Source organism: Vicia villosa, linkage group LG5 (assembly GCF_029867415.1).
Source record: "Vicia villosa cultivar HV-30 ecotype Madison, WI linkage group LG5, Vvil1.0, whole genome shotgun sequence".
NCBI lineage: Eukaryota > Viridiplantae > Streptophyta > Magnoliopsida > Fabales > Fabaceae > Vicia > Vicia villosa.
Window position 1 is genome coordinate 142,926,494 of NC_081184.1, and position 144,179 is coordinate 143,070,672.

Sequence of the window (144,179 nt, forward strand, 5' to 3'; positions counted from 1 at the left end):
TTACTAGAGGCAAGTAATTCAGTGATTGCCTACGTGGCATCACCCACTTACCATACTAATCACGCAGGTGAGTTACCAAGTGGGAAACGCCGTTAAAGACCCTCACTTGCTTCCACCGCAATAGTAGCTCAGGTAACGCAAAATATACGGATATAGACACGTATATACAACAGGCATAAAGCCAAATCATCCATGGTATATATTACATAACACAAACGCCACACGGGCTACCAATGGGCATCCACATAGTGGGTAAATAGGATTTACTATCCTAGTAGTACGGTTATACTCCGATTCACGCATATTCAACTAAGGCAAGTTCACAAAAATCAAGCATCCGAACGTCCAACCGGAACGACGGGAAAACAATTCACATTGTATTATATGCACATAATATTAGACAAAATCCATCGTATAAATATCATGTCATTTGTACATACTCGTCACATGTGAGTTAAATATGTTTCGATCATGGAATATATTAAATATAATCAAACCATATAATTATTTAGAACGTACATGGACACACATTAGTCTCATAACAAAGAGGCTTCCGGTTCCCGACATGGAACGGAACTGCACTCTGGGGAATTAAACATACTATTCTTGATTCTATAAATGTTAATCCGACATCATGTAACTAAACATCCATTTGCCATAAATTTTAAATCAATTAAAAGCTTTATATCTAAGCATATTCATAAAGATCATTAAAAGACCTTTCCAACGCTTCCGACCGGGCTTCATTTCGAGTTACGAAACTCAAGTTATGATCAAAACAATAAAAGCTATTTTCCTGTCAGTAAGCAATCGATTTGCATCTTACTGCAATCGATTTACACCTGTAGCAGAGCCCAAAAATGACATTTTCAGGAAGGAAAATCGATTTACAACCCATGCAAATCGATTTGCTACTGAAGCAGAGCCAAAAAAACGTATTTTCCTGCATAAAACCAGTTCCAAAACATCCTAAAACATTCCTAAGGTTCCCTAATGATCCAAATTCGAACTCCATCATGTATCATCATTCTACAACATATAATCACATCAAAGAACACATACTTTATCCATTAAACAAACATGCAATGATTTTTATCACACAAATCCCCAATTTTCCCCAAATTCCAATTTCCCCACAAAACCCCAAGTCTCTAACTAGAGACTCACCTTGCATCAATGGAGCTTTGGATGATGAACATGCTGCAATTGAGCTCCTAACTTGACCAAAACTTCAACTCCAAATTCATCAAACCCGTATTCCACTTTACACCTATTTTCAGCATCCATTGATCAACTTCAAATGCGCTTATCTCCATCAATAAACAAGCTATGAGTGCGAATTAGTATACCAAATCGAAGACAATTTCGTTAGCTTTCCAAAACTTCAATAATTACCTCAATCGGAGCTGTGAGCAGAGAGTTATGATCAGTTTAGTGAGGGCTGCCATAAGGTTGCGAAAATGAAGGTGATGAGGAAGAACATAAGCTTCTCTTGCTCCACTTCAACCATAAAAATCTGATGTGTAAGCCAGACAACACTTAAGCTCATGCACTTAAATTCCAATGTCCATTATGTCCACATGCAAGCAATACATAAGTCCATTAAGCCCTCCAATTGAGTGGAAATTACCACCTTGCCACTTGGTTCAATTCCAATAATCTATCTTATTCTAACCACTCCACTAACTCTTACTAATAATCCTTCTTAGATTAATATAATCCAATCAATATGCCTTATAATCATCACTTAACCAATTAAATGATAATTAACTTGTGTCGGAGAATCGGGGTATTACATTCTCCCCCCCTTAAATTGAATTCGTCCTCGAATTCTTTCTGGTCACCACGGAAACAACGTGTCCAAATCTATACCAACTAGGGGATGAAATGTTCCTTACATTTCTCTTCAGATAATCTCACTACTCTGTGTGAGGGTCATTCCATACGAAGAAACATAATCTGCCAAAACACCTGCGTCCCACTATGCATGGTTAGAACCTTGACTCTCAAGTAACACGTCTATCCAGATACTTCGTCTTGACATATCTGGGGAAAGATCCTTCCAGGGTCCTTGACCTTCACTGCTCTACACTGAATCCCCAGAACTTCAGAAACTTTAATAATCCACTCATGTTGGATATCCTTCATTTCATTCTCTAATATGCTCATCCTCATTCGACAAACATTACTGATCCACTCAGCTCCTTGAATTACTTTCGTTTGAGAATTACTGCCACAACGTCACTTCTGCGATAACACTTCAAATTATTCTCCACTCGAGTCCATACAATGTCATTAGGCGTTAGCCAAATGTCTTGGTCTCAACTTCCGGTTCCCAAAGTCTTAGGACGGTTGTCCCAAGTTTACCTCTACTTATACAACTGATCCTCCTTACTCGATTCTCACCTCAATCCTAGATGTATCAATCATTATCGCAATCCACGATGTTGTAGCATTCCACAACTTCACCCAAGGTTCCACCGATGAACGGTGAATTCCAAACGCTACCCGACGACCATTGTCCAACTCTTCACGCACGCTCACAGTGCACAAGACATAACAACGAAAAACTTGCGCCAATTGAGAATCCTCACTGGTCTTCAGCATTTCAGCGGTCTGATACTCAGTCCAACCCTTGTGACTTACAAGCCAAACCGATAACCTACGAACATCGGACCGCATGCCATCCACAAAATGTTTTCCCAAGCTGGCCCATTGACAACACCTCTCGAGTTATGGTGATCCTTGAGAGACTAGAACGAACGAAATGCTGCTTTGACAATTTCCTTTAGGAAGATACTTTCATCCCAACATAAATCCTACAAATAGTCCGTTCATTCCTACCTCAGACTTATCTGATTCTTCCTTGATCCGTTGCGCTACTCTGATTCCAACAAGTCACACACCTTGAAATCCCCTGAGTCACGTTATATCCATAATTCACTTAGTTTCCATTAATACACAATAATCCCTATTCCACAGTTGTCCAATTACAAAACGTGCCAGAACTCCATATAAATCCATCATCGACTACTACTCTTTGAAGTTGCATACTCTCCAGAATCAAGCTTCTACTTACTCTGCCATTCCATATAGTTCATCTACCACAACTTAGGTACACGTTTCGATCTAAGGATATTGAAACCTAAAAATTCACTGACTTAGAGGTTCGTCCTTGTCACTGATTTCCACAACGTATAACTGCTATGTTTTTTTTTCCTTACAACAAGTCTTATTACTCAACCGTTATAATGATTCTTTCACTAACGCTTCGCAACTTACGATAACTATGTCGGTTTAGCATCGCTTCTTCCCAACCAAACGGCTTCATTCTCTTAGCGCAGAGTCACCTCTGATAACTCGTGTGACTTACTGATATAACAATCCCCTCATAGCCACACTCCATCCACACATTCATCTAATGTCTGCTCTACCTCTGAATCTGGCATTAAACTGACTTCCCCGGCGGCTGCATCCTTCATTGCAGTGCTTCCAACGGTCGGAGTGTAGCCACAATGCGAGAAATTGTACTTTGAATTTCGAACATCTCTCTTATAAACTCCTCAGAAGTTCTCAAACCAAAAATGGCTATGCTTTACCAAGATTGACATTTCTTCACTCAAAGTATCTACAGACACTCTACCAGATACGTCACACATCAAATTATTCCAAGATACAATTTGCATATTCCATCACTGGTTGCCAATGATACATGATAGCCACTCACTATGCTGACCAGGGTATCATGACCGCACATGAGTCCCACTCTAGACACTCATGCAAAATTGCCAACTTAACACTTCCTGAAACGAGAACGTCTGCAAGGTACAATCTGACTCTAACTTGCGCGAGCACGATCATTCAGAGTCTCTATAAGCATGGTATCGGATCTTGATCCATCTCACCATCGCCTGTCTAGTTATTCCTCTACTATCGAGCGCGACGTATGAATCCTTATCCTACATACCTTATGAGAGTCTGGATCTGTGTCTCACGAGTGCTAAATCAGAATTCTACCTTGAGCTTCAGATCACCTTTGTCCCACACATGTCGGAAAAGGATGACTCACGCATCTTGTGCATGATAGCGATACTGTGGCATCATACTCGTCTGGTAGTACCAACATGGTGGACCAAATCTGAGGCCATGTATCCCGGTAACCTACCTCAGGCGTATAATGATCCCCACGCGTATCCTATAGTTGCAACCGACAAGTGTCTGAACAGGCCTCCAATAGGTTCATCGTTCCTCAAGTCCTTCGAATCACACTCCTCAGGATGCTAAAACCTGAGGGTGCTACACATCAAGGTTTACTTACTCGGAAAGCCAAAACGCCAAGCATGAAGACTTGAAGTTCAACTTCAAATTACCATGTCGTGCGCGTACCCACTCGTCCCACGCATGCATGAGATTCCAAGGATAATTCAGTCCAGATAGGAATACTATGGTTCCTAACAACCAACGCAACTGCGATCATCCTATTGACGTTCTAGATAGATCTTAGTTCTTACTCGCCTGAACGCCCAATGCCAAGCGTAGTTCTATGGCTTCACTCGGGGTCAGACGAACAACAACTAACAAGAACTTAGGTTACTGCATTTCACGCTTCTACATCATTTCATATTCCATCTAGCGTAGTTCTAGAACTTAAATATAAAATGATAAGAATAGAAATACACATCCTCTTCCATCGACCGAGTATTTAAGTCTCACCCAATCGTAAGCTACCACACTCGTACATTCCACCAACCCTTACTAGGAAACTACTCTCGCTTAGGTACACCCAGCTGATTTAGAATCTAATACTTCACCCATCCAATTACTGTCCGTACCAGCGTAATCAGAAAGGTCTAACTCTTCTATCCGCATTTCTTGGGGTCATTCTTTCCTATCAGCTCACCCGTCACACTTAACACCGGCAGCATCATCAGTACTGAATCCTACTAATTCCTGGATCAACACCTTCGAAGAATCTCACTTACAAGGCTCCTACTCAATCTTGTTTGGATTTCACTGGCTATTACCAAGACTTAGAGAAAGTTTCACTTCGTCCAGTCAAAATCCTGGGGGTTCTAGTTGTCTCGATCCACATCTTGACAGTTTGGGTATCACTACTTCGCGTCAAACGCTCTCCTTAAGCTTGACGACTCCAATATCCCTTCTACTTACGTCGTCCAATAAATCCAGCTTCCATATAAAATTCACCACCCAACCGATCCTTTCTACTTGGGTTCACGACACTTACAAGTTTACGAGTCCTCGTGGCGGCTCTGCCGTAATTCTACTGTCTCACACCCAGTCGATGAGTTGATCAAGTTCAACAACTGAATGAGATTTCAGTAAAATCAGGCTAGCAACGCACACACGTGAGGAGGAAAGGGATTGCTAGTGATGTCTCATGGCTCGGCCGAGAATCGACCTGCTCTGATACCAACTGTAACACCCCATACATAACTGACTAGTATATTATGCATGAAATGTTAAAATTGATATTGAGTACATACACAAGTCAAGGTACAATATTTGATCCATATAAAATACAACATGAAATTCTACTAAGTAGCACAATACATGAGTCTTCAATGGATCTTGCACAGCGGAATGTCAAAATCAACGAGGTCTTCGAGCTGACACCACTTCAAGCCATCAATCCGAACCGGGTATCTATCAAAAGCTACTAAACTGCACCTGAAAAAAATATAAGTTGATTGGGGTGAGATTACTAAATCTCAGTGAGCCTCCCTATCTTAAGGTTTTGCTCGGTTCTACAAGGTACATGCATCATAAAAAGATTCACCTAGAATCCGGGGTTATGCCTCACATTTAGGTGCAAATACAAACAAGGGTATCACCACAATTGGAAGTCCCTTAACTATCCAATGAGGCGTTCAATAAAACAACAATTCACAATATGCAAACTCACATCCTTATGTGAGGAATCAAGGAGTTATACCCATCTAACTAGGCTACCTCTGCCACGTACCCTCAATGAGTATCCAAGTACATATATGTCGAAAGACTTGCACAAGCACACCGCACGATAAATTCGGGTCATTCCTATATGGAATTTCACCCGAGATAAGTTAAGTTGTACCATTGCCTACGTGGCATTTACAACCTCATCACCAAGCACGCCAGTGAGTTACCAAGTGGGAAACGCCATTAAAGACCCCGGTCTTGCTTCCACTGCAATGGTATTCATCCTTTATACGCAGGTGAGTAAACAGGTGCAATACATTCTCTTCGACGTACAAGCCCACCGGGAGAAAGCCTAGTAACACTGTCTAATTGACGTTACTAGAGGCAAGTAATTCAGTGATTGCCTACGTGGCATCACCCACTTACCATACTAATCACGCAGGTGAGTTACCAAGTGGGAAACGCCGTTAAAGACCCTCACTTGCTTCCACCGCAATAGTAGCTCAGGTAACGCAAAATATACGGATATATACACGTATATACAACAGGCATAAAGCCAAATCATCCATGGTATATAATACATAACACAAACGCCACACGGGCTACCAATGGGCATCCACATAGTGGGTAAATAGGATTTACTATCCTAGTAGTACGGTTATACTCCGATTCACGCATATTCAACTAAGGCAAGTTCACAAAAATCAAGCATCCGAACGTCCAACCGGAACGACGGGAAAACAATTCACATTGTATTATATGCACATAATATTAGACAAAATCCATCGTATAAATATCATGTCATTTGTACATACTCGTCACATGTGAGTTAAATATGTTTCGATCATGGAATATATTAAATATAATCAAACCATATAATTATTTAGAACGTACATGGACACACATTAGTCTCATAACAAAGAGGCTTCCGGTTCCCGACATGGAACGGAACTGCACTCTGGGGAATTAAACATACTATTCTTGATTCTATAAATGTTAATCCGACATCATGTAACTAAACATCCATTTGCCATAAATTTTAAATCAATTAAAAGCTTTATATCTAAGCATATTCATGAAGATCATTAAAAGACCTTTCCAACGCTTCCGACCGGGCTTCATTTCGAGTTACGAAACTCAAGTTATGATCAAAACAATAAAAGCTATTTTCCTGTCAGTAAGCAATCGATTTGCATCTTACTGCAATCGATTTACACCTGTAGCAGAGCCCAAAAATGACATTTTCAGGAAGGAAAATCGATTTACAACCCATGCAAATCGATTTGCTACTGAAGCAGAGCCAAAAAAACGTATTTTCCTGCATAAAACCAGTTCCAAAACATCCTAAAACATTCCTAAGGTTCCCTAATGATCCAAATTCGAACTCCATCATGTATCATCATTCTACAACATATAATCACATCAAAGAACACATACTTTATCCATTAAACAAACATGCAATGATTTTTATCACACAAATCCCCAATTTTCCCCAAATTCCAATTTCCCCACAAAACCCCAAGTCTCTAACTAGAGACTCACCTTGCATCAATGGAGCTTTGGATGATGAACATGCTGCAATTGAGCTCCTAACTTGACCAAAACTTCAACTCCAAATTCATCAAACCCGTATTCCACTTTACACCTATTTTCAGCATCCATTGATCAACTTCAAATGCGCTTATCTCCATCAATAAACAAGCTATGAGTGCGAATTAGTATACCAAATCGAAGACAATTTCGTTAGCTTTCCAAAACTTCAATAATTACCTCAATCGGAGCTGTGAGCAGAGAGTTATGATCAGTTTAGTGAGGGCTGCCATAAGGTTGCGAAAATGAAGGTGATGAGGAAGAACATAAGCTTCTCTTGCTCCACTTCAACCATAAAAATCTGATGTGTAAGCCAAACAACACTTAAGCTCATGCACTTAAATTCCAATGTCCATTATGTCCACATGCAAGCAATACATAAGTCCATTAAGCCCTCCAATTGAGTGGAAATTACCACCTTGCCACTTGGTTCAATTCCAATAATCTATCTTATTCTAACCACTCCACTAACTCTTACTAATAATCCTTCTTAGATTAATATAATCCAATCAATATGTCTTATAATCATCACTTAACCAAATAAATGATAATTAACTTGTGTCGGAGAATCGGGGTATTACATTATTAATATTATTAACATTATTTTACGTAAATATTAATATTATTAATATTATTAACATTATATTACGTAAATAATATTATTAACATTATATTAATAAATAAATAAATAAAGTATATTAATATACATATATAAACATATATTAATAAATAAATAAAGTAATATATAAATAGTAATAATAAAATAATAAACGTATATATTAACGTATATTAATAATAAAGTATATTAATAATAAATAAAGCAATATATAAATATTAATAAATATTAATAATAAATAAATAAATAAAGTAATATATTAATATTAATAAATATTAATAAACAAATAATTAATAATATTATTTATACTCTATACCATTAGTTAATTAATTGAAAACTGAACATCAAAATATATACATTACCTTGGCCTTATTAACCATATAACTTGATGGCTTGGTGGTAGGGTATGAATCCATTCACCCTTATGACAAGTGTTCGAGATCTGGTTTTGCAAGTTAAGAAAATTGCTGTTTTTCCAAGCTTTCCAAGTCAGCAAGCGCCACGTAAGAAGATTCAGTGCCAACTAGAAAGATTCTACTTTTTAATAATAATTATTTTCTCCTTTCCTATTTTAAAATTAATAATAATTTAAATTTTAAAAACAAATAAACAATTATAATTTAATAAAAAAATATAAGAGTTATTATCATTTTTACACCCTATCATACAATATGTCACTTTTGGTTTACTTTCCTATATTTTTATTTTTTTTTAAAATAATATTATTATTAAAAGATTATGTCATTTTAGACCTTGACAGAAAATGACACACCAGTTGCTTATGTATCGTTCTATTTGATTTTTTTATTTTTTTATTTCTAAAATGTTTATTTGGTTTTTTTGTTTTCTTTTTTTTTTTTTTAAATTCTGGCGTGACTTTTTTATTTTTTTAAATTTATATTATTTTTAAAATGCTAATGTGTCTTTATTATTTTTATTTGAATTTTTTTACTACGTCATTCATTAAAGAAGGGTCTTTAGCACTTTTTTTATATCCTAAATTATTTATGATTTCTTGAATTGATATAACAAAAATCTCAATTAGAGGTGATAAAATGGGCTGCTCGATTTTAAATGGACAGTTTCTAACAATTATCAGGTTTTATAGAACCGAGTTTAAAAAATTATGTTGTAATATGAGTTCCAAATTTACTATACAAGTCTTACCTATAGGGACGGTAGACCACCGACCCAAAATGAGTTTCAACTCTCCATTTGTAACCAAACTATTTGTTTATATATAAAAATTAAAGGCTTAAATGCATTTTTGGTCCTTATAAGTTAGCGAGTTTTTTATTTTCGTCCTTGTAAGTTTTTTTTTGTTTGAGTACCTATATCTTATTTCTTGCTTGAGGTTTAGTCCCTAAATCCAAAATCCGCAGGAAAATCTGCAGGTTTCCTGCGGATTTTGATTTTAGGGACTAAAACGAATGCGAAAGTGAAATGTAGGAACTCATACAAAAAAAATTACAAGGACGAAAATCAAAAACTCGCTAACTTACAGGGACCAAAAGTGCATTTAAGTCAAAATTAAAATAGAATTCTTTATAATATTTATCATAAATATGGTAAAAAAATATATTATTTAAGTGTAATACATTTTTAAAAGGTATGTAGGCACTGAGGAGGTATGTAGGCACGAGATGTTTATGTCTTGCCGAGCAAACTTTTGTAAATAACCATTTCTTTTCTCTTTTATTTCTTTTTAGCAAACAAAGATGGTTTTAAACATAACACAGATTTTCAAAAGGTTTCTGTGGAGTACCACAGATGTGAGGGGTGCTAACACCTTCCTCTTGCATAACCAACCCTCGTATCCAGATTTCTCTTTGTGGATTTTTTTCGAGTTTTTTTCCTTTCCTCCTTTGGAATCAATAAAGTTCGATGGCAACTCTTACTTTTTAACGAGTTAAGTTAACCAATGGCTTAAACTCAAATTTTCTGCCGCTACATACGCACGCATCGATTTACCTCTGCTCCTCTTTGCGCTAGTAATACAATGTCGCGGTTAAGGATTCACATCTCCTCGGTGTAATGCTTGGTTGAATCTAGTGATACACTCCTCTTGGCTATGGCGGAACCACTTTTCTACTACAAGACTTGCGCCTGTAGGTGTGTGTGCACGAGCCGAGCTTGTTTGCTTGTTACTTTGTTTGCTTTTGTTTATTCCCTGTAGGTTACTAGTTTAGTATAGACTTTCACCCTTTGCATGACAACATAGGTAGCAAGCTTTCCCCCTTTAGCTTAAGTTTTCCTCATGCATTCATTAAAACACAAACCAAACTCTTTGATTTTCTTTTCTTAATAGTTTGTTATTTCCGCTTTATTCTCAAGCGTAAGACTCCAAAGGTCGAGCAGCGAGTGCGAATGTAACTCGTTCTCCTAAAAAAACACAAAACAAACAGAAATTAGTTAGCCGAGTTACGGTACCTCTGATTCCTCCAAAAGGATACGCAGGTAGCATGGTAGGGACCGTGCGAGTACAACACTTTCTTTTCCCTTTACTTTGCATACTAGTTCAGTTTCAGGCATAGACTTTAACACACTCATAGATTAGAGAACAAGCATGGATCCCGTCGAGTACGACGTACATGAGGGATGCTAGAACCTTCCCCTCGCGTAACAGACTCTCGTACCCTCTTCTCTGGTCGTGAGACTATTGCAACTTATTTTGTGGTTTGCTGGCATTCCTTTCCTTTTAGGATCAATATGTTAGTGGCGAATATGTTGATTTTCGCGGTAGCAACAACATAAACTACCCTTAACCACCCAAGGCCCCAATATACCCACACACTCCAAAGAAAATGCTTAACTACCCCTCATATCACTCGAAAATAAGAGTATGAGAGAAAATATAAAAATTTAAATACAAGCTTAGAGTGTTTTTTATTATTATATTTTGTAACGAAGAACTTAAATCTTATATATAGCCTCGAACTCTCTTTCCTTCACAAAACTAAGTGATGTGAGACTCTAAAGAAATTGAATCCTATATATAGCATTGGAGTCCCTCTTCCTTCACAAAACTAAGCAATATGAAACTTTTTCAACATGTATATTTTCATCCAGCCCCAACAGTATCATCAAGTGAGAATGTGAAAGATCAGTCAAACTCGGTAAAAATGTGAAGCTCAAGGTACTGGTAAGAGAAGATCGCAAAGGGTTAAGAAAGGTATGCAACGTATAACTCTTGACTTTATTTGAGTTGGTATGGTGAAATATTTTCTTTTAGAAGTTGCTTGAGGACAAGCAACAAGTTAAGTTTGGGATTGAGATTAGTCACCATTTTACTATGTTTTATCTTTATGTTTACATTAAATTCGTTAACCTTTTATTGTTTTTGAATAATAAATTTACTAATCTTGTAAGTTTATCAACAAATGAGATTTACAAGGATTCAAGTTTATTTTCTTAATAATATGATGTTTTGGGAAAGGTTTAACGTGCTTTTCAAGCATGGAAAGTAAAATAAATGACAAAAAAGGGAACGCGACAACTTTTTAGAAGAATTTATAAATTCTAGTTTTCAGCACATCTTACATCATGATATATGTACGGTATTTTGATAATATATAATTAACGTGCGATCAGAGGCAAATGAAAGCTGACATCAAGAGGTAAAAGTCATATGAATAAATCAAAGGTTAAATATCCTTTTTTTCTCCCCTGTCCAGACGCGTTTCCAAACACGTACACTAGAGTCAAACACCCCCCAAACGCATTTAAGACTTACCAGAGCCATTTTCCTCTGTTCAAACGTGTTTCCAAACACCTAAATTCGTATTTAAGTGCCAAAAACTTTATTTTCTTTATTATTTTTGGTTGTGGACGACAGAAAAAGTATCTTAGAGCAGAGCAAACACATAAGGAGTGGCATAGAGCATATTTCAATAGATTTCGGTGTTGAAGATTCTTTATCATAAATTTATGTGTAACATTTATAGTTCTTTTAATGTATTTTGTTAAGATCATAACTAGCTAAACTCCTTAAAGTTAGGGATGAGTAATTACCTATGATGAATTTCGTAATTATGAATTGATCTTTGTAGTGACTAAATATTTTGTAAACACAAGCTTCTCAATCAAATGGTTTTGATGAAGACAACATGGATATCTAACTATCAAGAAAGGATGAGAAAAAGATTCAAAGAGCATTCTATCCAAGTCTTAATGTAGCATCAAGTTTCTTAAAACAACTTTTGAAAGACTTTTGGAGTTAAGGTATAAACATGTTATTATCTTGATAAAATAGTGCTCAAAATACATACAATATTGCATAAAGTCATTAAGTCCTCTCCCTAGAAAATCTTGACACTTTAGAAGTCTTAAGAAACATTTCTTTTGTATCTTCTTTCAGTGTAACCGGTTACGATTATTGACGTAACCGGTTACGGTCACGCAGCCAGACTTCCTTTTGCTACTGGTTTTCTTTTTCTTTCCAGCGTAACCGGTTACGGTTCTTGGTGTAACCGGTTACGAAAACGCATTTTCAAAATTTCCTTTTATAACGGTACAACGTAACCGGTTACGGCCATTCTCGTAACCCGTTACGGCTGAAACAGTAGCATTTCTTCATTCTTTTTCAGTGCATACGAGTCAGATTGTTTTTCATTCAAACATTGCATCTTTTCACATAATCTTATCCTTTCCTAAGGGTGTTAAGGCATTATATATACACTCACTTTCAGATATCATATTCACCTCTTTCACTTTGCAATTATACACATTTATTCTCTCAAATTTCACACCAAGTGCTCTTTAATATTCAAACTTTCACATTGATATTTTCTCTGCATTAGTGTTCCATACATGTCCAGAAAAATTTATATCATTGATCATAAACATTGAGCACTATACTATCATTGATAATTGCTTGAAAGGGAAGATCAATCAAGTGATTGATACATTGTTCTACTATTCAAAATCTTATACAAAATCAAATACTTGTTGTATTCTTGTTATCCAGGATTGTTGGAAACAAGTTAGACACTTTGAGAGGATTGTTCTCATAAGTGGTCTTAGTGAAAAATCCAAGAGGATTGTTCTTGGTCCAAGAGGATTGTTCTTGGTGTTTGGTTAGGCTTGTACAAGATACCAACTATATTGAAATCTCTTACTGCGTAAGGGGACTGGAGTACTCTCGGTTTGTGAGGGGAACCAGGATATATCCTTGTGTCATTTATTTTTCTGCACTTTACATTTTTAGTAACATCACCATAAACCAGAAAAATAATCACTTTACACCATAAAACCGAAAAAGTTATAAAGTACCTAATTCACCCCCCCCCCCCTCCCTCTTAGGCATATCTGATACTTACATATTTTATTCTATTAATATAATTTATTTTTATTCATTCTTAATGCTTTTCACTATCTGACCAATTATGAATTGTCCTACGGTTACTTGTTAGACAGGAATTTTAAAAAGTAACATTTGATAAAATTATTCTTGATTAGTTATCACCTAGGCCTAGGAATATCAACTAGAAATTGGATATTTTTTTATAACTACACTAGTAGAATACCCGTGCGTCCGCACGGGTAAAAGCATTTATATTTTAAATTATCTATTTGAAATAAATTAAAAGTTAATGAAAATTTTAAGCATAGAAAGATCGGATTATAGTATGGACAAATTATACTCCAAAAGAGAAGAAAATGGTAGTGCAATATACCTACATTTGCAATTAGAAGTATGAGTTAAATTTTCAATAAGTGAGAGGAATAAAATAGGATAAAACATGAAATGGTATAAAATACGTAGACAACATTGATGAAAACTTCCTTGAAGACTATTAGTTGTTTGATAGAAAACTTCCTTGAAGACTATTAGTTGTTTGAGATAATGACAACTTTGTAGAAAACTTCTTTCAAGACTATTAGTTGTTTGAGATAACTAGTAACAAACCCGTGCGTTCGCACGGGTTCTGATATGGGACGCGCATTTATTTCAGAAGTATATTTTTAATAATTTAATGTATAATTAATAAAAAAACATTGATCATTAAACTTCATTTTCCCTTTAATAATCAATATTTTGATCAATAATTTCATGTTTCTGTGTATATCTATTATTTTTGTTTAAGTATTTTTATAAAAAACATCTGGATCAATAGTCAATTTTTGTAGAGCTTAAAGGTAGTGCACTGTCAGTGTAAAGTTCTTTACACAGTCAGTGCATCACAACCCTTGAAAATAAATACTTTAAATATTATTTTAAAAAAAGTCAAACATTTATAAAAGTTAACGGTTTGGATTTCACTGACAGTGTAAAACTACTTTACACTGGCAGTGTATTTCCATTAAATCCATTTTTGTATATAAAAATATTTAGATTAATAATAGATTTTTTGTCATATACTATTTTTCAATAAAAAATATTTAGATCATAAATACCATTTTTTATATAAAAAAATTTAGATCAATAATAAATTTTTTTACGTATACAAATATTATTTTTGTTTAGGCATCGTTTACAAAAATATATGGGTCAATAGTAAATTTCTGTATATAAAAATATTTAGATCATTAATAGATTTTTTCCCGTATACCATTTTTTATCAAAAATATTTAGATTATAAATACCATTTTTTGTATATAAAATTATTTAGATCAATAATAAATTTCTTTCCGTATACAAAATTTATTTTTGTTTAAGTATCGTATCAGCACCTGTGTGTTCACACGCGTGCTGGCGTGGTACGTACTCTTTTGCTTTCAAAATGTAATCAAAATGAAATTAAGAATAATAAAGTTGTTTTATCAAAATAATATGTTATTTGTAAAAGAAAGACATATTTTTAAAATAAAAACAAAATTATTTTTATCAAAATTGTTTTACATCAATAAAATATATTTCAATGTTTCATATATTATCTTAAAAAGTTTTGTATCTTAAATTAAAAATATTTTTAAAAAATATAAATACATAAATAATTTAAAGACAACATATTTTTCTCGTATTTAATTTAATATATTATATTTTATTTTATTTTCTTAATTATACAAAAAATAATAATAACCCGTGCATTTGTATCAATTTTAATATGATTATCTGTGCATTCACATAGTACTGGTGTGGTACTCGTGCGTTCGCACTGATACTGTTATGATATAATATTGTTATCAGAAATATTTAATATTAATTAAATTTTAATAAAAAATCTAAAGAAAGAAATAAAATATAAGAGAAATTCAAACTGCTATACAAGATGACATGACTGATTCAACAAAAGCAATGCAGCATTATACATAATGAGATGAGATTATAGGAATAATATTACTACATGCAATCAAGCAAAAGATCCATATAGTGGCAGCTCCAAACAAAAGAACAAAATAATTACAAGGTTCGGTATACAGTATGCGACAGTATTTCTTAGGTGAATTTGGAGTCAGTTTGAATAAACTTCTACACCTACATTTATTTATCAGAAGAAAAAAATTATAATTGTAATTTATAACTGAGCTTTTAACTACTCCATCTCATTTTTTTTTTCAAGAAGCTCTCTCATTCAACTTATCTATACACACTTATAGATATAATGTTATAAAAAAATCCATTAATTGAATAACAATTAACCATAAACTTATTTTAATAAACTAGAGATAGAATAAAATGTATATGTTTATTTTAACCATAAACTTATTTTAATAACAATTTTAACCATAAACTTATTTTAATAGACTCTATAAACACTTGAGACATGGACATGGTACACTAAAAAGTAGAAAGTACATATCATAACCTTTCGCAACAAAATCAAAGAGATAGACTCTCACGTATAGCTAGGTTTGTTTTAACGCGTCATAATGCATTTAACAAAGTTCTAAGCCTTTATTTTCCATATCAACCATTATGTACTATGTGTTTTATACTTTCTAACTTTCACCATTACTTCACACTATCCAAAAACTATTCCCATTAATAACAATTTATTAAATCCTAGACAACCAACCACTATCTAACGGAAGAAAAAAAACACAGGCGACGATGCTTTCAATGGTAGATCACAGAAAAAATGCAGTTTGCCTTCAAAACATTATTTCTAAGCACACATCTAAATCCTTCTTCGGGAGCTGTAATTGCTGAAAAATATTGAAATCAAAGACAATGGAATTTAGCTAGTTGATTAAAAGGAAGCGATAGTCAATTAAAAAAATATATAATAAAAAGAAACCTGACTCTAGTACCTTAGACTGCTCTTCAATATTGTCTTTTTCATCGAGAGATTGTGATTGATCTTGTTTCACTATAATAGTAAACATTGACTATGCTACAATTGTTTAACTTAAAAGTATGTGCAATTGATACTCACATGCACCATTTTATAAAATTCCATATGCTAAGTAAATTATAATGAATAGGAAGAAACATACCTTGCTCTTAAGAAGTACATAAGAACATAACCAATAGACTCTAAGTGAGTATTGCAACTTGCATATCGTGCAGTCCATGTTAAATTTTTCTTCTCTCTGTATAAGTTTATCAAAGGTGAAGCCATTAGGCCATAATAACATTGCTAGTTAAGCTGGCAAAGCAAAAGTAACAATGAGAATGAAACAATTAAAAAAGTTTGGAAAGAAATTATATGAGATGACACAGATTACAAGTTGGAAGATTTTCCATTGATAAACTACAATGTACATTTAATTTACTAAAATGAAAAGATAGATAAACCATTTAACAAAATACACATAAAGGATGGCATAGGAAAATAGGCAATGGATATCCCAGTTACATAAGTGTTTGATAATTATGAGACATGAAATTATCAATATAACTTAGCCATCAAAGAGGTTCGTGAATGCAAAAAATAAAAATTCCAGAATCACAGATGCAAAGCATTTTAGTCATGTTAGTGAAAGTTGATATGCAGTTAGGGTAATAAACAGAAACTATTAAACCTCCCTCCCAAGAAAACTGATATTGATTTGATCCTGAAAATCTATTGGTCCAAATTTACATGTACATGCATGTGATTGGGATAGAGGGTGTGATTTTAATTTTCAAGACTAATGTGATGGTTGTATTAGCTTCTTACAGGCATGAGCATAACAACAATCTAGTAGGCTCTAAAGAATTATATCCCAAAAGAAAAATATTGGTAACAATGTTACCCAAGTTAAAGGAGTCCAACCATGAAAAAAGCCATGACGTCTCATAGTTTCCCCATCCGGAGATTTCAAGGTACTGGTAAGCAAGCATATACTTCCAACAATAGACATTTCTACAGTCATTAGGTATGATGAGTGTTTCTTAACCTGTGATAGAAGAAATCAATTGGATAAATAAAAATATTAATCAATTCAGAAAACTTAGGTTTGAACAGAAAATTGAAAGTTCTGGTAACCTTAGAAGCCCATTGGCACAGGGAATAAGCTAGTCGTCTAACAATATCGGCCCATATTTGCCAATTTACTTACAAAAGAAAAGATCTTGAAAAGCATGATAAGCAACTGATCTAACCATATTCCTGCAGCTTTAAATTTATAACTCCAACGGGTGTCATAATCATTTTTCTAAATATCCTTGAATGTTACAGCTACACAAAAAATGACATGCTGTAAAACGTGGTTATGCAACCAAAGTAAATTGAGCAAACCATAGTCATTCTAAAGTTTCCTGCCCATTCTTCTAATTAAATATTATAAGCTTTGGGGTGTTCAATTTAAAAATCATCAAATGTCATAATATATTTCAGGAAACTTTAAGTTTCATTATATGATCAAGACATATAAATTTTCAGTACACAGGAAGGAACATACCTAGAAACTGGTTTGCTTCATCAAATTGGAAACCTTTATCATCCGGGAGGCAGTGATATGTAAATGAGTTCTTGTAAAAGTTTTGACAAGAAGGGACGGTCTGCACAAAGAGAATAGTGGTTAATACGAATTCAGCTACGCTGCATTGCTATAACACCATTATAGCCACTCTATGTAACGACTCCTAAATATAACGGATAAAAGGATAGCCGCTATAGCAAAGACTAAAAACCAGTGTACAAAATAAACATAAATACTCAAAAATAGACTGATACACAAAATTAAAGCGAACATCATACTTAATAGTTAAAGAAGCTAAAGTATAGAGTAATCAAGCTTCAGCAGGGAAGAAAATTAAAACAGAACTGAACTAAAAAGTAGAAAGAAGAGCAAAGTGTTTATTTGTGAGCAAGAACATAACGTTACTCTTCGAAGGGTTTGGATTGAAATTTATACTCTTAAAAAAAGAGATCAGTTAAAAAAAACTGAAGAATTTTTCACCATAATTCAATTAGTGGATGCAATAGCAGCTGCGATAGCATATGGGGCCGCAATTAGCAGCCGTTACAACCGCTATTGTTGACAGCAATGCTGCAACATGGCAAAATTTGAATACCACCCAAATCTAAACAATGTTGCAGCTATCGTGAGTCGTGATGTTGCAATGCTGTAACGTGGCGAAATTTGAATACCACCTAAACCTAAACAATATTGCAGGTATCATGATGTTGCAATGCTGCAATGTGTCAAAATTTGAATACCACCCAAATCTAAACAATATTGTGGCTATTTCGACGTTGCAATGCACAGCTGCAACGTGCACCTAAACCTAATACACAAACCCAGTCTCACCACCACATTAAAACAATCAACACAACAACCCTAATGCACAAACCCAGTCTCACCACCACATTAAAACAATCAACACACTCATGATTTCAATACAAAAACATCAACAAAAAGAATCATCATCATCAAGAAAAGCCAATCATTGAATAAACAGAATCAGAATCATCAATCCAATCATTGAAAGAAACATCAAAACAAAAAGAATAAAACTGATTCTTACATTGAGAATCTGTGAAATCCCCTGAGTTTTAAGAAGCTCAGAGCGCGAAGCATTATCATGGCTCCCCAAGTAAAGAAACTCTGGCAAGATCACAGAAGGAAAAACACTAACTTGAATCGAACTTTTCTCCGATCCAACAGGAACCCTATGCCCACAAATCGAACACACTCCACCTTCTTCATATTTGTGATAGTGTCCACATACCCCACAAGGGTTTTCCCTCTCTCTCTTCCTCATTATCAACACAATTAAGCAATTTCCCTCACACCGAAATCGAAAAACACAGCCTTTCACACAAAACCTAAAAATAAGATCTTTATCCAATTTAACAAAAACCCAGATGAAAAAATCACGATTGAACTCTTGTTGAATTTCCACTGAATCTAACCGTGCAACCCAACTTGACGACCTACAATAACACGTTGAATAAAAAAGCCTTTTAAATCGGCACAGTTTGTAGGCGATGTTCCATCTCTCTTGAACACAACTTTCCCATTATCAACAACAAAAACTGAATAATCCTTAGATAAATGAGCAGTCTTACCCGGAAGCACCTTGCTGCACGTGACATCCCCACAAAGCCAGACCAAAACCCTCTACACCAAACAGAAGCAACACATCAGATGGTTCTATATATTTTTAACAGCGGGAAGAAGACGAATACTACCTCCGGTCCCATTTATAAGAAAAGATTCCTTTTTATATACATTGAATAAATAATGTATCTGAACAATATGTTATCTAGATACATTATTTATTCAATGTATCTAAAAAAGGAATCTTTTCTTATAAATGGGACCAGAGGGAGTATTATCTTATAGATTAGTGCTCGTATGCAAGTGCAAAGGAGGATCATAAAATCAGGAAAACAATTATGATTTGCGAAATCTTCAAACTGAAAAACAAAAGAATCATAGAATCAGGAAAACAATTGATTCAAGCAAAACAACAAAGCCACACATGATGCTGAATCAGATATATAACCTGCACAATAATTTTCTCTCCATTGTTCTGCTTAACTGCATGCATAAAGTTGTCAAGAAGCTCCGCATATTCCTAAACCACGATGAACAAACACAATGTTAGCAATATAGAAATTTCACACCCAATGTACAAAATCCAGTGAGTGTTAGGGATGATCAAACCTTCCCAGTTGCTCGGTTATGTCTAAGGCCAATGTAAAACTCATCATTCAGCAACTTCTCATTGTTTGTGCCAATTTCGATCGTTATCACATGAAAAGAGAAAGTGAAGTAATGTTAGAACAAACATGAATATGAATAAGAAGTCTCAAGAAGATTCATAATTCATCATTAGGGTTTATGTGAAGGAATCAGAATTTTTAAGGGGAATGACTCAAATCATGTTTAAAGGCCTCATACAGTTTCACAGAACAATCATCGGCCTAATCTTTACTACAAATCACAAATAAACTTTGGTTCACAGTAAAGAGAAACAGAATAAGTTAACATCTGAGTTAAATATTTTCACTGCAGAAAATCAACAATAACATCACAGTTACGGTTCAGTACCAATGGATTACGATTCAAAACCCTAAAATTTCATCTTCTTCATCATCCTCATCTATACAAAATTTCCAAAAACAATGAGAAGAAAAAAAAAGAACGCAGTTCATATTCAGTAAACCTGATACAACACTAACACTCATGAAACCCTATTTCATCATCATCTTCCTCATTTTTATACAAACCCTTCAGAAATTATTGAAAGAAGAAGAGAGATTATATAACTCAAAATACCAAAAAACAAAGAAAGATCTCACCGATTTACTGTGACTTTCAGCGTCACCAACACATCATTAATTTTCACGATCGTAACCCTTAGCAACAACCATTAACGGTTCAGAATCAACATCACGATATAATCAGCAAACGTGTTCAGCGTCACCATCAACATCATATTCATCATCGTGAACTCAGAAACAAACCCTCAACGAACAACAAACCCATCAACCAACAACCGAATTCAATAACAAAACTGCATGCACATAAATCAGAAGAACAACAATATCAGAGAAAGAGTTAGGAAATTGGTTTATTTTTCGGAAGGAAAATGAAGAGAGATAGGGTTTGTATTGATTGGAGCAAAACCATAGTTGCAAGCAATCTGAAAAGTTGAGCCTGCAAATTTGATAGGGAAAGGTTTTCATTGAGTGAAAAGGTGAATAGGGTTTTGCGAAAAAAGAGAAGGAGAAAGATGGGGAAAATAGAAAAGAGAAGTGAAATTGGAAAGAGAAAGCAACCTGATGCAAAGAGAGTGTACACGTGTATAGTCTAAATGAAGAGAAATTGAGAAAAGGACATTTTTGGTATTTCCAGAACAATTAACTTTCTTATATGATAGATGAGTTCTTGTTGATTAGTTATGGTTGTGCCGTTCCGCGCCGATATCAGTTTAATAACAAAGGTGCATATCAATAATCTCCTTAAAATTTCACTTTTGTTGCCACTGGTCTATCTTCACATACAATCACTCTTCCTTCCATTCCATTTTGATTTTGACTTTAAAAAATTTGCATCAAAGGCCTCTGTTTGTTAACCCCTAACTCTTGTAGACTGCACTCCCACCCATCATCTGCTTTCTAACCATTAATTTATTAGCATATTAATTTATTATTTTATATCATTTAAATTTTAAAATTTATGTAATTATTCATTAAGTTTAGTTTTAAACACTTAGACTTATATTGATAATATTTTGTGATTTGTTTAAAAACCTCGAGGCTTAGTAAGTTTAAAATTTGTAAATGTGATGTATATCAAATATAAATTCGACTTCAACCACAAACTCAAGTAATCCCAACCAAGTCAATCAAACTAAGTTTTATAATATTGAAACATCTATTGGTTAAACTTTCACCGTAAGCACGAGACATTCATTCATTACTTTAAATATTTGTTAGAATAGTCATTATATATAAACGAAATTTTTAGAATATTTAATAAATTAATTTTCAAAAAAGACAATTATTTAAATACATAGAAGATAAATGCAAATGTGGTATTTGATGGTACAATGGAGTAGGAACCTAATGATAACAAAACTTTGATTGCATGGTGGAGAAAACAAATTCTGTTATTAGCGTGAAATCAAGAGCGGGGCCTCCTTATTTGCATTTCAATTATCTTTAAAGGATGCAATGCATCATGTGCATTTTGCCATTACCTCTCCCTAAATTGATATTCAGCTTGCATTGCCTCATTCTTACCCCTAAACAATATTCACATGCGGTAGATGCATGTATGATGCACTTGTATATCAATTTGATTTTAATAACATGGGGATTGAGAAGGAGACGAAACATCTTGAATTATAAATGGTCTTTCCAATGTTTTTACATTATGGTCTTTGCTTTAATAATATGATTGCCAAGCCTAGCATTCTATATTTTATGTCTGAGTGCTAGTGTAGTTACTTTATGGTATCTTGCTTCTTCCCTTTGGTAGAATGAAAACTTATATTGAATTTATTGGATGTTGATTATTGATTTATACAACTAATATGCATGCCACATTGAAAACTGTTGTGAATTCAATGCCAAGAACAAAGTATAAAACAAGGAAGAATAAAGGACAAGGAAGAAGAGGAACACAATAATTGGTTATAACTGCTATTCTTTCACTTTCTCTTAAAACAAGATTACAAGTTTACAAGAATAACAAATAACCTCTCTCACCCTAAATTAGGATTTGCAGCTTAGCAATGATGAGAGACTAGTATGCTATTTATAATAAAACCTAACATACTAACTAATGGGCTTTTTCAGCAAGGCCCATTACACAAGCCAACTTAATAAACAAGCTAACTTAACAAATTAGGGTTTAAACACTAAAACCTAATTTAACATGCTAACAACCCTAGCATCTTCGACATCTGCATGCTAGACCCATCTTCGACTACAGCATGCACACTTCGACACCAGCATGTGAACAATCCTTCGACTTCATGCTTAACTCTGTCGAACTGTCGAACCAAGAAGCTACCCTTCGACAATACTAGAGTTCGATCCAATATCTCACAAATCTCCACCTTGGACCTAACTCTACAACGTCAAGGAACAAACTAGCTTTCTTCATGCAGCTTTATCAACTGCATACAGTGGAAAAACTTGCAACTCGGCAATGTCTTGGTGATCATATCAGCAGCATTGTCTTCAGTCGAAACCATCAGCACTTGGACTTCTCCACGCTCGATTACTCCTCTGACGAAATGCAGCCTCACATCAATGTGCTTAGTTCGCTCATGATAGGCTGAATTCTTCGACAGGTCTATTGCACTTTGACTATCAAATTTAACAGTGATACCTCGACCTTGAAGTTTCAGCTCCTTCGCAAAACCTTCAAGCCACAATGCTTCTTTCACAGCTTCAGTTAGGGCAATATACTCCGCTTCAGTGGTTGATAGAGCAACAACCTTCTGAAGTGTTGCTTTCCAACTAATTGCAGTGCCAAACATAGTGAAAACATATCCAGAAATAGATTTTCTGGAATCCATACAACCTGCATAATCAGAGTCGACATATCCTTCTATTACTGCTTTACTATTTTCACCCAAGGCTCCACCATAAATTAGGACTCTATTCAGAGACCCATTTATGTACCTTAAAATCCACTTCAATGCTTGCCAGTGAGCCTTTCCAGGATTCGCCATGTACCTGCTTACAAGACTGACTGCGTAAGCTATGTCGGGTCTAGTACAAACCATAGCATACATCAAAGAACCAACTATATTAGCATACGAAATGCTATTCATATAGGCTCTTTCGACATCAGTACTGGGACACTGATCAATACTCAGCTTGAATTGAGGGTTTGTTGGAGTCACAACTGGCTTTGAATTCGACATACCAAACTTTTCAAGAATCTTCCGTAGATATGCCTCTTGAGATAGGCATAACTTCGACTTCTTTCTATCTCTTCGAATGTCAATTCCAAGAATCCTGGAAGCAGCTCCCAGATCCTTCATATCGAACTCCTTATTGAGTTCAGCCTTCACCCTCGTCACATCTTCAACATTGTTGCTTGCTATGAGAATATCATCCACATAAAGCAACAAAATAACAAATGAATTACCAGGTCGAAATCTGAAGTAAACGCAGTGGTCGAACTGACTTCTAATGAAACTTATGCGTGCCATGAAATTGTCGAATCTCCTATTCCACTGTCGAGGAGATTGTTTCAGCCCATACAAAGATCTCTTTAACTTGCACACATAATCTTCCTTCCCCTTTTCGACATACCCTTCAGGTTGCCTCATCAGGATCGTTTCATCTAGATCACCATACAAGAACGCAGTCTTCACATCCATCTGTTCCAGTTCAAGATCGAACTGTGCCACCATGGCAAGCAACATTCGAATGGACCTATGCTTCACAACAGGAGAAAACACATCATTGAAGTCGACACCTTCTTTCTGAGTGAAACCCCTTGCAACTAACCTTGCCTTGTATCTTTTCGACGTCACTCCTTCAATTCCTTCCTTAACTTTGAAAATCCATTTACAGCTGACTAACCTTGCCCCAACAGGTTTCTTGATCAGTTCCCAAGTATGATTATCATGAAGAGATTTCATCTCATCATCCATGGCCTTCAGCCATTCAGTCTTATTTCGACTCCTCATAACTTCCTTATAGTCTCTAGGTTCTTCGTCTAGAACCTCACTTGCAGAGATTAAGGCATAAGCTATAAGATCTGCATATCCAAGTCTCTGAGGTGGCTTGATGACTCTTCTCGACCTATCTCTCGACAATAGGTAGTCATCGTCAGTTTCCTCAACTTCAGCATCTTCTGCTTCTTCTTCGACTTCATCTGGGATATGCAATTCAGCATCAACATGCTCCACCTCAACAGGAATCTCTACCTGTTCCAGCTCTTCGTCAGATGTTTCTGTACTTCGACCAACATCATCAGTTTTCTTAAAAGCCATTTCAACTTCATTGAAAACTACATCTCGACTGGTGATACACCTCCTGTGACCTGGCTCTAGGCACCATAGCCTATAAGCTTTGACTCCATCAGGGTATCCCATGAACATGCATTTCAGAGCTCTAGGTTCGACCTTGTCTTGCCTAATGTGAGCATAGGCTACGCAGCCAAATACTCTCAGTTTGTCGAGATCTGGTGGATGTCCCGACCAAACTTCTTCAGGTGTCTTCATATCTAACGCTGTCGAAGGACATCTGTTTATCAGATATGTTGCTGTCGAAACAGCCTCAGCCCAGAACACCTTCTTTAACCCCGCACTAGTCAACATGCATCTGACTCTCTCCAAAATAGTTCGATTAAATCTTTCAGCCAAACCATTTTGCTGTGGAGTACCTGCAGTAGTTTTGTGCCTTGCAATACCAAAGGCAGCACAAAAACTGTCGAATGCCTCATTGCAAAATTCAAGGCCATTGTCGGTTCTCAACCTCTTGACCTTCCTGCCAGTCTGATTTTCAACCAGAGTCTTCCAACTTTTGAAATTCTCAAAAGTTTCATCCTTAGTCTTCTGGATGAATACCCATAATTTTCTGGAATAATCATCTACTATGGATAGAAAATACCTTGCTCCTGAATGTGATGCACACCTTGCAGGCCCCCAAAGATCAGCATGGATGTAATCAAGGGATCCATGTGTTCTTTGTTTGCCTTTGTTGAACTTCACTCTGCAAGATTTTCCAAGTACACAGGGTTCACAAAACTTCAGCTTTTCGACTTTGTCTCCACCAAGCAGATTTTGTTTCCCTAATTCGACCAGACCCCTTTCACTGACATGGCCCAATCTCATGTGCCAGATTTCTGTTTTCGACAAAGGTTTCGTGGATGCAACATTTGTCGAACCACTTACAACTTCAGCCTCAAGAGTATACAAGCCTTGTTTCTTCACGCCTCTCAAGACTTCCTTCGAACCCTTCATGACTCTTAGGATACTTTTCTCTCCTTGGAAAACATATCCTTTCTTGTCGAATTCACCAAGAGAAAGCAGATTTCTCTTCAAATCAGGAACATACCTAACTTCAGTCAACAACCTTATTGACTCATCATGGAGCTTGAATCTTACAGATCCAACACCTGCAATCTTGCAAGCCTTGTTGTTTCCCAGCAATACTGATCCACCATCTTGATCACATAATTCCTCGAACAAGTCTTTGTTTGGAGTCATGTGCCAAGTGCAACCTGAATCCATAATCCACTCCTTCTTAGAGTCACTGCTTGAAACCACAAGAACATCAGATGATTCGAAATCATCTTGAACAATGGCAGCGTTGCCATTATCCTTACCTCCATGATATTTCAAGCGTTCAGGGCACACCTTTCTTGTGTGACCCTCCTTCTTACAATGGTAGCACCGAATGCCAGATGCTTCGCCACTGTAAGTCTTCGACTGGCTTTTGCCTTTCTTCTTGTCGAACTTACCATCCTTTCGTAAGAGTTTTCCTTTAACGGCCAAACCTTCGCCAACAGTCGAAGGTTTATGCTCCTTTCGTTCATTCAAGTCCTTAGAGTACAAGGCTGATTGAACTTCTTCAAACGTCAGGGACTCCCTTCCATACAAGAGAGTTTCTTTGAAGTGAGCATGTGATCGAGGCAAAGAACACAATAGTAACAGCGCTTGATCTTCATCATCGATCTTCACATCAATATTTTCAAGATCAAGAATCAGCTTGTTGAACATATCCAACTGCTCAGCCAATACTTTGTCTTCAATCATCTTGAATGAATACAAAGCTTGCTTCAGGTAGAGTCGATTTACCAGCGATTTGGTCATATACAAACTTTCAAGTTTCACCCATAACCCTGATGCCGTCGTCTCCTTTGATACCTGCCGGAGAACCTTATCACCAAGGCTCAACAAAATTGTGCTGTGTGCTTTCTCGATCATATTCGTCTTCTCCGCTGCCGTCAATTCTGCATTCATGGCTGCCTCTCCCTTCAACGCTTCCAAACAACCCTGCTGAACCAGTAGGGCTTTCATCTTCAAGCGCCACAGACCGAAATCATTCACTCCGGTGAACTTTTCAATCTCATACTTTGTTGAAGGCATCTTCTCCACGCTCACCGCACCAATTTGTTGTGAATTCAATGCCAAGAACAAAGTATAAAACAAGGAAGAATAAAGGACAAGGAAGAAGAGGAACACAATAATTGGTTATAACTGCTATTCTTTCACTTTCTCTTAAAACAAGATTACAAGTTTACAAGAATAACAAATAACCTCTCTCACCCTAAATTAAGATTTGCAGCTTAGCAATGATGAGAGACTAGTATGCTATTTATAATAAAACCTAACATACTAACTAATGGGCTTTTTCAGCAAGGCCCATTACACAAGCCAACTTAATAAACAAGCTAACTTAACAAATTAGGGTTTAAACACTAAAACCTAATTTAACATGCTAACAACCCTAGCATCTTCGACATCTGCATGCTAGACCCATCTTCGACTACAGCATGCACACTTCGACACCAGCATGTGAACAATCCTTCGACTTCATGCTTAACTCTGTCGAACTGTCTGTCATACCCCAAAATTTGCCCACAATATTCAAATATTCAAATTATTTTAAAATTGGATTTTTTTTATAAAATTTTGAGGTCATTCACATTGACGTCTTGAATTTTATAAATATTCAATTTAAAGTCTATTTTAAAATATAATAATTTACTCTTAAATTATTTATATTTTAATAAATAGCAAAATGCTTTCTCATGCTTCATACACTTCCAATTGACTTTTATTTCAAACAAATAATATAACATAGTTGGTAAGGAGGTAAGGCTTGCAAGTACAAAGTCTCGGGTTCAAATCCCACTTCTAACACTTTTTTTTTTCTTTTTTTTCTAACTATAGTTTTAATTTTATTTTTATTAAAAAAAATCACAAAAAATCATTTTTTTTTATAATTTTATTTTTAATTTTCGCACTATTTAAATATGCATTTTTTAAAATAGTCAAATTTTCACTTTTATGTATTTTCTAGTCAAAAATCATCAAAAATCATAAAATATTCAAAAAAATCCAAAAAAAAAGTTTTTAATCTTATTTGTCCTATTTTTAGCACTTTTTATAACTTAGAGAACAAGTCAATCTTATTAAATTAGTTTGATTTAATTTTTTATTAAAATTAAAACAAATTGATTTTTGGGCTTTGATTTGGTCCATAGTTTTACTATAATTATTTTTTCTAACCTAATTCATGATATATAAATAAAACTAACAATTACAAATTTCTCAATTTACTCTCTCACAACTAAACCCTTATTTTTTTTAACACCTTCAACCTTATTCTTCATTCCTAATTCCTACCTACAAAACAATTCACCAAGTTTCTTCAATATCTTTTGTTCTTCTTTTGCTTAGTTCTTGGCCAATGATTTCGTATGAGGCCTCATCTTCTTCTTTTTTAAAGAAAAAATCTTTTTCTAAATCTTTTTATCAAAACTAAAAATAAACCTTTTGTTTTCAAAACCTTTTGGCCAATGATTATCATATGAGGCCCTTGATGTATGTTTTTATACTAACTTTAGTTTTTGGCTAATGATGATACTTGAGGCCACCTTTTATCAAAATTCTTATGTTTTTGACATCCTCTTTATGTTTCGAAACATTTTCTTTCAACTCTCTTTTTTTAAAAAAACCTTTTTCAAATACTTTATCTAGAATTACAATTTTTTTTGGCCAATGATGATACATGAGGCTTGTTTTTTTTAATCATTGTTTTGGTCATTGTTGCTACATTTTAGTTTAAATTTATGTTTTTACAATCATAATTATTTTTTTTTTTACTTTTGAGAATTTTTGCCCTTTTAGCCATAATCTAACTTTCTGAACCTTTCTTTATTTTTTGGGAAAATTTAGATTATATGAGGTCAAACCTATTTTATAATATTTTTTATTTTATTATTGTAACTATTATCATTACTAACCCTTATTATTATTATTATTATTATTATTATTATTATTATTATTATTATTATTATTATTATTATTATTATTATTATTATCATTATTATTAACATTATTACTATCCTTGTTTGCAGGTACTTCCTTTGGCCATTAACCTTGTTTTGGCCAAACAATTTTGCTGGCCACTTTCTCACCATGTACTCTCAAGAGCGCACAACACCCAATCTGAGCTAAGTTTCTTTTTTTGTTTTTATTTTAATTGCATGAAATTTTTTATATATATTCCTTTCTTTTTTTATTATTAGTATAATTTTTTTCTTTTATTTATTTTTATTTATTTAACCAAATTAGTTTTTATATATAATAATTTCATAGTTATTTATTTTAATCGAAAACTCGTTTTTTAATTTTATCAATAATTATTTTTAAAACAATAAAAAATTTTATTTTTGTATATATTTTTAATTAATTAATTAATTGAAAATTAATAATTAAAGTTTTTGTTAACCTTGATTCATTTATAAACCTTAAAATCTTCAGGCAGGTGTTCTCCACTAACGCATTGTTAGGCCTTATAAACCTTTTGGGTCACAATAAGTTTTCTTAAATAACCCTTTAGGGTTCGTAAACTTTTTAGGGTTTATAATCAATTAACGTTTAAATCAGTTAATGCACTAACATTTCTCTTCTTCATGTCAATTCTTTTCAGGGTTACCATCAGGGTTCGTCCGCCTACGCGCCACGCCAGATCAAAAGCTAAGTCCCTAATTTGATTATTATTTTAAATATTATTTTTGTCCTATAAAATAAATTATGATTTACTTTTAAATATCAATGAGTCAGCCATACACTCACTGCATCCTTTTTCTTTATGCCCATCTTTTAGGATTCATCACAATCTGGTCAGTGTCAATGCTTCATGCCTCAAGGCTAGCCTCTGCCCATCAACCTTCATCCATCAAAGATAAAAGTTTGTCAGACTGCCAAAGCTACGTTGGTAACCCTAAACTCTGTCTTTATTATTACTTATGTCAAACCCTATTAAGGGATCCGCTGGTTTCATTGTTCCCTTCCCCGTATTATTATGTAACTGTTCCCTGGTTGTATTGTTTGGCCTTGAAGGCACTTAAAACTGTTATATTATATTTACTGCGTGGTTAGTAATTTAGGGAGTGCAAACCATGAACTGAACATAGATCACCTAATTACAAGATAAATGTAATCGAAGTTAACCACGTGATTGCTGCACACACTCACCTTTAGGGTAACCTCTTCTGTTGCCTGTTGCCTTGCTGCCTCTAAGTGTACTAAATAGTCAAGTCCCTCGATTCCGAGGATACCTAAAGCAAAACAAATGTTGCCCTAAGTTCATTATCATCATCAAGTTTGTCCCTCGATGTTGCCTTATATGATGATTGTCCCAATTGCTAAGGTATCCTCGCATGATGCCTAAAAAGATTAATGACTATTATATCCTTCCCTTAGACTACCTGCCCTCTTTATGGCATGGGACAGTCTTATGGCGAACGATTACTCGATGACCCTTAAACATCCAATTGAAAGGCTTCCTGCCCTCTTATGGCATGGATAGATCCTTTCGCCTCGAAAAGCTAAAAGAACAAATTTTTAAACTTAGGGTAAGTTGCTAGTAATTGCTTGCTCCATTCAAATTCAAAATTCAAAATCAAACTATTTTCCCATTAATTTTCAAATACTTTTCAAAAAGACTACGCTTATTTACAAGCTAAAGTTCTTCTTCAAAGTTTACTTTTCACACCTCCTATTTCAAAATAATTTCAAACAAGGCTACGCTTATTTATAAGCTAAAGTCCTTAACGAAACCTTTTACTATTCGCACACCGCTTTTCAAACAAATCAAACAAACAAAGTGAGCTAAGCAATTAAGAGCCCATGGATAACCATGGATGCAAAGGGTGCCTTACACCTTCCCTTTGTATAACTTACCCCCCGAACTCAAAATCTTTCAAAAGGTCTTTCCTGTTCTTTTAGCCTTTCTTTAAATTGGATAAAATAAAAGTCGGTGGCGACTCTTGCTTACCGCGACATTATTAAAAAGTCAGTTCACCGTATTACTGAACTGGCGACTCTGTTGGGGATGCTTTCGAATAAAAGAGGGGTTACCTTAGAGTTTAGGATCACTTTATTGTTTGTTTGTTTGCTTTATTTTCCAAGATTGTTTTGGGTATTGAATGGAAGATAAATCCTATACCCGGATTCGAGTGCACCTTAAGATAGGAGCGGCATAGTCATGGAGACCTCCCTTGTGCATGCTTGGGATTGGTCAAAATGAAGTTCGCGCTTGAGTTAGGCCTCCATTGGTTATTGTGTACCTCTTTTGCATGAGAGAGGTTTACGCATGTATCTTTGGGTGCGTCGGAGCTCAGGGACCTTTAGTCACCTTCAACCCATCTTGGCCTTTAGGAACGTAGCGGGAGGACTACTCTTGATGCATGTTAAGGGCATAGTCGCTACCCGATACTACAACTCAGATAGGTTCTTTCTCAAAGTATCATTGCGTGGTATGCATGTACCATGTTCGAGGGTGCTTTAGAAGGGCTGACAATTCTGGGTCACCTGGTAGAACCCGTTGCTGATATCATCCTTATCCCTAGAAGTACCTTTGGGGGAAGGGTAGTCACCTGGTCATACTTCATGCAAGCCTTTAAACTTAAGGACTCTTGTGTGACTTGCTTGTTATCTAACCTTTTGGTTTCCTTGCAGGATTTGCTTGTAGGACATTTCGTCCTTATTACCATATGCTCTACCTTTCTATTTCCTTGCAAGATTTGCTTGTAGGACATCTCGTCCTCGTTACCTTATGCTCTAACCTTTTATTTCCTCGCAGGGTTTTCCTGTAGGACGTCTCGTCCTTATGACCTTATGCCTTACTTAATGCATTGCATCTGCATGACATCATAACATCATAACATCACCTGTAAACTAACCCTTTCAAGGATCTTAGGGATTCAAAATGCACAATCTCTTATCAAGGACGGAATTCCTAACTAGGGGCAAGAAGATTTACTTTCCTTTGGCCACGTACCTTCCAATTCAAAGACACCGTACCCATCAAAGGGGCAAGAGGATTTATTTTCCTCTAGCCATGTATCCTGAATCAGAGGCGATGACCCACTCGATATGGTGAGCTTGATTCTCAAAGAAGGATGTTCAAAGACAAAAGTCGTAATTCTTCAAACAAATATGCGACCGAATCACTCTCCAATGCTGCTAACTAAATTCCTTAAAGATCCTTGAAAACATTTCATTTGCATTCATGACATTGCATATTTCTAACTTTGTTTTCAGGTTCCGCCTCGACAATCATTCGTCTCAAATATAATCGAGCTGGAGATTCATTCTGACAAACCCTTTTACATTCCAAAACTTCGTCGAATAACTCATCGACTCTAACAAGCAAGCATTCTCTATCAGATATGGTCTAATGTACGACTCGTTCCGGTATTCTCTATCAGATATGGTCTAATGTACGATTCGTTCTGACACCCTCCATCAGATATGGTCTAGTGTATGGCTCGTTCTGATGTTCTCTTCAGATATGGTTTAATGAATAACTCGTTCTGATTTCCTACTTCTAGATATGGTCTAATGTACGACCCGTTCTGGCATTCCTCTTCAGATATGGTTTCATGAATAACTCGTTCTGATGTCCTACACCAGTTCCACAACAACAACGCAAGCCAGATGCACCTAAGCGTCAATTCACCAAGATCAATATATCGTTGACTCAAGCATTACAACATCTGTTGAAAATCAGATTGATTATTCTGAGGGATGCTCCTAAGAATTCTAACACCTACTATAAACCAATTGCGAGGTGCGCGTGCCATTCCAACAGTCTTGGACATTACATAAACGATTGCTGGACATTAAAGAATAAGATACAAGATCTGATCAATGACGGAGAAATCAAATCCAACCCTCTTGAAACCCCTGTGGTGATCACCGCTCCTATGCCTAGTCATGACAAGATTGATTGACATCTCGACGGACGAACTTTTGGATCATTAGCTCTACTTTCATTTGCATGTTTCTTTTCTGTTTGTTTAAACATTCGACTTATGATAGACATTATCTGTCTTAATAATCATCATCAGTGCATTGCATATGTTTGTCTTGAATAAATTATTTCGCTATCACTCATCTAAAACTGCATCTTTACTTTGCATATGTTTTATGATACTCAACTCCTGCTGAAGTTGTATACCTTTTGAGGGAGGATGACGAAAACGATACCGCAACCTCATATAGTATGCTTTTGAACAGACTATGCTGATGATGTACAGGCATTGTTTCAACTCTTAAACAGTGGAGATATAAGGATGTTAATCCCTCGTCAACCCCTTTGAGCCTAAGAAGTAGAAGTTTCTTTCTTGTACTAATTCAAAACCCTCGATCGTAACCTGGGGCAGGGTAGTTCTCAGTTAATTTGGCTGTGCATTCTATTTTAAGAGAATCACTCAATACACCTTTCAACAAAGATTTTAATCACAAGCGTTCATCCGCACACATCAAAGAAGTGTTGGAGATGTTAATCAAAACCAATAATGGTTCATCAAACATTAAGCAAGGCAGTCAATATCTTTCACAAAAAAAAAAAAAAATGATGGAAAAAACATATACAAAGAAAAGCCTGCTAAGTCAAAAATCAAAAAGGTGACTTAGGCAAAAATCAAGGCATCCCGCTGACTGTAAGCTCAAAAAAGACAGTTCAGGCAAAAATTAGGGATATCAAAAAGATGAAAAAAGAAGTCAACAAATTCCTGAACAACACAATGTTGTGACTACCAAAAGGAAGAAGCGACTGTCATCTCAAAAGTTCTCTTTGCTTGTGAACCATCATCATTATTAAAGGTGCAAATCCAAAAGTCTCTTGGAACCCGAATGCATAAGTTGAATTAACTGAGCTTAGGACTGAAGATCATCACGAAGAGGGGTGGGTACAATCAAATTTTGAGCCTTTATCTTTTGTTTCTTAAACCGTGAACCAAGCCACGTTACAACCCTTGAAAGTCCTAATTGAAGCATGGTTAGTTCGAAAGCATATTGTCACCAAAAAGGTATCCCGACTCCTTAAGGTTTACTAAAATGCTGAGTCGATATTTCGCTTCTACAAAATAGCATGTTTTTTACAAATATCACGCTTTTACATCTCTTTTTTTTAATGCTTTTTCAAAAACTCAAGACAGACGTATGCATTGCATCTCATGAATTCATTATTAAACATATTCTGCTACATAATTTCAAATGTTAGCAACAGAAAGAATTTGCACAGGGTACAACTAATGACTGAAAGTCATCCCGACAGACAATATTACTCCAAGAAGCCATGTCTCCTACGTATACAAAGGGCATGGCACGCTTCGTCCAATCAATCTGGGGCAATCAAGTCAAGATTCTGAGAATCTCTTAAGGATGCCAAAACAATCAGGGGCATGCATCCAAGTAGATTTGAAGCTACTTCTCAACCAACATAGGACATTGTCTGGGGCCTACGATTACTAGGGGCATGTCGCCCATAGTTCACATCTCATAAAGTCCTCGCGAGGCGAATCTTTCCAAAGTTCCTACTAACTGGGGCAAATCTATGCAAGTCCAGTTTGACATCTTGATCAACATTCAGTGGCGTGTCCTAATTAAATCCAGGAATGGTAGGTACTATAATACCGGGGGCAACTTTCAAGACACCCACATCTCCCCACAGAGCCACGGTCATAAGATCATTTCCCCACAGAGTAATCATTAAGAAGATATCTTCAAACATATTCGTCCCGACAAAGACATGACTCCCCAACAGAGTTTACATCTTCAACACTGCTGGTTCTCCAACACTCTGCTCTCTTCCAAATACTTTTTACTGGTCATCCCCAAGCAGAAATTATAAATTCCCAGCTGAGCATCTCCAAAGCAAGATTAGACATCAAAATCACAAGGACATAAAGATCTACTTTCTTAATCAAAGACAACATAAATCATATTCACATATCATATGTCATAAACATATTCATACACTGCATACATTACCTCATACATAACATGCAAAAGCTCTCATTTATTTTGAGGGATTCATTACATAACTCATGCATCATGACATTGCATAAAGATTAACCTTACCTTTTTCAGAATACAGGTACCGACAAATGAACGAAATCTCCAACTTTCCAAGATCTAATTCAGCTACTACGAATGGTACTGACACGATCAACGCTCGAAGATCTAATTCATTTACCACGAACGGTAATGACACGATCACTTTCAAAGTCTAATTCAGCTACTACGAACAGTACTGACACGACAAAAGATCTAATTCGGTTACTACGAACGGTACTGACACGGTCAACGCTCAGAGATCTAATTCTATCATCACGAACGGTGTAGACACGATCAATGACCAACTAAGTCTAATTCAGTTACTACGAACGGTGCTGACACGACAAGAGAATCTAATTCTACCATCACGAACGATGTAGACGCGATTATCTCCTCAAGATCTAATTCCATCATCACAAACGGTGTGGACACGATCAACTGCTTCTAAGATCTAATTCGGTTACTACGAACAGTACTGACACGATCAACTCTCAGAGATCTAATTCTATCATCACGAACGGTGTAGACACGATCACTGACTTTCCCAGTCTAATTCAGTTACTACGAACGGTACTGACACGACAAAATATCTAATTCGGTTACTACGAACAGTACCGACACGATCAACCTTTAAAGAGATCTAATTCCATCATCACGAACGATGTGGACACGATCAAATATTTCCTAAGTCTAATTCAGTTACTACGAACGGTGCTGACACGATCAAACTCTCAAAGATCTAATTCATCTACTACGAACGGTAATGACACGATCAAAACACAAACAACACTTCTCAAACACTTCAAACACCTGGATGGCATCTTCAAGCCCATCTCCGACAAAAGTCCCTACTTCAGCTAGGGCAAATTTCTTGGTATTCTAGTGTTCAATCATCTTCCACCTTCAGATACCGACTGGCACACAAACCACTCTATATCTTCAGGTTTAAGAAGATTGAACAGGGGCAGCTGTCATACCCCAAAATTTGCCCACAATATTCAAATATTCAAATTATTTTAAAATTGGATTTTTTTTATAAAATTTTGAGGTCATTCACATTGACGTCTTGAATTTTATAAATATTCAATTTAAAGTCTATTTTAAAATATAATAATTTACTCTTAAATTATTTATATTTTAATAAATAGCAAAATGCTTTCTCATGCTTCATACACTTCCAATTGACTTTTATTTCAAACAAATAATATAACATAGTTGGTAAGGAGGTAAGGCTTGCAAGTACAAAGTCTCGGGTTCAAATCCCACTTCTAACACTTTTTTTTTCTTTTTTTTCTAACTATAGTTTTAATTTTATTTTTATTAAAAAAAATCACAAAAAATCATTTTTTTTTATAATTTTATTTTTAATTTTCGCACTATTTAAATATGCATTTTTTAAAATAGTCAAATTTTCACTTTTATGTATTTTCTAGTCAAAAATCATCAAAAATCATAAAATATTCAAAAAAATCCAAAAAAAAAGTTTTTAATCTTATTTGTCCTATTTTTAGCACTTTTTATAACTTAGAGAACAAGTCAATCTTATTAAATTAGTTTGATTTAATTTTTTATTAAAATTAAAACAAATTGATTTTTGGGCTTTGATTTGGTCCATAGTTTTACTATAATTATTTTTTCTAACCTAATTCATGATATATAAATAAAACTAACAATTACAAATTTCTCAATTTACTCTCTCACAACTAAACCCTTATTTTTTTTAACACCTTCAACCTTATTCTTCATTCCTAATTCCTACCTACAAAACAATTCACCAAGTTTCTTCAATATCTTTTGTTCTTCTTTTGCTTAGTTCTTGGCCAATGATTTCGTATGAGGCCTCATCTTCTTCTTTTTTAAAGAAAAAATCTTTTTCTAAATCTTTTTATCAAAACTAAAAATAAACCTTTTGTTTTCAAAACCTTTTGGCCAATGATTATCATATGAGGCCCTTGATGTATGTTTTTATACTAACTTTAGTTTTTGGCTAATGATGATACTTGAGGCCACCTTTTATCAAAATTCTTATGTTTTTGACATCCTCTTTATGTTTCGAAACATTTTCTTTCAACTCTCTTTTTTTAAAAAAACCTTTTTCAAATACTTTATCTAGAATTACAATTTTTTTTGGCCAATGATGATACATGAGGCTTGTTTTTTTTAATCATTGTTTTGGTCATTGTTGCTACATTTTAGTTTAAATTTATGTTTTTACAATCATAATTATTTTTTTTTTTACTTTTGAGAATTTTTGCCCTTTTAGCCATAATCTAACTTTCTGAACCTTTCTTTATTTTTTGGGAAAATTTAGATTATATGAGGTCAAACCTATTTTATAATATTTTTTATTTTATTATTGTAACTATTATCATTACTAACCCTTATTATTATTATTATTATTATTATTATTATTATTATTATTATTATTATTATTATTATTATTATTATCATTATTATTAACATTATTACTATCCTTGTTTGCAGGTACTTCCTTTGGCCATTAACCTTGTTTTGGCCAAACAATTTTGCTGGCCACTTTCTCACCATGTACTCTCAAGAGCGCACAACACCCAATCTGAGCTAAGTTTCTTTTTTTGTTTTTATTTTAATTGCATGAAATTTTTTATATATATTCCTTTCTTTTTTTATTATTAGTATAATTTTTTTCTTTTATTTATTTTTATTTATTTAACCAAATTAGTTTTTATATATAATAATTTCATAGTTATTTATTTTAATCGAAAACTCGTTTTTTAATTTTATCAATAATTATTTTTAAAACAATAACAAATTTTATTTTTGTATATATTTTTAATTAATTAATTAATTGAAAATTAATAATTAAAGTTTTTGTTAACCTTGATTCATTTATAAACCTTAAAATCTTCAGGCAGGTGTTCTCCACTAACGCATTGTTAGGCCTTATAAACCTTTTGGGTCACAATAAGTTTTCTTAAATAACCCTTTAGGGTTCGTAAACTTTTTAGGGTTTATAATCAATTAACGTTTAAATCAGTTAATGCACTAACATTTCTCTTCTTCATGTCAATTCTTTTCAGGGTTACCATCAGGGTTCGTCCGCCTACGCGCCACGCCAGATCAAAAGCTAAGTCCCTAATTTGATTATTATTTTAAATATTATTTTTGTCCTATAAAATAAATTATGATTTACTTTTAAATATCAATGAGTCAGCCATACACTCACTGCATCCTTTTTCTTTATGCCCATCTTTTAGGATTCATCACAATCTGGTCAGTGTCAATGCTTCATGCCTCAAGGCTAGCCTCTGCCCATCAACCTTCATCCATCAAAGATAAAAGTTTGTCAGACTGCCAAAGCTACGTTGGTAACCCTAAACTCTGTCTTTATTATTACTTATGTCAAACCCTATTAAGGGATCCGCTGGTTTCATTGTTCCCTTCCCCGTATTATTATGTAACTGTTCCCTGGTTGTATTGTTTGGCCTTGAAGGCACTTAAAACTGTTATATTATATTTACTACGTGGTTAGTAATTTAGGGAGTGCAAACCATGAACTGAACATAGATCACCTAATTACAAGATAAATGTAATCGAAGTTAACCACGTGATTGCTGCACACACTCACCTTTAGGGTAACCTCTTCTGTTGCCTGTTGCCTTGCTGCCTCTAAGTGTACTAAATAGTCAAGTCCCTCGATTCCGAGGATACCTAAAGCAAAACAAATGTTGCCCTAAGTTCATTATCATCATCAAGTTTGTCCCTCGATGTTGCCTTATATGATGATTGTCCCAATTGCTAAGGTATCCTCGCATGATGCCTAAAAAGATTAATGACTATTATATCCTTCCCTTAGACTACCTGCCCTCTTTATGGCATGGGACAGTCTTATGGCGAACGATTACTCGATGACCCTTAAACATCCAATTGAAAGGCTTCCTGCCCTCTTATGGCATGGATAGATCCTTTCGCCTCGAAAAGCTAAAAGAACAAATTTTTAAACTTAGGGTAAGTTGCTAGTAATTGCTTGCTCCATTCAAATTCAAAATTCAAAATCAAACTATTTTCCCATTAATTTTCAAATACTTTTCAAAAAGACTACGCTTATTTACAAGCTAAAGTTCTTCTTCAAAGTTTACTTTTCACACCTCCTATTTCAAAATAATTTCAAACAAGGCTACGCTTATTTATAAGCTAAAGTCCTTAACGAAACCTTTTACTATTCGCACACCGCTTTTCAAACAAATCAAACAAACAAAGTGAGCTAAGCAATTAAGAGCCCATGGATAACCATGGATGCAAAGGGTGCCTTACACCTTCCCTTTGTATAACTTACCCCCCGAACTCAAAATCTTTCAAAAGGTCTTTCCTGTTCTTTTAGCCTTTCTTTAAATTGGATAAAATAAAAGTCGGTGGCGACTCTTGCTTACCGCGACATTATTAAAAAGTCAGTTCACCGTATTACACTGTCGAACCAAGAAGCTACCCTTCGACAATACTAGAGTTCGATCCAATATCTCACAAAAACTTTATAGCTTGATTTGGATATACTTCTAGAAAATAACAATGAATTATAACGTGTCAGTTAGCATTCAAAATAACAAACCATATTTTAAATCAATCATAGCTGCTAGTTCTTAATTGGAATAGTGGAAGAAACTTGTTGCTCATGAAATTGAAATTGAACTAAGTCTTTGATATTCATTTAATGTTGATTGACAGCATCCGGCTAGCTACACAAGCATTGCTCTTTAGTCTTTACAGTGATGTAGGGTTGTACTATCCAAAAGCATGGGTATGTAAAGCATGTAATAGATAGGATTAAAAATTGGAAAAGTTGGGGAATTTTATCCAAGAAATAGATAGGAGCTTACACGGCAATCGAGGTTACAGGTTGGTGATGGAGACCTGCTGAACCTCAACTCGTACGGATCTAAGTTGTGCAACTGTATATGTGGAAGCAATCTACTTTTTGTGTTGTAAATTAGAACTTGCACATGTTGCTTTATGAATCAGTCACTTCCAAATGCATATAAGAGATTGGAGGCATTGCTTTATTAGTGCTACAGATAGGTGTGGCTCAGCAGTCAGTGTTGAAGCAAGCAATTTTTAGAAGTTTAACTTAGAACCTGCACACAAAGCTTTTTTGAAGCAGTGATATCCAAATGAATATAAGATATTTTATACTTATAAGCTAGTAATAGGATAATAATGATGAAAAAGACTTGGCCCTAAGCAATGAAATCAAAGTACATGACAATTGTTTCAAATTATATTGAATATTGATGCAAATGACTTGTATATATTTTATTAAGTTGTTATAGAACAGGTATAATGACAAACATGGATATAGTATGTTCTTGATAAATGGAAGTAACCTTTATAAAAGGTGTCAATTAACATACCGCGAACTCGTCAATATGTTAATTTTGTTATTTATTAGAAGTCAGGGCTCTAGTTCTTGGCAGTAGAAGCAGTGTTCTGAAATTGGAAATGCACATGGTATGAAATACATAGTTGTCTAGAGATTGTTTTGCCAATAAATTGAAAGTTCATGCAAAAGTTACAAGTAGTGCAGCAAATATATAGTAAGAACATGTCATATGGTTTGATAGCAAGAACAAATGCATAATGGAATTCAGTTATGAGACAACAATTGAAATTTCATTTGGTTTCTGATATACTCAAGCCAAAGAATGTTGAAAGCAAGTTGAAATATAATATTGCCAATGGTTCATAAATCAGTTTTATGTTTGAAGACTGTGATTAAATATTGACGCATTTGCATTCAAAGGGAAAGCAGTGATTTGTTAGTCTTGTTACAAGTTGGACAAACTTCATAGTACCAGCCGAGTTTATTTACCTTGAACCTCTTAGTCATTCTAATTGTATTGCAGAAAGTTTCCTATTAAATCAACACAGATTTATCATCAAAAAGTTGGACTCATTCATGCTGACTCTCTAAAATAGAATTTTTTAACAACATCAAACACTCAAAATAAATAACTTTCACTTTCATGATGTCTTTCTAAAACAAAAGTTGTTAACAACATAAAACCCTCAACAAATGCAAACATTAGAACATTCAAACCATGGGGAGGTCAACAACATAAACACTCAACATAAACCATTTTCACTTTCATGCTGACTCTCTAAAACGGAAGTTGTTAACAACATAAAACACTCAGAAAATGCAAACAGTAGTACATTCAAGAAATGGAGTTGTCAACAACATAAATCACTTAACATTAACCATGTTCACTTTCATGTTGACTCTCTAAAACTGAAACTGTTAAAGTAACGATTTGGACGAGTAATAAAGTACAAAATAATAACAGTAACAATTTGGACGATTAAAAAATAGCACAGGAAAAACCAAAACATAAATCGATTTGGATGAAAACCAGAAACGAAATCCAGGAGAAGAGTAAAGAAGAACACAAAATAAAACAATGAAGAACGGAGGATGTTGTTCTGCACACTTGGTCTGAACATTAAGATTTAAGAGATGAATTTACTTGAGATGAAATCGGAAGATCTTCGAGCTGGATGAAGTGAAGGCGGAAATCAACAATATGTTGGAGCTACAAGAAACTGATGAGAGCGAACGAAGGATGTTGTTCTCCACACTTGGTCTGAACAAAGGATGTTGAAAACTGATGAGAGAGAACCAAGGATGTTGAAGGCAATGTGGTATTTGAGAAAAAAGTTTTTTAACAAAAAATTTGAAATGAGTGAAGGAATGGTTACCCAGGTAAAAGGATGATCTACAATACCTTTATTAATCAATAGAATGTATATACCCTTTGAAGTTTCTCAAGAACAGGAACTGCTTCACTTTGAAGCTTCTTGCCAATAAAAACTTCCACACGAGACTTGGTAGATGATAATTTTTCCTGCAAATGCCATTCAAAGACAGTTAATTAAGGTTTTAAATTTAGGTAAATCAAGGAAGACAAAAGACAAAAAGATTTTCGTTACAGCTACTTCTGAAAATCTTCAAGATTGGAGGCAAGTGTTTCCCATTGAAAGTTGGGAAGTGATAAACAGCCTTTGACCTTACGGTTTGGAGTTGAGACTGATGTGATTGTTTCCCTGTAAAATCTGTGACTCTGTGCTTTGGTGTTGGCATCATACCTACAATAAACAATTAAACATAGTCATGTTGCTGAACATAAATACCAATAGGTTGTGCCAGTTCCAACTTTTCCAAAGGCATTTTTAGGAAAAGAAGAAATTGCAGTTCCTTCTTTTAGAGAATCATTGATATATGATACCACATCATGTTGCTGAACATTAAAAAACAAACCATAAAAATAATCAGTATAGTGAAAAATTGAAAAATCAAAATTTAAAAGGGGTTAGAGAGAGATTGGGAACATCTAGTCAGAGAACAGTGAGTATACAAATACTATTGTATTAATTAAAGAAACAAAAAAATTGAATAGACTTACCAGGAGGTCACTATACATCAGCTCTAACTTCACAAATGGCTTTTAGCAGTAGTAAATGATCCAATGGATAAAGCTCCTTGTACTTCAATATCTACTCTCTGCATAAGCAATAATGACATGAGTTCCTTGAATGTCATAACAATTGTTATTGGTAAAACATAACGGTTTCATCTCCATACCCTTTAGATGGTACAAGTGGATTCTTGCCCTCAGCAACCTAAAGCAAAGAGCCAACCAACAGAATAAAGCAATAAATTCTATCAGCAATGGGAAGGAGAAAATTTTTTAAAAGAACATAAACAATCAATTGTAACCCACCCATGGCCACCACATAGCCAGGTTTGAAACATAAAAAAGTCTGAAAACCTATAAATCATGTTGGTATAATAAAATATCAAACGAAAAACAAAATCCCCAGAAAGATGTAAACCCTACCAAAAAAATAGAAAGTTTAATGAAAACAACAACACAGTGAAATAACAAAAGTACAAGGTTTAAAACCTAAAAGTTTGAAAACCTAACAAACAAAAATATGCTTTTTATGGTATCATAATATATAACACGAAAAAAATTGAAACTTGAATATGTTGTAGTTAAAAATCGATCGAATACTATTAGAAAATGGTGAAGAATCTCTGAACATAGGGAATAGGAGTCTTACCCAGGTAAAAGGAGTATGAAACGCGGACGAGAAAGCTAGGGTGGAGAAGGAACGGCGGAAGATGGGGTGGAGAAGGAACGGCGGAAGATGGGGTGGAGAAATGAAAGTGAGAGAGAGAGATATGACTGCCGAGGAAAAAGCAAAAGGGAATGGGTTATCAAAGGTGGAGGGAAAAACCAAAGGATATTAGTAAACACCCAATAGAAAAATTGGAATGGTAGTGCCATTTGGAGAAATGGAGACACTTGATTGGTTGGATTTAATTTTTATTTAGCAAATTACTAAAAAGGGCTTTTTTAAGGGTAATTAAATTTTTCATAAAGGGTAATTAAGGGTGTTTGGTGGTATGTTTAAATATTAGTTAGGTAGTTGATGTTTGATTTTTTTCTATAGTTTACTAATAGCCATAGGAATTAGTTTTAAAACAACGTTTCTCACAAAGTGACCTCTTTTCTCTCCTATAATGCTTAACCTTCTTGGGGGAGTTTCATCATTATATATCATTAAATGCATCACATGGCTCGAAGGAATCAATTGTCACTCTCCCTTCAGGCCTTATTCAAGGGACTTGCTCATCTAGATCTTGTCTAAAGGACTCGCCCCTTAAGTTTAGCCTGAGGGACTCTCTCATGTGGGCCTCGTTGGTAAGAGACTATAACTACTTCGCTTAAACCACATCACCCTTCCAAATCGCGTGCTTAAGTGACAGGGAACCAGTATGTCTTATATTAATCATATCGACAATCCATGCCTCATACTTGAAATATTGTGAATTGGGATAACTTGTTTGTGCCTCAAAAAGGCTGACCCATAACATGCTAAACCCAAGAGCAATATAAGAGAAAATTGAATGCGAAAGGGTTTCATCACGCGGTGAGCACATGAACTCATCTGATCCGGGCCAATGCCCCTTGGGCATGGATCACTCACTTCAGCTTGAGGGCATTAGATGCATCAACACACATGTTTGAGAAGTAATTATAACACATGTCCAATAATGCAACTGCGGGCGACAAATTCTTTCTATGCTCCGAATCTAACTCAACACATAACTATTGAAATCTTTCCTTAAGGCTTTGTTTGGATTGATGGAATCGGATGGAGCGGAGTGGAATGGAATGGAATAAAATGGTATTCCGTTGTTTGGATAATTTAAAAACGGATGGAGCGGAGCGGAAAGGAGTGGTATGGATTCCATTCCATTCCATCACTTACCACCATATTCCTTCCCCTCCGATTTGGGCGGAATGAACAATTTGTCTTATTCCGTCCTAAAATTTCCAAACAATGGAATGGTACATTCGTTCCGCTCTGTTCCATTCCGCTCCATCCCACTCCGCTCCACTCCATTCCGCTCCGTTCATTTTGTGATATCCAAACATAGCCTTAGTAAACTACTTGACCAAAGGGCGAAACCTATACATATCCTAACTACTTGGTTGAGAAAGAGAAATCACTTTTTTACACAATTAGAATCCAAAAAGCCTCGTTATACTCCATAACACAAACATTATACTATTGTACTTGCTACAAATACAAAACTAAACTTAAATTTTGTGAAGTGTCACTCAGGTTAACTTTTGAGAACTTCCATTCATCGATATTCATATTTTATTTATTTAAAACATTGTTGAGCTAGCATAGACATCACATGTACTACTAGTATACTATTAACATTTTGAAGCTTCACGATTAAAATGGATGACGACATTTTAAAACGGGTAGCATGTGATTATTTTAATCTTGGAATACGCCATTAATAAATCACATCAAGCCCTATCACGTAAAACATGTGCTTAAATTAAAAGGAGAGAAAACAAAAACAGCACCCGCCAATGTTTTCATTTTTGTTGTGCTTTATTATTACAACTGCTCTTATAGATACATACCATTACAGTGTTACCACCAAACACTTTCTTTCTCACATTCTCTCTGTCCACAACACTTCACTTCTTATTGTCTCTCAGAAACTCCAAGATCATGAAGAAGAATTTGAACCTGGAACTTCGCCTCGTCCCACCTTCCATTAGTTCCGATTTTCCTACCTCGTAACCATCTTTTCAAATTTTTTTTTCTAGTTTCAGTTTATGAATTAATCCTGATTTAAATAATACTTAGTACCTACGGTTTTAATTTGTTTTGTATTTTGTTGTTGAAGAATGGAAGGTGAAGCACAAGAGCAGCAGCAGCAGCACAGGCCTTTGACCATTGTCTACGATGGCAAGATTTTCGTTCGTGATGCAACAGAGATTCAGGTGTTTTTGCTAGTACTCTCTTTTTATTCTTCAGAAAAAATAAACAAGTTACACCTAAATCGATGTCCTTTTTCACTTCTTTGTATTAATACAACATGAAAAAGAACATACTTGTATTAACTAACAATAATAAATCTTAAACCAACAACTCATCGATTTTGTTTAAATTTGACCATTAATCTTTATTTTTGTTTGAATTTAAAACTATCAATATAAATTTTATTTTATCCATAAATCTAATCAAATCTCAATATTAAATAATTGGTTTAATCGCAATTTTGTCCCCTATTATCAATTTTTTTTGTATTTTGGTTCCTCTATTTTAAAATCTGGAATTGTAGTCTCTATATTTTAGTTTTTTGAGGATTTTGGTCCCCCTGCAAATTTGAAAGCAATTTTAAATGAAATAACGCTCACATTGATGATGTATTAGTGTCAGTTCAACAATGAACTGTTCAAAAAAACTAATTTTATTTAAGATTTATGTTGAATATGTCATCAATTTGAGTTTCATTTTATTAAAAATTGCCTTGGATTTGTAAGGGGACCAAAATCTTCAAAAAAAAACTAAAATAAAGGGACTAAAATTTCAGATTAAATAATAGGGAGACCAAAATTGCAATTAAGCCTAAATAATTAATTCATCATATTATTTGTTCCATCATTTCCTTTTTACTTGTCTTCTTTTTTAAAGAAATTAGTTGATATTTATTAATTTTTTTTTATAAGAAAAACCTTATATCATAGGAGAATAGTACTCAATCCATATTACAAAAAGGAGATACAATAGGGAAAAAAAGGCCACTAACAAACTAAATAAGAGTAAAAATTAAGCGAAAGACATTAGACGGATCTTAACGATTGTCTTACTTAGGTAGGGAGAAAAAATGAAACTTGAATTATACCATTTTCACGGACTAAAACCTTGAAGATCATAAGTGAGTGTGTTCTCTCACTTATATATTGTCTCAAGTCACCTTATTCATATTCAATGTGGGACTATTTCACCACTTATTCACACTTGTATTATTCTAACCGTTTTAAAGTTTAATATTGTTATTATTTGACCAATAATAATATTAACTATTTAAACTAAAAAGAAAAATAAATGAGAGTTAATAATATTGTAAAGTAAAGAATGTAACTCTATATAAACTATTTTCATGTTATATTTTTAATCAATGAGAAGCTTGAAATTTTCCTAATATTATTCAAACCTAAAAATGTATAGCTCATCTATCTTTTGCCCACAAGTAAAATTATTTCTTTTATTATTTTTTAAAAACCATAAACTTAGTACTAATAAATGACAAAAACTTTAATGCTATCCAAGACTAACGAAAGATATAAAAGTTTTTTTTTTTTTCAATAAGGGGTGGTCCTTCTCTGAGCATTCCATACACATTTGTTGACCTCAAAAATTGGACACAGCTCACACACTTGCATACTTTTATTATTTTGTACATGTTTTTTTCACTAGCTTTCTTTTTCTATCTTTCTTTTCCATAGTCACCATAATAAATAATAGCATCATCATCGTTTGGACACATAGCTAGACCAGTTATATTATTATAGCCATGGAATTATTCACGTGTTGTATTACAAGACTTATATACAATTATTATTTGAATTAAAATAGGAATTAAGTAGGGTAATATGAATTGGATGCAGGCCAGGTCTATTTTAATGCTTGCAAAAAAAGAAATGGAGGATAAAGTGAGGACACCAACTGAATCATCATCAGAGCCATCTTCACCAGCAGTATTTACCAGTAACTTGTATAGCCCTGGAACTTCACTTTCCATGAAAAAAACACTTCAAAGGTTTCTCCAGAAGAGGAAGAATCGGATCCAAGAAGCATCACCTTACCATTTTAATCAGCAGAAATAATTATTTGAGATCAAGTATAAATTGAAATTTTTGTTTAATTTGGTGTCTTAGAATACTATATGTATGTTTTTCAACAAAGGGTACCCCTTTCAAATTATCAACTGCTTGTAAATTATGTAGAATTGTAATCTTTGTGCACTACTGTGAAAGTTGCATTGTTTTTCTTTTTTTGTTGATGTTTGGCATTTGTGCATTTCTCTTCCCAATTGTTTAATATTTGATATTTAGCACTTAACTTCTAAAAAATAAAATTTGTTTATTTTTATATCTAAAGTAAAAACAAATGGATATTTGGAAGATGGAAGAGGATTCTTGTCCTGAGTCGAGCATGTCATCATCTTGATGGTCTGGTCCGTGTTACTTATAGAATATGGGAGATCGGAAGTCACATTGTAGATATTATAAAACCACTTACAACATACTCCAATAACCTCAACGCAAATAAGGGGCTTATTTTGGAAGCAGAGTTGTTAGAGAGAGTACTCATAACTCATATCTTCATCGTGAAGAGTATATTTCTTAGATGTTGTTTGACTTTCTCAGATATTGAAAGAAACTCTTTTTAAGGTGGTTTCTGAGTCGAAATATGTAGGTGTTTAAGTTTGGTTGTTACCTCTTCCACGTTGCACTTTACAGACGGTCAAGCCTCTAAATATGCGAGATCGTAGGTATGGAAATCGAAAGTCCTTGCTACAACATCACATTTTGGAGTGCTTAGCTACTTGGAGAGACACATATTGTCTTGCCAAGTTAGTTGATAGTATATTGGGTAGCTCTGAATAAAGATAATTTGGGTCATGAGTTCATATTAAGGAGAAAGATAAAAAGATGAACTCTAACGTCAAAATTTGCCTTTGCAAGGTTGTAGATGGTATCAATTTCAGTCACGGGAAGAGTTTCAGAATACAAAATGGTTGGCATGAGGGATGTGGTATCTACGTGTATTTAGCCTCCAAAACTTTTATTCTATGTCCATTATAGGGAGAACTCGGGATGACAACCCAAGATTTTATACAAGTTTATCTTGAACTAATGAGAGCTTTTAAATTGGGCTGAACTCACGAACCAAACTGGGGTTTTGACAAGCTAACCACGAACCTATGAGATTTTTACTGTGCTTATCTCCCACCTTAGCAAGTTTTTAAACCGGGCCGAAGTTACGAACCGAACCGTGGTTTTACACAGGATAAACATAAACCAACTTGAGATTTTAGTACTGCGCTGATCTCAAACCTATGAAAACTTTTAAACGGGCTGAATCTTCGAACCTAACTGGCGACTTAGTAACTAAATCCCCGAACCAAAGCTTTAAAGGGTTTAGCTTCGAACCCAAGTAAACAATCCATAATTGGTTTGATTCGATTTTCGCCCAAACTAAAAAATATCCGACCTAAACACGATAATTTAGTTTGAATTCCAATTTTATTCATTTATACAATTTTGGATTACATATGTTTTTAGTCCCTATTAAAAAAAAAGTCATGTTTTGTTCCCCATAAAATTATTATGCACTTAATTTTAGTCCCTACTATTAAACCGACGTATATTTTTGAATGATTATTTTACAGATATGTTTAGAACGTTATAAAAAGTTCTTAAAAAAAAACTCAAAATCTGATTTCGAAGTCGAGATTTATATTACTTTTATCATTATCTTTTGAAATTAAAAAAATTATATTTAATTCTTTTCATCTTAAAAAATTCTATAATTTAATAAAGAAATACAATATCTTATAGTATTGTAAACACGTATACGTATGAAAAAAATTATTCAAAAATTTAAAATTTTAAAGGTAATTAAATAGTTTTTCAAAATTTTAAAAAATAGTCGAGATTAAAACTACATACATAAAAAAAATTTAAAAATTAAAATATTTTATTTTTTTATAAAAATTAAAAATAAAATTTAAGATATTTATAGAGAGAAAAACATATTTAACCTTGCAATTTTTATAAATTTTATTGTAAACAATATTTGTGTAACTAATCTACTATCTATTCATTAATAATAGATTGATCAAATTGCCTAAATTACCCTTTCACCAAAATTTATTTGCACTAATAAAAGGTCATTTTTGTAACTAACAAATTAAGTATTTACTCTTTCAACTTTATTGAATGGATGCACCAAGTGTTAGCTTTTCATTGGTCCGAATTAAATAACATTTTCCCTACAACTTTATTGCATGAATGATGACATCACATGTAAGCCATGGATGATGGAAGTCATATTTAAATTTCTTTTACATTTCATTTTCCCACACTTTCTTACTTTCATTTTAACTTTTCTTAATTTATTTATTATCACAAAAAATATTAATAATCTATTTTTAAATTTTAATCTTACTAAAAATTTCAAATTTCTTTCGCATTTCATTTTACCATATTTTAATTTTTCAACATTTATCTATTATCGCAAAAAATATTAATAATCGATTATTTATTATTCCCAAAAATATTTAATTATTTCACGGGCCACTATCAACTCAATATTTAATTTTTTTAATCGATCATTACACATTTTCTCTATCTTAATTAAAATTTCAAATTTCTCTCACATTTTTTCACACTTTCTTACTTTCATTTTAATTTTTTTCTCTAATTATTTATTTATTTATTATCTCACGGGTCACTATCAACATAATGTCTATTTTATTTTAATCAATCATTGTCTTTATTTGAGAGATAATATCTTTATTTTTATTTTTTTCTCCATTTCACGATTTTTTATCATTATTTAATACAATTAAATTTCCATGATTATTGTTTATTTTACATTTGTTTATAAATATATTTTATATCGCATCAAATTATTTTTTTATTTCAGTGGTCATTATCAACATAGTAGCTATTTTATTTTAATCAACAATTACTATTAATTGAGAGATAATTTTTATTTTTAAATGTTAAAATTTCATTTTATTATCTCCATCTTATTGTATTTTTTATATGATTATTTAATATAATTGAATTTATATGATCATTTTTCATTTATAATTAAACCATAGTGATCTATATCATTTTTTTTTAATTGTTGTTGGACCGTCAATTATTAAATTACCTGACCCAATTTTTCTATTGTGTTCTTAACCTATCTTAAACATTTTTTTGTGGATCATTGTTTTCTATATAATTATTGTTAAATTTACAATTAAGTAAATTATTTCATATTTTTCATTTATATTTAAAATTTTACATTTGCATTTGTTAAAATTTTATTTTTTTCTTCAACTCACATGTCCTTTTTTATATGGTTCTTTATTACACACAAAATTAGCACATGAATACGATAATAATGTTTAATCTTAAGGGCCACTTTCAATACAATGCCTATTTTATTTTAAACAATAATGACTTTTATTTGAAAACTAAAGTATTTATTTTCAAATTTCAAAACGATTCCTATATGGATATTCGGTTTTCAAAGAATTGGGAGTATAACAGAGCAATCAATAAAACTCTAACTCTATTCAAGTAAAACAATTCCTTTTAATTATGCATATTGCTTATAATTCCTTTTATTTATATTATTCATATCATTACAAAAATACTACACCAGAAAAAAAATCACCCGTGCGGAAGCACGGGTCTCTGACTAGTTTTCCATATAATAAATATATTTTGAAACGGATGGAGCAACAATGAATGACGTCGAACACTGCCGGATGAGGCAACATTGGATGGCTAATAAACGGCACTGAACCCCTTCGCTGTTCTGCCACTGCACACTGCGACACACCAGAAATTCGCGTTTTCACTTCTTCTCCAGAACCAAATGCAAGCATGGCAACGGTGTCGTTTACTCTCAATCTCTGTCGTTTTGGCCGAAATTTATGCAACACACTCTATCCTACTTCCTCTCTCACTCTCTTAAACCCTCGCATCGTCAAATTCCGACGCAAAACTCGCCGGAGAATCTCCTTCTCCGTTTCCACTTTCTCCCGTCGATTTTCCACCGTCGCAGCCAGTTCCTCCTCCCGCGGTATCAGAATTTCGTTTCTCAAGCTTTTTCGGCGTCAAATCAATCCTTTTTCAGAACTGAAATTGTTTACTTATTTGTGTTTTTTATGTGCAGATTATGAATTTGGAACAGCAGACGAAAAATATGATGTGATTGTAGTTGGAGGAGGACACGCTGGGTGCGAAGCTGCTCTTGCTTCTGCACGTTTGGGCGCAAGAACTCTTCTGCTTACTCTCAATATTGACCGGATTGCGTGGCAGGTTTGACCTAACTTCTACTTGTTACCAAACATATGCATCATGGAGTGTTTGTAATTTGAAATAGTGTGTTGTTGCACAATTGAATAGATACAAGTTGAATGTGTTTTTCTTTTCATTTTTATTAAATTTTTGGATTCTTGAAAGAAAATTATCTGTATTTTGTAATTGGTTATACACATGATGCGTGATGTGTGGTTTTATCCTAAAACATGAACAGTTTGTTAATGAGACTGAGTTTTGGTGCAGCCCTGCAATCCAGCAGTTGGTGCGCCTGCAAAGTCCCAGCTCGTTCATGAAGTGGACGCACTTGGTGGTGAAATCGGGAAAATTGCTGATAGGTATCGTGGAACACTGGTGCTTATATATTTTTTCTTTCTCTAGCATCTTGATTCCCTGAGATTGTCTAGATACAGTTTTTATATGCCGGTTGTTTACTTTTTTTTTTTCTGTTAGACGTCTCCTTTGAAGTATCATAATTTATATGTTTTTGACAAATATTAATTTTGCGGAAAACAAAAAAGTTTTACAACAGTATTACTATAATATTATGTATAAATCTGAGACACGAGCCCAGTTTCCCAATAGCTCAAAATTCTGCTTTCAAGTAAATTATTGGTAAATAATCTATCCTCATTCACTGTAGGCTGTGGTAAAATTAAAAAAAAAAGATTTGAAGGTAAGGGGAAAGTGGCATAATGAGTTTCCTTTTATAATTGAAGATGAAAAAATATGCAAAATATCTCGGTATATTCTCGTCTAAGCCAAACTAACCAAATTGTCCTTAATTCGAGTGAGAATACTACTTTTGCATTTAATATAATAGCTACTTTCCATTCTGTCCGACCTTGATTCATGTTTTTAAGCGACAATTGTGATATAATATAGTTTAAAGTGTGGCTTTTGGGGTTTCTGTTGCTCATGTATTTGTTTATGTTTGTGTTCAGATGTTACTTACAAAAGCGTGTACTCAATTCCTCAAAAGGTCCTGCAGTTCGTGCTTTACGTGCCCAGACTGATAAAAGGGAATATGCCATGCTAATGAAAAATGTAGTAGAAAGGCAAGTTCATGTTCATAATTTCCCCTCTTCGCTTTACTTGTAGACTCTGGTATCTATTTTCTAATGTGCTCAGCTTTTGCATGTGATCTATAATAGTCATTTAGTGGTGAAAGTTGAACCAAAATTTTGACCGGGATAAACTAATGGCAGTTAAAAAAACATGATTAATAGATTTTGATGTGTTACAATACCCTAGCCTAACACTCATATTATATGAATACTACTAATAATTAGGCCAGCTGCTAATACTGAAGTACTACAAGTCCAAGCCCACCAATTATAAGATTAGTTTTATTATTGGTTTAATATCTTTGACTTTAACATACATGATAAGAGATATTGCCTCATAACTTGAAAGTTGGTAAGAAGCATCAAGCCGAATGGTGAGAGTAGCAGTTTGAACTATAAGTCCCTGACTTCTTTAGGTTTTCATTGGCTGTGTGCAGTCTTCTATCACATGATTTATGCATCTTCTCTTGTACATTACTACTCATCTTTTTTTAACTATGTTTTCTGCAGTACTCCAAACCTTTCTATTCGAGAGGCTATGGTCACTGATATCTTACTGGGAAAGAATGACAATGTGGAAGGTGTTAGTACATTTTTTGGAATGAACTTCTATGCTCCATCTGTCATTCTCACTACAGGAACTTTTATGAGTGGTAAAATATGGGTTGGTAGAACTTCTATGCCCGCAGGAAGAGCTGGCGAATCCGCTTCTCATGGATTAACTGAGAACTTACAGCAACTTGGTTTTGAAACTGATCGGCTGAAAACCGGAACTCCAGCCCGAGTGGATATTCGCACTGTAGATTTCTCTGGATTAGAACCTCAACATGGAGATGAAGAGGTTCTTCCATTTAATTTTATATGTAGGTTCATTAGATTTAATTCTATTCAAATCAAGTTTATGATTTTTGGTTTTAAATAGTTTTGTTTGCACTCATTGTATGTGCCATGCCATTGTCAGTTTTCTATTTATGCCGGTCTCTCAGTAACTTTGCTACAACTAAAATGCCTTAGTAATTACTCCTGGACTGGAGAATTATGTCCACCATCTATCAATTGTGCAAGTTCCAAGATGTTTCTTAAGCAATCAATTGTACAAGCCAATTTTCTCATTGCCTTGTATGATTTTTCTATGCAATCATTTTGGTTACCGCAGTCCCAACGAATTATGATGTGATAAATAGAATATATTTTTGCTTTTGCTCCAGTCCGAGAATGATTATGTTTTTCTGCATTTAGTCTGTTAGTAAAAGCTTTTACCCTGTAACTCAGAGATAGTGTTTCCTCAGTATATCTTCATAATTGGCAGGTCAACTGGTTTAGTTTCGATCCTGATGTTCATATTGAAAGAGAACAGATGTCCTGCTACCTAACTCGTACTACTAGTACTACTCACCAGATGATTAGAGATAATTTGCATGAAACACCCACATATGGAGGATGGGTTGAAGCCAAAGGACCTAGATACTGCCCTTCCATAGAAGATAAGGTGTGTTTCAACAATATTTACACATCAGATTTTGAAAAGTTAACTTGGTTTAATTTAGGAAGCATTTGGAAGAGTTTATTTGGGATCATCTCATGACATAAACACGTGTTTAAGTATTCAGAAGAGTTTAATTGCTTATGATATGTTCATAAGTGTTTTTTAGCTTGTTTCAATAAGTTCTTCAAGATAGCTTGTTGACAACTTATGTGTATACCCCCTCTTCAATTTCATGACATAAACACGTGTGTAAGTATTCATAAGAGCTTAATTGCTTATGATATATGTTCGTAAGTGTTTTTTAGCTTGTTTCAATAAGTTCTTCAAGATAGCTTGTTGACAACTTATGTGTATACCCCCTCTTTAACTTTCACACATCCCAAATTCTATCCTTACAGTAAAAACAAAAGTTCAAAAGCTATTGTATGATAAACTCTTAGTTAAGCAATTTACTCAAAAATCCCCTTATAGAATTAGGAATACTCAGTCCAAGCCTGAACCTTTTAGAGAAGGTGTGATCTGAAGCATGTGATTGATTATTGAAAGTGTGCATTATTATATATTGTTCACGTTTTTTCTTTTGTGATAATATTGTTCACGTTTTAGATTGTAAGATTCAAAGATAAAGAATCTCATCAAGTATTTCTTGAACCAGAGGGTCGAGACGTGCCTGAGCTCTATGTGCAAGTAAGTTGTATATATATTTTTTCTTTCTTGCCTGAAATCCAAATGAAAATTGTTAATAATTTTTCATTTTTTCCCCTTGGGGTATAATGTTATGGTGAGAAAAATTGCGATCAGTCACAAAAGTGGTTATAATTGCAACAAGTTTATGTACCTGTTTTAAGACAAAATGATGCATGAAGCTTAGACTGTAGAAGCATCTTGCTTATGAAGTATGAGCAAGATCCTGATTATGTAATATCCTTGTTTAACATTGATAAACTGTTAGATATTTTAAGTATTACCAACTTTATGAGACACCAAAGAAAGAGGTGAAAAATAGAGTTTTATTATATAGCCTGATGGAAAAAGGATGTCATTTGGTTGAATTGAAGCAAGTTGATGGAAGAAAGACATTTTAATAAGCTAAGTCAAAAAATATATATTTGAAGCTCAATGAAAGGTCAATTTAGGGTCACAGTTTATAAAATGGTCAAAGTTCATAAAATAACTATGCCTCTCTCTGCCATGTAATTTGGGTGGTGGGAGGGGGATTCATGGCTTATAAATTCACCTCCTTTTTATCTTGATAAGGAGAGAATGTCCTATCTTCTAGTTCTAACTTCTTACTCTTCTATCGTACAGGGGTTCTCTACTGGTTTGCCTGAGAGACTACAGTTACCTTTGCTGAGAACTTTACCTGGACTTGAGAACTGTTCAATGTTGAGGCCTGCATATGCTGTGGAGTATGATTATTTACCTGCTCATCAATGTTCTAGGTCTCTTATGACTAAGAAAATACAAGGATTGTTCTTCTCTGGTCAGATAAATGGAACTACAGGCTACGAAGAAGCCGCAGCGCAGGTAATTTGTCAACTTTCATTTGTGCCTATATAAGTTAAAAATCTGATTTTTTTTTCCCCTTTTGGTGTGTTGCATAACGGGGAAATAATTAAGCTCTTATTATTTATGTTTTCTTCCTGCTAATCTAGTAAGCCTTTTCATTACAATCTACTGGTTTTCATCCTCTAGGGCATTATCTCGGGTATCAATGCTGCTAGACACGCAGATGGTAAATCACTCATTGTTCTTGAGAGGGAGAGCAGTTACATAGGAACATTAATTGATGATCTAGTCACCAAGGACCTGCGAGAGCCTTACCGGATGTTAACAAGGTACACTAACTTCAATTGCAACATTTCTTCTTATAGATGCATATATGCTTTTTCATTCCATTTCTCATTTCTTGACAATAACAACTCAAAAAACATGTTCTTGATATTTAGCCGCTCAGAGCATCGGTTACTCTTGAGATCTGATAATGCTGATAGCCGTCTCACTCCTTTGGGTCGAGAAATTGGGTTGATAGATGATAGGCGTTGGAAACTGTACCAGGAGAAGCAAGTTCGAATTTCTGAGGAAAAGAAGCGATTGAAAAGTATCAAGATTTCAGGTTTGTTTGTTTACCAAGCTTGTGTGGCAACAAATTTTGAGAGCTGTTTCTTTAAAAGGCAATAAAAGGAGTTTATCCTTTGGGGAAAATTAGCCGTTGCCTCTTTGCCCTCTTTTAGTCAAATATGATTGTTGGCCTTTCTTTTGTTAAATCCTGTTGTTTTAAAAAATTACTTTCGCTGATACATCTAAACAAAAAATAACTCTTTTTAATTACAATATTTTATAATAATTTTAAATAACTGACACAAGAGTCCCCTCCCACCCTCCCGTGGGTCCTCTGTTTTCCTTGTAGTCTGTAGCTAACAGATGGTAGTACCGGTAATAGAATAATGTGGTAAATAGTAGATTGTTGAAATGTTGTAATGCGGTGAGCCTGAGAGCCAGTGATTAAAAGCTGAGAAATTGTAAATATTTCTCTGTATTCAATGAAGAAAAGGAGTACAAGTATATATACTCCTAGACTAGAATCAGTTGTAATTGTAACAAAAAAGTTGAGACTGTCAGTAACAGAATCTAACTAACCGACAAGCTACTTGAAGCTTTCTAGATTATCTACAATTGGCTTGGCTTATGTCACACGAACTCAATTCAATACAAAAGTTAAGCTAGGCTACTGAATTGTTAATACAAAGGAACATGGAATAAGAAAACTTGCTGCAGAATAGAGAATCATTACAGAAATACAACCTTAAGGCATTAGCTACAAGTTGCCAATACGGATTACTTTTATATAACATGGAAATGTGGTATTTAAATATTACAGTGGAAACTACTGGTATATTTAGTCTGGCGGATCACCTCTACTAGTGTGAAGTAGAAATCTAATTTATATGTGATTACTGTTATCTGGTCTCTTGGCAACATATGTCTTTTTATCTAGTAGGACCAAAAGAAATTTTATTTTATTTTGTATCATTTATTGCTACTCACCTAAATTATCTCATCAGGAGGAGATTTGGCTGCTGAAGTTACCCATATGTCTGATCAGCCTGTGAAACACTCTTCAACATTGGAAAGTCTTCTTAAGAAACCACACATTCATTATGGACTTTTTGATAAGCATGGTTTTGGTGACAATAATTTGTCAAGAATCGAAAAGGAATGTGTTGAAATTGATATCAAGTATGAAGGTTTCATCTTGCGTCAGCAAAGCCAACTTCAACAGGTATGTCTGTTATACATGTCAACGGGAGTAAATGCTCATTACTCTGTCCATATTATTATCCTATATCGTTAAGTTGTTTGCACATTGTAGAATTTCAAAGGTGTATTTAATGTCAAATCGCGTTGTTGTGTTGGATTTACCTATAGATGGTTACTCAACAACATAAGCCACTTCCGGAAGACTTGGATTACTATGCAATGATAAATTTGTCTCTGGAAGCTCGTGAAAAACTTTCCAAGGTATGTAGCATATTTATCAAAATAAACATTTTGATCATTACAAGTAGGGATGGTAAAAACCGAAATGCAACCTTTGGATCCACAAGTTCACTGTACAAATTTAGTAATGACCAAAAAAGGGTGATAATATATCATGAAAATAAATTATGTTAATTAAACCTTCAATATCTAGTTAATATTGAATTCCTCAAAAGAAGTGTTAAAAGTGTTGATTGTTTCCGCATCTATTGAATACACACATTCTACAATGTAAGCCTAATCTATATTATGAAATTGTTATTAAGAACATCTACCCAACTAACTAAACCATTCAATCTCTTCAATGTGTACAACAAATAGCCTTATTTAAACAACTCTTTTCAAAGACTTGACAAAAAATTTCAATGATTTTAGGTTAGGCCTCAAACCATTGGTCAGGCAAGCAGAGTAGGTGGAGTGAGCCCTGCCGATATCACTGCTCTACTCATTGAACTCGAGGCCAAGAGGAGGAAAGCTCAAGGACAGAGGATGTACAAAATGATGAATGCAATTCAACCTAATACCCAAGATGAGGAGCCTAAAATTTCTTTGACTGAAACAACTAGATCTGGATAAATTTTTGTGACCATTCAATTGATTTTGATATTTATCTGTGCCTATGAATCTCAGTGATATAAAAGCTACGAAATCAAGATGAATAGATTGACAGTGAGAATGGAGAAGAAAAGGAACTGTTTGTAGTGATTTGTTTACTTCATTTGCCATTTTGTTTAACTGATTAAAATTAAAGAAATGTGAAATTTGAGTAATATAATTATTTAAAAACATTAATATTTTATTAAAGTTAAAAGAAAGAATTACTCAATATTCTATTAATTGATGGTATGTAAGTTTTAAAGATACGAGCTTATATTTTTTTATTTATTCTTCTTTTTTTTTTTTTGTTGTAATATTTAGATTTTAGCCATTGTCATTTGTCATTAGGTATGGACCTCATAGAAATTTCCACTCTCTTGGATTTAAATTTTGATAATTTATGCCTAATATTTATTAGGGTTTTGGTCTTTGTAGTTTTTTATTAGTAAATTTTGGTCAATGAAAAAATCAAAGTGTAGTTTTTTTTTCAAATTCATTATTGGCTAAAAGTGTATGATTTTGTCCTAAGATTAGCCCTTTCTGGTGTGAATTTATATCTTTTGATTTGATAAAATCATTCATTAGTAGAACATTTATTAACAGATCAATCAACTCAAACCCCAACTTGATAGCCATAAATGGAAAACTCTTCCCTTTCTTTTTCTTTATAGGCGTATATTTGTCCTAAGATTAGCCCTTTTCAAATTAACAAGCATTTGAAAAAAAAATCCCATTTTCAGGCTTCATTATTGCAACAACATCAGAAAAAAAATCAAAGAAAACAAAACAAAAATTCACCTCAATTTGGAACCTTGTTCACCATATGCCAAACCAATATCATTAACCCCTCAAATTCATAAAATGGATGATGACAAAGATAAATTAATCTTGTTCTAAGTTTCATATATGTAATCATTATTCTAAGTATCTAGAAAACTTATGTTGTGTGACACAAACAAATGCCTGTTCCTGATCCAAGTTCTGGTCGCAAATTCATATGGCTTATAGCATGTTTTTTGTTCATTTCTTTAATAGCAGGAGGTGTATGCCTTGTTGCATACATGTACCTTCCTGAATCTGAAACTTCGTCATGGGTACCTGTTGTCGGTGTCGGATTGGTTTGTTTACCATGGGCTTTTTGGTTTTTCACATGTTTATATAGAATTTTCTCAAGGTGTTTAGGATGTAGAGTTGGGATGATGGGCGGCGGTGGAGGAGGAGGAAGCTGGGGTGGTTCAAATCAACCTAGGAATGCAGATGTTGAGGTTGCAGCGCAATCAACAAAAGGTGGTAGTGGTGGTGGTGAGTTGAATAGGGCTTCTTCTATTGCATCAAATGAAAGTGAAATGGCATTGGCAAAATCTATGAGCTCGTGACATGACATGATTTGTATGGAATTTTGCTTGTTCTTGTTCTTGTTGTTCGCATCTTTTGTGGTGTCCTGTCTGATACATATTGTTCATCTTAATTTGGTGAAGGGTCTGCCTCAAAATGCTTGAACTATTCACAAATTCTCACCATGCATTTGCACCTCAAGAATGTATAGGCCTTATTGAAGGATACATGCAACTCAATGACATAATAGACCTTGTTGTTCTATGAAACAAACTCCTCTTCTTTATCAACTTTAGAAGACATTTCATATGGGATTGTATAAATGATTCAACTCTCATTGGCTTCTAATTTTTTAATTATTTTTTTTCATTTTAATATGTAATTATTTGTTTATATTTACACCCTTTAGTACATATTTATTTATATTTTCATCTTTCTCATGTTGTATTTCTTATATTGTTTTTCACTCGATGGCATTTAATGATTTTAATGAGATATTAGAAATATTTGTGCAATAAAGACTTTCATTCACATATGTCCTAGTTTGTAGAGTAATTGTTTTTTAAGATGTTAAACAAGTTCAGAGATATCATATTTATATGATTTTTCTAACAAATTAGCATTTGAAATAGGTAAGATATTTTTCATCAAATGTATGTAATTAAATATTGTATGATAAAGTTACTCTTTTCAATGCATCTCTAACATTGAGTATTTGTTTCTCACAAAGCATGCCATAATGCTTGCAAATATCTCCCAAATGGATACATATTAAATTAAAAAGAAGAGACAATTTAAATGTGATTTTTGTACACTAGCTACTGTTAAATTATAATTGATGAGTAATTAAAGACGATTAGATATTTGTTAAGATTAAACTTTTGACAAAAAATCACCTCCAATATAATTCTTTATCAATACATCCTAGGCTTGTATTGAGTTTGTTCCATCAACAATTTTGTCAAATTTAGCATCATCCACGTATTATTATTGAGAATTTCTTCACCCACCTCCTAACCTTCTTGCCCACCCCTGGTGAATTTACCACAATACCCCTTGTTTCGGAAGTTCATTTCCGAAACGGTACTTTTTTTTGGAAAAAAGGTGTTTTCGGAAATGAACTTCCGAAAACGTGTTTTTTTTAATATAAAATATTGATTTCGGAGATGCATCTCCGAAATAAAGTCACTTTTCAGAAAATGTGGTGTTTCGGAAGTTCATCTCCGAGCGCACCCCCTTGGAGGAATTCGGAAATGCACTTCCGAAAATAGATCTGGACAGAAGAAAATGAACAATTCGCTTTATTTAATCGGGTGAAAATTACAACGATAATATTACATAAAAGTAAAGTTACATATTGTTAAACACGGGTAGGTGGGGATGAGAGAGTGGTGGGGAGAAAAAAAGGCTTCCAAATTTCAAAAGGTTTATTTATTATTTTAATAAAAATACGTACAACTGAAAGTAACAAATGACGGAGGAGGTGTAACCGGAGCCGAAACATATGACGGAGGAGGTGGATGTCCGGAGGAAGAAGACCCAGAGGTACGTCCACCGCGAGACAAAGGAGCCAATCAATGTAAGCTATAATTTATCATTATCATCAGGGGACGTCATTACAAAAAATTGGAAAAAAAAATCTTATTATTTTTAATCTTGATTTTTTAGAAATGACCTCCCCAGATGATAATCATAAACTATAGCTTATGATTATAGTTTCGGAAGTGAACTTCCGAAATAATTGTTTCGGAAATGAACTTCCGAAGTAAGTCAATTTTTTTAAAAAAACACGCTTTCGGAAATGAACCTCCGAAGCAGGGGTAGTTTTGGTTTTTCGCAGGAGGTGACCACCCATAGGGAGGTGGGTAAAGAAAATTTCTTATTATTTTCCTCTTATTCTCTTTGAATGCATTCTATTCAACATCATTTGTACCCTTAACCAATGTCGGATCACGAAAACTCGGCCCATCTATTCTTTCTCTGCCCATTTTCTAAAGCTGTCTGGGATAATATTTTGCTGTGGCTGGACATCAAGATGGTGGGGGGGCTGGCTGGTGCAGAACACCTATCTCAATACATTCAGGGGCTTCATGGAAGGATAAAAGATAAGAAATTATGTCTTATTTGGTTAGCAACGGTGTGGTCACTGTGGAATTCAAGAAACAACCTCATCTTCGACAACATTGGTATTGTTTTAGATGATGTTATTGTGTCGATTAAAATGGTTTCTTGGATTTGGCTTATGATTGGGTCGACTAGACAACATTTTATTTCTTTCTACTCTTGGCTACAAGCACCTTTGGATGTGCTTCATTCTGTGTAATTGATTCTGTACTTCTTATAACTCTTGTGCTGTAAGTACCTCTAGTACTCACAACATTTAATTAATATAATTAACTTTGCCTATAAAAAAAAAAAAATGTTGGATAGTCATTGTTGATGGGATCCAACACATCTTGAAAGCCAAACAATGGTCCTATCTCCACATGCCTCTTCTAATCTTTGCCATCAAAATTTGAAAATTGGGTGGGAATTTTTTTACAAGGATCTACTGCATTCACTTATTATTTTCACTCTCATAAGATCAAAAACAAAGATCTACTCATACCAACTTGTTGGAACACACATTTCTATTGGATTTGCACAACACGTTAATGAATATAGAGAAAGTAGAGTAATTGAGTGATGCAAAATGTGATGATCTTATTCATATTGTGTTGATATATTTGTATAAACAACTACTAAATAACAAGATGTTGATTAGTTACAAAAACACTAACTAACTTCAACAAGTTACACCTAACAACGTTGCAATTGGATTATCATATATATACTACTAACATACCATTATATCTTCCACAGTTTTGTAAATATTAAGCTTGGAAAAAAGTTATCAATTGATATCTTAAAAAAAAAAAAAAAAAAGAGGTATCTATATAAACAAAAATAATCTAGGCTGGAGGTCATAGAGTATGTGTCCTTTGACCCCATCTTTGTTATCTAGATAAAAGAATTTGCGAGACTTAGCATCTAGTTTGAATATGTTGTGTGTTAGATCCATGATTTTAAGATTGAAAGAATTTTGCTAAAACATGGTATTTGAAAGATGTTAACTAAGATGTCATAACATCATAATCTTCTAATACAATTGAGTATGAGTTTACATTAAAAATCAGATGTCGTGACATTCTGTACCAGAACACTAGTACATGCTGGTTTAAATCTTGACATTGTGATATCTCTTTTGGATGTATCTAAATGATTTACGAATGTCAAGAAGATTTAATCTAGAACAAGTGAATTAAATCTCCAATAGAATTAAAGTTTTTAAAATTGAATGATTGGAACAATTTAGGAAACTTGAAGATTTGTTCCAAGATTAAAAAAGATTTATATGCAGATTTGTTGCAGCTATTAACTTGTGGATAAAGTAAAGATTTCGAAGTCCATGGACTACTGAAGACTATTTAAAGAGAACCCTAAACCTAATGTAACGAAGTCTTTCACAATTGTAAAAATTAGGGGAAGAATTAGAAGTCTTAGGTTTTGAGAGTCTCTTGTGTTTTAAGTCACCCATGTATCTTTTGATACTGTGTGGTAGACTGTAACGCCCCAGACTGCTTTCAGGATGATCGACTGACCCCACAAACCAACACGGGTCTTTTCAGCATGCTTTGACCTCACTCGCACGCTTTCCAGGAAACTTCCCAGAAGGTCACCCATCCCAATACTACTCCAAGTCAAGCACGCTTAACTGTGGAGTTCTTACGGAACGGGCTCCCGAAAAGAAGATGCATCTTGTTAGTATAGGTAGTACCCATCAATCCTTATAAGCTTTCCTTCAACCATGCAGTCACATACCTGCACAGCCTCAGAATCCCTCTCATTCCGATGTGTCGACCACCATTGCCCACTTTGGCCTCAGGTGTTCCATGCGGTGCAACCACCCCTCGACTTCTTCGGTCTCGGGTGTTACATGCCCACCAGCTTCCGCATGGTTCGTCCTCGAACCACATCGTACTGGGAGAGGTCTGGCTCTGATACCATTTGTAACGCCCCAGATTGCTTTCGGGATGATCGACTGACCCCACAAACCAACACGGGTCTTTTCAGCATGCTTTGACCTCACTTGCACGCTTTCCGGGAAACTTCCCAGAAGGTCACCCATCCCAATACTACTCCAAGTCAAGCACGCTTAACTGTGGAGTTCTTACGGAACGGGCTCCCGAAAAGAAGATGCATCTTGTTGGTATAGGTAGTACCCATCAATCCTTATAAGCTTTCCTTCAACCATGCAGTCACATACCTGCACAGCCTCAGAATCCCTCTCATTCCGATGTGTCGACCACCATTGCCCACTTTGGCCTCAGGTGTTCCATGCGGTGCAACCACCCCTCGACTTCTTCGGTCTCGGGTGTTACATAGACTGTTTGTCAAGTTATTGTTCTCACTCTTAAAGCTTTTAAGTACTGAGTTGAGTATTGTTCTTGGTTGAAGCTTTTACGTAAAACTAAGTATTTTGTATTTTGAAGTGTAACCTTCTAAATTGGGTTGTTCTTGATACAATCACTGAGATTGAGATTGTTATATATCACTGAGGTGATTAAGAAATTGAGATGGTGATTTCTCATATCTAGATGTTGATTTCTAAGTAGAAGTTGCACTGGATAGTGATTAAGTAAGAAGTTGTTGTGAGCATGGTTGTCAAACTCGCGGGTAGACTCGTAAACTCGTACGAGTTTACGAGTCTAGGAAGCAAAAATGAGTAGACTCACGCATAGAATCATTTTTTGATATACTCGAGTAGACTCGGGTAAACTCGCACAAACTCGTATAGACTCGCGAGTTTATTGTGAGTTTACGAGTCTATCAATTTTATAGAATTTTGTTTTTTTAACCCAAAAAAGGCCCAAATTCCCCAAAATATATTAATTTATTAAAAAAAAACTCTTTTTTCCTTGTATGAGAATTAGAAAGTCTCTCTCCTAGTCTCTTGTTTCAGCAACGTTTCTTCCTCCCTTCATTGACGGCGTGGTCACATTTGTTCTTTCTCTTGATTTGTTCTCGTTCGTTATTGTAAATCAATCCTTTATTGTATAAGTAATTTCTTGTATGTTTCACGCAAATGCTTTCTTGTATGTTCTCTTGTGTAAAGTGATACATCATTGTTCAATGAGGTCCACGGATCTGCATCCCCATGTATCAATTTGCAGGTAACAAAATGGTTTAGATGATTTATGATAGAAAACGTTTTAGTCTGTTTTGAAAAAATGCATTGCTCACATGAAAACTTGTAACAATTTTTACTAATTAATTAATTATTAATGATAATTATAAGGAACCTGTGTATAAGTGTTATAAGGAAAGCTATGGTGAATGGACAACCTTGATGATAGAGACATCAAACCCCTCAATTCATAATCTATTTGACATAAGACTAGAACAGTTTGAGCAGAGCTATAGTTTTAAATTATGGTCGAGGGGTGGTTGCGGTTACAGATATTATGATTCCACTAGAGTTTTAAAGCACCACAAAATAACAATGAAGGTGATGGTGATGATATTGGTTGTGATGATTTCGCCAAAGCTTTGATGTTTGAAGTCATTAACATGTCTGTTTTATGATTTCTTTTTTGCTTTATGTAGTAGCCACCGACCAATTAAGAAGTAATTAGTATTTTAAGTCTTCAACTACATACTTTTCTATTTTATTTGTTTTATTATCGAGTTTTTGTTAAGAAATTTATTATGTAGTATGAGATTTAAATTTGATATTAATTGGTGTTCTAATATATATATATATATATATATATATATATATATATATATATATTTGTGTCATATACGAGGCATTTAGAAGTTTAAAAATATATGTATGTCATATATGTGTCACATACAGATTTTTGAGAGCCATTTTTAATTTTCCATAAACTCGTACGAGTTTATGAGTCGAGTCTACAGACCCTTTGTGAGTCTGAGTAGACTCGCGAGTTTGACAACCTTGGCTGTGAGTGGATATCTCAATAAGTAGATTTTGAGTGATGTCAAAACTAGGTATTTAGAAGTAGAATGTATTGGACGATATCCTCTTAGCCTAAGGTGCATTATTGCATGAAAATGTTTTCGTAATCATTCTAAACTTGTTCATATGCATGTGGATCAATTTCACAAGTCAAAAACACGGTTTTGGGTGAGTATGCATACCATATGTTGATGCATAGCTTTTGGAGGTCGACCTCCATTGAGTGGAAAAATATCTGAAACATTCTGCCACACATGCATCGATCCAGAGGTCGACACATAGGAGCCACATGTTGACGCATGCAATGTAGAGGTTGAAACATGATGTGTTAAACTAACACCAAACCTCACTACCTTGTGTAGGTCGATGCATATAAGTCCAGAGGTTGACGCACATGAGTTATAGTTCGACGCATGCAATGTAGAGGTCGACACATGCTATGTTAAACCAACACCAGACCTCACTGTGTTGCATAGGTCGACGCATACAGTCTTGGAGGTCGGCGCGTCGCTCAATTCTGAGCATTTTTGTGCACGAATTTTCCAATTTAAGCCCTAATTCACACACACATATAAATACATTCATGCATCTATTTCCACATAACTTTGAAACCTGAAAGAGACAAAATTGCTTCTTGTAACACCCGATGCCGAAGAAGGCGAGGGCTGGTTGCACCGCATGTAACACTCGAGGTCGAATACAACAATGAGTGGTCGCCACATCAGAATGAGAGAGAACCTGAGGTCGTCCAGGTATGGGACTACATGGTTGAAGGAAAGCTTATAAGGATTGATGGGTACTATCTATGACAACAAGATGCATCTTCTTTTCGGTAGTCCATTTCATAAGAACTCCATAGTTAAGCGTGCTTGACTTGGAGCAATTCTGGGATGGGTGATCTTCTAGGAAGTTTCCCGGAAAGCGTGTGAATGAGGACAAATCATGCTGAAAAGACCCGTGTTGGTTGTGGGATCAGTCGATCATCCCGAAAGCAGTATGGGGCGTTACACTTCTCATCTTCATTCTTTCTCTTGTTCATTCATCAAATACACATAATCATTTTTTCTTGAGTGACCATAGATTGAGAGTGATAACGTCCAAGGTTAGGGATTTGTTCATTCCGATTGGGTGAAGAGTTTTAGGGTTTCATTGAATAAAACCATTCGGGGTTTTGTCCTCCAAGATCAGATTGATTTAGGGGTGTTTGACAACAAGCTTTGGATTCGATTTAGGCGAGTGAAAGCCTTGAAGAATAGTGGTTTCGGTCAAGGGAGTAACAATAGTCAAAATTCTTGGGTGACAACAATTTGCGATTGCAATTCAGCCGAGTGAAAGTCTTGAAGAACGTGGGTTCGGTTAATGGAGTAAGGGTAACAGGAGGATTGATTCGAGATTGTTGGGCGACTTGATCTTTCTTAATATCAAGTGGTGAGAAGATAAAGAATCGACATCAAAATTGAGTTTGTGTGTTTATTTCTTTAACTTCTCTTGTAATAACAATTTGCAAAGCAATAAAAACTATCTCAATTCTCGTTTGGAATTGGGGGCAGACATAGTCGTAGCGAGGACGAACGGAGAACTGCCTAAACAAATTTTGGTGTTCCTCTCTCCTTATTTCTCTATTACTTGCTATTGATATTGGTATACAATTGTTAACTCGATAATAATTCTAAGTGTTAAACTGTGATATAAACTCTTTTTGTATAGAGAATTGCAATTGTTAATTGCAATTGGATTTCACAATCAACCACACTTAGATCACATCAACTTGCTAACAAATTGCACGCCAACTGTTTATGAAATTTTTTGTGCATAACAACATTTGCACAACAAGTTTTCGATAAATTGACCAAGTCAATTTATCAAATATATTTCATTGGAAGTAGGTTCTTCAATGTTTAATTGTTCAAACGAACATATTTTAAAACCAATTGATTCAAGCTACTCCTCATCTTTAGTAATTCTCACATTTATTAAAGGTTTAGCAGCATATCCGATTCTACCAATAGCGGTTCAGAACAAATGCAAGTCGATCTCGGAGCGCTTCCGCAAGCCATCTTTGAAAACAATTTTTTAAAAGCGAATAATTTTTTAGAGGGATCTATTCACCCCCTCTAGCGTCTAACTGTTGTAAATTGGGATTGTTTAGCTTTGAATTGATACTATTAATCGTGTATTTCCTTCCTGGCTTGGTAGTCCCCATCAGGGCCGGCCCGATACATATTGAGGCCTAAGGCGAATTTTAAATAAAATTTAATATTTAATGTTAAATTTTAAAAAAATTTGACTTAAAATTATTTATTAAATTTTTATTTGATTTTATTTAATATGTTTTTCGATCGAAAATAAAAGCATTTTATTCAATATTTATTTATACAATGTTGATCATAATTATTATTTATTAATTTTAATATTAACCATTATTATTATTATTATTATTATGGCATAAAATGATCAAGTAAAAATAATTAAACATTTTTACAACCAAAAATACGTTTATCTTATATAAAAAGAGGAGTATATGTCAAATTTTGTGGTGCTTCCTGGTCCATATTGTTGTTATTATTAATAATAATTTATGTCAATAATAATAGTAGCGTAACACTGAATCTCTCCAATTATTTTTATTTGTAGTACTTTTTTGATTCTCTCTTCATATTAAATCCAAATAATCAAGCAATGAATGTTTTCTCTTATAGTTATGGCTAATGAAAAAGTGAACGGTAATAATTAAATTATCAAATTTCAACAATTATTTTTCCTCTTTCTTGTATTAGTTACTTGTATTAGTACTAATGTAATAAAAAAAATGGAGGCCCAAGGCAGTAGCCTAGTTCGCCTACCCCTTGGGCCGGGTCTGGTCCCCATATTAGATATTGTTACACCGAACTGGGTCAACAATTCTCTGTGTTGTTTATCATTATGCAATTTTATTTCAATATCAATTTCAGTATGATGTGATTGGTCTATCTCCAGATGTCGTAACATATGTCTTGACATCATATGTTGTTAAGACATTAATGTTAGCATGTGTTGCTTGTACCATAAATTTTAATTGGCATCAGAGCAGACACCCTGTTTGTTTATTGGGTGAGCTTCAGAGATATATTTTTCTGGTACTATTTATCTTTTAAAGTGATAGCATTAAAAGAATCCTAGAGTGATAGCATTCTGGAAATCAATGGCCACTATAATTTTGAAGTTTGTTAGGTTGGAAGAATCCTGGTGTTAAGAAGACAGAAGAGAAGAGTTTGAAGTGGGTCTCTATAACCTTAAAGTTGTGGATACCATAATCAATGGAATTGATAAGTTTTGTTCTAGACTCCACAATCACTTGTATTTGTGAATACAAGATTACACTCAAAGATGTTTTTGATTTATGGCAAACTCAAATGAGCATCCAAACAAAGCACAGGATGATCTACTATGCATATAGGTCGACTCAACACAAGCTGAACAAGGAAAATGCAGAAAATCAGCAGTTAGGTCGACCTACTGTCAACCCAGGTCGACCTAAAATGAAGAAAAATACATATACTGCTGCTAGGTCGACCTACATAACAACTAGGTCGACCTAATCTAAGAAAATGTTCCCAGAACGCATCAGAAGAGGATTCTGGTCGACCTACTCCTTCAACAGGTCGACCTAACTGGGAGCAAACTTCAGCAAGCACTGCTAGGTCGACCTAACCTCTACAAGAGGTCGACCTAACTGATCAAGAAAGTCCAAAATTCAGTTATTCTTGGTTCCAACTGTTATGCAATCATATATATTATCAAAGGTTCATTATTCATAGCAACACCAACGACTGAAAGATACACAAACGCTTCTCATCTTCGTTCTTCATCGTCTCCAACACAATTACACATAATCATTCTTGCGTTGCGGGTTAGTGATGAGTTCGATAACGTCCATGGAACGGAATTGAAGATTCCTAGTGGTTGAAGGTTTGTGGGGTTTGTTGGTGAATAAAATCTGCGGGTTTTGTCCTCCACGACGGGTGGTTCTTGGGGGTTTTTATCAAGAGGCGTTCATTGAGGATTCGGCTGAGTGTAACGATTGAGGAACGGGGAGTTCAAGGAATCAAGACACTGCAGAAGGGAATCAAAGTGAAGCTCTTGGATAACCTTGATTTTGCTCAAGATTAAGGGGGAAGAAGATTCAAAGGATCGACATAATTGGTTTATCGTTTATCGCTTTGTTATCTTCTTTGTATATACTACTTTCAACATTAATGAAAGATTACCCAATTTCAATTTGGAATTGGGGGCAGACGTAGTCGTAGCGAGGACGATCGACGAATTGCCTAAACAAATATCGTGTTCTTGTCGCTTTTACTTTTTCATTTACATTCTGTTCATATTTGGTTATAATAGCAAATTGATCAACGATTCGAGTGTTAAGATTGTGAATTAAGAACTTACATAAACATCACAATCCACCACACATTGAATTACCTTCAATTTGATCATTATCACCAAGTGTTTGTATATTTGTTTCTATCACTCTTACTGCATTGCAAACATTGTCCATCATACAAAAAGTTAATCTGATTTTCAATAAGAGAAACGCTGTGATTCTGCAACATATACTCTTATCATTTACCTCAAGTCCTTGACTGGTTTTTAAACACATATATAATCGTTTCGATAGTGGTTCCGAATAGACGCGAGTCGATTCAGAATCACTTCCGCTGAAAAGTCATTTAACTCCGCGAAACTGTGAACGATCTATTCACCCCCCCTCTAGATCCTAAGGCCAGCGTCTAACAAGTGGTATCAGAGCCTGGTTTATTCCGTGCTACGTGAAACACTTATTGGAAAGATGGCTTCCGGACCTAAAGGGGCTCATAATAGAGCTCCAGTTTTCAACGGTGAAAACTATGGCTATTGGAAGGATTGTATGTGTGTCCACATCAATGCAATTGATAGGAACATCTGGACAGCTATTGTCAATGGTCCCTTTCAGATCACCATGACAAATGCAGCTGGTGCAGTTGTTCCAAAACCAGAAAATACTTGGGATGCTGAAGATGAAAAGAGATATGCATACGATTGGAAAGCGAGAAACATTCTAATCTCAGCTCTAGGAGTTGATGAATACTATCGCGTTTCCCATTGTAGATCAGCTAAAGCTATGTGGGACACATTGCAAGTTGCCCACGAGGGAACGGATGATGTCAAACTAGCTAGGATCAATACGTTAACTCAAGAGTTCGAACTCTTCCACATGGAAGATGGTGAATCCATCGAAAACATGCAGAAGAGATTCGTTCATCTGAAAAATCGGTTAAATTCACTTGATAGACCTGTTTCCAATGCAGTTGCTACTAACAAAATCTTAAGATGCTTGAACATGGAATGGCAACCCAAAGTTACAGCAATAAAGGAAGCAAATGATCTAAACACTTTAGACATCACAACTCTATTTGGTAAACTAGAGGAACATGAACAACACCTTAAATGCCTTGACATGCATGAGAAAAGGACAAAGAAAGAAAAGAACATGGAGAAAGAGGTAGAGAAGAAGTCAATAGCTCTAAAAGCTTCGAGCTCCAAGACCTCAAAACGAGAGCCAAAGGATAGTGACACAAGTGATGACGAAGACTCCGATGATGAGGAAATGGGACTGTTTGTGCGAAGATACAACAAATATCTAAAGAAAAATGGAGCAAAACATTCCGACAAAGGCTTGATCAACTATAGGAAGCAATCAAACATGTTCAAACAAGATGACGACAACAAAGGAAAAATCAAAGGTCTTTGCTTCAATTGTGGGAAAGCCGGTCACTACAAACCGGATTGTCCATACCTTAAGAAAGAAAAGGAGAAGAACCAAAGCAAAGGTCATAACAAATCTAAAAGAGCTTACATAGCATGGGAAAGTGATTCATCTAGTGAAAGCTCATCAAGCGATGAAGAAGAATCAGCAAACCTATGTTTCATGGCTCATCAACACAAGAAAAAGAAAGCTGTAAGTCATCTTAAACCTGAACTCGTAGATAAAGTATCTCATTCTCAACTAAAACTTGCTTTTGAAGAATTACATAGAGATGCAATTAAAGCTTTCAAACTTTTGGCCTCAAGTAAGAAAATATTTTCATATCTTGAATCAAAAGTTGAGAAAACCGAAAAGGATATGGAAGCTTTAAAACAATCTATGCTAGACATTCAAAAGGACAAAGTTGAAATAGATCCTACATCATGGTTTGGTTGTGAGACATGTCACATTTGGCAAAAAGAAGTAAGAGATCTAAAAGCCAAGTTAGACAAGGCTCTACAACCAAAAGTGACTTTTGCGGTTGATCCAAACAAGTTCAAAAGATCGTATACTCCTTTATATAGCAAATACACTTTTGTACCAAAAGTATCAACTAGCAAAACTCCATATTCTCATCATATTACCTGTCATTATTGTTGCAAAAAGGGACATACCATTGAAAAATGGAAATTTAGGAGAATTTTAGTTCCTAAAGGAGTATTTCAATGGTTGCCTAAGTGCAACAATTTGTGTACTCACTGTCCAGGACCCAATGAAGATTGGGGACCTTCCACTCTAATTTAATTTTGCAGGAAAAGTGTCTTGACATCGCCGAAAGGTGGTGGTTCCTTGACAGCTGGTGCTCAAGACACATAAAGAAAGACATACCTCTCTTGGTGTGTCATCTATAAAGACAGATTGAAGAACCATACTTGGCAGAGGAATGTAGGTGACCTGGCCATCACAAATGTATAAGATTCATCACAAATACAGTTAACCCGAAAAACACATAGGACGCATTACTTGATGTGCAAATTGGCAAGTTGCATTGCAGAGAGATTTTAAACCTATTCTTAGCAGAATATTGTTTGGGACTATGTCCCGCATCCGGGAGAACATCAAGTAATCGATACTAGATGAGTTTTTCGCAAAAATCAAGTTGTGAAACATTCCATCAAAACAATTCATCATCAAATCTAGGGGTATGTCACACTAACAAGAAGACACCACACAATGATGACAAAACACCTACATATTGAGAAAGCGGTAACATGCACATTGTTCACTTCCAAAAATTTCATTGATTCTATAATATGCTATCAATTAACATGCTTATAGTGACTTCATGTATGTTTATTCATATATCTCGATTTAATATATGTATTCATCATTCTCATTCATAACATATCATAATTTGGGCATACAAGCAAAGAACAAAGCAAAAATACATCATATAGAAACATTTCTAAGGCATTTTTCATCATCTAAGGGAACTTAGGTCGACCTACTCTGTTCTTGAGTCGACCTACAGAAGAATCTTCTTTTCAGAAACTAAAAAGGCCCAGTTACGTCGACCTACTCATAATTTAGGTCGACCTAAATTGGTCGGTTTTCATGTTACTTCTGTTGGGTCGACCCAGCCACACTTTAGGTCGACCTACTGCGTTAAGTTTTCCAAATTTGGGTCTGTTAGGTCGACCCGACCCACTCCCATTCATTCAAAACATTCCATCTTTTCATCCCCTCTCATTCTCATCACATTTGGTACGGCTAACCCTAACTCCTCAAACTCAAAACTGTTCAAAATCATCCTTCTCACACAAAATCATCAACAACTATGCCTCCAAAATCAAGAAAGGGAAAGGAAGTTGCATCTGGATCATCCTCACAACCGGTAAGTGCTGTAGCCCTTGTTCACCCTGATTGTAGAGATAATTTTGAAAAATGGAAAATGAAAAGGAAGGTAGTGAAGCAGTATATTTTCAATCAACATGTTGCTAAAAATATGCATATTCCTGAAGTTGTGAGTCTTATTGAGCATCAAAATGTTCATCCCCTTTTGGAATGTGCCACACCATACTGTGAAAACACTGTTAGAGCATTCTATGCAGGGTTCACAAGAGAGGCAGGCTGTAATTTTAGGTTTAAGATGGGGTCAAGATCTCATATCGTTGACAAACGTGCTTGGATTAGTATCTTTGGTCTCAACATTGTAGGCGATGAATTACGTATAGAAGACGGGGACGTACCGGGAATCTATGATCATGTGGCCTACATGAAGTCTATCCTCAAAGATCCTTCCGTCTTTGACAAACCAAATGAAACAATAACAGCCGGTCACCTGAAGAGAGATCCTAGGCTTCTAAATTGGGTCATCTCAAGAGTCATTCGACCACGAGCAGGCGGATTTTCCAGAATTGAAAGGAATGAGATTGTCTTGATGTACTTGATCCAAAACAGAACACGTGTGCACTGGCCACACTTTCTAACTGCCAAGTTTGAGGAAGTAAAGCAGAAGACTACTGCTCTTTGCTATGGCTCGATCATACAAACTATTGTGAACCATTTCGGCATGAAGCTCGATGGATTATCATACATCACAATGAAACAGAACCAGGACTTTTCCCAAACAACCTTAACCCTCATGGGATATCATTGGGATCCAAATAGGAGAACCTATTATCTCATTCAAAAGGGGACCGGAAAAATCATCTACAACTATGATGATCCTACAGAATTTGGTCACACTGCAGAAAATGAAGAAGAAGGAAATGATCAAGAAATAGCAAATGATGAGGATCATACCATGGAAGATGCAGCTCATGACACGGATGCAAATTGGAGATATGTTCCGCCACAACAAGAGGATATCCCTTGGGGATACACAGCTCCACCTCCTCCTGATCAATCCAACATAATATCTATGCTTGAGGCTATGCAACTTCAACAACAGCAGAACTTTGAAACTCAACAGCTTCAATTTCAAACAATGCAACAGCTCCAACAAGATCGCTATGACGAACAACAACAACAATATCAATCGTTGTACAACTTAGTTCAAGATCACAAAAACGATTTTGAGACGTTTGCCTCCAACTCCACTCTAAGACAAAATTAGTTTGAGGAAACGGCATTGCATCGCCATGCTAATATAAGCCAAAGCTTCAACACTCTCAACATGTCTGTGCTAGATCTGTTGGAACAGGTTGAAGAAGATCGACCTCATACATTTCAAAGAGGAAGAGGAAGAAGGGGAAGGCGTTAGGACGCATTGTTTATCATATCATCATTTCATTGCATTTCATATCATTAAGCCTTTTGTTAAAAACGTTATATGATGTAGTACTCTTTGTTTTCTTTTATTAATCTCTTGGACTACTATGATGTTGTTGGTTTTCTTTAAAACATGTTTAGTTCTTATGATTTCACCATTTACATGTTATCTATCTCTATGACTACCGGTATTCTTTATTTCTCTTGTTACTCTCCTACTCTGTTTCCTTGTTTCTCTTTTTGATGTTGTCAAAGGGGGAGATAGATGCAATAGATGCTGAGTGTACGGGGGAGCTTTGTGAAGAGATTGCTTGGTTGAGAGATAGATGCTGGATGTACGGGGGAGCCTTGTTGAGTCTTCATCACTTACTACCAAAGCTTTTGACTATTGGTTTGCCATCATCAAAAAGGGGGAGTATGTGAATACAAGATTACACTCAAAGATGTTTTTGATTTATGGCAAACTCAAATGAGCATCCAAACAAAGCACAGGATGATCTACTATGCATATAGGTCGACTCAACACAAGCTGAACAAGGAAAATGCAGAAAATCAGCAGTTAGGTCGACCTACTGTCAACCCAGGTCGACCTAAAATGAAGAAAAATACATATACTGCTGCTAGGTCGACCTACATAACAACTAGGTCGACCTAATCTAAGAAAATGTTCCCAGAACGCATCAGAAGAGGATTCTGGTCGACCTACTCCTTCAACAGGTCGACCTAACTGGGAGCAAACTTCAGCAAGCACTGCTAGGTCGACCTAACCTCTACAAGAGGTCGACCTAACTGATCAAGAAAGTCCAAAATTCAGTTATTCTTGGTTCCAACTGTTATGCAATCATATATATTATCAAAGGTTCATTATTCATAGCAACACCAACGACTGAAAGATACACAAACGCTTCTCATCTTCGTTCTTCATCATCTCCAACACAATTACACATAATCATTCTTGCGTTGCGGGTTAGTGATGAGTTCGATAACGTCCATGGAACGGAATTGAAGATTCCTAGTGGGTGAAGGTTTGTGGGGTTTGTTGGTGAATAAAATCTGCGGGTTTTGTCCTCCACGACGGGTGGTTCTTGGGGGTTTTTATCAAGAGGCGTTCATTGAGGATTCGGCTGAGTGTAACGATTGAGGAACGGGGAGTTCAAGGAATCAAGACACTGCAGAAGGGAATCAAAGTGAAGCTCTTGGATAACCTTGATTTTGCTCAAGATTAAGGGGGAAGAAGATTCAAAGGATCGACATAATTGGTTTATCGTTTATCGCTTTGTTATCTTCTTTGTATATACTACTTTCAACATTAATGAAAGATTACCCAATTTCAATTTGGAATTGGGGGCAGACGTAGTCGTAGCGAGGACGATCGACGAACTGCCTAAACAAATATCCTGTTCTTGTCGCTTTTACTTTTTCATTTACATTCTGTTCATATTTGGTTATAATAGCAAATTGATCAACGATTCGAGTGTTAAGATTGTGAGTTAAGAACTTACATAAACATCACAATCCACCACACATTGAATTACCTTCAATTTGATCATTATCACCAAGTGTTTGTATATTTGTTTCTATCACTCTTACTGCATTGCAAACATTATACATCATACAAAAAGTTAATCTGATTTTCAATAAGAGAAACGCTGTGATTCTGCAACATATACTCTTATCATTTACCTCAAGTCCTTGACTGGTTTTTAAACACATATATAATCGTTTCGATAGTGGTTCGGAATAGACGCGAGTCGATTCAGAATCACTTCCGCTGAAAAGTCATTTAACTCCGCGAAACTGTGAACGATCTATTCACCCCCCCTCTAGATCCGAAGGCCAGCGTCTAACAGTATTGTGGCCAAAGATACTTGGGAATTTCTCAATTGCTTAGTACAAACCAGACTCTGATACAAACTGAAGGTGAGAAAAGTACACAAGAAGGAGAGGACTTGAATTTGTATAGTGAATTCTTTTTCGCTTCTTAAAATGGCTTCATAAACTGAACAAGTTCATAATCTGAACTTAGAGTTGATAGCAGCAAAATGAGATAAAATGCATAAGCAATAAGTAAAATCACACACAGAGTGGTCACGTTTCTTCCCATAAATTTAGAGTAGTTCAGTCCCCTTGTCCTCTGAGATATTTTTCACTATAATCAATCATATTACACTTGTTAAAGCAAATTAGCAAGAGACTTCCACTTCTATTAAGACACGGGAGCATAAGGACCTCGACACGGTTCATTCCTTTGCCAACATTTGATAGAAGGGCATCTAATGAACCAGATGATGATAATTTTTCCTCTAAGAAATCCCCAGATACCCTTTATGAGTCAAAATCGTCAATTATGTTTATGATTTCTAGCTATAGGTGATCGCCATAAAGAAAATGGGGATCAGGATCAGGGGATGTACAAAATCGCTCCCTAGGAGAACCGTAGTCCCACCCATCCTGATTAGACAACATGAAATGCTGAAGATAAAAGTTTGAGTTAGGATGGTACATGGTTGTGTAAGATTGATTAAGTAGTAAAAGATGTAGAAAGGCAAAAGTTTAAAGCAAAACACTGAAATCACTCCCAACCATACTCTCAAAGAAGTGAAAATGATGACATTTCTTAAAGTAACCGTAAGTTTGAATGCTAAAGGTTGCAAAAATTTCTAAATACGCAATTCACCCTATTTATAAACAACAGTAGCTGAAATGATCAAACTAACTATAGAAAGAAGTCACATGATCAACAACTAGATTTCCACTCATGGATACACACCAACTTGATTTCCACTCATGGATATACGCCAACTTGAGCGCACTCAAGTACTCTATAAATTACGCCATACCCTAACTGGTCACGTCACTCCACGTGCCAGAAAAGGGTGACACTGCGTTTCAATGATGAGACCGTATTTAATGCACATGTTCCCCACTATTTTTTCAACTGATTCCAAACATTTCAGTATCATTTCACATTGGACTACGTCTTGAAGGTCAACCAACATTATTTAAGGCTTCCCCCGGCTCCTTCAATGGCCGCCGGCAAAGCCTTGGGGGCAACTGTTTTAGGTAAAGATCCAAATGACTAAGGTCCAATCCATCTCAAATCCACTCCATTTAATCCAAGGTGTAAAATCAAAAAACATGCTAAGAACAAAGTACAATGTCTGATTTCCACTTTTCACTATACTCATCTTGAACCTTGAATTGACTTGCGCGTTAGTTTGCTAACATACATGTTCATTCCACTTTTGACTAAGTCAATATATATACATATATAGGAGGGATAAAGTTACACCGGAAGAGTTACACCACGAGTTACACTCGCTCAATAACTTCATTTCGAATAAATATTTTTTAAAATCAACCGTTTGATTGAAACATAATATCATATAGATCATGCCTATAAAGTTTGAGAATAATCTATAATGATTTACTATGTCATTGAGTTACATCAAAATTAAGGTGAATTCTTATCTACTCATCATAAAAAGTTGGGTAGAGTTACCCTTAGAGTAAAATGCATTGAAAACAACCAAAAAGTATGCTATTTAATGATAAATTAAATAGGATGAAATTAAATGTTAGAATATGATTGGTGGAATGTACACTACCCAACTTTTTGTGATGAGTAGAGAAGTTATCCCCCAAAATTAATGTTATATGAACATTTATTTTAATGTTAATTTTTGGATATCTTGATGGTATAATAAATCATTATAGATTAATCTCAAACTTTATAAGTATAATCTATATGATATTATGTTTCTATTCAACGGTTGATTTTAAAAAATATTTATTCGAAATAAAGTTACAAGCGAGTGTAACTCATGGTGTAACTCTTCGAGTGTAATTATTACGTCCTTAAAAAAAACTCGCTTTAAAAAAAACAATACTATTACTTTTTTCAAATTCTCAAATCAAACTAAACAACCCTAGAAGTGAAATTGAACCGTGTATATTTGATATTTTTGAGCCCAACCTTGGACAGAAGCAGACCCGATAACATGATCCATTTCACTCCCAAAACTTGAATGCAAAATTCAAATTTAGCGAACAAAGCGGGAATATAAATTCTCCCTCTGAAGTCGCAGCCATATAGGACCCTCCTCACCGTGTAATGAACCGTTGAAAAACACCATTTCATTTCCACACACACTTCAATGGCGAACAAGAGCGTCAGAAAACCTCAGAGTCTCAACGATAGTCACTATCGCTTTCTTCAAGACTTCTCCGCTCCTCCCAAACCCCTCAACAATGGTAATATTACTACTCTTATCCTCTTTTATCGCTTTTCACTCTCATCGTTTCAATCTCACGCTACTTTTTTTTTTGTTTTGTTTTGTTTTTATCTAGATGAATACGATACTCCGATTCAACCTCGAAGCCTCATGTATCATGACGATGATACTATTCCGCAGTTTTCTGCTATCACTGACTTCGATTCACCAATCGGTACCACTTCCGTTCTATTCTATTATCTCATGGTTGTTATTTATATCTTAATCGCATTTCTTTTCATTTCATTTCATTTCTGAGTTGCTTATTTTAATGGATTATCAGATCAAAATTCTCCAGAGAATAATCAACCTGTTTATGTAGAAGAAGCTCATCTACCTAACGAGGTTCCACAGTTTTTAGATGATTGTTCTCTAAGTAAGTGTTTTCATCTCTACATCACTTGAATTGATTGATCTCGATATTATCCTATTGATCATTTTTCGAATATATCTTCTTTGTATTTCATTTCAACCCTCGGTTAAATAACTTACTATATTATTAGGTCAAAATTATTCCGAGAATCGCCAACAAGCTAAGGAAGATGAAGCTCCTATCCCTAACAAGGTTCCACAGTTTTTCGATGATTGCTCTCTTGGTAAGTGTTTTCTTCTCTGCTTAACTTGAATCTGTTTCATGATCATAGAATATATCTTCATTGCAATTCATTTAAATTCTCAGTTACTTAAGATAATATGTTATTAGGTCAAAATTTTGTAGATAACCAGCAACCAGATGATGCAGAAGAAGCTCTTCTTACAAAGGAGGTTCCACAGGGTTTGAATAATTATTCTCCTGGTTAGTGTTTTCTTATCTGCTTCACTTGAATCAATTTCATGATCATCACACTAATCATCTATATAATATATCTTCATTGCAATTCATTTCAATCTTCGGTTACATTAATTAATATGTTATTAGGTCAAAATCATCCGGAGAAATGCCAACCAGTTAATGTAGAAGAAACTCTTCTTCCAAAGGTGGTTCCACAGAGTTTGGATGGTCATACTCCTAGTAAGTGTTTTCTTCTACGCTTCACTTGAATTGATTGACCTCATGACCGCCTCTTTAATATTATTGTTTACATCTTCAACATTACTATTGTTTAAATATTCAGCGAACCATCTCATTTCATTTCATTACTGAGTTGTATATATTTAACGATTATTAGGTCAAAATTATTTGGAGAATAGCCAACCGGTTAAGGTAGAAAGAGCTCTTCTTCCCAAGAAGGTTCCACAGGATTTGGATGATTATTCTCTTAGTAAGTGTTTTCTTTGCTTTACTTGAATTGATTGACCTCATGATAGTTGCTTTAATATTATTGGTTATATCCTCTCATTCTGTTTATTATTGTTTAAATTTTCATCTAATCATTTCATTTCATTACTCGGTTATAAATGCTTAATGATTATTAGGTCCAAATTCTTTAGAGAATAGCCAACCAGTTAATGTTGAAAAAGCTCCTCTTCTTAACAAGGTTCCACATAGCTTCGTCAGTTCTTCTCTTGGTTAGTGTTTTTTTCTCTGCTTCACTTGAATTGATTGACCTCATGATCATCTCATTAATTGGTAATGGAATATTTATAGAGGAGGAAAAGAAGACTAAGGTTAAGGTGCAAGGGCGACGCCGTCTTTGCAAGGTTGCGGATACAGTTGCTAGCAAAAATGTGGCAGTTGATGATTCTAAGTTCGATGATCTTGTGGACTTTGATTCGCCTATTCCGGTGCGAAAAAATGTGATTGAGATTGAGGAGAGTAGGGGTAAGAGTGATATTAGGGATATTTTGTATGAGCTTAGCTCCAAGTTTGATGCACTATCAGTTGAAAAGAAGCCCAAGCCTGCTGAGCGTTTTGTCGGAGGGAAAAAAATTCTTGAAGATAAGGGTTTTGAATTTGCGAGTGCTGGATCTTCATTTTCTCTTAAACAGGAGCCCCGTGATTTCTCATCAAAGAATACTAAGAATGATATTAATGATGTTGAGTATGAGTCAGATGATTCGGTTCAGGTGTTGGACCTTGAGCCTGAGAATGATGGTTCTATTACATTGAATGACCCAAGGTCGACATATAAGTTGCAGCCTAAGATTGCAAAGATGTTGTATCCACATCAGCGGGAAGGATTGAAGTGGCTCTGGTCATTGCATGTTCGGGGTAAAGGTGGAATTTTGGGAGATGACATGGGTTTGGGAAAAACTATGCAGGTAAGAAAATGAAATGAGAAGTAAGATATTTACAGCTTGTAGTCTGCAATAGTTAGTTTGTGATTTAGCAATGCTGGTTTTTTCTTGCAGATTTGTGGCTTTATAGCTGGGCTGTTTCATTCCCGTTTAATTAGAAGGGTGTTGGTTGTGGCCCCCAAAACACTATTGCCACATTGGATCAAAGAGTTGACGGTTGTTGGTCTATCTGAGAAAACAAAAGAGTGCGGATGCCTGACTTTATTCATCACAATAGTTTAATCTTAAAATGCTAAATTTAGACTTTTCTTCTTTTAAAACAACAATATCCAATTTGTGATATTCTGCAGATATTTTGGAACTTGTGCAAAAGCCAGAGAATATGAACTTCAGTACATACTTCAGGTGCTTGATCTTTCTTCTTTTTCCCTTTTAATTGAATGTATCTAGGAATTAAGTACACACTCATGCCTGGTAGCAAGCAAGATAAATAAATATCCCACATTTTGTATGTCAATGTAAAATCAAGCTTGAGATTTAGAAGGAACCTATTTTATGCTGCAGCATCAGTTCTATTTTAGTGAACATTTATTAAAATTGGTTCCCTGGTGGACATTTATTTTAGTGCTGAAGAATTGTAGGTATATGCGAGTTTCAGATTGCTTTGTTTTTATCAATCTTAAACAACATTTTCTCTTGTCTCCCTTTAGAACAGAGGTGTTCTTCTCACCACATATGATATCGTCCGCAACAATACCAAGTCCTTACAGGGGCATAGGTATTTGAACAACGAGGATAATGAAGATGACCCTACGTGGGACTACATGATACTTGATGAGGTAAAAATCGGGTTGTTTATCTAAATTTTATCTTATCTTGGTTTATCTATATACAGTATGTTCATCGCTTCCTCAATTTTTGTAACTTGTTCTCAGATTAAATAAGAAATAGATAACTTTATAAAAATTTGAAGTGTGTAGAGTTGGTTGAATATCTCTCGGGAGAAATATTATATGTGGGAAAACTTTGATTATTTTTCTCCACTTTAAGTACTTTAAAGATTGTTAGCATTTGTGAGACAGACTGAATCTTACCATTTGAGTAACACACTGTGCCCTGAAGTTTTATCTTGCATATTTATCTATATTTCTTTATTTACAAATTACAACTTCTATGCTTATAATAGATAACAGAAACTGATAAAGTATGTCAATTAAAATACAATCTGTGTTGCAATGTGCTGAAATTTAAATTGTATGACATTAAATAGAAATGCTTATGTTTAATATATTAATAATAGTAATTTTTTATTTGGTTCAAAATGTTCTTAATAAAATATGGTAACTTTTTATTTGGTTCAAATTGTTCTTTAAATTTAGGGGCACCTTATAAAGAACCCGAACACTCAGAGAGCTAAAAGTTTGCTTGAGATACCCAGTGCCCATCGCATTATCATTAGTGGCACACCATTGCAAAATAATCTCAAGGTATTTTGATTAAAATTGTCTTGTTTTATAATCACTGAGCTGTGCACTTTATTGCATTAGTGTATATGCTTTGTTTAGCTTATTCAACCTTGTTTAATTACTATAACAGGAGCTGTGGGCATTGTTCAATTTCTGCTGCCCTGAGTTGCTTGGTGACAAGAAATGGTAATTGTCATTTTCATGCAATATATTTTTAGCCAAGTTTCTCATTTCATGATTTAGAAATTATAATTTCTCAGGTTCAAAGATAAATATGAAACACCTATACTTCGTGGAAATGATAAAAATGCCTCTGACAGAGAGAAGCGTACTGGTTCATCTATAGCAAAGGTAATCATTTTTGTTTCAAAACCTAATTTATATTACCTGGACTATGGCTTTAGATGGCATAAGAGTACACTCAAGGTTGAGAGGGGTTGGATTTTGTAGGTGTTTCTCTAAATAACTCGTCTGAGGACGGTATGACCTATTGGAAAGCAAATGATGCTCTTACATTAGTTATAATTTTTGAGAACAAATTTTGGTTTATATAATATGTTTATAAGAACAAATTTTCTGTTTATATAATATATTAATCCTAGACTATAAATCTTCATAGAAAACCTTTGAGTATGAAATTGGTACTGAACATACAATGAGATTGTTCATATTTATATACAAGAGAGCATATCTCAAAAGAGAGACTCCAAAAGGATTAAATGCTATAAAAAAACAAGAAAGATAGAGAGATACCTGATAAATAGTGGATGTGAACCTAATGCCACCTCTTATGTGCTGGTTGCTCCATTTATAATATTCTGTACGCAATTCATAAAGATGGCATGGAATTATCATCTTCCCTTATTTGAGTATGCTCTTTTAGCTATATTTCTACTGCAAGAGAGTATAAGCAATTCCTTGACTGAACATTTTGAATGCCATTGAAGATTTAGGGTTTTATAGAAAGAAGAAAAGTATGACATCGAATTAAGATTATGGTTTAACATGATTTGCAATCTTATAATACACATAAGATGAACCATTAACCCTTTACATTTTACACTAAAAAATGACTCCACATCTTGATTTAATAGGGAATCAAATCATAAAATTAATTCTAAAAAATAATCAAAGAATAGACTAAGATACTGTTAGATAAGAAACAGGTCCGATGTGGTTTTCTATGATAATATTATAAGATATTATAAGATATCTTCAATTTTTCATATCTTCTAACAACTTCGATGAATCAGATAAATTCTAGTTTTTTGTAATATTCTGACCATCAATCAATTATTATGAAATTTTACGTTGACTTAAGCATCGCCACTCCTTTTTTCTTAATAGGAGCTAAGGGATCATATTCAGCCTTACTTTTTGAGACGTTTGAAGAGTGAGGTTTTCAATCAAGATACTGAAAAAACAACAGCAAAACTTTCTCAGAAACAAGAAATCATTGTGTGGCTTCGATTGTCCAATATTCAGGTTAGATATTGCAATTTTTGTTGTTTTTCATTTTATCTTTGAGATAACACTTGTTTTACGGACTTATTTCTATTTGGCGTAGCGGCATCTTTATGAAGCATTTTTGAAGAGTGAGATTGTTCTCTCAGCATTCGATGGTTCACCGCTGGCTGCCCTTACGGTAATTTTTATTATGATATTTGCATTGTTCTCTTTCTTTCTTGGCTGTGCTCTTGTACTTTACATTTATATATGCAATCTTGTTTGGCCATGACTCACTTTTCTGAATTTTATTTTAAAAAACTTTAAATGGGTCAGATTTTGAAGAAAATATGTGATCATCCACTTCTATTGACAAAACGGGCAGCTGAGGATGTATTGGAAGGGTTGGACTCAATGCTTAAGCCAGATGAGGTTAGTGTAGCTGAGAAATTGGCGATGCATATAGCAGATGTTGCAGAAACAGATAAATTTAAAGATGAGCATGATGTATCATGCAAAATATCTTTCATCATGTCATTATTGGTAAGTGCTGATGTCATGTGGATGCAATATATGCTCGTAGTTTTACCTATTTGCATATAATTATAGTCAGTATCATCTTCTGTAGGATAATTTGATCCCTGAAGGCCATAGGGTGCTTATTTTTTCTCAGACTCGCAAGATGCTTAATCTTATCCAGGTCAGTTCAAACATAATATCTTTTAGTTATATATATTTTACATTTACAAGTATTTTGTTTGCACGCTGTTGACCACTCAATCATTTGCTCCACTGTTTCTTGTATGTTGGTGAGTTTTTGTAGTAGGACTTGTATGTGCATAGATAGTGATTCCATAAACTTTATTAAATTGAATTTGTCTGCACTCTGTAAACCATTCAATCATTTTCTCAGCCATTTCTTGTATGCTGGTGAATTATTGTAGTTGTGATTCCCTAAACTTTTAACAAATTTTGGTCTTATGCTAGATAGCGCTGGATGTTTTCCTTATGATTCCTTGCACCATTTTTACTGTGTTTTACTATGAGAGTTGTTTCAAAGATTTCTGTTAATTTATTATAGGAATGCATAACATCCAAAGGTTATGACTATTTACGAATTGATGGCACAACAAAATCCAGTGACAGAATAAAAGTTGTTGATGTAAGTTTTTGCATATTTAATAACCCTTTTAAATCCTCGAAGGGCTACTTTTCCTTGTCTAACTTTTAACTTGATTTCAGGATTTCCAAGATGGTGTTGGAGCCCCAATATTTCTGTTGACATCTCAGGTTGGCGGTTTAGGACTTACGCTTACAAGAGCAGATCGTGTGATTGTTGTTGATCCTGCTTGGAACCCAAGGTACATCTGAAGTATTCCCTCACCTTGGCTTTAACTTAAATCTACTTTTATCTTAAATATAGCAAAGGGGTATTATTATAAAAAGTGCTAGGGTGAGAATGGAACTTTGGACCTCTTTATCACTACACTCTCTCACCACAACTACCAAGCCAACCTCTTATTCCCTCTATTTTGTCAATAACTACGGACTACCACTATTTGAATGGCATTAACGATCCAGAGTGGTTGATTGTTTCTTAATTGAAAAAAAAAGAACTTTTACTGTCTTTCCCATTGTCGTTGAGAATATTGTTTTTAACTGATTTGCATAAAGGATATGTAATAGTTATTTATATAATCCTTTATCCTTTATGAAATGGGATTTATGGTCTTGCATCTTTTGTAGTAACAAGTGCCCTACGGGGAGTTGTTTAAGGAACCTAGAAAAGAAAATTTTGTTTTGGAAATATAAATTAAACACTTGACGAAGTAATAAATGCCTCACTTTCTGTACAAAAGTTACAACTTTTGATTCCTTAAAAAATACCCTAAGAGTACTTGTTAGCATTTTTCTAGTCAATAAATTGTCATTTTTTCCTTTAGAGTGAACTGACTGAAATACTCTGTTTTGTTTTTTTGTTTCTTTCTGCCCATTTTTTCAGAAAAATTTGTTAATTGCTATTAGTGGCTTGTGTGCTAAAGTTTTGCCATACGCGCAGCTTGATAAAAGTTCCTACTAATAATATTTCATTATAAGATTGATCATTTTTGTCTATTGTCAGTTCTGAATCTGATTGAAATTGTACTGTGCATCAATCTAGAAGTTTTTTTTACAGTTGATTACACAAATCTAATTTGTTGCTGTTTTTGAACTTACAATAGCATTACTTCCATTAGATAGTAATTCGACTGTGTTGCATGTAAAGTGACATTATTTTTTGTTTTCAACAGTACTGATAATCAAAGTGTTGACCGGGCATATCGTATTGGTCAAAAGAAAGATGTTATTGTGTATAGACTGATGACATGCGGAACTGTTGAAGAAAAGATCTACAGGAAGCAGGTAATTTTATCTGTTTCAAATGTTTTGTAAAATATCAGTGTATTGGATATAAAATGAAGTATCTAATGTAGTTTTGAAAAACAATTGTCTTTTTTGGCAATTACATTTCATGATGTTTAGGTATATAAAGGAGGATTATTCAAAACAGTTTCTGAACAGAAAGAACAAACTCGGTACTTTAGCCAGCAGGTACAAGTTTGTTGAGAAGTTGTATTTGTTATTCAGATATACATTTGCAATAAGTTCTGATTTGTTATACTAATCTGCATCTTCCATTCACTGCTTGCAGGATCTTAGGGAGCTTTTCAGCCTTCCAAAAGAAGGATTTGATGTGTCTGTTACCCAACGGCAATTGGATGAGAAACATGATTGTAGACATATAGTGTAATAAATCCTTGACTTTGAAATATCTGCTTTGTCTTTTGATTGAAAATTTGGCACTTGTGTTTTTTGACTAACTGTGACATGAATCAATTGTTACTTTACATTATTTGTGACTTTGCTCATTTAATACTGCTTTTACTCGTTGCTCTTCATATCTACTCTCAATTGAAATTTGAAATTTTACAAAGATGATTAACTCATTATGCTCGATCTTTTAATTTTTATCTTATAAGAGTATTTTTTTTTGTAGGGATGCCTCTTTCCATGCACACATAGAGTTTTTGAAACGTCAGGGCATTGCTGGAATTAGTCATCACAGTTTACTATTTTCCAAGTCAGAGCCAGTTCAAGATGCTCCTGAGAATGAAGTAACAAGGTAATCCTTCATGAACATGGTAAATACCTAATAAATAGTGGCAATTAGTTGTAGTTAATGTGTTCTTTGATTTCCTTTTTGTTGTTTTTGTTTTTTACCAAATTTATTGCGCTTACATCTTCATATGGAATTTCATGTCTAACTGAAACCTGAACTATTGCATTTAAATTATGTAAAAGCTCAACCTAAGTATTATTTTTTCAAATATGTCTATGAAGAAAAAATATGCCGAAATTTGAAATGTTATTATGACGGGAACGAAACATGACTAGAAAATCTGATGTATTCACAAAATACAGAAACGGTACTCCCATAATTTTACTCAAATGATCGCCTCATTCCACTTCCCTCTATTTACTTTCACTTCTATTCATAACCCTGTTAATGATGCCATCACTCATATCTCCAATCTCTTATGACACATTCATTTCCATTCTGTTACCTTTAGCAGCAGACCTCAATTGGAGGCCTGTCGATTATTGTTTGAGTGTTTGCAATTACTGTGTTTCTGTTATCAAATTGTTTTATCAGACCTAAAACTGAATAGATACTATGGTGCAGGATTCATAATACTAAATATTTTGGAACATCATCATCATCTTCACGTGAGCAAATTGTTGACGGGTAATGATCCTATATTGCATATAAATTTTTAGAAGCTAAAGGGTGTTTTTGGTTTTGATTTGGTTTTTTCCAATTTTGTTTTACACCAGAGCTGAGTTTGCTTTTAATCCCAAAGATGTTAATTTACACAAAAAAGACATTTCTCCAAGTAGTGTTGGTAAATTGACTGAGTTAGAAATCAAGGATAGAATTGTTCGACTCTCCCAAATGCTCTCTAATACGGTATGCTTTTTTCTCTCTTCTGAACACTGTTCTATAGATATTATCACTTATACAGTAATTCCACTTCTAGAATTATTTTGGCAGACAAGGTTATTATTTGATAAAGCACAGACCAATTATTTAAAAAATATGCTCATTTCAAGAACCAACTAGCAAAACTACTATGTCTGGAATTAAATACCAAAATTTGCATTAGAAAAGTTGATGCGCACGTGCATGAACTTTTCAAATATTCTTTTTTATGCTAATATTTTCATTATGGACAGAATGGTTCTGATGCATTTCTTATAGGCTTATACTGTAACTGAAATGGAATGAACTAATTTTAGTATCTCCATTTAAACCTATGCAGGCAATGGTTTCTAAATTACCTGACAAAGGAGAAAAACTACGGAAAAGGATTACAGAGTTGAATCGAGCTCTTACTAAGCTGAAGATGGAACAAACAAACGTAGTTGATTTGGATGATATTACAGATGAATTTGAAAGGGTGGTGAATGTATAACTTATGCATTATCAATATTGTCATTTACTGGAGGTGGCAACAAGGTTGATAGAAATGTTTCATCATTTATAGTAGAAAGTGGTTATGTCAACTTACTGGTTGAAGATTTTGTAAATTGAAACAAAAGCACTGTGCATCTGGAGATGTTACTGCGCATAACCAAGGAAACTAAATATTTTTTGATCTGGAGTTTTTATTATGGGAATCAACTGCGATTCCTATTTGGATAATGAAAACGAATGCATTAAGCACTACGAGTACATCCACATTACATGTATGGAGCCAATTTCAATATTCAAGCACTTAAAATAATTGCATTTATGTCGAATTAATAATAGTTGAGTTTTATTTACTGATTTAGTTAACTACGAGTACTTTTTAGTTATTAGTATTAAACTGAAACTATTAAATTGGAATTAACCAAATTGTTTTGGTAAATGAATGTCACAAATTGTTTTGGTAAATGAATGTCGAAGAATTTAATTTTGAATCAGCTATTATTATTAAATTGGAATTAATCAAGATTTTATCTGTCTTTTGGTTTAACTTTAAATTATTAGAGTCTCTTTTCGTCTGGGAATTGGACTGTTAAAGAAAAACTAAACAAAATTATCTAGATATTATCATATTTATAATACTTTTTTTTTCTCTTCTATATTCTTTTTCCTAATTTTATTTAAATTTTGTTAAATTGCATCTTAAAGTACAAGAATAATTAAGAGTAGTAGGTTAAAGAATTTTAAAAATAGAAATATTGTGTTAGTTTTATGTTATCTATATTTTCAACAAATTGAATATTCTATAAAAAATAATATTTCTACACTTAATTTATTGATGTGTACTTTGCATTTGTTGCTTTCTTCTTACAATGCGGAAAAAGAGTACCATAAATGCAAAACTCAAAATTTCCACGCAACATGTTCTGTCCCATTTGGAACATTGTCTTGTAGGCACTGGAAACAGTCAAAGTAACACAGATCGACATGAATCTTTTACCTTCAATCATGCAAACTTATAATTTGGGACACTGACTTCACTTGACTTGACTCATCTCCACTTCATTTCTCCATCTTTACAGTTTACACTCAACTTTCTGAGTTTCATTTTCCCCAACAAAACGCGTCAGTACAAAATTTCCAATCATGAAAAGTCCGCAATATCATACATTAAATGACCCAATTCAGTTCTGATAGGTATGTCGCTATTTTTTGAGTAAACAAAGACACTACCACTCAAAAATTTATTTTTTATCATTAAATTTTGTTGGGTTGGATTGGATTCATTATGTTGTTACCTGAATCTGATCCTTCTCCCCATGATTCAAGTTTGCTTCTTTGTTTACCAGATGATGTGTTTGCCACAGTTTCTAGGTTCTTGATTCCTAGAGAAGTTTTCAATCTCAGTCTATGTTGCAAGAGTCTCTATGCTCTTGCAACATCTGAAAAAGTTTGGCTTACTCAATGTGACATTATAGGTATTGTGTCACACAAAGACCTAGTTGAGTGGAGAGAGTGTGTTTCATCTTACAAAGCACTCTGTCGTTTTCTTTCGAGTGTTAAACCGTTGATTGGTATATGGGTTCAACAGAATCCTGAGCTTGGTAACCTTGTTTATGTAATGCCGGGTTTTGTTTCTGTTGTCGCGTGCCGAATAATTCCTCAGGAGATTGTTTCATCAGGGAGTATTCAAGATGGTTCTATCCTTTGGTCGCCCGTGTTTGAAATTGTTTGTGATTTCGATGGTTCGGATATGTTTTTTCTTCATGGAAGGGAAGAAAAGGGAATAGATTGTGTTTATCATGGTTCTGTTAAGTGTGTTAATAGATTTTGTAATTTATTGCTGCTTGAGGTTGAATCTTTGAAACATGATAATAATGAGGCATTAGTTCCTTTTAGCAAGTTGGGTTATAGGGATAGAAAAAAGTTGCTTGAGGTCACTACTAATAGTAGCCAAGTTAGATTAGAGGTTCCTAATTATGCGAATGATCCATTGTTTCCTAGATCAAGAGATGATTATATCAATTTTCAGAAAGATTTGGTGCTCTTGAAGGAAAGAAGAGAATTTCTTATTCAAATGACTCAAATGTATAAGCTTGGTTGTATTCAGATTGAAAATAAGGAAAATTCTCGAGAGGAGGAAGTTGGTTCGATGCAATTTGAGGTTAATGAGGTAAGAAAGAGTCTTGATTATTCCAAGGCTTTATCTTTTCCTCCAAGCAATGAGAATGGTCACACACAATGCATCAAGAGAAAAAGTTTAGGCGGTTACTTCTGGGGAGGCTTTAAACATATCTTTGGAAGATCTAGTTCAATTGATGGCTGTGTTTTTAATATTGATCAGCAACACGACACAATCACTGAAACCAGAGATGATCGAAGTTCTAGTTCAACGGTTGGAAATGTTGATAAACAACAAAACACGAATGCAGGAACAGGAGAAGATCGAAGTTCTAGTACAATCGATGGCAGCGTTATCAGTAATAATCAGCAACACAACACGACTGCAGGAACAAGAAACGACCGCATGATGGATAGTTCGAGCCATGAGACAAAGCGTGATAAGCTTCAAGACTTTCTCAAATCACGGGACACACTAAGGCTAACGTTAAAGGCATTAACTGCAAACTTGTCTTCTTTTCGAGGCTGGCCGAATATGAACAAGAATTGGTTTGCACTTTACAAGATGCCTTTGCAAGTTCCTAAAGTAGACCAAGTGTATGCTGGTTTATGGGGAGGAACGTTTGGTTGGCCTCATGAAAAATCTTCTCAAGATAAGCCTAGAAAGCCTCTATTCTTTCTTTTGCTCTCTTATTCAGAGTCGAAGGGACAACAATTTCTCATCGGAACAAAAATATTGGAAGGTACTTGCTACGCCATGCATCCTAATGGATCTGCAATGTTCACAGTGAATATCAATGAGCCTTCATCTGATCCTTTTCCTTGGAAAACAGACAGGAACTCATTATCGATGAATAATATTGAACACGCTTTTATGGGAGAAGGTATTGCAAGCGGTTATGGTTTCAAATATCCAGGATCAAAGCCTGGTTCACTCTTTGTATTTCAAAATGGTGATCTCGCCTTTGTTTGGAAGGAATCAAGAGATGTTTTGACGCTGCGAAGACTTAACTTGCAAGAACTTTTGAAGAAAGGAAAAAAGATACCTTCTTTGCCTCCCATTGACAACTTTTCTTATTTGATGAAGTCCTACTTAAATGTGTTTACCAGCTAAAAATGTCGTGTTAGATAGCTCATTAGATATCAAAATTTGCGCATGTTTTTTTTTTATGAATATCAAATCATTTTGTAAGGAAGTTACAGTTAGAATGATCTATGAACTTAAATAAAATTATTTGCACAAGCCAGCTTTTTTGTATGGTTACTATATTAAGAAGTTAGTATAATTGCGAAGCATATAAAAAAGTTTATACACAATCATAACCCTTGAGAACAAATCCGAAAGGCTTTAATTACAAAGTCACGAGGTAGCTCATCTTTTTCTAACATGTCAATCACATTGTCCCAAAATCTAGCAAGTTTGATACGGTTTCTATCAACTTTCATTTCTCTTTTGGAAGTGCCTCTGGTGCCCATTTCATCATCTTGTTCATCACACCAAGTTTTGTACCAGTCTATTTGCGCTCTTATAGGTATAAGCACGGCTAAGGATATTCTAAGCCTTGCAGCAATCAGAGCTCGTGATGGATCCATTCTCCTTGCTGATCTTAGACATTCTTTTGCAGGTATGACAGCAGATTCCTGTTAGTTACATCATAGTAATTCGTTTAGTGAAAAATTGTTTGGATAAACAACTTAAGTAATCGCTTTTAGCATATTTAACTAGGGGTGGCAAAATGGATGGATTGGATGGATATGGATTGGATTGTTAATGGATGGATCAAAACAATCCATTAATCCATTAACAATCCACTAACATAACCTTTAAAAAATCCAATCCAATCCATCCATTAAAAATATAATCCAACCAATCCATCCATTAAAAATTTTCAATGGATGGATATCCATCCATCCATAATTTTAATTTAAACATTTTAATTAAAATTTTCTTATAAAAAAATAAAATTTCACAAAAAATACATTTTATAATTACAAAAAAATAATTCTCACTTCTCTCCTTATCGGTATTTTCCCTTGTTTTAGTTACTTATGTTCCCTTTCAATTTTATTCTTTTTAGTCATAATTAAGGCGAATACTATTAAAAATGATTAAATCGCTTTTTTTTTTTTAAATTTTATAGTCATAATCTGCTATTTTAATTATTTCAAGATCATAATTCAATTTTGGTATAATCCTCTATGAGTCTGCAATTTTGATCATAAATTAATCTGCCATTTTACAACATATTCTATCAAACGGATTTTTACCATTTGCACAATGATGACGTTAAATGATTTCATAAAATTCTAAATTGTAGAATTCTTATGGTAAAATAGAATACTAATACGTAATTAGTTTCACTTAAATATATTAAATTAATAAAAATAAAACAAAATTACTGTCAAATTTTGTTTTGTTTTTATAATCATGGTCAAATTTACTCAAATTTACCTTTATCTTTAATTAACTAGTTTAATTTAATTGCTACTGATTATGACATTTAGTCTACTAAAGAAATTAATAAGGTTAATTTAGCCTTAATCTTAATTTTTTTCTTATAATATACAATATGCCAAATATGTATATTTCTAATTATAATTATGTGACTCCATCTTCTAATAAGAAACAGAATATAAATAAATATCAAAACAATAAAAAGAAAATCTAATTTAGACTTTGCTTAAATTATGAGAAAATTACGGACATTATTTATCATTTGTTTTTGGGTGATATTCTACTTAGGTTAATTAACGGTAGTTTTCTATTGATTAAATAATTTAACCTGTAAATGATTTAAGTATAGGAAAAATAGACAGAGGGAGGGGCAAAGAGAGAAAAAGGGAAAGAGATTTTTCATGTGTCTTTTATAATAAAAATAATTAATAGTGAGAAATTTTCAAAAAAAATATTTTTTGTCAATTTAAAATATAAAATAAAGTTCTGTAAAATTGATGTTAATTTTTGTAAAAAAAAGTTATTAATTAAACATAATCCATTGGATTTCTAAAATGAGATGGATGGATTGGATCCATCCATATGATTAAATGGATGGATTGGATCCAATCCATTAAGTATTATTTTGTTTGAGGGATGGATTGGATGGATTAATTTTTGGATGGATTGGATGGATATTGGTTAAATGGATTTTATTGCCACCCCTATATTTAACTAGTAGACAATGTTTAGGCCAGTAGACAGTAATTATTACCTGGTTTGCTAAACCGGAAGATTGGATGGCCAATTCAAGCCCTGCCTCATAGCTTGAGTTAGGAATGTTCATCAGCTTAGAGTTATTCTGATTCAACATTTGCGAAGACAATTTGTTAACATATTCTCCATACTTCAAATGATCCTCAATATTACAAGATGGAGAACTTGTTGAAAGCAACAAATGCATCATCTTTACAATTGTGTTTGGATTATGCACACACAAAGCTCCTTCATCTGAAACAAATAAGTAGTTTCCAAAAGGATGAAACAAAATTGACCCTGAAGATTCTTTATTTTGTGTTGCAGCTTCCAAGTAATCCAATACAGCGGCGAACAACTCAGATTTCTCTTGGTCAGAAACTTGAACAGCAAGTTTTCGAAATTCTGGGGAAGCCATTGAGTAGTGCCAAAACTGAAGCAAGCAGTTTAGCCGAGGAGTGAGGGGTGTAATAGGTGCAAATAGCAATCTTGGCATTATGTCATGTTTTGATACTACATGACAGAAATTTCCACCCCATCTTTCTATGGAAATGGCTTGAGAAAATGATTTGTTACCAAGTAATGGTGAACCGAAAGTGATGCACATTACTGGTAATGATGAAGAGATGGATTGGAGGTATGAAAGAAGCCAAAGGGTGCATAGAGATGCTGTAGCTCCTCCGATGGAATGCCCAGTGATCACAATTGATTTTGTGTCTGTTTTTTCCAATATTCCCAACACCTTAAATGGTAACATTAATTTTTAATAGCAAAGTTGTGAATTACATTCTAGGAAACAATTAAAAGAAAAGAAAAAAAAGACCTTCTAAGATTTTAACATGAATATTTAGTACAAACAAATGATTAGGTTGTCATTACTAACCTTGTCTCTTTCTTCATCAAGCTAACATTTTTTTTTTGGAACGATACCTTATTTCAAATAAAGGACATGACTCAAAAAAAGAAATTCTCAAATTAAAAAAAAAAGTGAAAGATTTTTTACCTTTCATATTCCACTCCCCCTTATAAAAAAACAACACAATTAAGATTCCTTATTTTTTCTTATTTCAGTGTTTCTTTCTCTGAAAGTTTTTTTTATCTTCTCTAATTATTTTCATCTTCACCGCACGCTGCTGCTTCTGTCTCCACAAGATTTTTCATCTTTTATTACAATTTTTTATTTTATTTTTCTAGATGTTTCTAAATTTTGTAATTTTTGGTTGTTGGAGATGAGTTTGGATCATTAGATGACCCTGAATTTCTTGAAGTTGCTGACTTGTCTTTGGATGAGTGGGACTTAGAGGTTAGTTTTCTGTGGTCTGACTATGATATGATTTGTATCATTTTCTTTTGATGGATTTATGTCTTTTTTTATTGAATTTATTAAGTTTAAATAAACATAAATTTTGCTTCCAATTTTAATCTCTTTATAAATTGTACCCATAAGTTGCATTGCATTATTAAATTAATATATAAAATATATATAGATAGTCGTGTCTATGTCCTAGGTTTTTGACATTAGCAGGGTCCTCGTGTCTGTATCCGTGCCGTGTCTCGTGTTTGTGTCTGTGTCGCGTGTTCGTGCCCGAGTCTGGATTTCATAGGGTACCGACTAGTGTGCAAACACATGGTTGACATATAGGTGATTTATTCATTCCAATAGGTTTGCATCATCAAGGTTTAACCCTAAGCCCGTACCTTTTAATCTTAATCTTGGATGTATTCATAGAGCACATCAAAGAGCTAGCACCGAAATACATGCTTTTTGCAGATAATATAGTCATACTTGGAGAGTCGAATGAGAATTTAAAAGAGAGATTGAAGACGAGTTTTAGAAACACATGATTTTCGCCTAAGTAGAAGTAAACATAAAGTATATAGAATGTAAGTTCAACCAAAAAGAAGCATTTCTAATCTAGAGGTGAAAGTTGGAAATCATATCATCTCTCAAGTCACACAATTTAATATCTAGGATCCGAAATACAAAATGTTAGACAAATTTTATCGGACTGCGGTAAAACATGAAATGTTGTACGAGACAAAATATTGAAGAGAAAATTTTATCAGACTACGGTAAAACCTGCGATGTTGTATAGGACAAAATGTTGGGCGATTAAAAATCAAACCTGAGAATAAAATAAGTGAAACATAGATGAAGATGTTGCATTGAATGTGGAATAAAACTAAATAAACTAGGATTAAAAATGAAAAAAAGATACTCTTTTCCTTTTTAAGTGTCACTTTGACGAATTTTTTTATTCTTTTTTAAGTGTCATTTCAAAGTTTAAAGTATTAATGATGGTAGTTTTGTCAAAATTATCCGTACTCATTTATTATAGAAAGAGAAAAAAGTAAAATAAATTACTAAAAAGTTAAAGATATTATAGACAAAAATAATAATAGTTTAAAAAGTAACAACAATTATTAGTTGTCTTGATATATGTAAAAAGTAAAAAAAATAAAAAAATAAAAAGGAACCGAGGAATTGTAGGATAATGATGCTTATTAATGTGTTGTGAATTATTTTATTTTTTTTAGAATTGTTAGTAATACTAAGGGTGGCAAAACGGATCGTGGTTCCTCAGACGTGTCCCTCAAAATCCTCCGCCTCCCAAAGTCCGTCTCGCCTATTCGTTCAGTCTATCCCACCTTAAGTCCGTCGTTTTTTTAGTTAATTATAGTAATTCTAATTCTTGATGGTTTAATTTATACATTTATTTATAAATATATATGTAACTTTTTTTAAGTGAAATTTGTTAAAGACATGTTTTATACAAATTGCTTTAAAAGTTTAATTGAAATGTATAAAAAATTTATTAACCTATTAAAAATGTAAAAATAAATTAATAAAAAAAATAAGCAGACAACCACGCCGCCCTCCAACCCACCATCTTGGTGGGACAAGCTTGATTTTTAGGCCCATTTTGATTTGGCGGGCTTGTCCGCTCAATTTTTTTCCCGAGCATAAGGCAGGACGAGGCGGGTGGCCCATTTCGCTACACCTAACTAATACCATTGACTATTGACTATTGACTTTTGTTTGCATTTCTCAATTTGTTGTTTTTTTCTTTACGAAAACTTATAAAAACGCCTCCATTATTGTAGAGACCGGAATCAAGAGAGAATGATGTTCAAGAGATTAATTTCAGTTTCTAAATATCTTAATTTAATGTTTATATTTGAATATTATTTTTAATTTTTAATTCATTTTCAAAATAGTTTAATGACATAAATAATACGATATATTAAAATAATTTAAATATGAGGTGAGAAAGGTAACTCAATTAGTAATATCTATTTTCATAATTTAAAGAAGATATAATTTGCATGCTTGCGAAAAATTCAAATAAGCATTTTTATTTTGTTAATAAAGTTGGCATGTTATCATAATTAAGATCAAACATGATTAAGAGACTAAAATCATGAAAATTTTAAAATTTGAAAACTAAACTTAAATTTTTTCTAAATTAAAGAACTAAAATCATAAATATACAAAGATAGAGAGAATTATAACTGCCCAAAAAATTAATTAAAATATAAATTGAGTTCATAAAAAAAGATTAAGGGTTTAATGGTGATGCACTGACAGTGTAAAAAAGTTTTACACTGTCATCCAATAAGAATATATCATTCTGCCATGTCATTTCAGTAATTTAAAAATAAAAGTATGACTTGGTACGATACATAGTCGTGATTTTCTCAAAGATTAATAGTACTAAGGGGACAACTTCTCTACCCATCTCAAAAAGTTGGGTAGAGTAGCTTCAACCAATCAAAAGATCCTATTTAATTTAACATATTTAATTAATTGTAAAAATTATACAATTATTTGATATTTCCAAGACATTTTACATTGGAGGTAACTTTACCAACTTTTTAAATTGGGTAGATAAGAATTCAGCTAGTACTGAATGATTTGAAAGGAGAAAACAAACCTGATTTTGGATTGAGTTGAAAAGGGAGGAAAAGATATTCAGCATCTCGCCGTGAACCATCACCGGCTTCTTCACTTCCTTATTCCGACGGGACAAAAACAGCGGCACGCCACCGATGCTATCCAACGGCACCAACGTTCTCCAACTCGGATCCGATCCTCTGACCATTTGAACGCCGGAGAAAGCTACATACACGACGGTGCCAACACGCTCCACCATAAAACTGCCGAGGTTAGCGGTGGAGGTGTTAGCCTGACTGCATAGCCTCCATGACTCCGGCAAGAGTGGCGTGGAAATCAAGAACGTAGCCAGCATCTCGCTGCTCTCAAACCTGACAGAAAAACAAACGACATGAATTTCAACAACCTTAGTTAGGAAATTGCTTCTAAGTTGTTTTGTTTGGAAATGAATGAGTGAGTACTTACTGAGAAGGGTCGTTTGCAGCCATTAGTTGGAGTGTTGCCTTTGTGGAGAGGAAGAATGAGTAATCTTCCAAGTGTGAACAACACAACTTGAATTGAATTAGACTTTGAGTTATGCACATACTTACTACATATGGACCATTTATACATGATCTTTTTATTTTTGATATTTTTTTTATAAACACATCACAAACTATAATTTGCGACGTGGAAAATTACACCGCTATAGATAGTTTCACATTTATACATATAGATGCAGCTATAGAATTTCCATTAGGTAGATAACCATTATAGGACTAATCTTGTCATGTTAAATAAACCATTCTAAAGAATGACATATATGATATGTAGCTTCTGTATCCAAAATTCAGTTTATACTACTATAAGCATTAATGTTTTGTGATTTCTTATTTTATTTTACCTGTACTTTGCGAATACACAGTTAAAAAGTTCATACTATCTTGTTTTATTGATAAATTGAGTGTTTTTCCATTAATTACTTGTGAATCAAGTTAATAAATGCTATTGTATTTTAGATAAATTTGATACTTATCATTAGCCAATACATCAATATAGGTTCTTTGGCTACAATCTCTTCTAATTGGGCTGAAAGTAGCTATTACCACTCCTATCCCGTTTTGTGGCATCTTGAACAAAATGGCTCTGTCACACAATCCTGTATTACCTACCAAAACAAATCATATGGAGTAGGATATCTTTTTCTTAAGAGACAGGGTGGTCAACAATTCAATTTACACCAAGTACATATCAATAGGATGATCTATTTAGTGTACCTCTTTCGTTTCTCAGATTTTAACTTGACAAACTCAATTTTTTTGACAAAACTGCTCTCCCATAGAGAAATCCTTCTGAATTTGAAGAGTAAAAACACTAGATGTATTAGTTTACAATAGTAAAAGCTTTCCTTGTGTTAGCAAAATAGATTTTTCGTTTAAAATTGTATCGAATGCATTTACAACAAACTCTATGATGAATCCACCATAACTGACTGAGTTAGCTACACTACCCTATAAATAGCAGTAAGCTATTTTCTGTAACAATTCAATCGGTTTCAATCAAAATATGATTGTGATAATGTTCTGCCTATGAAAAATGGCTGCATTTTAAGTAGATAGATTTGATATTAGTTGAAGATTTCTTGCAATATTATTGCGAATAAAAGCATAACTCATAACACTTTGGTGGTTATTACCACTTCATCTACACACCATAAAAAGAAGACATAACTCATTACTAAAAGGAGTTATTTAGCATAAGGAGCAATTTTTTATACATACAATGCTCAGCAAGATAAGCTTATTGATTCGAACTTAAGTACTAAGGAACCACTTCTCCATCCATAAAACGTGCAAACTGTTGAGGAAACCTCTGCACATTTGCATTCAGTTGTTTCAGTTCTTTCAATTCTCCAACCCATAAACTATAACTTGAATTTTTAGCCAAAACATCACTAGACACTTCCTTATTTTCAATAAGTCCAATGGCATATTTCTCAAAATTTTCAATTTTTTCCCACAAAATAGCCAACTTGTTATTATCTCTTTCACTTCTCATACCATTCAACCAATCCCTTGCTTCTTCAACTTTAGCCCAAAAACACGAATCCTGTGTCGAACTTGCAAATTTGCTTCTCTCTTTATTTTCTTCACCACTAGTAACGTTTCTATTCTTCCACCACTTATCAAAAATCTCATACCTTCTCTCTCTACCATGTTCTATGTAATGGCCCTCTTCTCTATGCTCTCTTTTCCTATAATATTCAGCTATATCAAGTGGTTCAACCAATAGTTTATAGAATTGGGAAGCATTGACCCATTTGGCTCTTTCGTCAAAGTCATGAGGAAGTTCATTTCTTTCCAACATGTCAATCACATTGTCCCAAAATCTAGCGAGTTTGTGACGGTTCATGTTGATTTTCATCTCTCTTTTGGAAGAATCTCTGGTTTTGAATGTGTCATAATAACCCATTTCATCATCTTGTTTATCACACCATGCTTTGTACCATTCTATTTCGGCTCTGTAAGGTACAACCTTGGCTAAGGATAGTGCTAGCCTTGCAGCATTCAGAACCGGTGATGGACCCATTCTCCTTGCTAATCTTAGACATTCTTTGGCAGCGATGGCAGCAGATTCCTGTTGGTTACATCATAGTAATTTGTTCAGCGACAAATTACGACTATTGATACGCGTGACATAAGAAGTAGTTACTCTAATAATTATTATAAGAAAAAATTCACTTTTTAATTTCGCTGAGTAGCCGATATATCTGACTTATGTATAGATCAGATACATCAGTTATTCAGTGAATCTAAAAGTAAATTTTTGCTTATAATAGTGACTGGAGGAGGGTATATTATTTACCTGGTTTGCTATACCAGAAGATTGGATGGCCAATTCCAGCCCTGCCTCATAGCTTGAGTTAGGAATGTTCATCAGCATAGAGTTATTCTGATTCAACATTTGCGAAGACAATCCATTAACATATTCTCCATAATTAAGATGATCCTCAATGCTACAAGATGGAGAACTAGTTGAAAGCAACAAATGCATCATCTTTATAATTGTAACAGGACTATCGACACACAAAGCTCCTTCATCTGATACAAAAAAGTAGTTTCCAAAAGGATAGAACAAAATTGACTCAGAAGCTTCTTCATTTTGTGTTGCAGTTTCTAAATGACCCAATACAGCAGTGAACAACTCAGATTTCTCTTGGTCAGAAACTTGAACTGCAAGTTTTCCAAATTCTGGTGAAGTCATGGAAAGGTGCCAAAACTGAAGCAGGAAATTTAGCTGAGGAGTGAGAGGTGCAATTGGTGCAAATAGCAATCTTGGCATTATGTCATGTTTGGATACTACATGACAGAAATTTCCACCCCATTTGGAAATGGCTTGAGAAAATGATTTGTTACCAAGTAATGGCGAACCGAAAGTGATGCACATTACTGGTAATGATGAAGAGATGGATTGGAGGTACGAAAGAAGCCAAAGAGTGCATAGAGATGCTGTAGCTCCTCCAATGGAATGACCAGTGATGACAATTGATTTTGTGTCTGTGTTTGCCAGTATTCCTAACACCTGAAAAAATGGTTACATTAATTTACATTAGTTAGTTGTGAATCACATTCTAGGAAACATTTGTGACATCAGCGAGTGGTCGTTCATTTAAGATCAGACAATTCAAATTCAAACTTAGTATTTAAATTATAAAATGAAATTTTATATTTTGTTGGACAATAAGATCTTAGGTTTAGTTCACAAATTGACCTAGTCAATTATTATTTTTGTTCATTTTGGTGGGATCCATTATTGGTGTGTCTTGTGCGTCAAGATTGAGTTTTGTATTCATGTTCCTGAATCATTGAATAAGCATTATTACTATCTCTATCTTTGTCTTAAGCTGGTGTGAACAAGCTTGGTTATCTTTGATGTGATGTGATGTGATAAGAACTATACCATGTTTGATTATATTTTTTTATAAGGTCTTCAAATTTAAATTACGCATATTGTTAAGAATGTCATTTTCAAATCCCATCAGGTGAGGCAAAAACTTGGAATCTTTCTTTATTGTCATCTCCTTTCACACACACAATTGGATGATAATACCCTCCAAATCAATATTTAAAATTATAGTTTCATGTTTCATTTCACAAGTCAACTAGTGCTGGTCAATGGTCATCACTAATTATTTTGGAGTTCAAATATAATTTTTCTTTCTAAATAAAAAATTAATCCCACTCACTCCCATCTTTATTTCTGATATAGTATCATCTAGTACTAGTTAATCATTTTCATATTGAAATGTATGACCCTTTCAGTGTGTCTAACAGCATGTTTTGTGCACTAATCAAGGTGGTTAATTAATTGTTACCACTTGCGTTGTGTCTATGAGAAAATGATGGATTTTATTGGGTCCATGTTCATGTTCACACTATACTATTATTTTCCTTACATCTCTTTCTTTTTCTTTCTTATCCCTCACTTTTTCATATACGTACAAGATGTGAAAATATCTTTATATTTTCTAATAGAGTTTTAATTTGATACTCAATAAAAAAACAAACAAAGAGACAAATCCAAGCATCGGATTTTAGTAAAGCTAATGGACTTGTGGTCATGATGAAGTTTGCCGATATTCCAAAGATTTTGCAAAAACATTACTGTCTTCGATTTTTATTAAAATAAAATAAAATTATTTTTAAATTTATTAAATAATTAATATATTTAATTTATATATAATTTAAATACACTCGTTATTATACCGATAAGTTATCTAAATATTTCCTTTCTTCCCTTTCCAACATTTTTTCACAGATATGCACTAACACCGATAAATACGGTTGAAAATGAACTGGATGGATGATGGAGTTATTTACAATGTCACTTTCAACCTTTTTCTTTTTCTCAATTTTACTAATAATATGAATTTATAACTTTGATGATGATTTGTTTATTCCTACTTTTATTTATATCGTACCAAAGTAGCACGCCCCACTAGCAACATCACTCAAGCATAATAGAATATCCCAACAACTTTTCAAACAAGGTTGCTACTATTTCCTCTATCTCCACCTCAACCCTCAACTCATAATCAATTTATTATATGGAGAATTACTATTTCCCTTATATCCGCCTCAACCCTTATAAATCATATTTAGATTCTATACGAATAAGAACCTATGAGAGTTTATTAAATAAGCGTTTATAAATAAAATCATATTAATTATTTAATAGTAAAAATTAAAATAAATTAAACTAATTTTTATATATGTTATAAACTTTTTTTATTAACTATCTTACAAAATTTACAAAATTAAATTCAAATAAATTTATAAAAAAAACAGCATAAATTGTTCGGATTAAATCTATTAAACAGTGTCACAAAATGTTTAACAATTCAAACCCACGGTAAAATTCATGTAGGAGATATACACTTAGGAACCAGATGATCTCCATTTTTTTTAATTATTATGATTTTTAATAATTAATTATGAGTTAAAAGATAGTGCATTGAGATTGAAAAATAGTTTTGCACTGTCATCCAATAAACATCTAATAAAGAGTTGTCAATCTACCATGTCATTAAACATTTTTTTAAATAAAAAGATATTTTATTTAGATACATGATGATGATTGGTTGATAGTGTAAAAGTATTTTACACTGTCAGTGCATAACTCCTTTTCTTTTTAATTATTGATTTGATAATAATATTTTTAGTTTTTTTATTATAGAATAATTGAAGATATAATAGAAAAAAAATATTAACACTCACGACTAGAGCCGTTAAAATGGGTTATCTGGCTCTAATTGGGCCGGCCCTAATAGGTTCTGGGCGTTTTAGGGCTTGGCAAAAAAAGACCCTTTGTAATATGGACTCGAGATTTACTACCCAAACTCGGCCCTAAATGAGCTTTTTTATTTAAAAAATTAAAATAAAAACTCTATAATATTTATTATAAATAAAATTAAAAATGATGTTATTTTAAACATAATACAATTTTAAGTACTATATTATCTCTTATAAATATTATAATGTATTTCTAAATATAATATATGTCTAAATTGTATAAAATAATACTTGAATATTTATTATAAGAGAAAAACTAATATAATACGATGAAAAAATGTTGATTATACTAATGTATAATATTTAAAAGAGAAAGATTGAATAAAATAAAGATTAAATTTAGTAAAGTGAGAAAAATCAATATGCTATTTTGGAGTAAGATAATATAAATATTAATATATCTTTTTAAAATTTATAATTATGCGAGTCTGATGGGCTACCTGCGGCCCATATGGGCTAGTCCTAACGGATAACGGGCTTTTCAAGACATGGCTAAAAAGGCCCTAAAAATATGGGCTCTAATTTTAAAGTTTAAGCCTTATAATTTTTCTGGCATGGCGGACCGGCCCATATTGTATTATTATATATAAAAAACAATTAAAAGAAGAGATGAGTAGTTTTTACTAAATAAAATAATTATTTAATATAATAAAATGTCATAATTTATTAAACACAGTTAAATACAAATTTAAATGTTATCAATCATAATTTTTAAACTTATATGTGAATGTTGAATATAGTTAATAATTATTTCTATTATTTATATTTAAACATCTAAAAAAATTTAAAAAAGAGATGAGTGAAAAAAAATCTAGAAAAACTATATTTAATGATATTTAAATTTGTAGTTAATTGTTTGAAAGAGATGATGAATAAACAAACCTGTTTTTGGATTGATTTGAAAAGTGAGGAAAAGATATTGAGCATCCCGGCGTGAACCATCACCGGCTCCTCCGCTTCCTTATTCCGACGAGACGAAAACAACGGCACACCACCGATCCTGTCCAACGGCGCCAACGTTCTCCAACTCGGATCCGAACCGCCGGCCATTTGAACACCAGAGAAAGCTACATACACGATGGTGCCAACGCGCTCCACCACAAAACTGCAGACGTTAGCGGCGGAGGCGTTAGCCTGACTACATAGCCTCCATGACTCCGGCAAGAGAGGCGTGGAAATCAAGAACGTAGCTAGCATCTCGCTGCTCTCAAACCTGATACAGAAAAAAAATCATGTTAGTCAGGAAATTGGTTGGAACTTTCTTGGTTTTGAATTTTTCTTTGATGTTTGATTTGAAAATGAATTAGTGAGTGGAAATGGATGAGTGAGAACTTACGGTGAAGGTTCGTTTGCAGCCATGGAAAGGGAAAAACGGTTTTAATTTGGTTTGTTTAAGAGGAGACTTGTCTTTGTGGAGAGGAAGAGTGAGTAAGTTTTCAAGTTTGAATAAACAACTTGAATTGAATTTTCTTTGGTCTTTCAATTAGTAGCATGGGCCATTTATACGCGTTCTTTTTATTTTTTAGATTAATTTTATCCACTGGTTTTTTTATTGCCAATATCAATCTATCACAAATCACATTTTGCATCATTTTAAAATAGAGAAATGCTATTCTTACACATATTCATACACTAATACTTACATCAAATACCTGTTCACTGTATTTATACTGTTTTTTAAAATAAAATAACAATATTTATAAAAAATATTTTTTATTTTTAAAATTACGGACAACACTTTTCATGTACGGACGTGCATTAACCAACTTCATTACTGCATTAACCAAGTTTGATGACTGCTAAAAATTATTTTTAATACCTGAATGTTGCATTAACCAACTTCATTACTGCATTGACCAGGTTTTTACACTGCATTAACCAAATTTGGTGACTACTGTAAAGTACTGTTCATGGGTGTAAGAATAACATTATTCAAATTTGGTTAATGTAGTGTAAAAACTTGGTTAATGCAGTAATGAAGTTGGTTAATGCAACATTCAGGTATTAAAAATCATTTTTAGCAGTTATCAAATTTGGCTAATGCAGTGTAAAAACTTGGGTAATGCAGTAACGAAGTTGGCTAATGCAACATCCAGGTGCTAAAAATATTTTTTAGCAGTCATCAAACTTGGTTAATGCAGTGTAAAAATTTGGTTAATGCAGTAATGAAGTTGGTTAATGCACGTCCGTATAAGAACAGTGTTGTCCGTAATTTTAAAAATAAAAAATATTTTTTATAAATATTATTTTATTTTAAAAAACACTGTTTACCGTAAAAATACGGTAAACAGTGTTTGGTGTAAATATTGGTGTATGAATATGATGTAAGAATAACATTTCTCTTTAAAATAAGTATGACCGTTCTATATCCATAGTAGAAATAATTATACATTACCCCTGAAATGAAAATGACGGGCTAATCTTGATTATGTAAAGAGGTTGTTCATCTTATCCTTAGTGGTTCACTTTATTAAAATTTAAAATTGTTTTTCATAAATTAAAAAGTTTGTTTTTTCACGCATCTCATATAGGAATATAATCAGATCGGTTTTGACTGGTTTTTGTCAAAAAATATTTGAATCGATGATATCTCTATTGATTTGGTTTGGTTCGATTTTTAATATTTATTAAAAATGAAACCGAATCAACCTAATCGATTTGGTTCGGTTTACAAAATTGTTTTTCCAAACATTTTACTCATCAGTGTATTTTCCATAATCATATTTTTCGATGTATTTTATGCTATTAATTTTTAAAATAAATATTTCATGTAATTTATTTTATGATCTATTTTTTTAAACAAATTACAAGTTTCTCTTGATCCATGTGAAACAATGACATGATTTTCCATTGCATCATGAAATAAGTTCACAATCATATATAAAAGTTAACACTTGACATTAGAGGGTTAGAAAGGGGTTTAAAATCTTAACAAATAGAACACAACAAAGCACGCATCAATTAACATTTTTCACACATCAAAACTATTTTGTAACAAGACTAGAAAGAATTTTGTTGAAGAAGAAATGAAACAGGTAAAAAAATGAAAATTAAGGAAAAGAACTTGAATTCAAAGAATATGATCATAATAACGGTAGAGAGCAATAGTTGTGGCAGGTAGTGAGAGTAGAAGTTCAATGAAAGCAAATTTTTGTGACTTATTGTTTCTATTCTCTAAGTTTTTGAGTTTTGGTTCTAGATGAGTGTTTTATTGATAGGAAGGAAGTGTAAACAAAGATGGACAATGGTCGATACAAAATTTGAGCTTAATAATGAGTGAAATAAAATATTTATAACGTAACTATTTCCATTGGTTCGGTTCATCGGTTTGACGGTTCTTAAGAACTAAAATCGAGAACCGAATCGAACCACATCCATTTTCATTGGTTCGGTTCGGTCTTAGAACCGAACCAAAAACATTCGATTTCATTTCGGTTTGGTTTGGTTTGGATTGTCGGTTTAGCTTAAGTTCCCTTGAGATGAGGATTGAGTTATATTCCATTTGATTTCCATCATCGAATAGCTAATGCTATCAAACACTAATACTTAGGTTTGCATCTTTATCCACTTAACCTCTTATGCTTGACTTGTCAGGAGACATTTGTCATCATTAATTAGTTGTCATCCTCAAAAATGGTTGTCCTTGTTAAAAGTATATCACCTACAAAACAAGGTTCCACGCTATGGAGAAAAGATCCTTTCTCTTTTTCTTCAATTAATTCACCTCTTAAATTTCCTTAAGATCAAACACCACCTGCTATGAAATCTACACACACTCCAAGATTCACAATTAGAACATTAATGGCTTTTCACAATCCCTTATCAACACACAAACAACATGATTGTTCTCCATGAAAATGACGCAGATGAAGATTTTTTTTTGTGTGTGTGTGTGTGTGTGAGAGAGAGAGAGAGAGAGAGAGAGAGAGAGAGAGAAAGATGAAGTTGTAGTTTCAAAGCTTTTTCTCATAGAAAATATTTGATCTTGATTTCTTGATTGAGAGTTTTCTCATGAAGTTATGAATTTATGAAATGAAAATACTATTTATATACGCATAAAATAATTCAAAAATGAGAGCTAAATAGAGCCTTAAATGAATCAAATCAAAGTTTTTAATGAATCAATTCCAATTATTGGAGTTTGTTCTAAATTATCATGATCAAATTGCAATGGAATTGAATCTAATAGAATCAGATCCTTCCAACATGTGAATTGATTCCTACAAATAGAGACAAAACATGAATTATCAAATTGTGAATTGAATTGATTCCAATAGGTATGTGAATCGATTCCAACAAACAAATGAAAAATAAGAGTTTGGAAAAATATAATTGAATCATTTCCAAATAGTGTACGAATTGTTTCCAACAAACAGAATCAAATCGCGAATTTGATAAACATCATTTTAAATTGATTTTAGTCGTTGTTTCAATCGATTCCAATTAGGGATGTCAACGGGGCAGATATTGTTCGGAGGACGCTTCTCCGCTCCCCGCCCCGCCCCCAAATTTACTCCCCATCCCCATCCCCAATCCCCGCCACGGGGGAATATTTCCCCCCATCCTCATCCCCACAGATCCCGACGGATATCCACGGAGATAGAATCTTAAGAAAAATTCTACACTTTTTGATAAAAACTATGACACTAGTATTTTGTTATTTTTTTTTAGTTTTTTTTTAAAACGCATATATTTGCATCTTTATTTTATAAAAAAATCAAAATACATCTTGCATCAATAATAAATAAAAAAATCAAAAGAACTTGATTTGCTAATATTTTTTATGTAAAATAAATAAATAAATAGTAACATAACTTCTTGCTACCGTGCTTTCACTAATTTACTACCACAATACCGATGTCATCCAGCGCAAGTGGTTGATTATGTGTGACAAATCTATAACTTCTAATGACTCTTCATTTTCTAATACATTAATATTTTTCATGTAAAATAACTAATTATATAATATATATATATATATATATATATATAATATAAAGTAAAAAAATTAATATATATCTTCGGAGTCGGGGAATCCACGGGGCGGAGGATACTTTCCCAATCCCCGCCCCAAAGTGTTATCGGGGGAACTTTTCCCTCCATCCCCATCCCCACGGGGAAAAAAATCTCCAACTTCGGATCTCCGCACAGATATTCCCCACAGGGATCCCCATTAACAGATGCAATTGACATCCCTAATTCCAATTAACTGGTAGTTTAAATTTGATCATGTATTACCTTGAATTGAATCATTCAAGGTTGACTTTGTTCAACACTTTATTATATGCATGGAAAACCTATTATTTGTGTGTGTGATGAGAGATTCAACGAGGAACTCAAAAATTACGGTTTAACATAATACACAAAGCATCAAAACAATTAAATAACTAATAATGCACTTGAGTGAAATTTCAAGGGTTACAAGTCAAGTTCTAGTAAAAACAAAATCTAATTGGAAGATATTAGTTGTTAGAATAAGAACATATGACTAAATAAAAATTTCCTAACCTTAGCATTTACTTTCATGTGAAATTTTCACTTTTAGTGTAAAAAATACACATTCTACAGTCTAAAAAGTACAAGTATGTGTGTGTCCCCCTGCAAGGCAGAGAGACTTAGAGGACCTAGTAGGTATATTTCACGTTTGAGGATGAGAGCTAGCTCAGAATGGCGAGTAGTCGCGTACGGGCCATCCTTCACATTTCTCTTGAGGTGGCCCTCATGTATCAGCTTTTCTATTTCTTTCTTTAACTAGTCGCAGTCATCGATATGATGTCCTTTAACCCTATGGAACTTCCACCACCTTTATGGCTAAGATCCCATTACCTCTGACCTGGGGACAGGCGTTGTCAGGATCGTATGCAGGTGGAGCACCTTGCTCCATATCCTCGTCGGGTATTCAAAGGCATGAAACTCTATGTCACTTTTCCTGCCCTTTTGACAAGGATTTGTCTTTCACGGCCGAGGTGTAGTTGTTTTTCCTTGAGGAATGAGAGTTCTTAGTGTCAGGGACACGCTCCTTGGCATTACTAGCCTTTTTATCAACATTGCGTTCCTCGTCGTCATTGATGTAGCATTCTGCTTTAACGACTACTTCGGCGAGCGTGAGCGCTAGATTTTGGGTGAGGAATTCATTAAAGGGTCCCGCCTTAAGTACATTTTGGAATGCTCCCACAAAATTTCTTGCTTCAGAGGGATGACTTTGATGGTGGCTTCATTGAAGCGGGAGAGGTATTCCCTCAACAATTTTGACGGACCTTGGCGGATGTTGAACAAACATGTGATGGACATCTTCTTGTGGTGAGTGGCAATGAACTGGTGTACCAGATTTCTTACCAACTCTTGATAGTTGTTGATAGAGGTATGAGGAAGGCCCATGTACCATTTGAGGGCAAACTCCTTAAAAGTTCCCGACAACAACTAATATTTTAGGGAGTGTGGTGCTCCTATGATGGCCATCTGCGTGTTGATGGAGGCAACGAGTTCGTAGGGATCACTGCGTCTAACAAACTTGGCCAAGGATGGAGGTTTGAAACATTTGGGAATATAGACCCTCCATATTTTGTCCGAGAGTGGGTGAGGATTCAGCAGTTCCACCTCTTTCGGGGGATTGACCTCCTGTTGGTGTTGTCTAATGTTTTAGACGTCATCTTCCAACGTCTGTCTATGCCATCGTAATTTGTCCATGGCGGCTCGTATCTCTGCCATGGCATCAACATCGTTTGTACCACCGATACCCTCAAGAGTAGGGGATAAAGCTCATATGTTTACCACGTGTGATAATGGTTAGATGTTGGAGTTGAGGATACGATAGGGATTGGAAGGTGATGGTTGTTAGAAAGAGGTGTGGTCCAGATTAGTTTTACCGGACCCCACGGTGGGTGTCACTGTATTGTTCAAAAAGTACAGGTGTGTGTGTGTGTGTGTGTGTTCCCCTTGCAAGGGCAGGGAGACTCAAAGGGCGTAGTAGGTATATTACACGTTTGGGAGTGAAAGCTAACTCATAGCGACAAGCAAGATTGTCAGACTCGCGAGTCTACTAGAACTCGTACGAGTCTATAGAAAATTAAAAATGAATTTAAAAAATATGTAAGTGACACATATAGGAACACATATATTTATAAATCTTGAAATGCTTCATATATGACACAAATATATATAATAGTACACCAATTAACATCAAATTTTAAATTTCATATTCGATAACAAACTTCTTAACAATAAAACTTGATAATAAAACAAGAAAAATAGTAAAGTCTGTAGTTAAAGACTTAAATTATCATACTCAATATTGAAGAAATAGGAAGTCTCTTAATATTCACAGTATATTTCAAAATCTTCTCAATCAAAATTCACGCTACAATGGCTGCAAGCGTATTGCAACAAATGTAATGACTACGATCACAATATCTGCAACCGCAACCACTTCCATGATCACAAACATAATTTAAAACCATGCCTCTGCTAAAATTGTTATAGCTTTATGTCAAAATAGATTTTGAACTGAGTTGATTTTATGTCTATATCATCAATGTCGTCCACTCACCCTAGCTTTCCTTTCAACACTTGTATGCAGAATCTTTATAATAATTATTAAAAGTGAATTATTTAATAAAAGTTGTAGCAAATTTTCATGAAAGCAGTGCATTATTTTAAATAGACAAAAGCTTTGTTTGCCTTTAATCATAAATCTTCTAAACCATTTCATTGTGTGCAAATTGATACATGGATATTGGCGATCATTGGACCTGATTGAAAAAAAATGGCACCTCAACTTTACACAAGATAATATACAAGAGAAGCATCCAAGTGAAACATACAAGAGAATACTTACAACACAGAAGATTGATTTATGATAACAAATGCAAACACAATAAGAGACTGCCAAACTCGACCACATCGTTGATGAAAAGAGAAATAAGCTATTATGAAAGAAGATACTAGGAGAGAGACATTTCTAATTCTCCTACAAGAAATAAAATAAAGGTTTTATTTAAAAAAAAAAGTGGGGAACTTGGGCCTTTTGGAGTTTTTTTTTTAAATTAAAAAAACTTATAAACTCGTAAACTCGACATAGACTCGCGAGTCTATACGAGTTGGTGCGAGTGTACTTGAGTATACTCGAGTCTATCAAAAAAGATTTTATGCATGAGTCTACTCGTTTTTGCGTCATAGACTCGTAAACTCGTACGAGTTGACGAGACTACCGGCGAGTTTGACAACCATGGCGGCAAGTAGCCATGTACGATAGTTTTTTAGACTGTTTAAAGGACCAACTCACGGAAGGTGAGAGACCCTGCCGGTGGCCTGCGGACAGTTGGATTGACGATGTTAGGGCTGCTAAGAGAAAAGTGCTCTCTGAGTAGCAGTGGGTGATATTGAGTGTGTATGACTTAAGAGTCCCCCTGATCCCCTTGAAGTATATTATATTAATAGGAGTTTCCTGAGGCAAGAAGCTTTTACCTCATGGACGTGGTCTTAACTGCTCCCATGTTATTAGGGGAAATTATTGACCACATCTTCACGGAGTCATTGTGAACCCTTTTCAGTTTGATTCCCACATTAGAGGAAGTTTTTGAGCGACTTTCTTGAATTCCCTCTTGAGCGGCCCAACTGTCGGGCGAGGGCACTTTGGTTTAGGTCCTTACCAAATATGACAACATACACATACTTTATTTAACAAAATTCAACAAATGATTTTAAAGATAGAGAAAATTTGATAATTTTTTTCAAAATTAAACAGTAAACAAATAAACTAATGCAATTAAAAACAAGAAATGCAAAAAAAAAACTTGAAACTCCCTCATGCTTGCTTGAACATAACATTGTCCCCAATATAAAAGCCTACGAGAGAGCTCACAACTTTTTATTGAGGTGGTGGAAAATGCCATTGGAAGATGTGTCAATCGTATCTCTTACAACATGTGACCGTGCCTTTGTTGTTCGACTTTTATCCTAAGTCTTCACTTCTGATCAATCTCATGTTGTTCTCCAAATATCTGAGTATGATGAGATGGTAGATGAAATTTAATTAAGAGTACATTAGTAATTGTGTTATCTCTTTTATATTAAATTAAAAAATTAAATACTCTAAAAAATAATTTTAATAAGTGTGAAAATTGTATTTTTTTTACTTATAAATAAGGTTGGAATAATACTTGTCAATAAAGTATTTGAGTTTTCTTATTAATTAGACTTTATGATAATATATAAAAATGTCGATAAATGTTTATAAAAATGGACGATGAAAGTAATATTATGTTGGAAATTGGTGTGTTGGAAATTTAGAAGTTTCTAATTCGATATTTTTAATACAAAACTATTTTCTTTTTCTTCTCAACTAACAGCCTTATCACTTATGAATTATGATGCGTGTTAGTATGGCCTTTTTATAGATGTTACGTTATTTTTAGTCTTTGTTTCTTTGATTCATAGCAGAAGATGACCCGAATAATCTAGAGTTAGATTGGAGTGTAAGTAAAAGTTGTTCAAAGATTGTTCCAATCAAATTTTAACAAAACTTTGTTCAAACGGTTTGTCTTTAATTACAACTCGATATTCATCCAAGTCAAATCACTTAATTAATATAAGTAAGATAAGTCTCCTATCAATACTTTATTAGTAAAATAGTAAGCCATGACTTCATTAAAAAAAGGTATTTATATCAATATTATCATATTAAGAAAAAACTTATCCTTAATATGAAAGAGTTGAATTGTTCCATCCTATAGTTTAGGAATATTGTTAACGTCGCCCAAATGGTAGAGACGAATGGGTGGTCTAATGTAAACGTGAGACCTGAAAATCAAAAAGAGAATAATTTATGATGAAACTCAAATTATTGCATTGAATATGTTAAACTGTAGATAAAAAATTTGATACACATAATACAAGTGGACTTGTGAGTCCTTATGCCGCGTGAAATGAGAGGAGACTTGAATTCAGATAGAGAGAAAGAGACTCTCCGCTCTTTACTAGTCAGTGTCGTTTGACTATAACGCGTTTGCGTTTCATTTGGAGAACGTGATCATATGATGCACAAAAGTTGAGTCTTTTGTTTCTTTCAAACAAAAATCTCAATTCACAGAAATATTTGTAATGCAACCAAATTATTCCAGACTGAAATAAAAATTGATAGAGGTTATGGAAGACCAGTGGAGTAAAGCTTTTCATATTTCATATGACCATTATAATTATATGAGAAATGCTACTGATACATCAAATGTCTAAATGTTAACACTACACCGTAATTTTATATGGTTTTGTTCTTTTAGCATATTTAATAATTATATTTTACTTTTTTCTGACACAAGATGATAGATTTTAAAAGAGTACACTATCAAAATCTTAAGAATAACTTCAGTGGTTGGTCTTTTATATGGTTCGCCTATTGGAAAATTAAAAAGTGAGATTTTTTTCATTGGAGTTTGCCAACATGGCGATGTCGTTGCATTGTGATGCAACTTTGACCCAGTTGAAGCAACGTATGGAAGCAATAGAAATATAATATATTTATTTGTTTTTTTAACCAATGATACTTAAATTATAATATCAATAAGAATAAAATATTAATATAAGAGCTTAAAATGTAGAACTTAAGATGAGTTCTTTAAAGTTATATTGAAGTGAAAATGGAATGAGTTATTTGTTGGTAATTTTAGTATCATCAATGTATTTTGGTAGTAATGTGATTTACTATGGGCCAATGCAATTATGCGTTAAGTTTGAAACGAGTTAGGATAGTGCGGAGTGTACGCTCGTCGAGCCAAACGTGTAATTGAATACGAATAATAGAAACGGGGTTCCAAGGGGCGTAGCCCCTGGCGGGGTGCGGAGCAGCGCTCCGTCGGGGTCCAAGGGGCAGAGCCCCTGGCGGGGTGCGGGGCAGCGTCCTGCTGGGGTCCCGCTGCCAAGTCAGCGGGCGGGGTGCGGGGCAGCACCCCGTTCGAAAAATTCGTTTGAATAGTTGCACCCTTTCCCAACCGACATAATTGTTTTTTTTCGAAAAGGTGTGTCTGTTCGTTTTTTGTTATGGGTCTCCTATATAAGGAGTCTTTTGGCCTCGATTTTGGTACACGAAATTATACTTCCTCTCTACATTCTGATCTGTTCTCTATTGTCAGAAACAGATTGTTCTTCGAGAATTATCCCCGCAAAGATTTTGTGAACCCAGACCAGAATAGGGTCGAAATACTTTGTTCGGAAAGTGAACGAACACGATTCTTGAAGATATCCAGGATTATCATACCAATTTTCTTACATTATTTTAAGATGATGTGTTTTAATAGGTCCAACAAGGAACCCGAAAGTTGGTAGCACTATTGAAAATGCTCATAGAAAGTTTTAAAATTCTATCCTAGAGAAAAGATAAACTAAACTAATAAAAATAAACTTTATTAACTTCTTTGATATTCTTCAATGTCTCATAGAGACTACATATATAATAGTCATAGTGGATAATAAAACTAAAAGTCCAAATACAAAAGGAGACCAATAACACTTAAATTAAAAGACTTATTAAATTAATATTCTAACTTAATTTAATCTCTAACTTATTTGTTTAACCATAATTTTACTCTCTATCTTTGCCGCCGGATTCGCTTGAACCTTGTACTCAAGGTTCAAATGTAAGTACGGAGGTCTGTGGATTTGGCGGGTGTGTAGTGGCCCATGTATCTCATGAAAAAAATTGTTAAGTGAACATTTGTTTAAAGTCCAATTTGAATCTTCAGCCTAAGCCCACACTTTTACATAGTAAACTTGAACTTTTTTCCCTAGCAAACTTTTTATTTTTGAACTGGAAGGCAATTGTCACCAATATATACTAACTATGAACCCCACAAATCATGGGAAACCAACCACACACGTTATGAGAAAGAGAAACAACACATAGGAGAGAGACAATATTGGTTGAATAGAAATTTTGTCCTTTTCTTAAAGAAATGGCTCATGGTCTGAATTTCTCACTATTACTATCTTCTTTATTCAATATGCCACTAAGTCATAAACTTGAAACCGCACAAACCGCAACATTTAATAACAGATTTGTAACTTCCGATTTTGAAGAACTGGTGTAAGGTGGATTGGAGGAGGTGGTGCACGATGGAGTGAGTGATCGGAGCAAGTCTCCACCGGGATCAAAGATGACAGTGAAAAATCCAAGTAGATCAAAGGTGGAGCAAAGACGTTGAGATATAGGAGTTTTTACAGGCGGTGATGTTTTTGTCGAAGATGTTACCTGAAGTGTTGTCGAAGATTCTGTCGAAGGTGTTGTTGACATCAGGAATGTCATCGGAGAAGAAGTCGGGTAAGAATCATTGACAGGAGTGAATATTTTTTTGTGGTAGAAAGATGTGTGATGGTCATATACTTGTTATTGAAAGGTATGGGTGTTAATGTTGGTGGAGTTAGGGTGTGTGTGTGATGGTGCTGTTGTGGAAATGAGTACTTGTTTGTAATAATTATTGCAGTAGTTTGAGTAAACATGAGAATGAGATAGATATGAGTTAGAAGGTGTAGGTGGCGAGTACCCATTATTTAAATACAAATTTGGTGATGATGATGCAACATGAGTGTTGGAATAATAAGGTGTACAAATCTCCCATGGAAAAGATGAGAATGAAGGTGTGGTAGGAGTGATCTATGGTGGAGTGAAATTGGTATGCCATGGGAGATTTTGATATTCAAGAATGAAAGCAAATACATAATAATGTTGTAGTTTAAATAGTGTAACATACGATGTTTGCTTTTTTAATGTCAAAATAACAACTCTCTAATTATTTTTAGCGTGTAGCTGTCTCCAGCATTTTGTCATACATTTGAATCACATTCGTATAATGTATGGCAAAAAATAAAGTAAATTTCAGAAAACTCAAATAAGTGTTTTAAAAAAATTGTTTTTTTCTTTGTTTCAACCATCTTTAAATACATGTTCAACATTCGCATGGCATTTATCCTACATGTGTCTGACAATTCAGATAAATGCTTTAAACAAAATTTGTTTTTTTCTTTGCCTTCAAAACACCTTTATAATTTTTTGGACAAATATCACACACATCTAAAAGGGTTAAACACATATTAAAATTATGTTATTGATAAAGAATTAAATACATTATTTTTAATTGAAATATTTTTAATTCTATCAATAATAAATGAATAAAGGAAACTCAAATAATATCATATATATGTAGGTATATTATTTTTGCAAAACAAACAAGTCGAGAGGACTATCACCCAAGACATTTGATGACTATAAAATCAAGACCATATAACTTACTCAAAATCAAAAGACTTATGAGAGATAATTTGGGCACCGAAAAACTTGGAAGTAAGACTTTCATATGTGTTTTGTGGTTCGGAGAACATGAAAGTAAGACTTTCGGATATCTTTTGTGGTTCAGAGAACTTCAAAGTAAGACTTTTCATTTAGTTTTTTGATTTAGAGAACTTGGAAATAAGACTTCCGATTCTGTTTTGTGGATCGAAGAACTTCAGAGTAAGATTCAAGCATGCAATAACTTCAAATTGGAATGAGGAAAAAAATTTATGTTTGAAATATAAATTATTTATACAAGGATATTTTGGTCAAAACATAGAAATTGTAGGGGTGGAGAAATAATTGTTGAGATATAGAGTAAAATTCCCATGATTTAATTAGGCTTAATAGTAACATACTGGGCCATTTTGTGGGCGGCCTAATTCCCTCCATAAAACCGAAAAAAACTTTGACTTCCTCAAACCTTTGGGGTTCCTCTTCCACCCTTAGTGGTGAAGAACCACCATAATGAAACTCAAAAATATCCTTCATTAATTTTGGAAATACATCTTCAGATGCACTCATTCCACACCAGAATACGTTCTAAGTGGAACACACCCCCATTTTCCCAAAATTTAGTCCATAAATGTATTTACGGACTCACCCCTACAATGATTTTGTCTATTTCACAATTCAATAAGACACCAAAACACTTTATAAATGAGACACACACCCATTTTCCCAAAAACTAGTCTGAAAGTGTATCTCCAGACTCACCCCTACAATGATTTTGTTTATTTGTCAACTCAGTGACTATTTCGAAGTATATTTCTAGATTTTTCAAGTCAGAAGTTTAATAAAACACCACCTTTCTTGTATGCTTCACTCATGATCATACCGCCATTTCTTCTTTAAACCCTACCAAAACCTCCTTCCGCACTCAACCAAGTATTCTACTTCAAAAAAATATTTCCTTGTTTTTTAATATAAAAAGGAGCAAAAGAAACTGTAATTTAAGGTAATGTACACGAATTTCCTTCATCATTACTTCCTAGAATACTGTCTTTTCTATGAAAAAATGAACGTTGCATAGTATGGCACTCACATCTAGCGGACAACTTTTCGGATGGGGATGGCACTCATCATTACCAAAATTTGGGGTTCTTATGTTGTCTTTCACATAAACACAAAAATGTCTCAATTGTATGATATCAACATCCGTTTGTATGTCGCAAGTGTCTCCTACTCCGACGGCAAAACACTAGGGCAGACGTTCAAACTCACCGAGTACACCTCGCTCGACGATATCATTGACGAAATCCACTATCGCCTACCTTACGGAGACAGACGAAAGGTAGTGAAGCTCGAGTATTGTTCACCTTCAGTTGACAACAAAAGGAACATAATTTACAGCAACTTTGAGCTCAAGAACCAAGATGATGTTTTGGCGATGTGACCAACGTATTTCCGTTTCGAAGAGAAAATCCCGCTCGAGTTGGTAGTGACAGTACGAAGAATGGTCGAGCAAATCCTAGAGATGTGCAAGCGTCCACCGGGTTATTGAAATGTAATATTTAATTTTATGTTGAAATCATCAATGTAATACCGAATTTATTTTATAAATGTAGATTTTATCGTTGCAATGTTGATTTTTTGGTATTTTGTTTATGGTTTTATTCCGTAAATGTGCGTCCGTCCGGAGATACATCTCTGAAAACAGAGAAATATTTTTGAAAGCGCACATAGTACCTAAGAACCCTAAAGATGGGATAAGAAATCCCCATCAATTTTTCCCAACTCAATTCAGTAAGTATAAGCCTTATTTTGATATCTCTATATTGCTCCTCAATCTCTCTTTCTTTTCAAATTATCCCTACAGAGAAGACTCATCAGTTTCCTAATCCTATTAATAATTACTGTGCCAAAATGTGTGTCCATTTATCAACCTGCCTAGTTTGATAGTCCTTGTCCAGAATAATGAAATAAGTGTACATCACCTACCGGCTACCGTAGATCCACCCGCAACAATCTCTAATAAATCTTTGTCATTCTCTTTCATTCTCAAATATACACCACTTTTTTTGTCCTCATAGCATTCATTTCATTTTAGTATACATGTACTATGTTTTACAAGAACCCTTCATTACTCTCTGACCAACTTCACACCTACTCAATAATCACTTCATTTATAACCTTACACATTTAACATTTCATCTACTAATTCTTTAAATTAAGTTAAGTATTATGTTGCATTTTGTACAAATATAATCTTGATATAAATGTCACACATTTATGATAGTATGGTACAAAAAGCAGGCTTTTGTTTTTTTAGTAACGTTTTCTTGAATGATGTAATTGAATTTCACCTACTCGTATGTCATTTTAGACTTTTGTGAACTAAAACAAATAAAGTTTGTCTGTTTGTATCATTATTGTTGTTCCACTTTCCTATTCTATAATATAAGAAACACGTTTATCTGTCAACTTCTCCCACACAGAAAATTTGGTGATCATGGAGGATGAAGTGATGATGATCAGTGAAGTCAACAATTCACCTTCTCATGTTCTTCTCATTTCTGCTGGTGCCAGTCACACTGTGGCGCTTCTCTGTAAGCACTGATTTTTCAGTTCATTTTTTTAGTCAAATGAAAAGTTGGTAGTGGAAACATTGATCCTTTAATCTCTTTAATGTCTTTAATGTTGTGGTTTTTATGTTTGTGTGAATTTTGATTTCTTTAATAGCTGGAAATGTTGTTTGCTCTTGGGGGCGAGGGGAGGACGGACAGTTAGGCCACGGTGATACGGATGACCGGCTCTTACCCACAAAACTGAGTGCGTTCGATGGTCAAGACATTGTATCTGTTACTTGTGGAGCTGATTATACAGTAGCGCGTTCCGATTCTGGCAAGAATGTATATAGTTGGGGATGGTATGGCCTTCACCTTAACTATATTTGGCTACTGTATTTTTTTTTCATAGCTAGAATATCATTTGGAAGTTGTTTTTAAAATGGTATTAGGCGAGCCGTTTTTGAAAGCATGCAAGGCAGGTTAGGGTCTCTGTTTGTTTTGTCACAGTTAAACTGCGGCTAACCTACACAGGCCCTCCTAAGAACTTGACAACAGCTTACAAGTAAATAATAGCTAGCTCTACTATGCATTTATCAGTGATATCTTAGTTTATGTATGATGCTTTTGCAGGGGTGATTTTGGAAGATTAGGTCATGGTGATCATAGTGACTTGTTCATTCCTCATCCCATTAGAGCTTTACAGGGTCTAAAGATAAAGCAAATTGCATGTGGGGACTGTCATTGTTTGGCAGTTACTATGGAAAGCAAGGTGTTGAGGTTTGTAGTTCGTTGTTGCACATATTTTGTGTTTTATGTGTGGGGACTGTCTTTTATTTGCTTGTCTGCCATTGTCTCGCTTTAGTCATTCATTGTATTTTTCTTCTGTGATGGTTAAAGTTGGGGGCGTAACCAAAACGGTGAACTTGGACTTGGTACTACAGAGGACTCTCTTGTGCCACAAACAATTCTAGCATTTGAGGTGCATTTTTCAGAGCTGAATCTTGGTTATCTATTATGATCATTACTCTGTGAATTCTAACTAGGACACATGAATTTTTCCGTCTGTTATAGGGAATACGTATCAAAATGGTTGCTGCTGGTGCTGAACATAGTGTGGCAATTACTGAAGACGGAGATTTGTATGGATGGGGCTGGGGTCGATATGGAAACTTAGGACTAGGAGACACAAACAATCGCTTGATCCCTGAGAAAGTCAACATTGATGTATGTCCTCAAACTTATCCTATCTATTATAATTTAGAAGAGTTAAAGGGACATGGACTGTTAGTGTAGTCCCGACGGAGTAGGATGGCGTGGCAGAATAGTGGACTTTTGTTATCATAAATGTCAATTTTGCAGGGTGTCAAGATAGGCATGGTTTCTTGTGGCTGGAGGCATACAATATCAGTGTCATCTTCCGGTGAATTATACTCGCATGGATGGAGTAAATACGGTCAGCTTGGACATGGAGATTTCGAAGACCATCTTGTGCCTCGTAAGGTTCAAGCATTGAGTGATAAGTTCATTTCTCAGGTGGTCCTTCAAATTTACGCTGAGTTGGAAACAATTAGTCTCATTTAGATATCTTGTCTTTCTAACTATTTATACTTTATAGTCTGAGCTTCAAATTCAATGTGAATCAGTACCGTGAAAACATAGGAAACCAAATTTTATGTGCATTTTTTTCAGGTATCAGGTGGATGGAGGCATAGTATGGCACTCACATCTAGCGGACAACTTTTTGGCTGGGGTTGGAATAAGGTTAATAGTTTCTCCTATTTCCATGATATTTTTCTGCATGTGTTAGAATAATGTACTTGAAACAATTTTAGCAATTTATTTGGTAAATTTGAAACTTGTTTCTCTTTTCAATTTTAGTTTGGACAGATTGGAATCGGTAACAATTTTGATTGCTGCTCTCCCATGCTAGTGAACTTTCCTCGTGCTCAGGTACTTTAAACTTCTAGAACCTTCTACCCTTTTATCATGTCCACTATTTTTTATCTCTGCAAAATTTTGTTTGGCTTGGTAGAAAGTAGTTCAGATCTCATGTGGATGGAGACACACCGTTGCTGTCACTAATCTCGCAAATGTATATTCTTGGGGAAGAGGTACAAATGGACAACTTGGGCACGGTGACACCATAGACCGGTAACTTCATGTGCAAGAAACCATAATTGTTACAATTCATTACAAGGCTTGAATATGAATGTTATCTCTTTTGGATTTACAGGAATGTTCCAATTATTATTGATGCCTTCAGCACTGATGGATGTAGCGGAAAGCACATAGAATCGTCAAAGTATCCATCATCAGGTGCTCAGATCAAGCTCATTTGTGATTTTTTTTCCTTTTCTGTAGCCAGTGCCGATTTATACTATATGACAGTTTAATCTAGAATCAAGTTTTCCATGAATCGGGATGTTTCGTTTTTCCTTGAACAGGGAAAGCATTTGCCACTTTATCAGAGAGATATGCAGTTGTTCCAAATGAAAGGGTAAGTTTCTTGTGTTCATAATGTTGTACTAAACATACTTCATTTAAAAATAAAGAATATTTTTAGATTATATGTAACTTATGAAAGGTTGTGATAATGTGTGTTAAGTTGGGAAGGTCATCTGACATTATCTGTTAGCATATGGTTGGTGGCTTGGCAGATATTTGATCTTTGATTAATTAATTTTTACACTAAAACAGCTTTTCAACAGTATTTTGGGTATAAACTCTTGTTAACATCAATAAGTTGATGTAGTGACACAACTTGGAATGATTTGGCAGGCCTTAGGATCACAAGGCACTATTTCTGATAAGGGAGAAAAGTTTGATGCCAGTGTCCCTGAAAATGATGTCTCATTTGATGGTAGCCCAACAATGATGTAGGAGACCAACAGAAACAAGGAAGATTATGTGCATAATAACAGTGCATGTATTCTTTTTTATGATTGTTTCTTATTTGATCTATGACTTGTAATATTTTGGGCATGCAAATATATTACTAGTAGTTATTGTACATAGATGGTCACTATGTCATATCTTCAATGGAACTCCATTTTGCTCCATCTTTTACTTTAACAAAACCATTCATCTGACACACTTAATGACATCGTATCAACAAACTTTCTTCATCAATTCTTTACAACACTTATTCATTAGTCCTCGATTACATTATCAACTATCAACACCTTTCATTTTTCTATGTACTGGTTGAACACAAATTTACCCCAAATATTTCATGACCCAAAGAACCCTCTCAGAAATAAAAAGCAATGCATCCATGTTAGATAATAACGCATGCTTATTAGCTTTATTATACTCTCTTCATTATTGAATATAAGGCCTTATTGGCAATTTCACATGTTTATAATATAATTTATACTGGGATAATTTCACTGGATACTAAGAATGACGGTCGAGGAATGTGAGATGCAAGCCTATTGCCTCAACTTTGGACAGGGAGGGAGATATGGGAACGAGGCTGCTCGAGTTTAGATGAAAGATCATCCATTTTGGCTTGGGCCGCATGAGCCATTTACTCAGTAAACATGGAATGAAATCGTGTTCCATTGTTTGGATTTACAAAAAAAATGAATGGAATGGAATGCAGTGTAATGGAACCCATTCCATCCAATACCACTATTTTAGTCCAATTTTCATTCCCCCAAATTGGGGTGTATCCAATGGAATGGAATCAATTCCAAATACAATTACAATTTTATCCTCCAAAATTTCATTTTAACACTTTCTATTCCTTATTTTAATTAACGTGATATTCTTCTTTTCTTCTACGATAGCTCTTCTCTCTCACAAGCTGTCTTCTTGCAAAGTGTCTATTTTTTTTATATCCTAACAAGGTATGCCATTTTTCTTATATTTTGTTACATATATTTATATTTGTGTTCTATTAAATCAAAAATCTTGATTTATTTTCATGTTCATATCACACTTTATTTTTTTAATTTTCAGAAATTAGGTATACTTTTGTTTTATCTTTATTTATATATTTTCTTGATTGTGTGCTACTAGATAGTTTTTTCATTATTTTATGTTACAAGATGAATTATATATTTTAAGATTTTTTGTTGTACGATATGTATTTGAAAATTTTCGTATACTGAAATGAAGCAATGCAGCGTAGTGTGACAAGAGTCTTCTATTATTTTGTATCTCGTTTCCAAATATTTTGTTACCTTTACAAAAATATGTTTATGTAGTAATATTGTTTATTCTATTAAATATGATTTTGTTGAACTGAAGTAAATACTGATAGCCGTATCAAACTTTTCAATTTCTACACCTTATATTTTGATCTAGATAACAGTAGTCCAATAATTATATATTTTCATGTTATAATAATCATGTAGTTTTCTAATAATTCATATTTGATAGTTAAAATTTGATAGTTATTTGTATAGAAATTAAATATATAATTAATAATATTTTTAAAATAAAGGGTAAAAGTGGAATAAAAGTTATAATACATTCCGCTCCGTTCAATATCCAAACAGTGGAATGAGATAATAGTTCCGCTCCATCGTAAAATATCCAAACAATAGAATGAAACTTATGTTCCGTTCCATTCCGCTCCATTATATTCTGTTCCGCTCCGTCCCGTTCCGTTAGTTTTAAACTATCCAAACATAGCCTTAAAGCTCAATGTAAGAAGGATAACTGCCTTCCATGGATTCTAAAACACCTGAATCTCCTATAGGCCATGTTTTCTAGTCGGGGAGTTAGGGCAAATCCCTCCATGGTTCTAAAAGCCCAAACTCCCTGGACGCCTGGGAAGCACGGATACTTCAAAAATGCTGCTGAATCGTATCTGATACGCTCCGATACGCCGATAAGGCACCGATACGTATCGGAGGAGTATCCGAAATTATTTATTTAGAAAAATAAATTAAAAATTTTCGATACGGCGGCGATACGCTTTCGATACTCTCTGATACGTGACTTTTCAATTTTTTTTGCATAATTTTTTAATCACTCTTATTAATGCTTTTTAACTCTCATTACAGCAGGTGTTAAAATTCTTTCTCACCAATTCCTAATTTCCAAAAACTGTTTCATATCCCCGTAATTTTTTTTCAATTCTCAATATATCCAATTTATTATACTCATCATAAAGTTTTTGAATCATCATTATATCTTTTATTTTCAATTCATTACATATTATATATATTTTCACTGTATAATATTTATATTTATTCTTACTATAATGATGACTTTTTAATTTTTAATATTTCATTTCAATTCCGATAGTAAAATTATTTTCTTTTCATTCTCATTATTAAAAATTTACTCGTATTTAATTATGAGTTTTATTTTCTTAAATTTAATATTTTTCAGTAATATCGTAATGTATTAAAACTCTGGTATGAAGACTTTGATTTAATTAAGTATTTTATTTTAATTATTATATACGTATCTTAAACGTATCGTATCTAGTATTAATTGATTAGTAACGTATCTACGTATCGTATCCGATACTCGTATCGTATCTAGTATTAATTGATTAGTAACGTATCTACGTATCGTATCCGATACTCGTATCGTGTTCGTGCCATACATAGAGCTTATCATCTCACATAAGATAGCCCTAAAAATAGTAAGATATCCTTTAAAACACCACATAGCTCTATATGAATATAGGGCTAACCTTATTGTACTATTATATCAAGTATAGTCGGCACCCACCGTGGGCCCGATAAAATTAACATGCGCCACCTTCTTATCCAACAATCAACTTACTGCTCACCTCTTCAACCCCCTTCCAATATGGTAACATATAACAACGACTTCAATCGGAAGCAGCTCCGGTGGCATCCATGAGTCCATAACAGAGATGCGCGCTGCTATGGAGGATCTGCGTTGCCATAATCAGACTCTAGAAGACAACGTCCTTAACCTCCAGAGGCGCCAACAAGAGGCTGATCCCATTATGGAGATAAAAGTTTTTGACCTCCAACCTCTCTCTGACGAGATTTGGGGGAGCCCAATACCTGAGAGTTTCAAGCCACCTTCACTAGCAAATTTCAATGGAAAAAGTGATCACCATGAGCAAGTTGTCTCCATTAACACGCAAATAGCGATCATTGAAACCTTCTATTCCCAAAAATACAAGCTCCTCTCCAGCACCTTCAGGGACGCTACATTAAGGTGGTATACTGGTATATGAGTCTGCCACGACTCTCAGTTACTAGATACCAAGACTTTGTAAAGAAGTTGGTCCACCGATCTCGGCGAGTAGACATATGAGGATGTCAACCACCAGCATGTTCAATATTCGATAGGGCCATTCAGAATCTTTAAGGGAGTAATATATCGTACTTCAAAAAGGAGGAATAGACTAAGAAATAATTTTCGTCCCAATAAATGAATGAAGAGGATGAAGATTGGACGCTCCAAATGAATGAAGATGGACCATCTTAGATGGCGAAGATGAAGATTCCGCTATCGCTGTCGTTTGGTTCACTAGGGCATGTGTTATGAAGGAAATAAAGAAAACATGTTATATTTTAATTTTGCAAGAACGAATTTCACCATAGTTGCAAATACCAACCGTAATGAAATATGACACATATAATAACGGTTGATAAAAACAACTGTAATTAATTGTTTTTCACTTTTTAGATGCGAATATAAGTTAAGGGACACACTTTTTTATAGAAAAAAAATGGAAAAACGTTGATGTTGGGATTCAAAGTTTGTAATCCTTAATCTATCACCTCGGTTGTTATTATAAACTGTGATGAAAAGTCTTATAATTAAATTTAAAAAAAATCAAGCGCGTAGAAATGAGATATTACTACGGTTGGTAAAATGGTCGTAGTAATATGATGTTACCAAAGATATATTTTATAGTAGTGTGACTTAGGAGCTTTTTGCAGACAAGATCAATCAAGAATAAAGTAGAGATAAATTGGATTGTTATAGTTTATCTTTGTTTCAATTGAATTATTGTAACTGAAACCTAAATCATTGAACTCTGCATATATCTTATTTTAGCTGGTGTCATGATTTTAGTTTCATCACCGATTCTATTGGAACACATTATGTTTTCGGAGCTTTTGTATTTGGTTTGGCGATTTTAAGCAGACCACTTGGTGTTACTCTTTGGGAAAAGCTTGATGATTTGTTTCAGGATTTTTGCGCCCTTTATGTTTTCACCGATTCTATTGGAACACATTATGTTTTCACATGATGTCTCTTAAAACAATTTTTATTAGAGGAAAGTTGCATTACCATCTATATAGTTACTTCCTCCATCGTTTGTGGTAAGTATTTGTTACTTACTGTAATTTAACATTTATATGTTTATTTGTGGTGTGAAAACTAGTTTTTTCTAAATAATTATTTTTATATGTTTGACAGAGATACATAAATTATGGTACAACAATTGAAGACCTAATTAGTGAGTATGCAAATAACTGGATGTCCCATTTTGTGAATCTAAAACATATATGAGTTTGGTATCATAATGTATTGAATTTATCTTAATTATATTGTGAAAACATTTGACTTTTTTACCCTAACATACTTTAATTTTGTTAGATTTATCTACTTATTGAAGATTGTGTTGGTAATTGGTTTCTGATGGTTGTCTTTGTCAAAGACCAGATTTTATACTATTTGGATCCGAACTTTGGAAAAAAACTATAATTCCTAGACAAGAGACCATTAAAGAAATGGTAAAGTACTTGTGATGACTTGCATTTGAATCTTTTATTAATCTATTAACTTTAGTAATGAAGAAAATGGAAGGTGCACTGATGAAGAAGAGGAAACTTAAGAAGTAGAAAGATAAACAAAACTAAATTTAAGGAAAAAAATTCTCACAAAAAGTAAGAATATTGTAACAATGAGACCTTTAAAAGTAACAATAACAAAATAAAATGTTTTTAAATCTAATTATTCTTTTATAACATTTAATAATACACAAATAAATCTAAAATACATTCATAAAATTGACAAATTTGTAGTAAACTAATAAATTAATTAATGAGTAAACTTCATAAAACTGATATAAAATAATAAATATTAATAAAATTAATAATATTAATTACATTAAATATTTAAATTTTTGTTTTAAAAAAATGTAATTCAATATAATTGCCTCAATTGCCACCCATAAACCGATACTTCATATATAAATATTGTGAAAATATTTTATCTATAATATTATATTAGCAAAGTGAATAATAATTACATAAGTTTTGATCCAAAATTAATCTTAAAAAAACCTAAAAATGATAATAACGTTAAGAGATTAGTTGTTATTAGGAGTGGGAATAGGTCAGGCCGACTAACAGGAGCCTACGGCCTAACTTACACAGGTTAAGGACAAGCCAATTTTTTTTTTTAACTAAAAAAAGCCTAGGCTTTTTTATAAGTCTATTTAGTTAAAAAAACTAAGCCACAAACCATATAAAAAACTTTTTAAACATATCAGGCCGGCCTATTTAAATAAATATAAAAAAAATTATATTATATTGTGTACTTTTAATTAAAACATAAAAATAAAAATAAAGCTTAGTTATCTTCAAGCAATTATGGGAATAAGCTAAAAAAATCTTATGAACAATGTGATATCTTGTTTTCATAAGTTCTCTCAAACAAATAGTATCACAAAACGTATGCTACTAGGTATACTCGAATAAGTCAATGCAAATAAATATTTAGTCTCATTGATATTTTAATTTGTTAGTCTATTTAAAAACTAATTAAATTACTTATTTACAAATGTTTAAATGAAATAGGCTTTTAAGTAGGTTTTCAGGCCAATCAGACCTTCAAAAAGACTAGGCTTGGATCTAAAGGTAAGCCTATGATAGGCTACAGATCAGACTTAGGCTTAAAGTATTTTAACAGGCCAGACTCAGGCTTAGCAAAACCTAGATTGGCCCAGTCTTTTCCCACCCCTATTTGTGATGCATCATAATTTTTCATAAATAATATTTTAAATGTGTTTATTGTAAAAGTTAAATTTATAAAAATTTACAAAAATTTAATAAGTATGATTAAAGTAAAATTTTAAATCTCCTATTTTTTTAATAAAAAATAGTAATTATATTCTATTATTAACAAGTTAAAAAACTAGAGAATATAATTAACAAAAAAATAAATCTCTAGTAAAAAAAACTAGAAATGAATCTACTACTAGAAGAAAAAGCAAAAGGGAAAGGGGAAGGAAAAAGCCAAAGGAAAGAAAGGGTAAAATTTTGCCCTTGCAAGTTGGCTTATCAAACATCTAATAATGATGTTGCAATGAATATCTTCATATGATTGAATATTGCCAAATAGAAGAATTTGAACAAGTGTTTTAATTAAAAATAAAAAATAAAAAGAGAAAGAATTTGAACAAGTTTGATTTAGCAAATTCTCCAAGAAGACAAAAAGAAAGGAAGGAGAGGAATCGAAGGCCTAACCTGAACAGATTCCATTTCCTTCTATCATCACCTCACCCTCACCGAATGCTCTCTCTACTCACACACACCTGATTCCTCCTCCTCCACCTTCTTCATTTCGTTTCAATTTTTCATTTCAATTCTCCGATTTCATCGCAAAATCCCTTACCATGAACGATTTCGATGGCCTTTTGGCTCCCGATTTCGGTCTCAAACCGCAAGGTAAATCCGCTCCAATGGCTCCTTCATCTAAAGGATCTTCCAACAATCCCAATTCAACTTCTCTCAACTTCGATTTCGGATCGCGATCCGCTCGTGCATCCGATTCCAGATTCGGATCCTCAACCGCCCGTCACACGCGCGACGCCGGCAGTTTCGACGATCTGTTCTCCTCTACCGGATCCAAGCCTCGCGGAGCCGATGCACCGTTCGATTTGGACTCCATGTTTACGGGATCCGGCGGTGATTTCGCATCTAAGTCGGGGAATTCTTCTCCGCCGCCGGTTTATGATAAGCCGGTGTACGATGATGATGTTTTTGACGGTGTGCCTGGGTTGAAGAGCACGGGGAAGGTTACTTTTGATAATGTTTTTGCGTCACCGAAATCGGAAAGTGATGGTGCATTTGATGACCTTCTCGGTGGATTTGGTAAGGAATCGAAGGGTTCCGGTAGGAAGGGTTCAGAGAAAGATGATAAAGGTGGTTCTGATTTTGATGATTTACTACCTGGATTTGGAAGAAGTAGACCACCGTCTAGTGACAGGTATATATAGTATCTTTTAACACTCTCTTGTGTTGTTTTGGTAACTGAAATTCTTTTGATATAATGCCATTACTCGGTAGTCGCAGCATCTTTCTAGTATAGTATGCATTTTCCCCCAATATACCATTGTCAATTTTGCTTGTCTAAAATTGATCTTACTTTTTTTGGATATTAATGGAGCTATTATGGAATATGTCTATAGGACTGACTTGGAGGTGGTGGTGTTTTGTTGGTTTGGAATATGTATAAATCTTGCATTGATTGAGTCCTTGAAACACATTTGCATATTCTTGTGTTTTGTAATTACAATCATAAGTTATAAGTTATTGTTTGTGGGATATCAGCCTGAGATAATCTAACGTTAGATTTTTAAGTGGCCATAGCAGAGTTGAACGATAAGGTTTAGTAACTTTGGTTATATTTTTCTGTAGTGTTGACAATTGAACAAAGTTCAAGGAGTAGGTTCTAGTTACTATGAATATAAAGACAAATAATGTTTATTGAATGAAAACCTGTATGGCAATTCAGGTATTGGGACTTGGACTTTCCCCCTAACCAAATGCTTTCAGAAAGGGCCCCCTCCTGAGTCCTGCCATGTTTTATTGCTTCCTATTTATTCTGTCATCTACTATCATTTGTCTATCTTTCATTTCTTGTGTGTTTCCCTTTCTATGATGAATCTTCATTTGGTTTGGTTCCTGATGTATATAAGGGTTACCGTGAAGAAATAAATATATTTTTTGTCTTGTGGTTATGGATGCTTCATCCATTAAGAGCTAGAGATTTAAACTCTTACGTTTGGGGATGCCTCATTATTTCATTTGGGTAGTCAGGAAACAGGAGAATATGAATACAGAGAGGAGGAATCCAAGCCCAACCCCACATGATTAAACAACAACACTATTTTCCCGCTATAGTACACACTCACTCACCCGTAGATGAATCAAATAAATATCTTGATACTTTCCGTGTTATGTTTGATGAGCGATTCACAAGTATTGTTAATTTCGTCATTGTTTGATGTGTCATAATCATTTTTACATGTTGTTAATAACAGGCATGCACCTGATATTGGTTTGTCATCGGAACCAACTGCAAGCGTATCTAAAACGACATCCACTGCAACAGAAGACCCTTTCAAAGTATTTGAATCAACTTCACCTCCAATGCATTCATCCACTGGCAACTATACCGACCCTTTGGAAGAAATTGGTAAATTTAGTAGTTCTAGAAGCACAAAAAATAGTAGTTCATCAACTTCAAATGGAAGAGTATATGAAGATATTGACCCTTTTGATGGGCTCGGAAGATCTGTTCCAGCATTCTCATCTGAGAAAAATAGCAGTAAGACTAACAGTTCTCAAGGGTTGAACACAAACACAAGTTGGACTAGAGATAAAGAGCCTACTGATAAGTTGTCTGAGACGAGTCCGGATAGGCACTCACCAAAAGACACTCCCGTTGAAAGTGATCCGGATTTTCTGCAGCCCCCATTTTACATGCCTACATTTTCATCTGATTCTAATAAACCAGCTGGCCAAAGGTCTACTTCCCCTCCAAATAACATGTCTCCAAAGTATGAAGAAAACTTGGAATCTTATGAGGATGTGTGGCTAACAGTGTCAGAGATTCCTCTTTTTACGCAACCAACGGCGGCTCCGCCACCTTCAAGACCTCCTCCTCCACGACCAGTGCATATTCGCAAGTCAGGAACAGGGTCCCCGGCTTCTACTAATACTAGAAAGAAGGCTGATGAATTTTCTTCTTTCCCGGGTTCCACCCGATCCTCCCATGGTCCTAAGTCTGCTCCAGCTGCTGCAGCAGTATCACCAACATCTCAGTTTGATGAACTTGATGATTTTGCCATGGGCAGTAGTCATAGTAATGATGTTGAGAGTGGAAATGGTCTTCCTGACGATGAGTGGGAGAGGAACACGGCTGCTGCAGCCATGAAGGAAGCAATGGATAAGGCTGAGGCTAAATTTAGGCACGCGAAGGAAGTTAGGGAGAGAGAGTATACAAAGGCTGCTAAAAGCAAAGAAACTGTGCAATCGGAAAAAGATGACAGAGCTGTACTAGAGGAGAGAGAAAAACAAGAAAGGTTAGAACGTGAGCGGCAGCAAAAGGAGAGAGAGGAAAAGGAGCAAAGAAGATTAATGAAGGAAAGGGAGGAGAGAGATAAGGCTAGACAGGCCGTAGAAAGAGCTACAAGAGAAGCTCGTGAAAGAGCGGCCACTGAAGCACGCCAGAGAGCTGAGAGGGCTGCTGTTGGGAAAGCTAATGCTGAAGCTCGAGAGCGTGCTGAAAGAGCTGCTGTGCAAAGGGCACATGCTGAAGCCCGTGAAAGGGCTGCTGCAGAAGCCAAGTTAAGAGCTGAAAAGGCTGCTGCAGAGGCAAAGGAGAGAGAAGCACGGGAAAGAGCTACAGCTGCAAGGGCTGAAGCTGAAGCACGAGTTAAAGCTGAACGTGCTGCAGAAAGGGCTGCTGCCGAGGCCAGAGAGAGGGCTGCAGCTTCTGCAAGGATGAACCAACAGAAGAATGAAAATGATCTTGAATCCTTCTTTGGTATGGGTGCAAGACCCAACAGTGCTCCAAGGCCTCCTAGGACTAATTCTACAGTGAGGATCTCTTCTTTCCTTTTCTTTTTCTTCTTTAAATGTGTAGTTCTATATTCAAATATAATGGCCAAACTTGGCTTTGGCATTTGGTGTCTTCCCATTTGAACAATAATCTTGAAAAGCTAGAAATTATAGTTAGAGGGTGGTTATAGGTACCTTTTCTACTCAAAATAAAGCAAAACTTATTTTGATAAAATGGCAACCAAGTATTATGTCGTTATTTAAAAATTTAAAAATATTTATTTTATTTAAATTAAACTAAAATCAAAGGAAGGTTGACAACCACATTTGCTCTTATGATTCTGTTCAAAACTTGGTTGTTAAGTTTCTGAAGCTGTGTGTTTTCAGGAGTCGGTATTTGAAACCCAATTTCAGTCCGATGCAACAAGGAAATCTACAAGTGTATCTTCAAATATGAAGAAAGCATCATCGTCGACTAATATTGTTGATGATCTAACATCAATTTTTGGAGGTAGGTTTGCATTTTCAATGTGTTACTTATTGATGCAATAATGGTTTGGTTTTATTAAGACTCTCAATGCTAAATTAGAGAAGGAGAATAAAAATCTAAAGAGCGGAGAGCTGAATGTTAGTATTACTGAAAGAGTAAAGGAAAATAAACACACAACAAATATATACATTTCTAACATCTATGTTTTTATTGTTGCTTACTGTTAGGCCTACTCTTAATAATAGGCCCCCATTATTAAGGTGGAGGGGAGAAATATTTAAATGGATAGTATATTTGGGAAATAGGTAACTGTGGAGGGCATGAGAAGGTTAGCAATTCTTGGGAGGAAAAACTGAGCGTAGGAGTGGAATACTATATTGTACTACAGTTTCCTAAGTTCAATTCAATTCCAATCACTAACCTGTGGCTCGTTTTTCCTTCTCTTTTATGGTTTAAGCTGCTCCGTCATCTGGAGAGTTTCAAGAAGTTGAAGGGGAAACTGAAGAAAGACGAAGAGCTAGGTTGGAACGCCACCAGAGGTCTCAGGAGCGTGTGGTATGTTTCTTGATCGTTGATATAAAGAACAGGTGAAAAATACAATTTTTTGAACCAACTTTTTATGTTATGACCATGATATTTTGTACCAGGCAAAAGCATTGGCTGAGAAGAATCAGCGGGACTTGCAAAGTCAAAGAGAGCAAGCTGAGAGAAGTGTAAGTAGTGTTGTTTTTCTTTTATATTTATGGGTGAGGGGTTTCTGTTTGTATACCTGCAATAACTAAATTTACAGTACCTATCCCTTCATTCATCCTTGATCTAGCCAAAAACTGTTTTGGGGAAGCTTCCAATAAAAATTCAGTTTTTATTGTAATATGGTTTTGTTCTTTTTATCTAATTTTATCTATGCATTGATTTCAGAGGATTGGTGAAACCCTGGATTTTGAAATTAAGCGGTGGTCTGCAGGAAAAGATGGGAACTTACGAGCTTTGCTCTCCACCTTACAATATGTATGTATTTAGTAAGAGAACCGAATAATATCTTAATGTTTTCTATTCCAGATCTGTATAGTGCATGCATGGCAGTATGTAGGCATGAATCATCTCTTTTTTTCGTTTCCATTTACGATTCTTGGGTCAAAAATGTAATTTATGCCTTGGTGTTCTTGAATTATTGGGCATATTTTTTCACGTGTCTTGTCTGGCCATCAATAATTCACCTTCTAGGGCTAGAAATGAGTGGCTGTGCTCACTTTAAAACTGCTCTACTGGTATAGATTTGGAACTTTGAGTCGCTCTGTTCAGTAAAGGTGCAACTAATATTTCTATATTCTACTCTAAGGATATCATCCATTGCTGCAATTTCTGATCAGATGTTAGTTAGCAGAAGACCACATCCTTATGATATAATTCAGTCACAGTCACTTCAGGGGAAGGCGAGAGCCAAAGCAACTTGTTTCCCCAATTTTAATACCGTGGATTCTATTGTGGGCCACAAAACATATGGTCCACTGATGGACAACCTAGTTTAATGCCTTGAATAGGTTTCTCAATATAGGAAATTCTGTTCGGTCCTTATATAATATACTTCCATTTGCTTGGTAGGATATTTAAGAGTTAAATACTGCAAGTAGACAACGAGGTGCACTCCCTAAATTGAATTGGTGTGTGAAGGGTGAATCTATCATATCTCCTTTTCCCTCATCATGCCAACCTGTGAGAGGTAGAAAAGCGATAATGGAAGTCCCATCATCCTGGAGTTTTTTGTCATTTGCCAGCCGGAAAAGAAAAAAGTAAAAGAATAATTAGTAATTGCTAGAAAGATTTCCATTTTTTGTTTGGATTGCCGAATTGAGAATTTTCATCCGGAGAGTTTTCACTTTTCATTGTTGAATGGGAATTGAAGACAGTAGTATTGAGGGGATTCTTTTGGTGGGCCCTAGCTGGTGTGCTCACACCCACGTTGGTTTTGGAGGTGTCAGAATCTCTGTTGTACCTGGAACCAATGTCGGGACCTTCATGTTGCCTGAGGAAGATCTAGCTGCCCCCAGTCAATGTTCCCTTTTTGCATGCTTCAATTGGTTCCTCATGCTCCACCACTGGCGACCTTTTGACACTCTGTTCAGGGTTTCAATCCTTAGGATGAAGGTTTTAGGGGAAACAAAAGGACCAAAGGCACAATTAACATAAATTCTCAACATCCATGCTACCAGACAGGTCTTAACCTTTGGATAAAATAGAAATATATCCGAAACATATTACAAGTGGTCCAGTGGTGGACAGTGGTGTTGTCGATGGCGGAGAGCCAAAATCCCGCGATACCGACCGCTTTGCGGCATAGTTATAGCGGAAAAATCCGCCATAGCTGCCATGGCGCCGCAATTTGATAACACTGGTGGACAGTAATCTTCATGGACCATGCAGATAGTCGTCTTTATGCACTCTGAAAGGTTCATGCATTGGTGTTTGATTGAGCCACATCAGTTCCTTAGTTTTGTGTAATATAGGTGTTACTGTTATTGTTACAGAATTTGTGTGAACTATTTTTTTGACTGGAGAATATGTCAATTATATTAATTTGTTTCCTTCATGAATGATGATCAGGTGCTGTGGCCTGAATGTGGTTGGCAGCCGGTTGGTTTAACTGATTTGATTACAGCCGCTGCTGTTAAAAAAGCTTATAGGAAAGCTACTTTGTGCATTCATCCTGATAAAGTGCAGCAGAAAGGTGCCACTCTTCAGCAGAAATATATTGCGGAGAAGGTGTTTGACCTACTCAAGGTATTTCTGTCCATCTTATCTGCTTAATTAAGAAATTTATAATTTTCTTATGGTAGTGGGAATCAATGGGTTTCTGAATCTAGATTATGCTACCATTATTATTCTATGTTGTTTCTTTCTACATAGTATTTCATGGCCAAATTCTCTACTTGTCAAGGCAGGGTTTTCATAAACTATTTTGTTTACTGTACAGTTTTATCCCAAATTAGTAGTTGGGTTGGGTGGGGTTTACTATGATGTGCTGCTGCCTTTGCAGATTATCAGTTTATTTGTTGCTTGGTTTCACTCTGATTCTTAAAATTAGGGGCGTTTACATTCTATTTGTTAGGGTTCACATGTTTCTTTATCTTCATCCATCTTTTTCTTACAGCTTAGAATCTTCCCACTTGTTTGGTTTTAGAAAACATTTTCTCTTTTCATTTTTAATTATAAAAATTACAATAATGCAGCCTTGTTTGGTGCTTTAATTCCTTTTTCTCAAAGCTTTGCTTAGGAAACAATGAAAATTTGTTTTCACTGTTTTTATACTTTAACTTTGAATACATGAAAAGAGAAATTGTGGTCAAGAAAATTAAATCAAAACCAAACATATTCTAAGATGGAGTATCTGGATTTAATTTTCATGTGACATGGTTTAATTGAGTAATGCTGGTTGAAAAATAAGATTGTAGTTCTTGTTAATCACACAAATCAGTTTGTGCACTAAAGGACTAAACCAACCAGCTAAAATATTTAATGGTAATTTCCCGGGTGAATTTTTGTTGAGACTCTAGTATAATATAATATATTGCGGATACTCTCCTTTCATTATTTTCTGAAAGCTTGATAATTCATAACAGGAAGCGTGGAACAAATTCAATTCTGAGGAGCTCTTCTAATTGTCGATGAATTTATATACTTCAAGGTAATTAATTCGTTGGAAGTTCTGTTCAGAGGAGACCACAACCCTATTTCTGCTGCCTCCCAAAATTGCATAATTGTTTTGATTGAAGTTATGATGCGTTGTTGGTAGCATATTGCTTCTCTGCCTGGTTTTCTTGGTTGTCATTGATGTTCTTCCCGGGGGCTGTTGTGTTTCTATACATGTTTTATGAATGTAGCATGATTTGTTGATGTAAAATATCTTTTTGTGCTATCAATTTTATTATTCATTATCCTTGTCTAGTGAGAGGGCTCACAAGCCGACAAGCGATCCCTTTTCTTTTTATTCTCTTAATTTTGGTTCAAGAGAGGGCCCCGCCATGATGTGGTACTGGGATGCCCATCTTTTGTACTCGTGATATATAGCACGATGTCTTGAATATATACCATCTTGTGGATTTACATCAAAAACTGAGAATTATACATGAATATTTGTTCTCAAGTTTCTGTATTTTAATTATTAAAGTTAGTGCTGTCAAATAGAGGGATTTGAACAAACTGTTATTGATATACTACAAATTGTTGTCAAATAGCATTTTTGAGTTTTAGCTAACTTCCTTTTCCTAGATCCGTGATTGACAATACTGCTAAAATATTCAGTGGTATTTTCACGAGTTTGTTCCACTATTTTGGTATGGTGCATGTACAAAAATTGTTTGTCATTGAGTGGTGCGTTATTTTGGGATATTTAACACATGATAATATACATATATCACTATCATAATACAAAAGAATTTCAAAAGTAATCTTTAACTTTGATTGTAATTTCTTTCTATATTATTTTCCCTCCCAACATAAGAATATTTTTTTTCAAATTTCTAATATACATCAAATATTGAAATTTAAATTAGTTCATATAATATAGATATTTGAACAATGAACTATTTTTCTGTCTTGCCGCCACTAATGGAAATTGTAATTGTTACAAAATCTAGTATAAGTCAGAGGATGGTCAAATCTGTTGTTAAAATCTATTATAATCAGAGGTCAATAAAAAAGTAAGACAAATTTAGTGTTAAACTTTATTTTAAGTTTTAACATGTTATCTTCAGACCCTTTTGGATTAAATATACTTTTAATTATTAAAGTTTAGTCTTCAAAAAAATGTATTTACAAAGTTACATAAAAGAATGTCTTCCTCTTTGTAAAGGATTAAAATCAATTTGTCAATTTTATGGAATCTTTTTTTATTTGACTTGTTTACATAATTGAGTTGGAACTGAAATGGAGTATTTATTTATTTTGTTTAATAAAAAAAATGTATTATCCAGTATTTAAGAACACTAGGGAGATAGTAAAAGTAACAACATTAGGGAGGCTAGTTCGTGTAACTCTGACCGAAGTTATTCTCTACATAACGAACTAGGACTGCATGTATAGTAAATTGGTACTCCATTCGTTCAAATAAATGAATGAACAAGATAATGGATCATAACAATTCAATTGAGTCAAAAGATAGGCATCATACACAAACCAAAACCATAGGCATCATATTCAATACATCACTGCCAATGCAGTAGTTTCTTACATACACCTCACGAAATTAAAGCTTAATAGTTCGATTGAAATGGTTTGTACTTTTTTAGATCATTCAAGACACCAGCGATTGATCCAACAGCAGCAACAATTGATATTACTAGGCAAGCCACACTAAAAATTTGTAAGCAAATCCATCTGTTACTCCATTTTGGTATTTTCTTCTGTGAGATATACATCTCCACAGGAAAATAAACAGTTAGAGGCCAAAATCCCAATGCACCTATAACTCCAACCATGTCATTGAAAAATGGAAGCAACATTGATATAACCGTAGTTAAGACAACAAACATAGTCCTCCAAACCAATCTAAATAAGTTCAAGTTGTAAGGTGGAAGACCAGGAATTGCAATTCTGATTTCTTTGTTAATGTTGGACCATCTTTGTGTTGCGGATTTCTCCACAAAAGCAAAGATTGGTTGGGAAAAAACTTGGTATGCTCCAACTAGATGAACTACTATAGCTGCATTTGCTATGTCTACTAGCCAAAAGGGATTGTAGAAACCAAAACCAGTTAGAAGATTCCCCGGTGATGCATCTCCAAACGCAGCATATCCCATGCAGCCACAAAGCATGTAAAATGTTGTGGTCACTGCAATACTTATCTTTGTTGCTTTCTTCATTGATTTTGCCTCGGATGGTGGAGATTTCAATGTGTCCTGCATTAAGAATATTAGATTGATATAAGTCATGGTTAAATCTTCTTAAACCGCAATAGAACTGTCAAAATAACCGAACAACCGAACCACCATAAAGGCCAATTCAAGGTTTAACAGGTTGAACTTTCTTGTTCTAATTTATTTCTTAAATTGTACCTGAATTTCGATGAGAACCACAGCATATGAATATGCAAAAGCTATGTCACCAAGAGCTTGAGAAGTCTTCCATATCTTTTCAGTTTCTGAAACAACTCCAATGCTGATTCCTGTGAGGCTACCCATGATAGTACCATTTTCTGTTCATGAATCAACAAATACTGTTATCAATCTATATAACAAGAAGAAAAATCATATACTATGAAACAAAGGATCTCATCTCATATATTACCAGCAACTTTGACAATTCCAAGAGCAAGACCAATTATGGAATATGTAAAAGACATGACTGCAGCAACTGATGAGAGCCACCATATTTGATCAAAATCTGGAATCTGAGATAGGAAAATTTCCATTACGCCGAAAATTATCATGAACTTGTTGCTTGACATGTGACATGGGTTTTTATCATCGGATTGATGGAAACAGTTCGACCTTTTGATTGCGCTGTTAAAAGTTGATGCTCAAAATTATAGTTCACACCAGAAAAGAAAAAAAATATAAAAATCATGAAGATCTAAAAATTTGAACTCACGTCATGCTAATAGAAGCAGCAATGGTGTATCCTATTACAATTCCAAATAGATTCAGGTACTGAAATATCCCACAAAACGTAACATTTACTCCACCAAGAATGGACCGAACCGCATCCATGTAAGTATAGTTTCTCTTGCCGGAGTTGAGGTCGCCAGCGCGATAACAATCAGCGAGAAACGAAGAAGTATAGACAGTAACCAAAGCGAATAGTATCATAACAGCAGGACCAGCAATCCAACCTAGCTGAGCTACAGCCCAAGCTAAAGACAACACTCCGGAACCTATCACAGCTGTTATTATATGTGAACTTGCAGTCCAAACACTTCCTGCATATACATCATTTCAACTCATCATGTCACATATAAACAAATACACTGATTATGTAAAAGTGAAACTAGCTCGAATGAATCTAATACCAGTTCGTTTGAGACGACCATCATCATCGTAGCATTTAGAGGCAATATCTGGTTGAGAAACTACATCATCTATAGAACGTTCGATGTCGAAAGATTGAGGGTGGCTAAGGCTAGTTTTTGTTGTGTTTCCAGGCATTTTTGATGAAAAGATAGTTTTAACACCGAGTAAGCTAAGAGATGTTGTTATTGGTACATATCATTTATGAAGAGAATTGAAGGTATTTATAGTGGATTTTGTTTTGAAAAAGTGAAGCTTATACAGTCTAGGAATAAAAGAAATAAGATCATAAAGATGAAAGTGATTGAAATGTGAAAAAAAAGAAAAGAAAAAGGTTAAAAGTATTAATACTTTTATTCCACAACTGAAAACAAAATATACTAAAAAATGAGTTAATTTGTTTTTTGTTATAGAACATATATTAAGTACTCATCAAATGAAGTATTTATTTATAAACTGAATTATATCAAGTTGATCAAGTTGAAATTGTTCAAAGTTATTCTGTGGTTGAATTTTACTATGAAAGCTGTTGTGTCAGTTATGTACTGGAGAACTATGGTTTGGTCTAGTTTGGCACAATTGAATGGTATAGACGAATCTTGTAAGAAATATGGTCCAAATATGGGCCATATTCTAGTTTTGTAACATCTCATTAAGCATATAAAAGAACAAATTTGGGACATTTGAATTCAGAGATTCTGTTTGCATAATTCATGTAACATGTGATTGGTCTGGTTCTAGATTATGAGATTAATCGTCGGTAACATTAAGTGATTCTTTGGACTAAAAAGATTGTTAAGAAAAGTTAAAGTAATTATACTTTGTGAAAATTTGATTGTAGTAAATAGTTGATAGTTTGTTTTCCACTTGAAAAGGGTCACTTTATCTGTAAATTATATTATATTATTGTATTATTGTATATATTATTTAGGAATCAATTCCTCTTGCTCCTCCTTTGATATGTATCTTGTTGATAACTAAAGCAAAATTGTGAGAATAAAACACCGCATTGGGGTTTCCTTTTCTATGCTTTTTGAGTAAAGTGAATGATCAACAGAAGAGCAAATGGCTAGCTGAAGTTCAAACTTCAAAGTGTTAATGATTGAAGATTTGTGTTACATGTGTGAAAGGAAACAGGAACCACTGAATGTGGGAGTTAGGAAGATTTGATGTTTAAATTTAGGATAGTGGTGTTGGCAGCAATGGATAAGTACAGCTTATGTTCAGTGTCTTGTGATCATATATGTGTGGTTTTTTTTCTAGATTGATCGATGGTTCATTTGGCTGATCATTCTAGACCATATAGGAGTAATTAATATGAACAAGCTACGCATACATTATGAGTTGTTTGATCTTAATCTGAATTGATTGATTTCCAATTTTTCAATTGCACGGAACAGAGCCGTCTCAATTTTTTCGGAGGTCCTGTGTAGATTAGTCGTAGTTAATCATAGAAAAATAAATATAACCCTATTTGACAATAGTTTAACCATTATAAATATTTTATGAGACCCTATTTAGCTACAAGTTAGTTGTGAAAATTTTGAGGTCCTGTGCGGTAGTCCGCCTTGCACGCCCTCAAAGACGGCCTAGCACGGAATCTAAATTCAGAAAATAACTCTTAGTATAAGGTATAATAAAAAAGAGTTATTAATGTTCCTTTGGAATTTCAAATATATCATAAAATCTTTATTGAAAAAGAGAAATGAAATATGTTTTGAGATTGTAAAAATAAAAAATCATCTTGGAAGTCGATAGAGGCTGACAGCGAGGCCAGTGTGACAACATCGAGTTTGGTCGCCGATGAGTAGCAAGTCGGCAACGGTCTAGTCGGTTTGTGGGCATTTCAAGTTTGTTTGGCATGTGATCTGGTCCAAGTAGTGTTTGTGTGTTGGGTTAGGTTGTTTTGGTTTGTGGATCAATTTGTTAATGATTTGTGTTTTGGATCTGTTAAGTATCCGTTAAATTTTAATAGTTATAAATATGTATCTTCGTCATTCTTGTCTTTACAACATTTAGACTATAGTCTGAAAGATAGAGAGACAAAAGCTGAAATTCTTTGAAGTTCTTGGAATTCGGACAATCTTTGGAGGTATCTAATGGGATTGAGAAACACTTCTAAACACCTTAGACTTGTGTGATTCATATATAGAGTTGGAGAAATTGAGAAACACTTGGGTAAAAAAAAGAGTTTGTTCTTGGGAACTTGGATGACTATTTTCTTGTAATTCATTTGTAATCTTTTGTAACAACTTTTGGATGTATAGTGAACAAGAGAGTTGTTTTTCTCCTCAAAGTAGAGCGTTTTATCAAACTAGGTAAATAAGTTATTCTGTATATTCTATTTTATCTTCTTTTATCAAGTTACGTTTTTGTCATATTGCAAAAAGAGTTATTTTTGCTGAAGGCAATTTATTTTTTCGTCATTATTCTTTGTCCTCACACATCAAATTTTTTGGTGTGATTGAACCTTTCAATTTTACAACAAGTGGCTTCAACCGTAAGACAAAGTAATTTTGTTTACAAGTGAGCACCATGGGTTCCAAATGGGAGATTAAGAAGTTTTAAGGAGAGATAAATTTTGGGTCGTGGAAAGTGAATATGCAAGAAATTTTTACTCAAGAAAAGTGTATTGAAGCATTGAGGGGTGAGGTATCGATGCTTGCACGTCTAACACAATCAGAGAAGATCGAGATGGCAGATAAGGAAAAGTGTTATTATCTTATACCTCACGGATAAAGTTCTAAGGGAAGTCATCAAGGAGAAAATTGCATCTTTGATGTGGGAACAATTTGAATTATTGTATATGACGAAGTCTTTTGCTCACAAGTTGTGTTTGAAACAATAACTTTACTCATTCCTAGTGGTAGAGAATAAATCCATAGGGGAGTAGTTGATAGAATTTCACAAGATCATTGATGATATGGAGAATATTAAGGTGAAGATTGAAGATGAGGACAAGGTTATACTTTTCTCGGGCTCTTTATTCTGATCCTTTAAGAACTTTAAGGATACCCTTCTTTATGATAAGGAATGTATAATTATTTTGGATGAAGTTCAGATGACTGTGAGATCCAAAGAATTTTCAAAGATGAAACATTTGAAGATAGAATATAATGGTGAAGACTTGATGTCTCAAGAGGGGGGAGTGAACGTAGAGGTATATCCAAATCAAAAAGGTTTGACAAGTCAAAATTAAAATGCTTTATTTTTCAGGAAACCTTATCACTTCAAAAGGGGTTGTCCCGAGAGGGAGGACAATGAAGATTTTGTTCAAATTATTGTTGCCTTCAATGAGGATTATTATAAGAGAGCTAGTGAATTAGTGGTATCGATTTTGAATATTGAAGATGGTTGGTTCAGGGACCCATGTTACTCTTATCACATGTATTCAAGAAAAGAATACTTCGAGACTTCGAAGTTAGAGGAAGGAGCGGAAGTTCATATTTGTGACAATAAGATTTGCAAGATTTATGATATAGGTACAATCATACTTAAAATGTGATCGTACCTGATCAGGAGAATCGTCAAGGCACAATATCTGGCTTGAAGAGCAAGATGGGGGGGGTACCTGCAAGGTTCTCCGATGCTTAAGTCAGTAGCTATCAGAGAATGAGGTTTAGAGTTAAGAATAGAATACCTGACCCTCTAGTGAAAGAGGATATTTATAGCCCCCAGCGCTGGGCCAAGGTTCCCTAATTGGGCCAAATCCAACTGGAGGCCCACGTGCTAGGGAACTGCCAGAACGTCCCATGCTAGGGCTGAGTCAGCAGGAGACTCACGTTCTGGATGCACATAGCGTAGGGTTCGGAGATGGTTGACCGAATCCTTCGCTGAGACGTGACGCGTGGTCTTCGTGCGTGGATAACTCTCGGTGGTTATCCAGTGAGTGGGCCCAAAGATTTGGGCCTGCTCGGTCAGGGTCTTCGCGAGGGGCAGCCCTTATCGGTTGCTAGTGATCGGGCCCAAGGGAGTTGGGCCTGCTCGGCTGGCAACGAGGGTTGAGCCTGCTCGGCCCAGTCCAGAACAGGAGCCCCCCAAGTCGTTAGCCTTATAAGGGTGATGACTTTAACGAGGAGGTTTAGCCGAGCACGGGCAACGATTCCAAGTCCTGGGTTCCTCGAGGGCTTTGTCGTCTGTTGTCCTCGGTTTTTAACCTTATTGGTTGTCACTCGTTAGCGTGATTGACAGGTGTCAGCTGTACAGGCTGTAATCATTACTGCGCCGTTTCTAAGGATGAAAGTAGACGGCGTCTTTTGGAGTTCTCAAGATCTTTGGGACGCGTGGCAGCTTTTCGTGGAGGGAGCCGTCTTTGGGGTGTAGGCAATGATGGCGTCTCCTAGGCTGCCTAGGCCATCATGACACCCTTTGGCCTTCTTTCCTTATATAAGGAGTGAGGAGGTCACTCATTTGGCACTTAACATTTCCCAAGCCTTCAAGATCCGCTCACTGCTCTCCTCCTCGTCTCGTTCATATCTTCTTCGCTTTCTCCAAGTAAGTTCTTCGTCTCCTTCATGTTTTTATTTAAGTTTTATGTATTAGTTTTGAGTGAGGCGAGCATGATTGATGAGCGTGACGAGAAGGGTTTATTAATTAGCCGAGTAAACCTAGAAGATAACCGTTTCTCCCGTGCGTTTGCCGAGTGAGTTTTGAGTGAACGGAGCT

General features: G+C 34.3%; 10 protein-coding genes and 3 long non-coding RNA genes across 35 annotated transcripts in view; 7 read left to right on the forward strand and 6 right to left on the reverse strand.

Annotated features, from left to right (window-relative positions):
* Window positions 1-7,881, reverse strand: part of LOC131602872 (uncharacterized) — an 8,743-nt gene extending 862 nt beyond the window's left edge. Inside the window, exons 1-2 of the long non-coding RNA XR_009284158.1 lie at window positions 7,462-7,881; window positions 1,168-5,688 (exon numbers count right to left, since the gene is read on the reverse strand). This is a non-coding gene — a long non-coding RNA (uncharacterized LOC131602872). The remainder of the gene's footprint in view (window positions 1-1,167; window positions 5,689-7,461) is intronic.
* Window positions 7,882-14,607: 6,726 nt separating this feature from the next.
* LOC131602873 (uncharacterized) lies at window positions 14,608-17,866 on the reverse strand. 3 transcript variants are annotated; one of them, XR_009284162.1, is made up of 4 exons: window positions 17,479-17,866; window positions 17,266-17,389; window positions 16,319-16,600; window positions 14,608-16,213 (listed from the first exon to the last, which is right to left on the reverse strand). It is a non-coding gene; the product is annotated as an uncharacterized LOC131602873 (long non-coding RNA). The 3 variants fall into 3 exon arrangements; XR_009284161.1 differs by having other exon boundaries at window positions 17,266-17,866; XR_009284159.1 differs by having other exon boundaries at window positions 17,246-17,866.
* A 20,523-nt stretch (window positions 17,867-38,389) lies between these two features.
* Window positions 38,390-43,290, reverse strand: LOC131602874 (uncharacterized). Of its 19 annotated transcripts, none has more exons than XR_009284177.1 (7): window positions 43,095-43,287; window positions 42,613-42,650; window positions 42,434-42,531; window positions 41,961-42,116; window positions 41,498-41,875; window positions 40,385-40,460; window positions 39,539-40,108 (listed from the first exon to the last, which is right to left on the reverse strand). It is a non-coding gene; the product is annotated as an uncharacterized LOC131602874 (long non-coding RNA). The 19 variants fall into 19 exon arrangements; XR_009284175.1 differs by having other exon boundaries at window positions 39,539-40,120; XR_009284176.1 differs by lacking the exon at window positions 40,385-40,460 and having other exon boundaries at window positions 41,498-41,614; window positions 41,756-41,875; window positions 43,095-43,282.
* A 1,669-nt stretch (window positions 43,291-44,959) lies between these two features.
* LOC131607622 (protein TIFY 5A-like) lies at window positions 44,960-47,415 on the forward strand. Its single transcript, XM_058879600.1, has 3 exons — window positions 44,960-45,142; window positions 45,253-45,349; window positions 47,021-47,415. The coding sequence occupies exons 1-3, from the start codon at window positions 45,075-45,077 to the stop codon at window positions 47,237-47,239; spliced, it is 384 nt and encodes a 127-aa protein (XP_058735583.1). The 5' UTR covers window positions 44,960-45,074; the 3' UTR covers window positions 47,240-47,415.
* Window positions 47,416-50,892: 3,477 nt separating this feature from the next.
* LOC131602876 (uncharacterized) lies at window positions 50,893-58,434 on the forward strand. The gene is made up of 13 exons (XM_058875093.1): window positions 50,893-51,221; window positions 51,315-51,460; window positions 51,707-51,798; window positions 52,405-52,518; window positions 53,038-53,368; window positions 53,837-54,016; window positions 54,620-54,700; window positions 55,322-55,540; window positions 55,709-55,851; window positions 55,963-56,129; window positions 57,079-57,296; window positions 57,443-57,535; window positions 57,929-58,434. Exons 1-13 carry the CDS (start codon window positions 51,023-51,025, stop codon window positions 58,127-58,129), a joined length of 2,184 nt encoding a protein of 727 aa, XP_058731076.1. The 5' UTR covers window positions 50,893-51,022; the 3' UTR covers window positions 58,130-58,434.
* A 675-nt stretch (window positions 58,435-59,109) lies between these two features.
* On the forward strand, window positions 59,110-59,526 carry LOC131605641 (uncharacterized). The gene has a single exon (XM_058877975.1). The coding sequence runs from the start codon at window positions 59,110-59,112 to the stop codon at window positions 59,524-59,526; it is 417 nt and encodes a 138-aa protein (XP_058733958.1).
* An 18,970-nt stretch (window positions 59,527-78,496) lies between these two features.
* LOC131602877 (protein CHROMATIN REMODELING 24-like) lies at window positions 78,497-88,890 on the forward strand. 2 transcript variants are annotated; one of them, XM_058875094.1, is made up of 28 exons: window positions 78,497-78,795; window positions 78,892-78,990; window positions 79,099-79,191; window positions 79,319-79,411; window positions 79,519-79,611; window positions 79,735-79,827; window positions 79,985-80,077; window positions 80,232-80,324; window positions 80,404-81,017; window positions 81,108-81,238; window positions 81,344-81,398; window positions 81,704-81,832; window positions 82,373-82,480; window positions 82,590-82,645; window positions 82,720-82,810; window positions 83,807-83,944; window positions 84,027-84,104; window positions 84,242-84,448; window positions 84,534-84,605; window positions 84,987-85,067; window positions 85,148-85,266; window positions 86,197-86,308; window positions 86,429-86,497; window positions 86,598-86,692; window positions 86,943-87,068; window positions 87,630-87,692; window positions 87,782-87,914; window positions 88,267-88,890. In XM_058875094.1, exons 1-28 carry the CDS (start codon window positions 78,699-78,701, stop codon window positions 88,417-88,419), a joined length of 3,384 nt encoding a protein of 1,127 aa, XP_058731077.1. In that variant the 5' UTR covers window positions 78,497-78,698; the 3' UTR covers window positions 88,420-88,890. The 2 variants fall into 2 exon arrangements, with proteins under 2 accessions (XP_058731077.1, XP_058731078.1); XM_058875095.1 differs by having other exon boundaries at window positions 79,534-79,611.
* Window positions 88,891-89,303: 413 nt separating this feature from the next.
* LOC131602878 (putative F-box protein At5g39480) lies at window positions 89,304-91,650 on the forward strand. Of its 2 annotated transcripts, XM_058875097.1 has the most exons (2): window positions 89,304-91,279; window positions 91,374-91,522. In XM_058875097.1, the coding sequence occupies exons 1-2, from the start codon at window positions 89,704-89,706 to the stop codon at window positions 91,388-91,390; spliced, it is 1,593 nt and encodes a 530-aa protein (XP_058731080.1). In that variant the 5' UTR covers window positions 89,304-89,703; the 3' UTR covers window positions 91,391-91,522. The 2 variants fall into 2 exon arrangements, with proteins under 2 accessions (XP_058731080.1, XP_058731079.1); XM_058875096.1 differs by having other exon boundaries at window positions 89,305-91,650.
* A 71-nt stretch (window positions 91,651-91,721) lies between these two features.
* LOC131602880 (lipase-like PAD4) lies at window positions 91,722-98,360 on the reverse strand. Its single transcript, XM_058875099.1, has 4 exons — window positions 98,087-98,360; window positions 97,662-97,992; window positions 93,746-94,468; window positions 91,722-92,177 (listed from the first exon to the last, which is right to left on the reverse strand). The coding sequence occupies exons 1-4, from the start codon at window positions 98,203-98,205 to the stop codon at window positions 91,854-91,856; spliced, it is 1,497 nt and encodes a 498-aa protein (XP_058731082.1). The 5' UTR covers window positions 98,206-98,360; the 3' UTR covers window positions 91,722-91,853.
* A 954-nt stretch (window positions 98,361-99,314) lies between these two features.
* On the reverse strand, window positions 99,315-104,942 carry LOC131602879 (lipase-like PAD4). Its single transcript, XM_058875098.1, has 4 exons — window positions 104,789-104,942; window positions 104,335-104,665; window positions 100,466-101,182; window positions 99,315-100,237 (listed from the first exon to the last, which is right to left on the reverse strand). Exons 1-4 carry the CDS (start codon window positions 104,809-104,811, stop codon window positions 99,422-99,424), a joined length of 1,887 nt encoding a protein of 628 aa, XP_058731081.1. The 5' UTR covers window positions 104,812-104,942; the 3' UTR covers window positions 99,315-99,421.
* Window positions 104,943-119,127: 14,185 nt separating this feature from the next.
* On the forward strand, window positions 119,128-122,334 carry LOC131607624 (ultraviolet-B receptor UVR8-like). Its single transcript, XM_058879601.1, has 12 exons — window positions 119,128-119,316; window positions 119,450-119,636; window positions 119,908-120,054; window positions 120,175-120,256; window positions 120,349-120,501; window positions 120,637-120,810; window positions 120,967-121,038; window positions 121,156-121,227; window positions 121,310-121,428; window positions 121,511-121,593; window positions 121,722-121,774; window positions 122,056-122,334. The coding sequence occupies exons 1-12, from the start codon at window positions 119,220-119,222 to the stop codon at window positions 122,155-122,157; spliced, it is 1,341 nt and encodes a 446-aa protein (XP_058735584.1). The 5' UTR covers window positions 119,128-119,219; the 3' UTR covers window positions 122,158-122,334.
* A 6,230-nt stretch (window positions 122,335-128,564) lies between these two features.
* On the forward strand, window positions 128,565-136,710 carry LOC131602882 (auxilin-related protein 2-like). The gene is made up of 8 exons (XM_058875100.1): window positions 128,565-129,444; window positions 130,502-132,062; window positions 132,411-132,534; window positions 132,971-133,068; window positions 133,161-133,226; window positions 133,432-133,521; window positions 135,115-135,291; window positions 136,131-136,710. Exons 1-8 carry the CDS (start codon window positions 128,852-128,854, stop codon window positions 136,167-136,169), a joined length of 2,748 nt encoding a protein of 915 aa, XP_058731083.1. The 5' UTR covers window positions 128,565-128,851; the 3' UTR covers window positions 136,170-136,710.
* A 973-nt stretch (window positions 136,711-137,683) lies between these two features.
* Window positions 137,684-139,763, reverse strand: LOC131607625 (amino acid permease 4-like). Its single transcript, XM_058879602.1, has 5 exons — window positions 139,517-139,763; window positions 139,099-139,426; window positions 138,796-139,010; window positions 138,564-138,703; window positions 137,684-138,407 (listed from the first exon to the last, which is right to left on the reverse strand). Exons 1-5 carry the CDS (start codon window positions 139,650-139,652, stop codon window positions 137,763-137,765), a joined length of 1,464 nt encoding a protein of 487 aa, XP_058735585.1. The 5' UTR covers window positions 139,653-139,763; the 3' UTR covers window positions 137,684-137,762.
* Window positions 139,764-144,179: the final 4,416 nt, after the last annotated feature.

Coding starts and splice junctions, on each gene's coding strand:
- LOC131602879 (XM_058875098.1), bottom strand. CDS start 104,811: ATGGCTGCAAACGAACCTTCACC. Junction 104,666..104,788: donor GCTGCAAACGAACCTTCACC/GTAAGTTCTCAC, acceptor TTTCTGTATCAG/GTTTGAGAGCAGCGAGATGC. Junction 101,183..104,334: donor TCAAATCAATCCAAAAACAG/GTTTGTTTATTC, acceptor CCATTTTTTCAG/GTGTTAGGAATACTGGCAAA.
- LOC131602876 (XM_058875093.1), top strand. CDS start 51,023: ATGGCAACGGTGTCGTTTACTCTCAATCTCTGTCGTTTTGGCCGAAAT. Junction 54,701..55,321: donor TGCCTGAGCTCTATGTGCAA/GTAAGTTGTATA, acceptor TCTATCGTACAG/GGGTTCTCTACTGGTTTGCC. Junction 57,297..57,442: donor AGCAAAGCCAACTTCAACAG/GTATGTCTGTTA, acceptor ATTTACCTATAG/ATGGTTACTCAACAACATAA.
- LOC131602880 (XM_058875099.1), bottom strand. CDS start 98,205: ATGTGCATAACTCAAAGTCTAATTCAATTCAAGTTGTGTTGTTCACAC. Junction 97,993..98,086: donor GCTGCAAACGACCCTTCTCA/GTAAGTACTCAC, acceptor TTTTTCTGTCAG/GTTTGAGAGCAGCGAGATGC. Junction 92,178..93,745: donor CTTCCGGTTTAGCAAACCAG/GTAATAATTACT, acceptor TGTAACTAACAG/GAATCTGCTGTCATACCTGC.
- LOC131607622 (XM_058879600.1), top strand. CDS start 45,075: ATGAAGAAGAATTTGAACCTGGAACTTCGCCTCGTCCCACCTTCCATT. Junction 45,143..45,252: donor AGTTCCGATTTTCCTACCTC/GTAACCATCTTT, acceptor TTGTTGTTGAAG/AATGGAAGGTGAAGCACAAG. Junction 45,350..47,020: donor GTGATGCAACAGAGATTCAG/GTGTTTTTGCTA, acceptor AATTGGATGCAG/GCCAGGTCTATTTTAATGCT.
- LOC131602877 (XM_058875094.1), top strand. CDS start 78,699: ATGGCGAACAAGAGCGTCAGAAAACCTCAGAGTCTCAACGATAGTCAC. Junction 79,192..79,318: donor TTTAGATGATTGTTCTCTAA/GTAAGTGTTTTC, acceptor CTATATTATTAG/GTCAAAATTATTCCGAGAAT. Junction 83,945..84,026: donor TTCGATTGTCCAATATTCAG/GTTAGATATTGC, acceptor TATTTGGCGTAG/CGGCATCTTTATGAAGCATT.
- LOC131607624 (XM_058879601.1), top strand. CDS start 119,220: ATGGAGGATGAAGTGATGATGATCAGTGAAGTCAACAATTCACCTTCT. Junction 121,228..121,309: donor TGAACTTTCCTCGTGCTCAG/GTACTTTAAACT, acceptor TTGGCTTGGTAG/AAAGTAGTTCAGATCTCATG. Junction 121,775..122,055: donor CAGTTGTTCCAAATGAAAGG/GTAAGTTTCTTG, acceptor ATGATTTGGCAG/GCCTTAGGATCACAAGGCAC.
- LOC131607625 (XM_058879602.1), bottom strand. CDS start 139,652: ATGCCTGGAAACACAACAAAAACTAGCCTTAGCCACCCTCAATCTTTC. Junction 139,011..139,098: donor GCTGCTTCTATTAGCATGAC/GTGAGTTCAAAT, acceptor AACTTTTAACAG/CGCAATCAAAAGGTCGAACT. Junction 138,704..138,795: donor TGGAATTGTCAAAGTTGCTG/GTAATATATGAG, acceptor ATTCATGAACAG/AAAATGGTACTATCATGGGT.
- LOC131602878 (XM_058875096.1), top strand. CDS start 89,704: ATGTTGTTACCTGAATCTGATCCTTCTCCCCATGATTCAAGTTTGCTT.
- LOC131605641 (XM_058877975.1), top strand. CDS start 59,110: ATGCCTGTTCCTGATCCAAGTTCTGGTCGCAAATTCATATGGCTTATA.
- LOC131602882 (XM_058875100.1), top strand. CDS start 128,852: ATGAACGATTTCGATGGCCTTTTGGCTCCCGATTTCGGTCTCAAACCG. Junction 132,063..132,410: donor CTCCTAGGACTAATTCTACA/GTGAGGATCTCT, acceptor GTGTGTTTTCAG/GAGTCGGTATTTGAAACCCA. Junction 133,069..133,160: donor AGAGGTCTCAGGAGCGTGTG/GTATGTTTCTTG, acceptor ATTTTGTACCAG/GCAAAAGCATTGGCTGAGAA.